The sequence below is a fragment of the Schistocerca serialis genome, chromosome 2 (genome assembly GCF_023864345.2).
Source record: "Schistocerca serialis cubense isolate TAMUIC-IGC-003099 chromosome 2, iqSchSeri2.2, whole genome shotgun sequence".
Classification (NCBI taxonomy): domain Eukaryota; kingdom Metazoa; phylum Arthropoda; class Insecta; order Orthoptera; family Acrididae; genus Schistocerca; species Schistocerca serialis.
Genome location: NC_064639.1, coordinates 797,938,373 through 798,082,551, shown reverse-complemented (window position 1 = coordinate 798,082,551; position 144,179 = coordinate 797,938,373). Strand labels below are relative to the sequence as shown.

General features: G+C 43.1%; 1 protein-coding gene across 1 annotated transcript; it reads left to right on the top strand.

Annotated features, from left to right (window-relative positions):
* The first annotated feature begins 59,055 nt into the window (after positions 1-59,055).
* LOC126456426 (uncharacterized) lies at positions 59,056-132,445 on the top strand. The gene is made up of 4 exons (XM_050092177.1): positions 59,056-59,092; positions 87,574-87,853; positions 104,869-105,459; positions 131,052-132,445. The coding sequence occupies exons 2-4, from the start codon at positions 87,578-87,580 to the stop codon at positions 131,442-131,444; spliced, it is 1,260 nt and encodes a 419-aa protein (XP_049948134.1). The 5' UTR covers positions 59,056-59,092; positions 87,574-87,577; the 3' UTR covers positions 131,445-132,445.
* The last annotated feature ends 11,734 nt before the right edge of the window (positions 132,446-144,179 follow it).

Here is a 144,179-nt window from a genome sequence, read left to right as displayed (position 1 = left end):
CCATCTTAAAACCATTATTGGGCTATTAGTTCACTAGGAGCCTGGTATCATTTGAATAAAGGGACAAAATCACGAGTCGTCGGCCCACATTTAACTTCTGCAGCCGACTACTGTCCAGTTTCTGTGTTGTTTGGCCCGTGGATCACGTGCAGCAGCTTCATGTTGTAGTTTGAGCAATGGCTTTTTGCGCTGTAAGTGACCCCAAATATCCACTGCATCCTCAGCAATGATCGTTCAGAAACTGGTTGGGATGGATCTGCATTCATTCACGCAGCTGTTCCTGTCAGGTTTGAAACCGAATGTCAATTAAAAGACGTTACAACCGCGTCTGATCCCTGTTGGTAAGGATCTTTTTATGACCACTGTTTTTGCGACATTTGACATCTCCATACGTGATATATCATTCCCTGGAGACAAATCGGATTTTATGCATTGATATAGCAGTAAATTGGGTAATCTGAGTCAATCTTGGGCACATCCAAAAACAGAATCTCCTGTCTACCATTCTGTCACATCTCCACATCTTTTCATCTTACTGCACTATCCAACAAAAAAACACATGCATACCACTACATTGCCGTGATTGATGTCATCAGTGGAGAGTTATATTTCTGACTGGTTCCAGTTCTACACTATGTAAATCCACCCAAAGAGACCCGTGTGCACTTTTAAAGAAGTGTCTAATATTCCGTCTGGTGTGCCTGGTGTCAAGCTTTTGTCAGGTATACAGTTATAGTATCAGGAGGGGCATGTTAATCTATCACCTCAGTATTAAACGGAATTCATTTTGCTCTGCTGCCTTTCTACATCCACAGATGACACACGTGTCCAGCCCTGCCCGAGACCTGGCATACTTCCTGTACGCGAACACCGGCCTGGATGTGCACGAGCGCCTGCCTTCGCTGCTGGAGACCTACCACTCACAGCTGCAGGCGTCGCTGCGCGCGCTGGGGATGGCAGCTGCGGCGGACGCCTACCCGCTGGACGAACTGCTCAAGGACATGGAGGACCTGAAGCATTTCACCCTTTACACTTACTTCCACCTTCTGTGGTTTCGTGGTCTCCTCGGAGAGCGTCGGAGACAAATTCACGCGAGCTCTACAGGACTTCAATTTTCAGCAAGACACATTGTATGGCGTGTTTGACAACGAATACTCCCGACCATATATGCAGTACATCATACGCCACTTCGAGAGTAAGGGGCTCCTGTGAATCACACACACTATACAGTGTGATACAGCACTAGAATTGCATAATGACTTCAATACTTTATGCGCCAAATCTTGCCACAGCACTACAACGTCTGCAATGCATGCAGAATGAAATAATTGTTAATTTAACTTTCAACTCCATGTGTAACTTGCTCCGTTCACCTTATCACCGAATGAATTATTTTTTTTCTAAACGACAATAATCTGTACCGCTGGTTGTAATTAACTGGATTAAAACATCCTTTTATTTCCTATTCACCACTATTGTACAGTTTTGGATATGTAGCCAATCTCAAGTGGTAGTACAGCATAGCTCATGCATGTTCTCTAGTACACTCTTACACTTGTAAATAGTATGTTGTGTCACACATTATCAACTTGATGTCACGTCTATCATTGCAAATTCTGACCAATCCTCTATGTTTTACCATTTTATGAATTTACGAATATTTCGGCTTGTAACCTAAGTATGTGCATTTTGTGGTTCATACTACCCAACCGCTCGAAACAGGCTGCGCAGTAGTAGTGAATTCAAAAGAAAAGAATATTTTAGTACAGCTAGTAGCTGCCACTGGAATAGATTTTTATCATTCAGAAAATTGGTGTTAGTTGTGAATCCCATTACAACTAAAATATGTGAAGGAATTGTGATAGTTACGACTTGTAGAGAGTGGCTGTTTTCACAATATTTACGCACTTGTAAAATTTATCAACTCTCCATGTGGAATTCCTTACTGATGTGTTCTTTACGTTTTCACATAACGCAATTTCAGATAGTAATGGGCAAGTAGGTTGTTGAGCTGTGTACACTATGTGATGTTTAACGAATTATGAAACAAGTTAACCTGATATTACTCTTGATCAGCGGTGTAATGTTCGCCCATCTGAAAAAAAAAATCGCGCTCTCTAAAATGAAATGCTTAATCTGTAAGTAACTACGTAGGTTTCATTACAGCAGGAAGAAGTAGAAATTCAATTCAGTGTGTTGTATAATTCCATATAACATAAAGACATTGATTATCTGTTCATTATTTTCAAAGTATTAAACAAAATTATCGGTAAACGTTAAACAGCTAAATCCATTGTAGTGACTGACACTCAGTATACATAAGCATAGTCGTATACATGTATCTGTCGTTTGGTGTTCTTGTGTTTCTAAAACCTCGCTGTACTCATATGTATCTCTAGTGAAACTAGACCGTGCAGCGTGCCTTCTGTGACGCGAAGGTATTGATAATTTCACTGACATCAATGGATCTAGTCCTCTCACTTTTGATACTGAGAAGACTGAGTTCACTAAGCCTGACTTGTGTCATAGAATTATACAGATATTTCATTATAAGTCTGAGCATCGAAAATGAGCGTTCAGCTGAAGAAACAGTAACAGGAATAGTTTAATACAGGTAAAATGTTGTGTATACATCTGGAACGCTAGCACCCACGATTCAGTTATTTATTACCAATTATTCTGTTAAGTCACCTACAGAGATTCATTTTTTTTTTGTTAGAGCGATTTAGAAACCAATTACCTAGTCTGATAATGCACTGCAAATGTTTCCTCATGTTCATTTTGAAGAATTACTGCTGCATTGTCAATCTCTTTGTAACAAGCATAATTTAGAAATTTTGGGAAAATAATTTGAAAGGTGTGGCTAACATTATCCATACGCTCAAACCTGCTTTTCAACTGGTCTACAATATCGTCCAAACTGCCATTACGACAGTGATTCTGAAATATATATTTCCATCCGTTAGCCATTCATCCTGACAGAGTTCATTAAAACGTTTTTTCACTCTCCGAATTCTTTTATTTTCAAATCGTGGTGAAATTTCCGATTTCATTGCCAAGGATGTAGCTGATGACATTTCGTCCTCAAAATTGCTTCAATAGCAAGATGAATTATCAGCTGCATTCTGAAGAAGAGTACGCACTTTTCGAGATACACATTTTCCGTCAAGCTTGTGTTTCGTAAGAAAGAGCTTTTTTACGGGATTGGTTTGTTAGCCTAACGCCCAACCCTCCTCCTTCATACGGGCGTGGGATCGGCACTGGCTGTTGAAGACAACTAACACCACGTGGAGTTGCGTCGTTAAGTACGAGATTTAAATTACGCGCTGCACAGTGCATATGTTTTGCAGTTTTTTGTCTTTGTTGAGTTCTCGTTCTAATAGCTTTGTTTATGGCTGGCTTATGCGGACAATCGTCATGACCCTAACAACGGAGTTTAGTTAACAAGCGCCTCTTTTCGTTTATTGCACTTGACATTTTCTTTTCTATTCCTAACGCACTATTATATTATTTCACAAAAACCTAAAAAACTTCACTTATCTTACTGTCACAAGGGTTTCCAGCGACATCACATGGAACACTAACGTATCTAAATTTCTGAGTTACTTGATCTCTTTTTGTAATTTTGTGTGTTGTATCTGTAATAATGGAAAAGACAGGGACAACTATAACGTCATCAATAATTTATTTTTATACTGCACGAGGTAGGACATTTATTAACTCATTCTTAATTGAAGGGCTAAGGTTCTTTTGTGCGCGTTTTGTTTAATTTTTTGGATTGCATCGTAACGGATCGTACTTAGCGATAAGTTCGACAAGTGATGAAAAGTTTCCACTGTTTGATTTTCCAGTTTCCTCCCTATGTCCCTGAAACGCTATGTTTAGGGTGAAAGTGTTGATTCAGAATACGCTCAAGAGCCTGTTTCCATTTGTTCTCACTTTTGTTTACTTCTGAATCCATAACTGCTCAACTATATTTTTCCTACGCAACGAACTGAAAGCAATGCATGCGTTAAAATATGCGTAGTGTCGTGTCGTACTATACTTCTGGTTAGCCACCTCCAATCTCGAAACCTTCCCACCAAGCTGACGACGATTTCTGTCCCCCAATGAGCCAACATGGTTTACAGCAAATGGAGTCTTTTTAAGTGAATAACACAAGCATTCTCTCAAATTTTTTTGTGCTTCCATTGTGTACTTTGCGTAATGTTCAATGGAGAAGGGCCTATTTTCCTGCTTAGCATTTTTTGGGTGTAAAAAGCACTGGCGGATAAAGATTTTATTTAACATAAAACTTTTTAGTTTCATCATCTACATCTAAACGGTAATCTACACTATCATTTGAACAGTCCGGTCTATTAATAGGCCAAATTATACAAGGTATCTCAGAAGTCTTCCTCTGATAACAAACACGTCTAACACAGAAAATATGACACATAGACATATTATCTTTTATCTTGAAGTTCGGGTAGTATATTCAAGTTTTTGTGTATACACAAACGATTAAAAAATTTCCATTTGTGTTGCTTTTGTTGGCCAAAGGATGTCCAGGCGATATTCTAATTCCACCCATATGAGGGGCTTATTTCAATAGTGATACAAGTCCATTAACTCTACTTTTCTGTCTATAATGCTTCTGAAATTAATGAGCCAAACAAACGGAAAGAAAGGTTCATCTCTAGCAAGAAGCCATATGCTTGAATATTTCTGGTATTTCAACCGCACATTTTTCAGCGCTCATTTAACTTTAGGACTCTGTATCTCAATATGAACAAAGATGGACTTGTACCACTATTGAAATAAACCCTTCATATGTTGGTCAATACTTCGTGGTGGGTGGTTGTTACGGTGTCAGTAATTCTGCGCCCTAATGCTGCGATGTCATTCACTGGTATTTGATAAACCTGGTCTTTGACGTAGCCCCAAGGGAAGAAATCCAGTGGTGTTATGTCCTTTCGTCGCGGAGGTCTGTTGATGGGACCGCCACCCCCGATACATCTTCCCGAAATGCTGTATTCAAATAGGCACGAACATCTAGCCCCCAATGAGGTGGACACCATCTTGTTGGAAAATTAAGCCCGGAATGTCCTGAATTTGTGGCACAACAAATAACTGCAATATCTCAAGATACGCATTGGCTGTGATTGTCGTTTCACTGAAGAAAAAAGGTCCTACGATTTTGTTGTGCATGACACCGTATCAGGCGTTCAGCTTGGGTATGTATGTGTGTGTCCACAAAAAATTGAATACGTCACTTGCAATTTGTCTATGTGTCATATCACATGCCTTGCAAATTTCTGTAATCAGGAAAAAGACTTCTGGGACAGCCAGTATTTATGGCTATTTTCTTACATCTTCTTTTCCGATTTCACAGTTGCTGTTATCGCTTTTCACTTAAGAACCGCACTCACTTGCGGCACTGCAAACTTCTGTAACGTTGATCTAGCTCTGCCACCAGGAAGAGAAAAAATTATGTATTTTCACCAATTTGTTTGCTTCTCTTTCTAATTCTCGCTTCTTCTTTTCTGTTTTGTGCGCCACTAAGATGTTCGTGCTCAAATTTAAACTATTTCATTTTTCTGTAAAAAGGCACTATAAACACGAAAAAATGTTAAACTTTAAGCTATTCATGTCACGTTCGAAAGATATCACGCCACTTAACGATACACCTATTCTAAACTTCCTACGAAGAGCGCTCGTCTGAAACTGGAGATGGCTGTTGATTTGTCGTTATTGCACCACGACGTCTTATTGGATAATTGACATTGTTGTCGAATAAAGACGTGACAAAGGTTAAATGTTTAGAAAAAATTTGCTTAATAGAATCTTAGGTACATTACACATCAAGAAAGAATAATTTTCTTCCTAAATGTGATATTTTGGTATACTTTTTCATTGTTGTCATTGTTTTATAATAACTAATATGCGTCGTAATTTTATGACGATCGAGGACCGTGTTGTAAACCAAGTGTCACGAGAAACTGCAAGGACAAGGATTGTTTACACACTCTTATAGCTGTTACTCAATGTTGATTGATTCTACAAAATCGTTTTGAACTGATCTTTAGTGTGCATACTGGCATGTTTACCTTATAAATAGTTCTTTACTTGTATTTGAGACAATGGAAAATTGAAGATGGAATAATGACAATATTATGAAAAGGATAGACTGCTAAACGCCATGTAGTGGATATATCCTTTTCGTAATATTGTTTTTATATTTGTATATATTTTAATTTTTTATATTTCTTTTTAACCTTATGATAATAACAATAATATTTATTTGCTTTTCTGCGGGTCCCTAAAGCACCGGATCCGCCCGCATTGCATGTCCTGCAGGCTCTAGTGTTACACCCTTGCACTTGACTGACATTACAATAGGTAGGACTCGCCCTATTTTTCTGGGAATATCGGTTAAGGTGACTCCGTTTATTAACAGTGCCATAGCAGACGACGAGATGTATCTCATTCTCAACATCAGTTTACTCAAGATTATGTTGCACTTTTCATTTCTGCTGTGAATGCAGATCAGAACCCAGGTAAATAATAACACATTGCAGCTATAATGAATAATAAAGAGACGGATTGTTGGGAAAATATCGTTTATTCACAGTGTTATACGTCCCCATGCACATTTGTTCCTTGGCATCAGTTTCCCACTGATGTAGTTTCTAGTTACTGGCGTTGCAGACCCAGGGCTTCTCGACTGAGCGAATTTAAAGTAATGTACTAAAATGTGACTAAGCACAGGGAATCGTTTCTGGGTATATACAACTGCAGTACAAAAAGCTTCATACCTGTACATAGATAAAGTAGTTGAACCACTTAATATTTTATACGCAACCGAATATAAAGAAATATCCTTTAACATACATCACAAAAAATGTGAGTTGCTAAATGTGAGGGCATTGTTGTTGTATACTATTCATAAGAACTGTGAATTCCTCAGGAATAAATAACTTCATTGCCGAGGACGCAAATACATGGAGCAGTTTATACCATATCGCCCAATTGTATACAAAGCCAACCATATAGCTGGCCAAAACGTGTCCGAACCAAAGTCCACAAGCACAGCCAAAGTCGTCGTAAATGACGGCTGCGAATTGAGGACAGCATTCAATCTACGCTAGTTCTCCCGGAACTGCCTTATTTAAGGCCGTATGTCGAGGTGATCTCACAGATAATACAGGCAAGAAACACGCACAAAAGAAGCGGCAATAAGACCATAAATAGTTGGAATGAAATTAGCTGAAGCAAATACGGCAGTGCTATTTTCATAAAACCTGAGAAAGCCATAACATTGACGAACAGAGCTACCAACAACAACACAGATCTAATGACAGTTGAATGTGACACCTTTACTGTAACATCAATAGGCAAGCCCCATTCAGAGAAGCTCAGCATGGTTTTACCACCAGACTTCAACAACCCGACGACACAGTTCATCTTAGAAGACTGTAACTACCATAGCACTTCAGGGGGCTACAGAGATACAGATGAGGACAGACATATGCAGGGTGATTATAATTAAAGTTACAGTTTCAAAACGCTGTAAAACATGAACCGCTGCTCAGAATGATGTCAAATTTTAACAGAAAATTAACGAAAACTTTACCACTATATGGCACTGTGAGCGCTGTAAGATAATTGAATTTGGTGGAAAATGATAGATGAATCGCAGTACGACGGCTATCGTGTTAGTTGCATATTAAACCAAACACCTAGTGGAATGCGCACGAGTGCATAAGTTTGGCATTCAACAATTGTGGCACTCTCACTTATATTTCGTACTGAGAGAGAAGAACTGACAGTTGAAGTGGCCTTTGCGCACGTGCTTCGCGCATCCACAACGGCCAATCAGATCATTAGATTTTTTTTCTTAGAGTACCGTGGCAATGCCTCAGTTTTGCCGAAGTGCCAGGCGACCCCTGCTTTCAGTCGTTCAGGTTTGTGTGTGTAAATGTGCATTCCACTAATTCTTTTAGTTTCTTGCCATGCGTGAGGAAAATGGCTTCCTGTAGTGGAGATAAGAGGAGTTTTGGAGAAGGAGCTACGCTATAATCTCAACCATGCGAATTTCTATACACATTGTGTGTTTACTCTGAAAGGGGAAGGGAGAATGGTGGGCCTTTTTTAACCTCCTCCTCACTTATCGACCTTAATGACAGTGAAAAATTAAACCGCGTGTACCTAATGGAAATTTGGGAAAAGCAATCGTCACCGAAGTTAATCTGTCGGTAAAGAGGGAGGAAAGGGTTACATCTAAATGAAAGGAAAAATGCAGATGGAACTGGTGGAAATTAATTTTGAAAAGGGGTAAAGTTAATAAAGAAAGTAAATGTGCGGCCGTTACGTTAACAATTAACACTTACCGTGCGGCTGCCGTAATATTACGTCGCGGGCGGAAACGAAGAAAATGCGGCCGCCGTAATATTACGTCCCGCCGCATTCCACATTGTTTTAGTGTTTGAAACGCATTATTAGCGTTCCCGCTACAACCTGTAGGTCCTGTAATGCTTGTAGTTCATCATATTAGCGCTAGATCGCAGCACCTAGTGAGGTAATGCGATGTATCCGTATATATTTCCGAACGAATTCACGTGTGTTTTTCATGCGTATGTTAGGTGTTCTGTGGTGTCCTGTCGTTTGTTTACCGTTGAAATTGGCGCTAGTATTTTTGTTTTAGCTTGTTTATCTTATTTTTACTCCCAATGGCGAGTGATGAGGATGCAAAACTTCGAAAAATGATTGAAGAAGTACTTGCTGAACCTGCCGATGATGATTTTTCGGATTTCGATAGTGACAGTGATTACGAAATGCCAGAAAATAAGGATAGTCCAGGTAAGTCTAACATCTTACTAAATCGATGCAGAACAAGACAGTTCATGTTGCGATTTGTTCTGTTACGTTCTGTATTATTTCAGACACAGATTTGTCGTCAGATGAAGGTGAGCCACCGCCTATGGTTCCCCCCCCCACTTATCATCGAAAGAGGCCAAGATTGAGTGACATTTCACAGGATGACAGGACTATAGTGAATCAAACACCAAACATTTTGTTATTTACAGGGTCTCATGGTGTGCTAAATAATGTAGGACTCGGTCAGTCTAGTGAATATTTAGATTTTTTTTCTCATTTTATAAATGACAGGGTTATTTCAATTATGAAGCAACAAACCTATATGCTAGACAGAAGCTGGCACCACTGAGAGCACAATACAAATTAGGGCCCAATTCTAGATTCAAGCAGTGGAGGACGCTAACAATTGCTGAAACAAAGACGCTTCTGGCTATTATCCTCCACATGTCAATCAGTGAGAGGCCAAGTATGGCCAGTCACTGGTGTAGTGATCCAGTAGTTAGCTGCAATTTTTGCCCTAATATTATGCCAAGGGACAGATTCCTGAATATTTTGTCTATGTTCCACATAAATGACAATTCAAAGCAAAAAAAGAAAGATGAAGTAGACTTTGATGCCCTTCATAAGGTCAGGCCTCTTCTGGATGATTTGGTAAGGAATTTCAAAAAAAGTTATCAGCCGGGTGAAGCACTAACCATTGATGAAGTTATGTGTCCTTTCAGAGGGCGTGTAGGTTTCAAAGTTTATATGGCTAATAAGCCAAACAAATATTGCATGAAGCTATACATTCTTCCAGAATCCAAAACTGGGTACATATACAACTTTGAAGTTTACCACGGAAGGGATGATAAACTGGACAACAGTGCTTCTGCAGTGGTAAAGCGATTGCTCGGCTCACTCCAAGGTAAGGGCCACACTGTATATGTTGACAGATTTTACACCAGTGTTCAGCTAGCCGAAGAACTGGCTAGAGCCAACACTGGTCTTGTAGGGACTGTAATGCCAAACAGAAAAGGATTTCCCAAGGCTCTCAAAGAGGGTAAGCTCAAAAAGGGTGAACAAATATTTCGCCGCAAGAACGATGTGCTAGCATTGCGATGGAAAGACAAGAGGGATGTGTGGATGATAAGTACCAGGCACACATCCTCAATGTTGCCTGTTGCTGCAAGAGAAGGCAATGAGAAGTTGAAACCAGTGGCAGTGCTGGATTACAACAAACATAAAGCTGGTGTAGACCTTTTTGATCAGCGTCTTTCATATGGAGCACTTGATCAAAAAACAGTGAAGCGGTGGAGAAAGCTTGCCTTCCACTGTATAATTATGGCAGTTTCCAATGGTTGTATTTTGCACAATTGCATCAATGAGAAGAAACTGAGCACTCTTAAGTTTATAAAGGAGGTCTGCACAGCGTTAGTGTTACAGAGAGGAGAGAGAATTGAGGATTCTCATGGATCTGCAACGATTGCTCGACTGGCGCAGAAACATTTTCCGAACCGTGTGGAAATGGCAGAAGGGAATATGAAAGCACAAAGACGTTGTGTAGTGTGTAGTGGAAAACAAAAGAACATTACTGGGAATGCTGGGAGGAAAGATACTTCTTATGAGTGCAGTGAGTGTAATGTAGGTTTGTGTGTCACCCTGTGCTTCAAGCTTTATCACACTGCGGTTCACTATGCAAAATAGCTTATGTGTATGTAGCTATGCTTTATGTGCAAATGGTATAACAAATGTCTTTTCAGTGTCAAATGATCACTTTCCAAAATTTATTTCTTCTTTAAATTGAATAAAGTAGTAAAAATAAATTTTTGACAAAAATTTATTTTCGCAAAATCGAGGAGAAATCCGCATCACTTCTTGGAAACAGTATATGCCCCATACACATGACTGTTAACCCACGTAAAGTTGAAACCTTAAAGTTTTAAACCATACCTGTAGTTTTTATGTATCTCTAACCAAACGTCCTTTACAGCTATTTAAAGTCTGCTGAAAATAGAAAAAATCAGCCAGCACACAGGGAGTGGCATGCAGTTAAGGGCTTAGCATGGTAAGTGTTAACTAGCGGTAATTAGACATTTGACATTTGGGGGAAATTACGGTCGCCAGTCCTATGGACAATTACTATAGTAACTGAAAAAGAAACGTTATTGCACATATAATTAGTACTAAGAGCGTGGCAACTGAAGGTTGACACGTGTTGTGTGAAAACTGAATGTTTGTCAGAAGTAATAAATTTCGCTATGCTATGACTTAATTTAGCAAAAGAATGAATAAAACAGGAAAGTTGAAAGTTAATTTAGTGAATGAAATTAATAGTGAGCTTTGTTTCTGAAGCACATCGAAATTCAATAAAATAAGGTTAGTCTTGGGCTACCTCAACAATCATTTCAAAAGCTACTTGAATCTACGCAATTTAGAAATAAGAGATTTAACTTTGAGCTTGAATTAAATGATTCTGAACAATTAACAATAGTAAAATTTAGTACGTAGCAAGCTGAGCTGCAGTCACAGGTAAGCTAAAATATGGTAGCAAAGCTCGCACTCTTAATTTGTGCTTGCATAATCTAAGTATTGTAGCCAACTATGAATACCTTAACTGAACTTTGAAATTAAAGCAGTGAAATCGAATGATATTACTTTAATGCTGGCGTTTGAATTTCAACGACACTCTGGTTCATTCCGGAGAAGGAAGGGACCCTGCTTGGTAATGCAATTGGGACAATGAGGAACCAAGGTTCATGCTACGTTGCTGTAATTTAGTGAGAAAAATTTTAAAGTTTGAAAAGCTGAGGTCTGCCATACAGTTATAAAACTTTACGTGCTACAACTCTGCCTTGTTGTTTGATTGAAGGTTTGAAGTCGTCGATCGAGGAGGTGGCGACAGTCACTCATTGTCGGCCGTCGCTGTTGCAGAAGCTGGATGTTGGCGCGCCTTCTTCTCGACACGGTCTCCAGCCGAGACGGGCTCTTGATGTGTGCCAGCTAACGCTCCCGTCCGCGACACCATGTCAGAAACTAACATAGCAAGTCGAGCGCAATTACATGCTGCCAAACCCCGAAAGCGCGGCAACTCGCGGGAGCGTCACACAACACACCTGCTCCACTGCCCTCCTCCAGCCAGACTCTGCTCTGCTCTGCTCCACGCGGCCGAGTTCACACTCTCAAAGATAGTAAACACTTTGCTTCTCCATACGACCTATCGATGTAATGGTTCGATAGCATAGTTTTCCGTAGGCAAGACCCAGCGTAAAAATACAAATAATATTTACAAAACAAACCAATTATACATCGACATAAATGCATATATATATATATATATATATATATATATAGTAAAACAATTACAATATATAAAGACCCAGAAATGTCATATCTTCAGGTAACAAAATAAGGAAAAAATTCATAGTACATTAGATGGAAATAGGAGGATATCCATTTCCGGCGTTACACTTTGATACCAGCGACTATGAAGTGAATCACAAATGGTAAATATGCTGCCAATTCAGGTGGGAGCCCTGTTATGGTGATACCTTGAAAGTCAAGGAAGAGATCATATCATGCGATTGAAACAGAAAACTTTGACGAAAGTGCTATCAGGCAACATACATACGCGTACTACAGCAAGAAGGAGTACGCGACACTAAAAAGTTGAAAGAATCGTTGTCAGACATCGATTTTTTCACATGAAGAACAAGTCTCTTTATTTTTCAAAAATAAAAAAAACTGGCTTCCGGTGGTAAAAGTTCTCAGAAAGAAAGTGCTAATGGAACGTGGAGACATTGTGCCATAGGGACGTCGTTTCCTATGTGAGTTGCTAGCAGTGAATCCGGAGAATGTAACATGGATTGACGAAACATGGGTCTACCAGCGTCAAATACGATCCATTTCGTGGACAGACGACACGCACCACGGAACTGCGAGTGTGCTGACTCGTAAGGGAGGGTGTCTATATTCTGTTCATCATAAGAATCAACCTGATGTAAACAAAAACAAACTCGATGATTAGTCGTCGTAGCACACGTACACTGGTGTTGTTACGTTCTTGGAAGTAGGTTCTAATTATGTATTAGATATCTTGTGACTAAGTAACGTTAAATGAAACTTTATGTTATTCTGATGTATTAACAGCCATCAACGTTTTTCTTAATCACGCTTCAGCTATGTAGTTTTAATTTCAAAAATCGTGTATAGTCACAGTCTCTGTACTGTTGTGCTCTGATTGTCAGTTGTTAATGCACAGTATAAAAATGGCTAAGGCTGACTGCTGCTCCGTTGTGAAACACACGCATGGAACACGGTTTAAAAGTGCCGAGAAATTGGTTTTCATAAATTTACAGAAAAAAATTGGCTTAGAACTTTTCCAATGGTCTGTATTTGATACAGATACTACTTAGTATTGGATATGTAGCGGAATCGATACAGGAGTAGATTAACAACGAAGTGGAGGTCATGGATCGCTGGTCAAGTCTTGCGTTGGTCATCCTTATTTCGTTTATTTGAAATACCTACATTTAGTAAATGTAAAATTCATCATCATTTTTAAGAATAAAAACGTCTTCTTGTTTCTAATTACATACTGCACGCGAAATTCCTTTTTTCAGCCGCGCGGGATTAGCCGAGCGGTCTAGGGCGCTGCAGTCATGGACTGTGCGGCTGATCCCGGTGGAGGTTCGAGCCCTCCCTCGGGCTTGGGTGTGTGTGTTTGTCCTTAGGATAATTTAGGTTAAGTAGTGTGTAAGCTTAAGGACTGATGACCTTAGCATTTAAGTTCCATAAGATTTCACACACATTTGACCATTTTTTGACCTGTTTTCAATTCAAATATAAATCCTTAATTATCTATATGAAAGCTTGTTGATAAAGATTACTTAAATTAATAGAACATAACAATTTAATTTTTAGGACAAAAATGAAAAACCAAATACTCTTTATTTGGACTATATCCATTGTTTTATACCACTGATGCAGTCTCACGTGAAACAGAGTGATAAGTGTCGTAGAAACATGAAAACAATTATTTTTACGGCATCGAGCAACCCATACAAATGCTGCATCTTTACATTTGCCACTGTACCATTACAATAGGAACCCAACAGAACTGATCTGGAGCCAAGTTAAGGGATTTATTGCGAGAAATATCAAGACCATTAAGCTTCCAGACGTACAGGAATTAACGCACGCAGCTTTTTCACATGTCACTGCCGAACGCTGGCGGGATATAGAACGGCACGTCATAAAAAAAAGAGGAGAAAATGAGGCGCCTGGGTGGCTTCGTGGATTCTGTTGTTGATCGACTCGTTATCAATACAGCAAATGACAGCTCCAGAACTGAAATGTATTTCTCGGATTCGGGTAACGAAGGAGCTAAGAGATTACCAGACGACTGACTATATTTAATACCTTCAGTGGCTTCAGTATTCAACAATACGGTGAAATTTCTGCAGTGCACTTTTGCATCACACATAGCTCGCTCAGAATAGTTATCCTGTATGTAAGTTAGGAATTTTAATCACTGTTGTTTGTAATTAGAATATTGTGTTAGGTGAGAACGAGAGCATTTTATGCTTTCCGTCTGGTCACCTAAGAAGCATGCGGAATGCTGGAGTTTTGCCGAATATTATTTCATTCTCTTTAAAAATTAAATGACATTCGAAGCTATATTGTTTCTCTGCTTGTCTAGTTGTACATCTGATTGGAGGTCAGTTGGACCAGTGGCTGGCCATTGCTGTCCAAGTTAAATGCACAGGTAAAGATGTTGTCCCGAATTATCGCTCAGTCTACTTGCGTGTAACACAGCATAAAACGTATTCTTATGATCGTATTTGACTGCATCGGACACAGCTTGGCTTCAGCTCCATGTCTAAGTAAATCCAATGAGATTCAAATGGTTCAAATGGCTCTGAGCACTATGGGACTTAACTTCTGAGGTCATCAGTCCCCTATAACTTAGAACTACTTAAACCTAACTAAACTAAGCACATCACACACATCCATGCCCGAGGCAGGATTCTAATCTGCGACAGCAGCGGCCGCGTGGTTCCAGAATGTAGCGGCTAAAACCGCTCGGCAACCACGGTCGGCCAATGAGATTCAAGCAAACGCGTGAGAATACATGGTGTAATGTTTATATCAGGTTTATTCTTACGATGAACACATTATAATTATTGTTCATGCTAGCTCTGTGAATGGTTTTGTGTCCGATGCTATGATGACGTTTCAGTTAAAAACAACTACCAGTTACCAGGAGGAATACATTTGAAGACTTCTTCGTTACTCGTTTGCTACCAGATGTTACTTGTGGTAGTGTTTTTGCTATCGATAACGCTCTGCACCATTCTGTACCGTTAAACAAGGCACTAATGGCTGCTTTTTAAGGACAGACGAAGTAGTCAGCTGGTTGAAAGACAGTAAAATAGGCTTTGAACAGAACATGCGAAAATCGGAGATTCTGGAATTAATGAAACGATACAAGCCATAAAAGACGCGATATGTAACTGATACTTTAGCAGAGAACTACAGCCACAAAATTATACGTCTTCCACCGTACATTATCCATTACAACGCCAGAGAATTTGTTTGGGCTCAAATAAAAACAGATGTTGCGGAGAGCAATAAAACCTTTACTTTGCGAGACTCAGAGAGGTTGATAAATGAGGCTGTCACACAAATAACGCCAGAAAATTGGAAGAATGTCATGAACGATGTATGGAAAGAGATTAAAAAGTTGAACATAGAAGAATGTGTGAGAGAATAATCCATACAGAATACTATAATTTCTTTATCAGACGGTGAAAACAGCAGCAGTGAAGATGCCGAAGCCTGTGTGGTCGCGACGAGAGATGATCAGTCAGGTGACGTTGATCTTGGAGTTTCCATTCTCCCGCACGGAAACTAAAGGTAAAGTCTTCAGTCGATATTTTACACGTAACATTTGTGCATTTTGCTGTACCTTGTTAATGACGAAAATCCAGTAGTTGTGTATGTTTGCCGCGGAGCAGTTGCTGGCCCACTGCACTTCCATGTCGAATACTGGCAACTGCGCTGCCAGCCGTCGGAGCTGTAGGGAGTGTAGGTAATCCTATCTATCACGGCAAGGTCGTACCAAATCGGACGCGAAAAATCAGTTTTTCATTGTCCTAAAGCAAAAGTCCGCGTAAAAATCAACATTAAAATCAATTCTTCACTGTTCTGACGCCAAAAATCACATAAATTGCAACTGCTGTGAGACTGCTGCAAGACGTTTTCAGTATGCTATCCACTGTTTTCTTCCAGAAGTCGAAATCGAGAAACAGCGTATTCCACAAGAAATCGGAGGGTCTCAGGGATCACGTTCAGAATGCGTTGCACAGTGCATGCCTTCAATTCAGCACTGAGAACAGCACCTTTCAGATAACCCCACAGCCAGAAGTCACACGGATTAACACAGCAGGTAATCTCAACGGTCGGGTTGTAGGGAAATTATGGTTGATAATTCCAGCATATCCAAAATGCCTCTGCAGCAGCTACCTCACTGGCTTTGCAATGTGCAGAGGTACGCCATGTTGCATAAGACTGATATTACGCTGTTGAAGCATTGGAATGATGTTGGTGCACAAGAGACTCTCATAGCTTTCACCAGTGACGATACAGGTAATAGGATACATCTCCTCGAAAAATATGGCTTTACAATGAACGATGCCTCCAACTCACACTACACAGTTATCTTTGCGTAATGAAGCGGTACCGACCGATGTGCGAGCGGATTTTCCGTTGTCCATATTCTGCAAATCTGTGTATAGACATCTCCTTGGTGACGGAAATAGGCTTCGTCTGTGCACAGAATTTTCCATGGCCATTCATCGTTCAGTTCCATGCTAGCAAGAAATACTAGAGGAAACGTTTGTCTTACTGGCAGATTAGCATGAAGCAGATGCTGAATACGAGTAACTTTGTATGGATAGCGATGCAGGATGTTTCGTTGAATTTTATGCACTGTGCTCACAGGCATATCCGAAGTTCAGGCAATTCCCCAAGTACTTTATGTCCGCACACTCGCACTCAACCCTTCCTGCAACGGTGCGGCCACATCTTATACTAATGTCAGACGAATCAGTTTTCTTCTCCTGCCACACTACTCTTCAAAAGAACCTGTATTTTCGAATTTTTTCGAGTTCCGTGGTAGACATAAGAGCAACGTCATTTTTCATACCGTTTAGTGGCTCAAATGGCTCTGAGCACTATGGGACTCAACGTCTTAGGTCATATGTCCCCTAGAACTTAGAACTACTTAAACCTAACTAACCTAAGGACATCACACACACCCATGCCCGAGGCAGGATTCGAACCTGCGACCGTAGCAGTCCCGCGGTTCCGGACTGCAGCGCCAGAACCGCACGGCCACCGCGGCCGGCCCGTTCACAACTTCTGCAGAGCTACTGATGCACGGTCACTATTCTCATAAAAGAGCTTTACCAGGAGCACGCGATCTTACATTGAGACATTGAAATGTCTCAGACGCAAACTGAGCAACAGGCATGTACCTCATGTCTTTTATTTTGCATATTGTCGCTTACAGCGCCATCTAGTGCCAAAATTTTCATTAATTTCTTTCCATAATGTCCAGCCTTTCTTCAATAATATTCCATCCAAATTTGACATCACTCTCACCAGTGGTTTTTATTTTACAGCATTTTGTAATGTATCCCTTCTTCATGACTTTAGCCACCATGCTGTTCAACAGCGGGTTCTGGAAGTATGTATCAAATCACAATAATTGTTTTGTAAGCACAAACGTGTAAGATATCAGTGTTTAAAAATTGTATACGCACTCCTTCCTAAAACACAATACTGGCCTGTCGGAATCGGATCGGAATACGCTGCAGTGTGAACTATAAAATACCATTCTTCTGTGGCGCTAGTGTTTACAGAGTGGGTATGTGTATTATCTCTCCGAAATTGCTCTGCTAACTGAGCTTTTAAATTTCTTTGCAGAGCTTTCCTGGTGTAGTTTTGCCTTAAATATGACGGGGTTGCCTCCTGTCGAAATATCGGCAGCTGTCGATGCGTCACACAGTTGAATTCCCGTAGGTTACCTTAAGATTGTAGAAGCTGAGAAAAACGTAGGTTTCAAGAGATGGTACACTTTGCATCTCGATGTATACAAAGAAATTCACTGTTAAAAAATAATCGGAATTCACAACCGCATAATGAGGATTATCCATCCGCCATAATTTTATTTTACTAACACTGATTTTCCTTACTCAATGGAAGCTTGTCTCATCACTGAATACTAAACCTTCATCGAATCTACCCCTTTTTTAAAAGGCGAGTCATGTCTGTACTGGTGATCCCAATATTTGGTTACGTTGTTATTTTAGGTTCAGTCAGTATAACTTACTGGAAAGGTGATTATCAAATTATGTTACATAATGCGTTGTGGCTAGTAACTTTACTGAACATCCATAACTATTGTAGCTCCTACTAGATATGCACAGATGATAGCCTTGTACGAATATGGCACTGATGGGCCACGTGACTGAAATTTATAAGAAGTAAAACATCAAAAACTACGCTGTTTTCTGTAGTTACTTTACTTTTCCTCCCTCTGTGAAAATCAAAGATGTAAGTAACCATCACACAAGCACATTTGTTTCGTTCATTTACTTAATTTATGAGGATAAGAATAGATGAAAACGGTTCCTAAGTAAAAACAATTATGTTCTATATTAGTATTAGCCTTTTCCTCTTAAGTTCGCCTGTGTACATATTTGACACATATATCATAGACATCATCTTCTCCCCTCACGTTTGGTCCATCTCTTCTTTTCACCACTCTGCTCATCTCCTCCTCCCCCCATCTCTGTCAGTTTCCTCCTGAGCCCCCTCTATCTGCCCATCCCCTTCCACCACTGTCTCTCTGTCCACCTCCTGTTTCCCCTTTCTCTCTGTCTCCTCTTCCCTTCCCTCTCTAACCATCTATTCCTCCTCCCCATATCTCTCTGCCCATCTTCTCCTCCCCCTTCTCTCTCTGTCCATCTCATCCTCCCCCTCTCCCTTACTTCACACTCTCTCTTTATTCATTCTCTGTTCCCCATTTTCTCTCTGTCTATCTCCTCCCGCACTCCTTTCCCTATCCATCACCTTCTGCAGCCCGCTTCCTTCACCTCCTTGTGCCCATATCGCTCTATCAATTTCTTCCATCTTCCCATCAAGCTCCTCCAACTCATCCTCTCCATATCCATCTCCTCTTCCTCCTCTCTCTGCCCCCTCCTACCCCACTCTCTCTGTTCTTCCCCTCTTTCTCCAGTCTCTCTGTCCATCCACTCCTTCACCATTTCTAACTATCCACTCCTTCCTGCCCCCTTCTCATCCTCCCTATCCCCCCCTGCCACTCGCTCTGTCCCCATCCTACTTTATCCATCTCAATCTTTGCCCACCTGCACATATAGACCCTGCAAAGCAGTTTCATAAAACAGATCAAATACTACTCCAACCTGACACCTGTCATTCTGGACAGTCTCATATCAGGGTCCTGTAAACAGTTTTTCCCCCTAACATATAGAAGCTCCATACATATCTAAAACAATATGCCTGTAATGCATGGCAGCCTACAAGACAGGAGCTGGAAAACTATTTCTTGCCAGTGATTTGCAGGCTGCCCCCAAAGCTGACTGATAAGGCAGACCAATACTGTTCTGAAATAACACATCTGTTATGCTGGTCAGCTTGCATGTTAGGGGCTGGGAAGCTGTGTTTCGCCTCTATCTCCACTCCTATTGGAGCTAAGGTATTATAAACCCAAAACTGCTGATATTCATGAAGTTTGCCGTTTGTGTGCCAAACTTGGTTGAAATCAACACATGGGTTTGGGAGAAGATAATTGACATACAAACATACAGTCTGCTTTTTATATTCAGTTTCATTGCAGCTTCACTCAGGTGCACATTCAACACATATATTGCACAGATCTATTCCTCCCCCCTCTCTGTCTGTTACCTCCCCACTCTGTTCCTGATTATTCTTCCCCCTCTCTCTGTGGTCATCTCATCGTCCCTGATTTCTCTCTATCCAACTACTCCCACACTCATTCTTAGAACATCTCTCCTCCTCTCTCTGTCAATCCCATCTTCCAACCTTTCTCCCTGTCCACCTCTTTCTTTCCCTCTCTGCCTATCTCCTCTGACTCTCTCTCCATCACCTCCAGACCCACATCTTGTTCCATTTCTTCCTCTATCCATTTTCTCATGCCCCAAGTTCCAAAAATGGTTCAAATGGCTCTGAGCACTATGCGACTTCACTTCTGAGGTCATCAGTCGTCTAGAACTTAGAACTAATTAAACCTAACTAACCTAAGGACATCGCACACATCCATGCCCGAGGCAGGATTCGAACCTGCGACCGTAGCGGTCGCCCGGCTCCAGACTGCAGCGCCTAGAACCGCACGGCCACTTCAGCCGGCCCCAAGTTACCTGCCCACCTCCACCTCCCCATCTCTCTCTGTCCATCCCCTCCTGATCCCTCTTTCTGCTTATTCCTTTCTGCCCTCTCTCTCTGTATTCATCCCTTATTGTCCCCTTTCTGTCTCCTCCTCAATCTATCTCAACCTTTCCACAGCTATACCAACCCACTCTCATAGCCCAGGCAGAATAGGTCAATAAAGCAGGCTCATACTATTCCCACAACAAGCCACTTGTGTAAGAAAGCCTACATGCCAAAGGCCTTAAAACAATTTCTTCTCTGAAAGAGACTGCCATGCAAAGCAGATCAATAAAGCAGGCTGATGCTACTCTCTGATAAGACACCTATCATGTAGGGCAGTCTATATGGCAAGGGCTGAAAAAAGCCAATTTTTTGCTTGCATCTCCCTCTTACTGAAGCTAGAAGATAATAAACCCCACAGTACTGATACTCGTAAAGTTTGCTCTTAGTGTGCAAAATTAAATTGATTAAATTAGTTGAGGGTTTTGAAAGGAGATCTTAAACAAACAGAGGTATTTGTTACTTTATGTTGATATATAGCCTTCTCTCCGTGAATTCTCCCATGTACACATTTGGAACATATACTGCACATGCTACGTATATTTCCACCTCCTCACACTATTGGTTCATTTCCTCCTCCCCCACTCTGTTCATCTCGTCCTCCCCACCTCTCTTACCACCTCCTCCTTGCCCCATCTCTTATCCCTCTCCTCCTGTGCTCCCTCTCTTGTCCATCTACTGCTACCCCTCTCTCTGCCAATCTCTTCTTCCCTACCTCTCTGCCCTCCTCGCCCATCTCTGCCCATTTTCTCCTACCTACCCTTTTCTGACCCTTTCTCTTTGTCCATCTCCTCCTGCACCTCTCTCTGGCCAGCTCCTCTTCCCTCCTCATCTCTCTCTGTCCATCTGTTTTTCTACCCCCATCTCGGTCTCTCTGTGTCGTCCTCCCCTCTCTATGTCTCCTCTCACATCTCTTTGTCGATGTTCTACCCCCTCTCTGTGTACATGTCTTCCTGGCCCAAACTCCCTCCTTGACATCCTCTCCACATATATCTCCTCCTGCCCTTTCTCCCTACATCTCCGACTCCCCAGCTCATGCCAGCGAATTCCTCATTCCTCCTCTCCCCACAGATCTCCTCTTCGCCTCTCCCTATCTGCTCCACCTCTGCCCCCATCCTGCCTCCTTCCTCTGTACTGCCCTCCTTCCACAGGGTCTCTGTGCATCCACTCCTGTCCCCATCTATCTGTCCATCCCCTCCTGACCCCCACTCACCCTATCTATCCCATTATGTCCCGTCTCTCTGTCCATCGTCTCCTATGTCCATCTCGAATTTCCCCCAGCCATGCCCATCTGCATGTGTAGTCCTTACAAAAGATATGGATAAAGCAGGCTGATATTACAGCCACAACATGCCTGGAATGAAATGTAGCCTACATGTCGAGAGCTTGAAAATCGCTTATTTGCCCATTATGTATACCAACTATGCTAGGGGTCTCTGCAAAAGCAAAGTAACAGTTGGGACGGATTTTTAACGCTGACTGAAGGGTTTAGGGGTCTCTGCAAAAGCAAAGTAACAGTTGGGACGGATTGTTAACGCTGACTGAAGGGTTTGGTTGCGGAATCCGGGAATGCCAGAAGTGGAAGGGAATTTGGGGGCATACTTTCCGCCACGCTCGTGTGAACAGATATCCAGAAGGTGCCAATGTTGCAGTTCGAATTTCGTTGTGAGAGATGGCTACCGGTGGTGGCGACAGTGATGCTAGAGAAGGTGACGATGGCAGAGGTCCCTCTCGGTGTGTAAAGCCAGGAAGGAGTTCCTGCTGAACGAGCGAGCGGCGCGCCCAGTATGTTTGGTTTCGAATGTTTAATTTTTTGACCAGCCCGAGTAACAAAACCTTGTACAGGTGGAGTTTCAGGTGACGATGAGTTGCACCCCACAGGTGTTACTAATGTAACTGGATCATTGGCCTGTTGATGCCGTGAAACTATGGGGATGCTGTTCTCTTGAGAGTTTCTCATCCAGTGCGATTTGCATTGGGTAAGCTGCATGTGACGTCCCTGAGGGCTCTCCGTTTGTGGCGTAAGCGGGATTCACTCTCTTTGCAGAAACTACTGTCGACTTGCCATCTTGAAGTACTACGAAGTTGTGCAAGCCGTGTTGTAATCCCCGATATGGCCCAACGTAAGGGACAAACAGCGGCAGCTCGACTGTGTCAACAAGTAACCAAACATGAGAACAGTTCTGGAGATTCTGCTGAAATAGATCACTGCGTTGCGTGTTGCAGTGTTTGTACGAACTCTTGCAGTACGTGGGCTGAGGGTGTTGTTACTTCTTGACTTTCTATGAGATCTGCGGAAACCTATGCTTGTTGTCTGTAGACTAATTGACACGGGGGTAAGGACGATATCCGGTTTTACAGTCGTTCTTAAAGCAATGCGTCGCTCCAGGTACTTTGTGACACAAGGGAACTACTTTGAGGGTTCTACTAAATCGTTCAACCCTGTTCCATTGCTCGTGGGGTGGTAGTTCGTAGTTTTGAGGTGTGAGGTGCCACATAGTTTTTTGAGTTCGGTAAAAATCGTGCATCCAAACTGTCGACCGCAATGCATAGTCACTGTGGCTGGAACCATGAAACTGGGCATCCACTTGCGGATGAATTCTTTAGCCAACGTATGTGGTGAAATATAGGTACTTGGTGTGGCCTCTGGCCAACGGGTAGAGCGGTCTAGTATTGTTAACAAGTTTTTGTACCCGTCGGAGAAGGGAACTGGTCCTACGACGTCCAGGTGCACATGCATAATTCTTATTGCGGGGGTAACTCTATCACCAATAGATGCGAAAGTGTGTCGACCGACTTTATTTGGACGACAACACAAATAAACCCCTGCCAGCTGTCGGTACTGGTCGTCGGATACTGGCTATGTAAAGCTTTGAATCACAGCACGTGCGGAAGCACGAACACGAGGGTGGGACAGACCATGAACAGCTTGGAAAATATTTCCACGCTGTGTCGCGGAAATGTATGGGCGTTGTTGACCTTCGGCCGTGTCATCATAATATGATCTCCAAAACAGGAAAGATCTCATTTAGTTTCAAGATCTCATTTAATTTATAACTGGAGTTACCACGGATAATAAAATTTGTAGTTCTGGATCCGTGCACTGTGTGTTTGAAATGACTGGCCGGGATCTTGCACTGAATGCATGCCCATGAGAGAGAATGTTTTTGAAACCGCTAATGCTTGGCTGTCCATGGTAAATTGACCTATATATACAAGGTGTCTTCGGTGAGGCGAAATTTGCTGATAAAGTTTCTCGAGGGCGGTAAGAGGGCGATGATCAGTGAAGATGGTGGAAGTCTTAGCCTCAAATTTGCTGCTAAAGTACACTACTGGCCATTAAAATTGCTACACCAAGAAGAAATGCAGATGATAAACGGGTATTCATTGGACAAATATATTATACTAGAACTGACATGTGATTACATTTTCACGCAATTTGGGTGCATAGATCCTGAAAAATCAGTACCCAGAACAACCACCTCTCGCCGTAATAACGGCCTTGATACGCCTGAGCATTGAGTCAAACAGAGCTTGGATGGCGTGTACAGGTACAGCTGCCCATGCAGCTTCAACACGATACCACATTTCATCAAGAGTAGTGACCGCCGTATTGTGACGAGCCAGTTGCTCGGCCACCATTGACCAGACGTTTTCAATTGGTGAGAGATCTGGAAAATGTGCTGGCCAGGGCAGCAGTCGAACATTTTCTGTATCTAGAAAGGCCCGTACAAGACTTGCAACATGCGGTCGCGCATTATCCTGCTGCAATTTAGGGTTTTGCAGGGATCGAATGAAGGGTAGAGCCACGGGTCGTAACACATATGAAAAGTAACGTCCACTGTTCAAAGTGCCGTCCTTGCGAACAAGAGGTGACCGAGACGTGTAACCAATGGCACCCCATACCACCACGCCGGGTGATACGCCAGAATGACGATGACGGATACACGCTTCCAATGTGCGTTCACCGCGATGTCGCCAAACACGCATGTGACCATCATGAAGCTGTAAACAGAACCTGGATTCATCCGAGAAAATGACGTTTCGCCATTCGTGCACCCAGGTTCGCCGTTGAGTACACCATCGCAGGCGCTCCTGTCTGTGATGCAGCGTCAAGAGTAACCACAGCCATGGTCTCCAAGCTTATAGTCCATGCTACTGCAAACGTCGTCCAACAGTTCGTGCAGATGGTTATTGTCTTGCAAACCTCCCCATCTGTTGAATCAGGGATCGAGACGTGGCTGCACGATCCGTTACAGCCATGCGGATAAGATGTCTGTCATCTCGACTGCTAGTGATAAGAGGCCGTTGGGATCCAGCACGGCGTTCCGTATTACCCTCCTGAACCCACCGATTCCATATTCTGCTAACAGTCGTTGGATCTCGACCAACGCTAGCAGCAATGTCGTGACACGATAAACCGCAATCGCGATAAGCTACAATCCGACCTTTATCAAAGTCGGAAACGTGATGGTACGCATTTCTCCTCCTTACACGAGGCATCACAACAACGTTTCACCAGGCAACGCCGGTCAGCTGCTGTTTGTGTATGAGAAATCGGTTAGAAACTTTCCTCATGTCAGCACGTTGTAGGTGTCGCCACGGCGCCAACCTTGTGTGAATGCTCTGAAAAGCTAATCATTTGCATATCACAGCATCTTCTTCCTGTCGGTTAAATTTTGCGTCTGTAGCACGTATTCTTCGTGGTGTAGCAGTTTTAATGGCCAGTAGTGTATTTTATTACTTCGTAGATTGCAAGTACCTCTCAGTCTGTTGCTGACCAACAGGTTTGAGCCGTGTAAGTTGCTAGTGGCTGCCAGGTTCCCGATAGGTGTTTGGCTAGTGTTTAATGTCAAGGCTAATTGTGGCTTGGGTGAGACAGTAAGACAGCCGTTGGCAATGTAATGGCTCCACGGGTTTTCTGGTGGTTGGTTGGACAGTGTTGTCGATATAAGTTCATCATTCCTAGAAACATCTTAACTTTTGGTACGCTTTGGAGTGGGACACATTGTGAATTGCTTGCACACGGTCGGGGAGGGTTTTGATAGCCTCTACTGACACTACGTATCCTAAACAACTGATAGATGGCTTACCTAATGTGCAACCTACATCTGAAAGCGTTGAAACAATAACTGTAAGCGCTCTCTGCGCTCTTGCTCATTACGAGAAATAATCAGGACGTTATCTAAATACGTGGCAAGTGAAGTTCGGTGGCAGGAGGCTCAAAAAATTGTTCAAATGGCTCTGAGCACTACGGGACTCAACTGCTGAGGTCATTAGTCCCCTAGAACTTAGAACTAGTTAAACCTAACTAACCTAAGGACATCACAAACATCCATGCCCGAGGCAGGATTCGAACCTGCGACCGTAGCGGTCTTGCGGTTCCAGGCTGCAGCGCCTTTAACCGCACGGCCACTTCGGCCGGCTGGTGGCAGGAGGAACAAGACTTTTGGTCAGGTGAATACAGGGTTATAAATACAAAATCAAGTAGGGGTAATGCAGGAGTAGGTTTAATAATGAATAAAACAATAGGAATGCGGGTAAGCTACTACAAACAGCACAGCGAACGCATTGTTGCGGCCAAGATAGATACGAAGCCCACGCCTACGACAGTAGTACAAGTCTATATGCCAACTAGCTCTGCAGATGACGAAGAAATTGAAGAAATACATGATGAAATAAAAGAAATTATTCAGATAGTGAAGGGAGACGAAAATTTAATAGTCATGGGTGACTGGAATTCGAGAGTAGGAAAAGGGAGAGAAGGAAACGTAGTAGGTGAATATGGATTGGGGGTAAGAAATGAAAGAGGAAGCAGTCTGGTAGATTTTTGCGCAGAGCATAACTTAATCATAGCTAACACTTGGTTCAAGAATCATCAAAGAAGGTTGTATACATGGAAGAACCCTGGAGATACTAAAAGGTATCAGATAGATTATATAATGGTAAGACAGAGATTTAGGAACCAGGTTTTAAATTGTAAGACATTTCATGGGGCAGATGTGGACTCTGACCACAATCTATTGGTTATGAACTGTAGATTAAAACTGAAGAAACTGCAAAAAGGTGGGAATTTAAGGGGATGGGACCTGGATAAACTGACTAAACCAGAGGTTGTACAGAGTTTCAGGGAGAGCATGAGGGAACAATTGACAAGAATGGGGGAAAGAAATACAGTAGAAGAAGAATGGGTAGCTTTGAGGGATGAAGTACTGAAGGCAGCAGAGGATCAAGTAGGTAAAAAGACGAGGGCTAATAGAAATCCTTGGGTGACAGAAGAAATATTGAATTTAATTGACGAAAGAAGAAAATATAAAAATGCAGTAAATGAAGCAGGCAAAAAGGAATACAAACGTCTCAAAAATGAGATCGACAGGAAGTGCAAAATGGCTAAGCAGGCTTGGCTAGAGGACAAATTTAAGGATATAGAGGCTTATCTCACTAGAAGTAAGATAGATACTGCCTACAGGAAAATTAAAGAGACCTTTGGAGAAAGGAGAACCACTTGTATGAATATCAAGAGCTCAGATGGAAACCCAGTTCTAAGCAAAGAAGGGAAAGCAGAAAGGTGGAAAGAGTATATTGAGGGTCTATACAAGGGCGATGTACTAGAAGACAATCTTATGGAACTGGAAGAGGATGTAGATGAAGATGAAATGGGAGATAACATACTGCGAGAAGAGTTTGACAGAGCACTGAAAGACCTGAGTCGAAACAAGGCCCCGGGAGTAGACAACATTCCATTAGAACTACTGACAGCCTTGGGAGAGCCAGTCCTGACAAAACTCTACCATCTGGTGAGCAAAATGTATGAGACAGGCGAAATACCCTCAGACTTCAAGAAGAATATAATAATTCCAATCCCAAAGAAAGTAGGCGTTGACAGATGTGAAAATTACCGAACTATCAGTTTAATAAGTCACAGCTGCAAAATACTAACGCGAATTCTTTACAGACGAATGGAAAAACTGATAGAAGCCGACCTTGGGGAAGATCAGTTTGGATTACGTAGAAACATGGGGACACGTGAGGCAATACTGGCCCTACGACTTATTTTAGAAGCTAGATTAAGAAAAGGCAAACCTACGTTTCTAGCATTTGTCAACTTAGAGGAAGCTTTTGTCAATGTTGACTGGAATACTCTCTTTCAAATTCTGAAGGTGGCAGGGGTAAAATACAGGGAGCGAAAGGCTATTTACAATTTGTACAGAAACCAGATGGCAGTTATAAGAGTCGAGGGACATGAAAGGGAAACAGTGGTTGGGAGGCGAGTGAGACAGGGTTGTAGCCTCTCCCGAATGTTATTCAATCTGTATATTGAGCAAGCAGTAAAGGAAACAAAAGAAAATTTCGGAGTAGGTATTAAAATCCATGGAGAAGAAATAAAAACTTTGAGGTTCGCCGATGACATTGTAATTCTGTCAGAGACAGCAAAGGACTTGGAAGAGCAGTTGAACGGAATGGACATTGTTTTGAAAGGAGGATATAAGATGAACATCACCAAAAGCAAAACGAGTGTAATGGAATGTAGTCGAATTAAGTCGGGTGATGCTGAGGGAACTAGATTAGGAAATGAGGCACTTAAAGTAGTAAAGGAGTTTTGCTATTTGGGGAGCAAAATAACTGATGATGGTCGAAGTAGAGAGGATATAAAATGTAGACTGGCAATGGCAAAGAAAGCGTTTCTGAAGAAGAGAAATTTGTTAACATCGGGTATAGACTTAAGTGTCAGGAAGTCGTTTCTGAAAGTATACGTATGGAGTGTAACCATTTATGGAAGTGAAACATGGACGATAAATAGTTTGGATAAGAAGAGAATAGAAGCTTTAGAAATGTGGTGCTACAGAAGAATGCTGAAGATTAGATGGGTAGATCACATAACGAATGAGGAGGTACTGAATAGGATTGGGGAGAAGAGGACTTTGTGGCACAACTTGACTAGAAGAAGGGATCGGTTGGTAGGACATGTTCTGAGGCATCAAGGGATCACAAATTTTGTATTGGAGGGCAGCATGGAGGGTAAAAATCGTAAAGGGAGACCAAGAGATGAATACACTAAGCAGATTCAGAAGGATGTACGTTGCAGTAGGTATTGGGAGATGAAGAAGCTTGCACAGGATAGAGTAGCGTAGAGAGCTGCATCAAACCAGTCTCAGGACTGAAGACCACAACAACAAGAATTTAGACTTTCCAAAACTTCTTCTATCTATTCTTCAGGTGCTGCCGCGTCTGGGCTGCGTTGCTTAAACCGTATGGCATAAATTGAAACTCGAACAACAACGCGAAAGGGGTAATAACTTCCATCCTTGGAATGTAACAGAAGGCTACTGCAATTTGCGTATAGGCCTTGTTACAATTAATTACACTGAAAATTGAGAAACCGTGTAATGCACTTGTTAAGTCCTGGGTATTGAAAATGGCATCACGATCTGGTACAGTCCTAAAATTCAAACCCCTAAAATCACCACATGATTGGTAAGTACAGCATTTTTAAGTCATCAGACGAAGTGGTGACTACCAGGGACTGTTCAATCTGTGTGTGATACCTGCGTCCAACCACTTGTCGAAACATTGTTTGGCTGCCGCGTGACATTCCGCAGCTAAGCGGTGCATGTCGCCGGAGAGAAGCGGTCCCTGTGTTATCCGAATGCAGCCCACTGTTGAACGCTGTGCTTCCTTTCGGGATGTGGTTGGTGTGAATAAAGCTAAATAATCTCGTAGAAGTTGCTGAAATGAAAACTCGTCCTCACTGGTGGCGGCGGTTGTATTTGAACCTGTCGCCATAGTTGCAGGGTTCCTATACTGTAGATCCATCGTAATCAAATGGCGATTGTGTATGTCAACATAAAATTTAAAATGGTTTGATATTTCCACTCGTAAGATGGGGCGAGAGATTGTGGCATTTGTGAAAAAATCATCCGCTGTATTATTTGTGGGCTGAGGTTAACTGAAAGGCGAGTTGCGCCGTAGGAAGGACCTAGTATATTATTTACTGCTTTTAACGTGCAGTCCGGCTGACATTGTGTTGGCTCGGTGCAGTGGAGGGGTAAGATGCTAATATCTGAATCACTGTTTATTCGATGTCATTCACTGTGTCTGTTGCAAAAACACGTTTTTCACTGAAGCACTTGACACTTGCGAATACAAATTCTGTGAGAAAGGGAACTGTGATTCACTCGCTTTTGTTCAGAGAATGCGGGACGCCCGAACTGTTTTTACCGACAGTTTACCCTAGAGGTCGCGCTTGGTGTTTGGGTAAGGGCACGGCTGCTCGCACCTTCTTAGCTCGATCTCCAGATTTAACGTGATAACCAGCACCACGAGGAAGTTTGACTTTTGTTGGTCTCTGACTTGAGGCTGTGCTGTTGAGGAGATTGAACATCAATTGTGCGGCGGTTGACAATAATTTCTTTTTCCAGATGACTGAAACGGCACCTTAGATATCTGAACGCGAAGAAAAGTTTATCTTTTTCCCGACTTGCGGGTGGTGTCAATCAGAAGTTCCGATGTGTTGCTTTCTGTAACGTCGCCATGAACCAGTGCGTCTGCTACAATATTTGTTGTAGCACACTTACACTGTGTAAGTGCCGAAGGGGAATAATGGGAAATTGCGTCCGCCTTCTCTGCAAAAAGTAGGTAATGGTACATTGTCCTGTGCAGCCAGAACTAGACTTACTGTTGATGGGAGATGGTTGAGCCATATCGTACGTAATGCGTCTTCTAAAAGAACGTTCTGACCCCCCAAAATTACGTAGATGCTAGAAGATTCTGACGGGCTTCGATTTGCGATCGCCTCTCTATGCTGGATGCGTTGCGTACGTTGTTCCTTAGAAAGCGACTGCAGCATTTTTACTGTATCTTCAAAGTCCTGACATGATTACTCGAAGACGGGCTGTGGTACTAAGTCTTGCACCACTTTAAACAACTTTTGATCCATGTCGGTGAAGAGAAGGTGCAGTTTTTCTGTGTCGTTGCACACACCATACTGCTGAAAAATGCGCTCCACTCGAACGAACCACTCTGCTAAAAGAGTTGTCCAGAAAGTTGGTGTCCGTATTGCACTTGTTGTAGTTGTTGATGGCGTACTTGGTTCAAAATGGTTCAAATGGCTCTGAGCACTACGGGACTTAACATCTGAGGTCATCAGTCCCCTAGAACTTTTTTTTTAAATTCTTTATTTCATAACATAATAATTATGCAAAAATGACCCACCACCTTAGTGATTAGAGGGTCCTATATTTCTAGTTTTACAATAGCAGCTTCTACATTTTACTTGACTACAGACAGTTCTACGATTATTACTAGGGAGACTACTTCTTATTTTACTAGTTAGCATAATTTCTAGTTACTACAAAAGGTTAGTACTAACTGCCTGCAGCGTTACAGTTGTGCCAGTGTTGACAATATAAACCTACTTAGATGCCTTGCTCATAGAGCTAATCCCTATGAGCGTGCCCCTGGCACAGGGCAGGCAAGGCATAATTTATCGCTGCAGGTTCCTAACTTACTATCCTATTCTAATTAACTAAATCTACTTCCTATTCTACGTCATAATCGGTGCGTTGTCTCAGTTCGGGATCACCCCAGTCCCCCTGGTCCTGGACGTGGCGGATTCCAACTGTAAAGTCGACCTATCCACGAACAGGCGGTACGGGATTGGGGCAGTGGTCGCAATCGGTGATTTCTATTTATCTAGGCATGAAGGTCTCTCAAAAAAGTTTTTAATACTTTTTGTGATACCTCGTTTGCTAGCGTATTCAGTCTCTGAAAGGTCTCCTCTTGTCTTAAAAGGTCATAGGTGTTTGTATTTGGTAGTTGTCGTCTCAATGTCCCGGCTACATCATCGAAAAGGGGGCACTCGTAAACCACATGGTCAGGAGTACCCTCCGGTGCGCCACAGTCGCACGCAGGCGTCGCCCTTTTCCCAAACCGACTTAGATAAGTCGGATAGGGGCCATGACCGGTGAGAAAGTGGAACAATCCCCGAGTTGGCTCGAAATACTTCATTTTCAATCTTTCCTTGACATCTGGTAGGAACTGAAAGGTTCTTCTACCAGTTTCGTCCGACTCCCATCTCCTGCCATAGATCTACCCCCCTTTCCCTTATCTCCCCTTTTTCCCTGACTGGTGCCCCCATAATTTCCTCTACCTTGGTGATAATATCCTTTTTGGCCCAGTACCATGCAGCCTGTTCCCTAATCTTTATATCTAAGGGACAGAGCCCCATTATGATTAACAGGGCTCCTCCTGGAGATGTTCTATAAGCTCCCACGGACCTTAGTATCATGTTCCTATTTACTCTTCTCACCGTCATGGCAGGCACCAACCTCGTGAGCCTGTGAGCCCAGACTCCCGAGCCGTAACCCACTATTGACGTCAGTATACTGTTGTGATAGAGCTTGATTAAATGAGGCGGGAGGTGGAATCTCTTGTGTCCAATGGAGATCAGGTTATTTAATAATTGTAGTGCTTTCTGGGTTACGGTTTCTATGTGCTTTGCAAAGTTCCACCTTTCATCGATGATGATTCCCAAGTAGCGCGTTTCTCGTCTCCGAAGAACGGGCGTACCGTCAATTCTCACAGTCGGGTTTCTCATTAACTGTCCTTTAAGTAATAGGCAAGTCGACTTGGTTGGTGAGATAGTCATTTTGGTGTTACGGCACCATAGTTGTAGTTTATTTATTGCTCTCTCTATTTTTGGTTCTATGTCCTCGCGACTTCGGCCGCCGACCAGCAGGAGGAGGTCGTCAGCGTAGGCTATCACCCCTAGCACCTCTTCGCTCTGTTGCAGGCTATCCAGAAGAGGCTCCATGTGGATGTCCCAAAAAAGGGGACCCAACACGGAGCCCTGGGGGCAATCCTTGGTGATAGTTTTCCCGACTTTCCCGCTAGGGGATGATAGCCATACCTCCCGATCTTCACAATTGCTCCTCAAACACCCATATAGCAGCCCTGGACACTCCTTCTCCCGAAGGCAGGAGAAGAGCGCCACTGTTATCCACCATGATGCCAACAACATACTTACACGGGGCTGAGCCACAGACCTCGGCTGCCAGGGCGATTGCATCAGATGCCGATCGCCCCGGCCTAAAACCGAATTGCCTGCCGCTCATCCCCTGCAGCATGCGGTGAGCAGTCAGTCTGTCCGCTAATAACTTTTCGAGGAGTTTGCCAAAGCCGTCCAGCAGGCAGATGGGCCTGTAGGATTTGGCCTCAGCAGGGTCCTTCTCGGGGCCTTTCTTAATAATTACCACATTTGCGGTTTTCCATATTTTTGGAAATTTGCCTTGTCTGAGGCATGCGTTATAGAGATGTGTAAGTGGCGCAACTAGCTGTGGGGCTAAGAACCGCACCACCTCCGCCACAATGCCGTCTGGCCCGGGGGCTTTTCCTTTCTGTAAGGACTTGATAAGAGCAGCAACTTCCTCCTCAGAGAAGAGGAGGACCGCTTCGTCATTTACATACCTATGAAGGTCTTCATTTCGTAATTGACGCTGCTCTTCGGTGTCGTTATTCCTGTCGTCGTCAGGCAACAGCGATCGGAGGAGGACCTCGGCAGTTTCCTGCCAATATTCCGTCATTCCGTCGCCGTGCCTGAGCGTTGATATCATCGTTGGGGAGCGGATCTTCTCCCTCACCAATCTATATGGCACACCCCAAGGATCGAGGGCCAGCTTATTGGTTACAAAATTTTCCCAACTATTTATTCTGGTCTTCTGTAGCTCTTTTTGAAAGTTGTCCTTTGCCTCTCGGTATAACTGCAGCCATCTTTGCTTTTCCCACCAGACGACACTGCGCTGGTACTGATTCCTCAGTCTCCTAACAGACTGACGTACTTCTTGTAGCTCGGCTGACCATAGTGCCGGTGTGGCGGCCACGGCCCTCCTCCTGGTTGGTACGGTCGCCTTAATCGCCCTTGTTATTGCACGTACCAGTCCCTCGGCTCTGTCGTCCACGTTAAAGTCCTGTCGTACGTCTCCTTCTGGTAGCGGAGGAATGTCGCACTCTCTGGCTAGGCGTTCACAGTCTGTTTTCCTGAAATTTCTTTGCACTTCTCACCCCATGGCCCAGCGGCACTCTCTATCTCCTACAATAAAAGTGATTAAATTATGATCACTAGTGGTGGCATTGTCTTCCACTCTCCACTCTTGGAGCATATTCACTGCGTTTGGCGTGACCAACGTCACGTCAATGTTGGTGCCCTGTCCTCCTCCAGCCACGTAGGTGGGGCGATTGCCTGGTCTGTTTGCCACCACTAGTTGAAGAGCCATTATCATTTCCTCTGCTTTAGCACCATTTTCATCCCTTGTACCACTGTACCATAGGGGGGATTTGGCGTTTATGTCAGCAGTTATAATGATTTTGCGTCCCCGCAACGCCGAAGCCACACTCACTAGATGATCTAAGTGTTGTTCAATTCTATCTCCGTACTGAAAGTACATGTTAATGATGATAACATTTCCAGCAGGAGATTGTATCTCCACGACGTTGCAGTGACTATTGGAGTACTGTGACAGAGGTGTTGCACGCAGTGCAGTGTTTGTTATCAGAATGGCCGCTCTGGGGATGTCCCCACTGCTAACAATTTGCCATGTTGCGACAGTGAACGCAACTTTTCCAGCCAGAGAGTACGGCTCCTGTAAACAGAGTATGTCCAGTCTCTTTTCCACCACTTCCTTTCGGAGCTCCTGAATTACTGGTCGACTGTTATGAGTATTGAGTTGTCCAATTTTTATTCTGGTCGTCATGGAAAGTGAGTATGTATGTGGTCATGTGGCCAGGTTTTGTTCCAGTCATATGCTAGTCGTCCGTTTGCCATCACTGATTGATGGTCAATTTCATCCGAAGTCAGTGGGGAGGTTCACCGACTTTAATTGTATTCTGTCCACAGCCTCCATCGCCGAGAAGGTTACCCTCCGTCCGTACTCGAGTCCTACTCGGACCACATGTCGTAAGGCAGTGGTCAGGGTAGTCGGCTGTTCCAGCCTAGCTAGTTGCATGGTGTACTCAAGATTTGGGTACACCCTTACCGGGTCTACGGGTGGAAACCTGACCACCGGGCTGTCTTTGGTGACGGAGTTGGCGGTGGAGCTTGTTATGGTGTTTTCTTGGACAGGTTTTGCAGCTTTATCTGTCGCTACCACAGGATGCTCTTGCTGTTGTGGATTTTTAGTCGGCAGCGTGTCCCGGCATTGGCAGGAGGGTGCTCTGACCTCTGAGGGGAGCTCGGTTTGAATGCCAATGTCCCTGGTGGGGGACTCTGTTTGTATAGATTTGTCGACTGTTGGTACGTCGGCGCTGATGAGCGACTTCAGGAAATTTCTGAATCTACTTGTTCTCATAGCATCCCTCCTCCTTTTGCTCGGGGATTTATGCTTTGGCATCCTGCATGGTATGCCGTTTTCAGCCATAATCGATTCGCGATATTAATCTCTGTTCAAGCATCCTGTAGGTAGGGCAGTTTCGTCCTGTGGCTCCACAAGACTTCTTGCCACGACTCTTGCAAGGGATGCAGACACCTGTGGCCTTGCAATCTTTCCGGGTGTGTCCGTTGTCACCGCATTTGGAGCAGGCCGACCCCCTGGTGCAGTGCCTCAGAATGTGGTCCAAGTCGCCGCAATTATGACAACGAGGTACCACGATGTAATCTCTGGTATTTATGGCATGGAATCCCACGTATAGTCTGCCCAGTACTGTTATTTTTCTCCACATTGTTGCGGAGACCTCGGCAACGTGATGTACAACATCACGGTCCCGAAGACCCGTCTTAAATCTCAGTTTAAAGCTATTTTGAAAATCATTTTCATTCATGTCCTCAAAGTTTTGCTTTCTGATTGCTTCACACAGTTCCTCGTTTGTCATTACTGTAGGAACATCGTACAGTATGACCAAGGGGCTCCTCTTTTTTGGGGGTTCGCATTTTACAACTGTGTTGTTTCGGATTTTCCAGAAGCTTGTTTTTATCCTCTTCAGACGCAACTTCTACAATTACTGAGTTGCGGCTTGGTTTAACACGTTTAATCTTTATCTTATCTTTTACAGGGTCAATTGTGGTGGTTAGAAGTTCCTGGATCCTTTTGACACTAGTATCTTGTCCAGGCAAGGTCCTAAGAAAGACTGCCGTCTCTTGTTTCTTAGTCACCTTGTCTATTGCTTCTTTCGTATTGTTTTGTCTGGTGGGGGCTTGTGCAGCCACCGCCGCCCAGGTCTTGTTCGGTTGTTGTTGCTGTTGTCTCATACGGGTGTTCTCTTTCTCCAGCTCCTCTACACGTCCTTCCAATTTTGCGTGAGCAATTGCCCATGCAGCCAATTCGTTTTTTATTTGCAGGATTGCTGCCTGGCTTATCTTTCCATTTTTAATACTTTGCTCCAGGAGCAACGTAATTTTTGAATGCCTCTTCATTACTGAGTAGTCCTCCTCAGCCTGTCCCACCTCGTCCTGTGGAGAGGGATCAGGCACAAAAGAAGTTCTCGGAGGCGCACCAGTATCACTCGTCTCTGGTGTCGCCATTTTGTACGAGTGATAAAAAGAAGAAGTGGGAGCCCGTCTCTTACCCCGGACCGGCTCCTCTGGCATGGGGGGGGGGGGACTTCTGCAGCTCGCCCACCGACCTCGCCCGTAGGTCAAGGGCACTTCAGAGCTGCTGGGTTCAGCGCACCATCACCAGTGCACTGGTCCCCCTCGGTGACTCCGTCATCGGCGATTTCACGCGACGCATCCCGGCAACTGCACCCCGCACTCCGGAGAGGCGGATGCACCTCTCGCCCTTCGCCGCCTACTTGCCCGAGTTTCCACCTCTCGGCCAAGGACCCACTCCTACTCAGGTGGTGGGTCGGTCCCCCAGACGTTCGGCGGTCTGGACCCATCTAACCTGGCCCAGGCGATGTCACCACCTCCTGGGTTTGGCAGAACACGCCCCGGTTACCCAGGGGCGCGGCGAAGCACCCTTGCCGACTCGCGCCGCGATCCCACGCCGACAAACGAGATCGCCGGCATGCAGAGCACCTGCTGGTCTGTGCCCTGCGAACAGAAAGGGACTGGTGTTCGGTCCCTTGACACAGCTCCCCCTGTGCCACGCACCCTTCGCTTTCGCATCGGGTTGGGTCGCAGCTCTCCCTTTTGTCGCAAGGCAGAATGCTGAGCTTAACGTCTGGCACCACGGGAAGGCGGAAAGAGCCACTTGTGAAGGAGAGGCTATGAGAGACGCGTCACTTCCCCTGTGAGGACTGCCGCGGCACGCCCGACTGGAAGCGATACGCCCCAGTGCGAGCTTCCGTGCCTTACGGCGCGCCGACAACGGGCGGGCCCGTACCGAACGCGCCGTCAACCGACCGACCTCACGCCAGAACTTAGCAATAACTAAACCAAACTAACCTAAGGACATCACACACATCCATGCACGAGGCAGGATTCGAGCCTGCGACCGCAGCAGTCTCGCGGTTTCCGACTGAAGCGCCTAGAACCGCTTGGCCACAATGGCCAGCTGACGTACTTGAATTTCCGCCGGCCGCGGGGCCAAGCGGTTCTAGGCGCTTCAGCCCGGAACCCCGCGACCGCTACGGTCGCAGGTTCGAATCTTGCCTCGGGCATGGATGTGTGTGATGTCCTTAGGTTCGTCAAGTTTAAGTAGTTCTAAGATCTAGGGGACTGATGACCTCAGATGTTAAGTCCCATAGTGCTCAGAGCCATTTGAACCATTTGAATTTGAATTTCCCATTTGCGATGAAGTCGTCGGTGAGACTGGGGAGCCCGCATCTCGTGGTCGTGCGGTAGCGTTCTCGCTTCCCACGCCCGGGTTCCCGGGTTCGATTCCCGGCGGGGTCATGGATTTTCTCTGCCTCGTGATGGCTGGGTTTTGTGTGCTTTCCTTAGGTTAGTTAGGTTTAAGTAGTTCTAAGTTCTAGGGGACTGATGACCATAGATGTTAAGTCCCATAGTGCTCAGAGCCATTTGAACCATTTTGAGACTGGGGAACTGCAATCGTATTGAAGCTGATCTTCTTGTTTGACTATAAGTGACTGTTGATCTTGCATTGCGTTGCGCTGCTGGCTTGGTATGGTTCTGTAAGTTTGGGTCACAACTGTAGTTATTGACTTTACCCTATTACGAAAGACGGATAACCCATAACAACACAAAAGACTTCATTGCGATAGCACTACATGCAAAATGTCAAAAAACGCATGTTTCTGTCACAGTGTCATGGGTCCCACTGCAGTTCTCAAATCAAAACAACCTGTCACAAGCCAACAAGTTAAAATCATTTCCTAATAGAACAGCAGTATCTCCACAGCACTGTTAACTTCGCCAGCGGAGATCGGAACTCTAGCAACGAGTCTATAAGGCCCGTACAGTATAGTGACCACAAAACTCTGAGATAACTTTTTTGTTTCTTTTGTGTATTTTGGTCTGTGTACATTATCCACTTACCTAGCCTCTGATACATTATATTCTACAAAATTATGTGAACACATTTATTTTAGTAGACAAAGACACTTCTGTCGCGTGCAAACACACACACACACACACACACACACACACACACACACACACACACACAACACACAAAAACACACACGCTTAGGATATAAACAGTTTAACTTAATTAAATCATATTTTGCCAAGCCGACATATCGGAAGACATTAGGCAGTGGTATTGTCTTAAAATGTAGCACAAACTTCCCCGTCATCATTTTTGCTCCCCACTTTAACAGTAGAGGATTGAGAATACACCTCTTTCGTCTACAAAGAATTGACTCGCCGCTTTGTGACCGTGACGCGGCGGAGAACACCGACTACATCATTTACAGCTAACCACTGCGGGTACCAAGCGACAACCGATTCATTAATAGTCCTTAGTGCTTTGTGGAGGACAACTCTCTACCAGGACGAAGACGCTACTTGCAACAAATGATGTGTCCATAATTATATAAACATGTATTTAGTTAAAATGATTCCGCCAAATACCTCCGCAGGTGCCAGTGACAACAGACTAATGACTCCACATGGAAGATTTAAACATAACGCACCTTCTAGAGTGTTTCAGTCAAAGCAAGCTATTTGCAGCACTAAATTCATATTCAGCTGAACCACAGGATCACGCCCCGAGTGACAAACCTTTCACACGTTATTCAGAACTGTTTCTTTCTTGACAAAGAACGTTAACACCGTATGGCGGCTCCTCGCCTCGATGGGTAGAACAGAGTAAGCAAGTTGAGTGAACCATCTAAATGCGAATCATGTAAATTTTGTTTTGTGTGTTGTCATATTTTGTGTATAGTGTGTTTTTTGTTTGTGTTCACTGAGGCGGAGTTTGGGAAAGAGCCGAGCATTTGTCTAAACGAGCAAGGGAAACTGCCTAAAAACGACACTGGAGCTGGCCTGTGTACCAGTCGGCAGTCAAACCTTCACGCGGATTGAATCCGAGACTAGTTCCCCTCCCCGTCTTACAAGATAGCATGCTGCGTATTCTGTTGTACGAGCTGATCAGTTCGTGTTTCAGAATGATTCACCTTAATGCCTAAAAAGACTTTATTCAAATCACATCAACATCTTTGAATCGGTGTTCGAGACTGTGACGACTCCTTGGAGTTGAGCGTCTGCAGTGGTGTTGATTGGTTGACCATCTGCGCATCTCCACCACGTTTCTCATATTCGTGCCATGTATTTCTCTCACATTCGTACTAAAGAAGAGTACAATCCTTGTCAAGTTCATCCTCACTTTGGAGCAACATGTACAATATGTTCATGGATAGAGAGCAAAAAATCTTGCGATGATCGGTCCATCGAATGGGTTCTTAGTTTAATGAATTCCTTGGTTTTACGTAAGGGATATGATTTCTGCTAATACGCTATTTCGTGCTATACCTTTATTTTTTACTGTTCTTTTTTTCACTTTCTCTTGCTTTCCGCACACAAACACAAAGTCATTATTGTCATAACGTTTCACAGGCAATTCCACAGACACCCACAATTTATAATCACACATTCTACATTTTGCAGCGTAGCGTCAGAAGCCAACGGCATGGCTTTGTTGTACTGTGATTGGTATTTTGATATCCGTTCCGTCTGTGATACTTAATTGATAATGGGAAAAGAATTCAACTTTCGTGTCGACCTTAGTTGTCACTCGATATCTGATATGAAAAATTGCTTAGTAAGAAACCTCACTCGATTAGTCCTGCATCTTTACTTAACATCTGAGGTCATCAGTCCCCTAGAACTTAGAACTACTTAAACCTAACTAACCTAAGGACATCACACACACCCATGCCCGAGACAGGATTCGAGCCTGCGACCGCAACAGCAGCGCGGTTCCGGACTGAAGTGCCTAGAATCGCTCGGCCACAGCGGCCGGCCTGGGTTTGACAGGAGTTGGAATATTGCTCTGAAGTAAAAATAAGGCATTGTGGCTTGACAGGAATTGGAATACTACTTCGAAGTAAACAGTGACGTTTTTGTCCCATTACAGTCTTACGTCACGCATAGTCTATCTAAAACTTGACGGGAAATGAATCACAAGGGAAATTATCCATCTACCTTTTAATAGATAGCGATAAATCTTATATCTAAAAGTAGAGTCGCAGGAAATGAATCAGTAGGGAAATGATCCAACTGTCGTTTAAAAGATATGGATAGATACCATATCTAAAACTTGAGTCGCAGAAAATGAATTGTAAGTGAACTGATCCCTCTGTCGTTTAAAGTATCTTGGGAAACCTTAACCTTATCTGTTAACGACGTTCTTTATACGATCCATGTGCAACAGACTCTTATGCGCTAAAATCCTTGAAAATACTCTAAAATATATTCGAACTGTCCGCTCTTTTTCCGATCTGTACATGCGTTATAAAGCACGGAGCGATGAACTGCGAGACATAAGGAGCCGGATTTGATACGTGGCCAGCAATTATGATCGTTGGTTTGGTTCTGCGTAAACTCAGCTATATAGTGAAAAAGGATACGTAGTTAATCTCACAACTTCTTCGAATTTAAATCTTATGGCGGTCCCCTGTTATCTCTGTTTAGTAAACCTTAAAAATTTCATGTCGTGATTTTTTCACGTTGCTGCTGTATTAGAGTTACATCGCCCACATTTGCGGCCGTCTAATACCACGAAGTGAAGCACATTGCTCTCCATAATGTGTTTTTAGAGATTCTGCTATGCGCTCGTCTTCCCGTACAAGTCTTGCTCCCACTGCCGCAATCTGTCCCAGAGGAGACGAGTCTGTGGCAACTGCTGAGTCTCGGAATTTTGAAAATCACTTAGCGGCTTCCGATACTCGGTTGTATCCGAACGACCTGAATTGCATTTCGCCTGATTCGCATGCAACCCACATAACGAAGTTGTCTAGCAGGTCCTCTAATCGCTCCTTGGTACAGTCGTTTGACTATTGAAAATGGTTCCAACAAGTGGTGTTGGTGGTGGTGGTTAGTTTTTAACGTCCCGTAGACAACGAGGTCATTAGAGACGGAGCGCAAGCTCGGGTTAGGGAAGGATTGGGAAGGAAATCGGCCGTGCCCTTTCAAAGGAACCATCCCGGCATTTGCCTGAAACGATTTAGGGAAATCACGGAAAACCTAAATCAGGTTGGCTGGAGACGGGATTGAACCGTCGTCCTCCCGAATGCGAGTCCAGTGTGCTAACCACTGCGCCACCTCACTCGGTGTTCCAACAAGTCACCACTAGAAAACACTGCTCTGTATCGCAATAACTCAAGATGTAAAGTAATACTTACTACGATACCACAAATATCAGGGAACACCTTATCACAGGTAAGATGTCCTTAAGGCTTGTAAGCTCACATTTATTACGATAAATGACATACCTGAAATGTTACCACTCATTATTACGTCAGATAGGTAATGCACGTAGTAAGTTCGTCGTATTCATGATTTCCTCTTCAAAGTAACATACCGTACTTATTATTTAACACAAAATGACATTAAAAATTTAAGATATTCACGAGCAGCTAGTTGAGAATATGTATGAACTTCAAATGACACGACAAACCGTCTCGTTCTGCATATGGATTCAAACTCAGGCCATGCAGACTAAGCAAAGATTTCGTGACTGACGGAAACTAACAGTCATTCCTGATTAGGCATACACAGAGTTATATACCTCGATTTTAGACAGTATCAGTTGGCAAATACCAACTTTAAAGTACATAACGCAAACATTTTTTACGGACGCGAATTCCTACCCAGCACCTATTGTCCCTGTTAACGAACTACGAGAGATGTTAAATATTGCTTCTTAACAAGTAACTTATTTGAAATGCCGTGAGGTAAAGCTTTGTGTTGGACAGTGATTCGAACCCAGAACCTAGTAAGATAGATATCGAAGCACAATCAACTGTGACATATCGGATTTTCTCGGCAGTAGCTAGATGTTTTAACTGAAATGCCGAGGCGAACGTTAACTTTTTCCTTCCCAGGACTCCAACCCGGCACCTATCGCTGTTATATTCTAGAGAAAACGAACGTTAAATATGGGTTTGTTGCACCAGCAGCGACATGTGAGCATGTTTGAACTAGAAATAATATGACGAAGAGTTCAGTGCTGACTGGGAATGGAGCTCCACGCATATCGTTGTTGACTACACACAAAGAGACGTCAGCTACAGAATTTTTCTCCACCAGCAGCTCGGAATAACATCTTGAACGTACAGTGGTCTCGCAAATAGTTCTATGTCTCACTGGGAGTCAAAAACGTCAAATATCGTTAGTGTTGACAACGAATGAAAATACATTAAAAATCGAAATTATTATCCACCAGCAGATAGGTGTTCTCATGCTAGAGCTTGATAATACATAATGAAATCTTTAGTGCCGGGCCAGGATTCGAACCCATTCACGCGCAGTATGTGGAGATGTTGAGGAATCTGGAATTTTGAACAAACAACAAACTGTAGACGAGCTGTATTGTCACGAAGGGATCAAATTCCGCGATAAGGGCGGTCTGAGTTGCATTCCCAGTTCAGAACAAATTTTATCGACATACGGAAGCTCAGATAAAAGATGGAATAAGTGTCCTGTGAGAATACATAACGTTTATTTCGTCACTCACTTAGATTTTGATTGGGTGTGTGTTTTTAGTTCGTATGCTGTGTCATACTCAAGAGGTATGCAAATGTGGCATTTCATAAATAAAGTTATGTATTCCTAGAAATCCAAAATTTGCTTGTCAGCAGCGGGAAGAGGCGTTACCTGTTGTGCAGCATTGTAAGTTTATCACCGTTTCACTATGAGCCGAAAGTATTTTCTTGCGATTTCCTTATCGATTTTTGATCTGAGTGCTTGTAACTCTTTCACAGAAGGGATAAGAACGTTACACGCATTGAGACTGGAACTGCGAACCATAACAGACGCTTTTTCACAGGTCAGCACGTTACCACAGAGCTACCGAAGAAGTATGTGCCGTAGATTCCTCTTACGAGACCAATAGTGGCTAGAACTCGTAAACCGCTATTTGAAGGACGAGATTAGTTGCGATTTCCACGTGCAACTACTTTCCTGGGCTGAAAACCGTAAATTTACAATCTTTTGTTACACCTCAAGCGAGAATAACGCAGATTATTCAATGGAAGTGACAGGTAAAATCAAGTGAACTTTGAGGCTTAATTCCGTGCACACCAGGAAGTAACTCGTCGATCACAGAGTTGCCAAACATACATTGCCTTGTTGCCAAATCTCAGTTACAATACCAGCAGGAAGAAGACGAACCGATGTGATCTTACAGCGGGCTGGGAAGTGAACATAGCTGGTGTCTCCAAGTCGCGGCTGCTACGGCCTGGAAAACGTAATGCGTCTGATTCGCATTTCTGTAACTAGATTTAGGGACTGGAGCGTAGTTACTAATAATACTCAGAACTGACTGCAAACTAAGCATCATAAATCAGTAACTCTCATAGTTGTTTTCATATTTCTTTCGTAAGTGTTCTCAAAACTAAGAAATTCATTCACAGACGTTTTCGTGCCTCGCCGATAGTCGAGCACAACAAACTAATAAAAAAAAAAAGAATGTGTGTGTGTGTCAGAGATAGATAGAGAGAGAGAGAGAGAGAGAGAGAGAGAGAGAGAGAGAGAGAGAGATAAAAATCAAAAAGAATGAGAGAGAGTAAAAAATTGTAAAGAAATTGAATCATGGTATGTAAAGAAATCTTTCATTAAAATGACACGTTCCACATCATTACGAAATATCGTATTCATGATCTATGAAACAAGAATTAATCTAAAGTAATCTAATCTAATCATATCATATTGATGACTAGCCGAAGTTTTTGCCAATACCAGTAACCAAATCTAAACTTGAAAATAAAAGACACAGTTTTTGTAATAAACCGAGACTTCTATCAAGACCCTTTCGTCCCTGTTAACTAACCACGAAAGATGTCTGATATACCTCTATCTAAAGTAACAAAGTGTGCATGCATTTAAAGATGAAGTGCATGATGTGAAGTTCTGTGACGGAGATACGAAGCCAACACGTAATCGGATTGTTAACTAAGTAAAATCAAATGTTACGTATCGGTTTTTCTGACCAGCTGCTAGGTGCTTGACCCTAAAATAAGGATACAAACTTTTGTGGCCAAGCGACAAACGAACTGCTCATCTACCGTGCATCCACGAATATAGCTTAAGTATCAGTTGCTTACTCACCAATAGTAAGATGTGTGCGTGTTTGACCAGAAATAACGAGACCTATTGCGATTGTTGGCAACACATGAACAGACATTAAAAATGCACGTTAATTTTCATTAACAGGCCGGTGTGCACGTGATAGGGCTTGAAATGAAATTATGAATAATTTTGTACTGGATCAGGAATCGGACCCCCTTTCAAGGAGACCTCGAGAAGACTGCAGTCTTGAGAAAAGGAACAAAATGATTGAACTACACTGTTCCGAGAGATTCAGATCCTCGAAAGAGGAGATACGAATTCGAATCACAGTCCAGCACCAAATTTTTAAACGTCTCTAGTTCAATCAAGTACAAGTAAAGTAAGAGCCCTGTTCCTTTAAATGGCTATCGGTTCATCAAATAAAATAAAATTTTCTAATGTGAGTAAGTTTACTGGCGACTGTATTTCTGTTTATCATGACTTCCGCTATGTCATTTCCCAACGTAAACCGGCTCTGCCCAGTTGGTACTGAAGGAACGTGATGTTTAATGCGGATTCTGGATTATAACGTCTTTCTCGTGATGTTACCGAGGGTAAAGTAAATCTGTTTGTGCCTCTTAAAAGTAAATGCCTGAACCCATGCATTGCACCTGTGGTAATTCGTTCCGCCAGACCATTTTGGCCACATTTCCCAGCCTCAAGAGTGTGCTGAAACGGATGATGTGCTTAGTTTACAAAATCAGTCACGGTGGAAAAAATGCATGTCTATTAAATGGTTAAGTAGAAGCAAGCTCATGACGCGGAGATCATGCTATTCTCATGTCAGCAGGATGTAAAAACTCTTCTAGGCATCATAGGCTCGATGTGAAGCCATTTTGAAATTTTCACAAATTCAGCAAATTTCTTAGTTCGAGAAAATCCACTGGGAAGTGTGAAGTTACCGGATAATTCGATTATTAGCGTCATTATTACTATCATTTTCTTCATATCGCTGCTGGAACACTGTACTTGAAGATCATTTGATGCCTTTTGGTCATTATAGAAGTAGTTTCCCAAGAACAGGTTCTTTCCCTGTCTACGGAATCCTTTTCATGTTAATATCAAACATCAGTAATAACTCGTAGATTACATTAAAACTAAAGTAATTGATGAAGACGTTACTTGATAACAAAAACGCTCTGCCATTCTTCATTTACTTGCGCCTAGAAATGGCTATCGAGTACTGCCAAACCAAAAAACAAGAGATCTTACTGACTTCCGATATACGTCGCTGTCAGTTCTTCCATATGATTTGGTCGACATGACCTGTTTCAAGTTGTGTATGAGAGACAATGTTTTAGAAAATCAATTGTTTTCCTTTGCAATAAACAGAAAGATTTTCATTCTAAGCTATCCAAGTACAAAATTAAAACAGACTTTCGTCGTAAGGTTATCGTGGGTAGTTATATTTCATTTTTTATAATACAGTTCACAATTTTCGTAAGGTTTCCTTTAATGTTGTTAAAACAATAGTAAACATGAGAGAGAAATTAATCATCAACGATATACGCTAATTCTTTGATGTTATCTATATCAGTCTGACAATGCAAATGCAGGTTATTTATTACATGCATGTAGAAAACTTGTTCTGAGTTAAAGCTGTCAAACAAGGTTTGAAGAAGAATAAAATGCCGCTACCACACGACAGCTAATGTAGAAAATACTTTTCTGACGTATTTTGGCACGATGCACTCTCCCCATACATATTACAAAAGTTTGGAGATGCATCTACTGTCTGGCTGTCTATTAAACATGAAGTGAACAAAATGTCGCAGAACTTAGCCCTTTTTCCATTCTCTTCTGGCTACACCAAGTGAAGAAGATATAATGGCATTGTGGTCTGAAATTCACATTAAAAATGATATTCCTTCTCTACCAAGTAGACGTTAGGTTGAGCCACAATAAAGTCTGGAGTGGCGACATGTAGAAACTCTATCACCAGTAACCTTTCTTATGCTAGTTATTTATTTCTAGTGACGAAATAAACGTTATGTAGGCTCACAGGACACTTATTCCATCTTTTATCTGAGCTTCTGTATGTCGATAAAATTTGTTCTGAACTGGGAATGCAACTCAGACCGCTCTTATCGCGGAATTTGATCCCTTCGTGACAATACAGCTCGGCTACAGTTTGTTGTTTGTTCAAAACTCCAGATTCCTCAACATCTCCACATACTGCGCGTGAATGGGTTCGAATCCTGGCCGCCGGCCGAAGTGGCCGTGCGGTTAAAGGCGCTGCAGTCTGGAACCGCAAGACCGCTACGGTCGCAGGTTCGAATCCTGCCTCGGGCATGGATGTTTGTGATGTCCTTAGGTTAGTTAGGTTTAACTAGTTTTAAGTTCTAGGGGACTAATGACCTCAGCAGTTGAGTCCCATAGTGCTCAGAGCCATTTGAGCCATTTTTGAATCCTGGCCCGGCACTAAAGATTTCATTATGTATTATCAAGCTCTAGCATGAGAACACCTATCTGCTGGTGGATAATAATTTCGATTTTTAATGTATTTTCATTCGTTGTCAACACTAACGATATTTGACGTTTTTGACTCCCAGTGAGACACAGAACTATTTGCGAGACCACTGTAAGTTCAATATGTTATTCCGAGCTGCTGGTGGAGAAAAATTCTGTAGCTGACGTCTCTTTGTGTGTAGTCAACAACGATATGCGTGGAGCTCCATTCCCAGTCAGCACTGAACTCTTCGTCATATTATTTCTAGTTCAAACATGCTCACATGTCGCTGCTGGTGCAACAAACCCATATTTAACGTTCGTTTTCTCTAGAATATAACAGCGATAGGTGCCGGGTTGGAGTCCTGGGAAGGAAAAAGTTAACGCTCGCCTCGTCATTTCAGTTAAAACATCTAGCTACTGCCGAGAAAATCCGATATGTCACAGTTGATTGTGCTTCGATATCTGTCTTACTAGGTTCTGGGTTCGAATCACTGTCCAACACAAAGCTTTACCTCACGGCATTTCAAATAAGTTACTTGTTAAGAAGCAATATTTATCATCTCTCGTAGTTCGTTAACAGGGACAATAGGTGCTGGGTAGGAATTCGCGTCCGTAAAAAATGTTTGCGTTATGTACTTTAAAGTTGGTATTTGCCAACTGATACTGTCTAAAATCGAGGTATATAACTCTGTGTATGCCTAATCAGGAATGACTGTTAGTTTCCGTCAGTCACGAAATCTTTGCTTAGTCTGCATGGCCTGAGTTTGAATCCATATGCAGAACGAGACGGTTTGTCGTGTCATTTGAAGTTCATACATATTCTCAACTAGCTGCTCGTGAATAACTTAAATTTTTAATGTCATTTTGTGTTAAATAATAAGTACGGTATGTTACTTTGAAGAGGAAATCATGAATACGACGAACTTACTACGTGCATTACCTATCTGACGTAATAATGAGAGTGGTAACATTTCAGGTATGTCATTTATCGTAATAAATGTGAGCTTACAAGCCTTAAGGACATCTTACCTGTGATAAGGTGTTCCCTGATATTTGTGGTATCGTAGTAAGTATTACTTTACATCTTGAGTTATTGCGATACAGAGCAGTGTTTTCTAGTGGTGACTTGTTGGAACACCGAGTGAGGTGGCGCAGTGGTTAGCACACTGGTGACACACATTGCCGCCAAGCGCCATATACACTATGTGATCAAAGGTATCCGGACACCCTAGAAAACACGTTTTTCATGTTGGGTGCATTGTGCTGCCACCTACTGCCAGGTGCTCCATATCAGCGACCTGAGTATTCATTAGAGATCGTGAGAGAGCCGAATGGGGCGCTCCGCGGAACTCACGGACTGCGAACGTCGTCAGGTGTCACTTGTGTCATACGTCCTTACCTGAGATTTCCACACTCCCAAACATCCCTAGGTCCACTGTCTCCGATATGGTAGTGAAGTGGAAATGTGAAGGGACACGTACAGCACAAAAGCCTACAGGCCGACCTCGTCTCTTTACTGACAGAGACCGCCGACAGTTGAAGAGTGTCGAAATGTGTAATAGGCAGACATCTATCCAGACCATCACACAGGAATTCCAAACTGCATCTGGATCCACTGCAAGTATTACGACAATTAGGCGGGAGGTGAGAAAACTTGGATTTCATGGTCGAGTGGCTGCTCATAACCACACATCACGCCAGTAAATGCCGAACGACGCCTCGCTTGGTGTAAGGAGCGTAAACATCGGACGATTGAACAGGGGAAACACGTTGTGTGGAGTGACGAATCACGGTACACAATGTGTAGATCCGATGACATGGTGTGGGTATGGCGAATACCCAGTGAACGTCACCTGGCAGCGTGTGTAGTGCCAACAGTAAAATTTGGAGGCGGTCGTGGTGCTATGGTGTGGTCGTGTTTTCCATGGAGGGGGCTTGCACCCTTTGTTGCACTATCACAGCATGGGCCTGCATTGATGTTTTAAGCATCTTCTTGCTTCCCACTGTTGAAGAGCAATTCGGGGATGGGATTGCATCTTTCAACACGATGCACGATGCACGGCCTGTGGCGAAGTGGATACGCAACAATAACATCCCTTTAATGGGCTGGCCTGCACAGAGTCCTGACCTGAATCCTACAGAACACCTTTGGGGTGTTTTGGAACGCCGACTTCGAGTCAGGCCATACCGACCGACATCGATAACTCTCCTTAGTGCAGCACTCCGTGAAGAATGGGCTGCCATTCCGCAAAAAACTTCCAGCACATGATTGAACGTATGCCTGCGAGAGTGGAAGCTGTCGTTTAGGATAGGGGTGGGCCAACGCCACACTGAATTCCAGCATTACTGATGCAGGGCGCCACGAACTTGTAAGTCATTTTCAGCCAGTTGTTCGGATACTTTTGATCACATGGTGATCTGCAGTCCCCGGCCATGTTCTCCATGCTCGCTACTTTGGGATTCCTGCAGGAGGTCGAACGTGATTGTGCATTCGCGCTCAAAGTGGAGGTTTCATAAACCATCGGGTGACTCAATTCTATCAACGCATGGTAACAGTTCTTTCAGACATGTCCGAATGCATTCACATAATCGAATCACCTCTATGGGCTATGAAACCACAACGTTCAGTGCGAATGCACTATCACGTTCGACCTGCTGCAATAATCGAAAAATAGTGAGCATGGAGGACATCGATGGCGATTGTGGATAGGTGGAGCTTGGTGGGAATGTGGGTAGGCCGAGGAACATAGGCAAGATAGTCCGCGCAATTGCGAAAATACTGAGTCCGGGTGGTGTAGTAAGCAGGAGATCCCGGGCTCGAATACCGGTCCGGCACAAACTTCCACTCGGCGGTGGTGACTCCGCGTAAGGTCCCTATGCGGCTGACATCATGAGCTCCTCCTCCCTTTGCGTTTACTTTCTTTACTTTCTCCCCCTCCTCATTCAGTTTACGTAAAATTTATGACAGCCGCATATTCTCCATAGTATTTGAGACACTACGCATTCGCATAGCTAACGTGTTACTTTGTATCACGCACAGGCGTTGAAACTGTTTCAATCGGCGTGGACATAAATGAATGACTGTGATTTAGTTTAAGTCTATCTGTTAATAGTGAAATCCCAAATAACATGGAAAGGAAATAAATGAAGAATAGTTAAAACAAAGGGTAGAGGATAAGAAAAGTAAATATGACAAATATCGATGTTTGTTCATAGGTGTTTATATTATCGCGTTGGTGATCGAGATACAATATTTTTAAAGCCAGCTATGTAGGTTCCTGTCTGTTCATGTTGCGCCAATGACTCGTTGAGTCAGGCGCTTTATATCTGTCAGTGCCTCACTTTTTTTTACAATATGGACCTTTGTGTAGGGAGACTGCGGAGAATTGCGTTAAAGGATAGAAAAAGTGACACAGATTAGAACTCAGACTCTCTCTCCCACTTGCGTTGCAGTTGGTGTGAAATGTTTGCAACGGAAACGAATTTAATCAGCCTGTGTACCTACGTCTTCACTGTTCTTCACCTGTGCTAACAGCTCCTGCCGTGTTCTCTGCATTATCACTGCCGACAGTTTGTTTGTGTGGTGCAACCGCTCTCGCTCTCTGTGGCTTTCGGAAATTGGTAGAATAATATATGTTACTCAAAAAGATTGTTTTTAAAGACGTTCATTACTGACGTTTCCTGCATCTCATTACTGTAAGTATACATAATTTGTAATTAGGTGTAGGTAGGCCAAAGTGGAGGACAAATCGCGAATGTTCTTCTTGTGCAAAAGAAGTCCCATATAAAACTCTTCTCGTTCAAGACTTACGAAGGCTGTTTGGATGTCTCTTGGAGAGTAAGTATCCCTGTCATGTGGATGCGATTGGGAACTGAAAATGCATGGCAGGAATGACTTTGGATTCTTGGTTCAAATGGCTCTGAGCACTATGGGACTTAACTACTAAGGTCATCAGTCCCCTAGAACTTAGAACTACTTAAACCTAACTAACCTAAGGACATCACACACATCCATGCCCAAAGCAGGATTCGAACCTGCGACCGTAGCGGTCACGCGGTTCCAAACTGACGCGCTTAGAACCGCACGGCCACACCGGCCGGCTTGGATTCTTGGATTTACTTTGTTTCTCTGTTGACTACTACGTAAACAATGCCATGTCTACAATTCCAAGCTTCAGTAGCAGTGTGGATGCCGAAGAGAGTACTGGGTATTTTTGTTCCGTTATAACTATCACCTATATTTTTTACATCAGTTACTTGTGCATATGAGATTCAGAGGTATCTGGCACGGTGTCACACTGGACCGGCTTTAACTGCAGAGGAGAGATCACCTCAGAACTGCCGGAAAACTGTCAATTCGACGTAATTTTCGGAGGATACCCGAACATGATGTGGCGTGAAGCGGTCCACTGCATTGAGTAAATAGCACTGCATCCACTGCAAACAGCAACCATAGCACGCCTGTAGTCGTTGTCAGTCCTGTGATTTGCAGGATCTGAGGTAGCGAACTGAGCGTCCAGGGTGACTGAAGTTCAGCGGACACATTAAACTTAACCAAAAACGTCAACATCTAAAATATGCCGCTGGGTAGGACCTCGTAGGGCGCAAGAGCAATATTGATGCCCCAATTAAAAAACAGATTCTATTGCAGTCTGTGAGACAACGCATATGCCGAGCGTCTCCAATCAAAGCACTCCTGAAGCCCCGAGGCCTAAGGCGTCTCCTTAATTTGCTGTAACATTTAATTTCGTGTCGTGTTTTCTTACTTCAAATAACGCTACTCTCAGCTTTGAGGTTCAAGTTCCGATGCCCCTGGGAAATATTGGCGTCATTGAAAGCTAGAGGCTTCGTTAACAAATCATCAGAGATGGAAGATTCTTACCAGCCTTCAGGACGGCAACTACGAGAGCATGGTTTTGTTATTAAATGTGCGGCCTAATTAAATACTTTTGAGATAGATACGTAATACATTGTACTGAGAGAGTGGAGGGCTCTGTTCGCCTTTTGCGTGGAGTGGTGCCCAGAAATCATTTTTATGAGCGACACCGCATGCCCACGAGAAAATGTTTTCATTGGGTAACTGATGAGAACTCGACATCGGAGACATTGTGGATAATGGTGCCCCTTAGGGAAATGGCAGCCAGCTGTGGGAAGGAACACCAGACACATTCAATGCATATTACTTTGGACCTTATTAACGATTACTATGAAACTATTCCGGCAGCCACTGATGGAACAGCGTGCAACCAACCACACATTGTAGCGCATGTTGGAACAAACTATGTCTGCCGTCTGGGCTTCGAGGTCATGCTTGGATCATTCCAGCGAATGGCAGAGATAACTGAGAAGACGTCCTTGCACACAGAGTTTCAACGAAACTTGCAGTTTGCAGCATTGTCCTTAAAACTGATTGTTGCCTCCCGATTCTGAATCGGGTGGAAAGACTGAAGCAGAGACTTAGAAATTCTGTGACAAGCTAAGGCTGCTACTTTCTGGACTTGAGCCATAGGACTGAGAACTGTAGGGTGTGCACTAAACATGAGGGGCTGCTACCCAGGCATTTGACTGTCTGTGGGGTTCACACAAGAGCTTTTTGGATTAAGCGACTCTCCATCCAAACCAGTTAACGATAACTGTAGGAGACCTGGAAGTGTCAATATAAGGCGAAAGAAATCCCCCTCTCAGTAGAGATTATTAACATCCAAGTAACAAACAGGCAAAGCGTTCTCAAAAAAAGGCAGGGTTTGAAGCACTCCTAAAAATCTGTGGAGCTCACATTATACGAAGTATTATACTAGGCACAGAAAGCAACATAAACTCTAACAGCAATGAGATATTTCGAGAAAATTTAAGCATATATCAGAAGGATATCATACTGGTAAATGGAAGTGATGTATTTATTGCAGCAGACAAAACTTAAATCTACAGAGACGTGCCAGATTGTCTGGGTGAGACTCTGTATGAAGGACGAGCATTAACCTATAATCGGATCCTTCTGTCGATTGCCAAACTCGTGTCCAGATGTATCCGAAAAGCTTAGAGAAAACCTCAGTTCGCTAGTACGTATGTTCACGAACATACTGTCATCAGTGAAGAAGACTTTAATCACCGATAAATCAAATGAGGAAACTACAAGTTTGTAAGTGGTGAGCGTGACTAGAGGCCCTGCGGAACATTAATAAATTACGTTCTCTGAGAACTGCTCAGATAAGATTGTTCGGAAGCCCTCGCCTGGCGGAAACATTATATATTTAATCCAGCAGCAACAAATACACCTGATCTCTTTGCTGGTGTCCACAGAGAAATTCGTTCAAATTTGTGTGAATTCCTAAGGAACCAAACTGCTGAGGTCATCGGTCCCTAGACTTACACACTTCTTAGACTAACTTATGCTAAGAACAACCCTCACACCCATGCCCGAAGGAGGACTCGAACCTCCGGCGGGAGGGGCCACGCAATCCGTGACATGGCGCGGCCACTCCGCGCAGCTAGAAATTGGTAAAAAGGACCATGAGGCAGTTGTACCATGGTACAAACGGCAAATAAAATAAGTAGAAGGATTAATATTTTTAGCAAACAAGATAAGGTTAGGTTAGGTTAGGTCAGGTTAAGTCAGTATTCTCGTATCTCTGGAAGAAACTCCAAATATTTAGCTGTGGAGATGAGGTTATAGAAAAAGTGTGGTTATTGTTTGGAAGAATAGTTGACCATGCATTCAACATATATGTGCCTAGTAGAATAGTTCATCATGGGCGAGAACCTCCATGGTATACACTCACTGAAAAGAAACTTCTAAAGAAACACACAATACTTCACAACATGTGAAATACGAAGCATAGGGCGTGAGATTGGGAAATGCCGAATTAAAATCGTTTGGCTGTCAAAAGGGCCATACGTGAAGCCTTCCACGACTACCATGGAAGTTTATTATCGAAGGATTTCTCGTAAAAACTGGAAGATATTCTGGTCATACGTAAAGACTGTTAATGGTACCAAAATTAGTGTCCCAGCACTCATGCATGAGACAGGAACCGAAAGTGAGGGTATAAAAGCGAAAGCATAGAAGCTGAACTCGAATTTCAAATGTTCGTTTACAAATGAAAATCCAAGCTTTTGGCCTCAATTTAATTCCCGCACCACCGCGAAGATGATTGATACAGATACTAGTTTTATTAGTGTCAGTGGAGTTGGAAAACGCTCACACATTGCGACCTTTTTGGAGAATGAAAATTTTCTTAGCAGAAATCAACATGAATCTCGGAAACAAAAATCTTGTTAAACTTGTGTCGCTCCGTTCGTCCATCAAATGGACAGAGCAGTAGATTACAGCGACTAGGTTGCTACCGTGTTCTTTGACTGTCGGAAGACACTTCATACAACTGCACACTATCATTTAGTGAACAAAATACGAGATCACTGAGTATGAGAAAAGATTTGTGACTGGATACAAGTCTTCCTCGCAGGTGGAACTGAACGCATCGTTTTCTATGGGATGATATCAATGTACTTAAAAGTAACTTCGTCAGTATCGTAAGGAAGTTAATAGGGCCGAGACTGCTTACTACAAATATAAACGGATGTGGTGGATAACTTTGGAAGCTCTGTGAGGAGGTTTACAGCAACGTTACAACCCCAGAAAAGAAGCAGCGAAACGCGAGTTGCTTTCAGATGATCGTCGATTGGTACGCGGCTGGCAGTTGACCCTGAACACAAAAAACTGTTAGACATTGTGCGTAAACATGAGAAGAGATCCATTACTGTTTGATTACGCTGTTGAAGCAAAATCACTGGAAACGCTAACAACCGTAATATACCTAGGAGTAACGGCTGGAGAGATCCATTGTGGAATGACACCATAAAAACGTGTGCAGAAAGAACAGATCAAAGGTTGCGATGCACTGGAAATGTAATTCATCCACCAAAGAAAAGGATTACAAAACATTTGTTTGTTCCAGTGATTCTTCACTACTGCTCTTACCTCTGGGGCTGTTACCAGGCTCGATTAATGGAAGAGATAGAGTGACGAGTTTCTTCTCGGTATCGCAAAGCAAGCGCGAGCACGTTACAAAGACGCTCAAAAAGCTACTATAGCAGACGATACAAGAGAGGCTATAACCTACACTCTCCGATTATAATTGATTTTAATGACCTGTGTACCTAATGTGCCTTATTTACGTGGCTTCAGTTCAGAAGAACAACGCTAACTGAAAGAATGCAATCAAGATTAGACCTTGATCGCTGTCATACAGATAATTCTCGTGTATAACTGAGCTATCTTAAAAGATAATACTCTCAGTTCGGTAGTGGAAGATACCAAGCGCACGTACTCAAAAATAAACACGTAAAATTTTTCATAATTATATTGTACCAAGTAACTCCAAGGAGGACAGTCAGTTTAGAATTTTGAACGCCAACAGTAAATCCACCAAAAATGACAGTAATTCTTTTAAAAGTATACAGCTTACACATTAAATTATATAGCAATTTCTGTAACATTTTCAAACAGTTTATACGGGGTAACAGCCACGTCCAGCATTCCACACATGTTCCCTTCTCAAACAGATATCAGTTATTATAGAGAGTGGTTCACACTCTTCCGTGATCTAAAACCCACACGAAAAGCAATTATAATATATACCTTGAAACAGAATACTCAATTAAAATCATGTACACTCGAAAATAAAGGAACTCTGTACACAAAAGCCTCGTGGTTGAAGTTAGTCAAACATTCTAGGTCATTTAATTTGAAAACCAAGTAACACTGCTAGAACAAATCTGAAATGAGAGAGTATTCATTCCATAAAAATTTAAGCCTTCACTGTGACTCAAATGAACAAAGTTTTACCAATACTTGGCCAAAACACTAGGATTAAAAAATTAATAAAGACTGCCCCAAAATGTGATTTCAAAAGCGCCTAGACTGAAAGGAATTACAGGCTAGCCAATATCCCTCTCAAAAAACTGCTTGTTAATCTTAATCAAGAGTAAAGCTATAAAAGTATTTCCTTTTTAAAGCAATTTACAAAGTTTAATAACGTTCAGTAAGAATAAAAGGGGCCTGATCATATGGTGTATAATTTTAAAAACACTAATTTAAAAAACATCGCACCAATAACCACTGAAATGAGTAATCAAAATGCTTAACGGCATTCAGCCACATTAAACGGTGAACATTCTGACAAGACAGTGTGCCGCTCGTAGTATACAAGTTGAACACAAACGCTCCCAAAAACCAACCAAGTATTAAACAAAGCTAATCAGTGGCTTACGTTAATACCGGAAGCTGACTACTGTTCGCGTGCTTAATTGCAGAGCTCACCATCAGCTGGTTTGCGTTCTTCCTCCTTTTATACCACGAAAATCCACAAGCAATACGGCGGAATCCAGGCAAATTAGCAAATGACACGTGTTTTACTCGTTGCACCCATTGACAGCATAATGAACAGTGCCGGCTTGTCCCGGCGGAGGTTCGAGTCCTCCCTCGGGCATGGGTGTGTGTGTTTGTCCTTAGGATAATTTAGGTTAAGTAGTGTGTAAGCTTAGGGACTGATGACCTTAGCAGTTAAGTCTCATAAGATTTCACACACATTTGAACATTTTTTGAACAGTGCATAAACAGCTAATAATCTCGACAGAAAGCTAGCTGGCCTACCAAGGGTAACATTTTCACACCAATGTTCGGTTTAGACTCATGACAAATCTTGCAACTCCACCTTACTTTCAGGTGACACTGCGAACATATACTCTAAATGGTGTCAACAAGTTTCCGATCATGTAACACTGTGTCGAGCACGCGGCATCAGTTCCACAAGCAAACAGCTCCTCTGCTGTCCTACAAGACTCATTAACACTTCTCTGTAGGCGATAAGACGATGGGCCGGTCCACATAGGATGCTTTGTAGCCTTGTAGGTCGATTCCATTTTCGCCTAGCGAGACGCCAACGTAAGCATTGCCTAGTTTCATGAGCTGTTTCATTCACTTATGATTCTCTCAGTGATAACGACGAAAGGATAAGATCCTACTTATCGTTAATGAATTGGGATAATCATTAGCACTCAATATTTATATTTTAACGAAGAAGCATTATAATTTTCAAAATACTATAACTAGGACGCTGAACGCTGTCTACATAACTAAAACGTCCTACCTTTGGATAGCGATAAATGTTACTTCAGAAAAGTTCTTAAAGCCTTCATTAATTTGGAACAACCAGTTTCACAATGCTAATGTTACGAAAGTCAGAGACATAGGAAATTGTTGCAAAGGCACAATAAAAATTATAAAAGTCACTTTAGTAAACGTATCAGATGCCCTTTATTTTACTTGTATTGACGTTACTTTCACTTTTCACTCTCTTTACTTAGTTACTGATTGGATGCAGTAGGAGCACTACAATGCACAATGAACACTAAATATTAATGAATCTGGTTTCGTGAAGTTTTTGATTCAAGTTAACCGCAAATGTATGAAGATTAATTTTCTTTCCAGTTAATAAGTTTATCTCATTCACTTAATGGACTAATGACTAAAGGATAGGACCATGCTGATGGTTAATGAATTGGGATGATCAGTAGCGCTCACAATATTTATAGTTGAACTAAGCTACAGCATAATGTTCGAACTACTGAAACTACGATACTGGAAAGGCGTGTACGTAACTAGAAAGACAGCTGGGTCAATTCTCCTCTGTGGTGCGGCGTAATACAGTTTGTAACGACTATTCATGGCAACAGACTCTTCTTTAATAATGAGCAACTTTTAATAATTTTGGCCACTCAATACTCATATTCCACAATAATTTCGTGATGCGCCCAGACATGTGCTCGCTTACCATTTCACAACGCCTTGCCATGCTTCAGGCTCCATTTCGAAAACATTCACCATTGCGCCCTAGAGCATCGCCACTTTGCGTCCATACTTCACCACAGTATGTATTGCGCATACATAGGAAAAGAAATCCACTACTGTACAGCTACACTGTTGATGACAAACAGCTGGAGACAGCGTCTGCCGTAAAATATCTAGGCTTAACTATTCAGAGCGACCTTAAGTGGAATGTCCATATAAAACAGATAGTGGGGAAAGCAGACAGCAGACTCTCAGATTAAGGAAATGTAACTCATCCACGAAAGAAGTAGCTATTCTTGAGTATTTTTCATCTATCTGGGATCCCTGTCAGGTAGGACTGATAGAGGAGATAGAGAAGATCCAACGAAGAGTGGCGCGTTTAGTCACGGGATGCTTTAGCTGGCGAGAGAGCGTTACGGAGATGCTGAACAAACTCCACTGGCAGACGTTACAAGAGAGGCGTTGTGCATCGCGGAGAGATTTATTATTGAAATTTCGGGACAGCACTTTTCAGGAGGAGTCGGACAACATATTACTTCCGCCCCCCCCCCCCCCCGTCCCACATACATGTCGCGTATTGACCACGGGGAGAAAATTCGAGAAATTAGAGCCAGTACGGAGGCTTACCGACAATCATTCTTCCCACGCACTATTCGCGAGTGGAACAGGGTTGGAGGGATCAGATAGTGGTGCCGAAAGTACCCTCCGCCACACACCATTAGGTGGCTTGCGGAGTATGATGTAGATGTAGACTGGCAACTCCCTCTCTCTGCTATTGACTCTGTGCAAGCGTTTCCCTACCGATATTATTCTCAACTATGAAACAGATTCTTTGTATCCTATACAATACGAACTTCCTGACTTTGCCATAGTTTTTACTTCAAATGTTTTACAATATTATTTTCAATAGTTTTTCATAACTATATTACAGTTTTTATGTAGTGAATACTGACAAATTTAATAAAGTACATACATATATATGATATTACTTTACAATTACAGAATTAATTAACTGATGAATTATGACGCACTAGTTTCTTGTGTTATAAGGCGCTGTGTATTACCGAGAGGTACTTTTTAAGATTACTCAGACGAGATTTTTATTACTTCCTTTCACGTACGTCTCGTGAAACGACCACGCCGACAGAATCAGAGATATTACAGCATACATACGGGAATGTTACTTGCGGAATGTAATAGAGAAGGAGGAATTAGTGTTTAACGTTCCGTCGACATCGTGGTCATTACAGTCGGAGCATAAGCTCGGATTAGGGAAGGATGGAGAAGAAAAGCAGCCATGCCTTTTCGAAGGAACCATCTCGGCATTTGCCTTAAGCGATTTAGGGAACTCATGGAAAACCTAAATCAGGGTGGCCGGACGCGGGTTTGAACCGTCGTCCTCCTGTCTCGGAGTCCAGAGTGTTATCCATTGCGCTACCACGTTCGGTGCGAAATGTAGATGCAGGTGTAGACTACTCACAGTTACCACAGCCTGGGATGTCTCATACGTCAAAATACCACGAGACTCAGTAGGTCGGTAAGGAAGCTATATTATTGCTACGTAAGATTGCTTAGCTGCATTGGGAATTTATGCTCTGTGCACTGTTCTCCGGTATCTCGGCGATGTCTAACAGGTGATAAGGCTCTTTCCCTGAAACGGGCATCGGCAGGCAGCAGCCGATTAAGTACGATCTGCGCGTCAGTTTGCTCAGCTGCTTGCTGCTGGTTAGAGGTGTTTACGCTCGAAGGGAACTAAGGTAAGGCAGCTGTGATTAATCCCGTTACTGCAGTGTTACTGGATAGCAGTCGCGATTAATGCTGTGAAATGTATCCTACTCGCAAATTTTATGGCTAAAGCTGTTTTCGATTATTTTAATATCAACTTTATTGAACTTAGGGACGTTCATTGTTAACTCTTTGGAATAGTTTACGTAATGCCTAAGGGCATTACTCTTTATGCTATACCACATACTTCCTTCTTCTCATTGTGGTGGTACCAGACGTAATCACTCAGCGACTAGCGTTCTCCACAGTGAGTGGGATGGTACATCTGGAAATTAGAATGCAGTTTCGGCTCTGCTACTTTCGTCATAGGGTGGAGATACTAGCTTCCCGCATTGCTGTTAAGTAGCCAACAGCTGATTTTGATGTTACTTGAAAATACGTAACTCGAGCGCTTTGTCACAGTCACCCTACCAAGGAGTCAATCAATGAGTTTTGCAGGGTGGAATACGCTGATGCCTCGCCATGGCTTGATGAGAGGACGCCTATCAGATGTTCCATGCGCTAAGTGGTGTCAGGTGCTTGCAACACTACTCTCGAAACGTATCTGGATACTTTGATACCCCCTTGTGTGGCGTCTAACTGGTGTAAGGCCATGTCTTGGTACCAAGATGAGTGTAGTTTTCCCGTCTTTCTTTGAACCAGAAAGAATCACCTAGTATCATGTTCGTTGTGAATCAATACTAGAAATCTGATGTGCCATTGGAAAGCATCTAAAGTGATTTTGGTGGTGAGATACAGTATTCGTGTCACAAAAACACACCTCATTCACATGTTACCGGCACAGTCCTGCACCTGCAAAATTATGAAACAAATTTTTGTTCTTTGAGTCTGTATTCGTCATCAAAGACAATAGTCTGTTTCTATCCCAGCACTTTACTAACGCGTTTGCAATTCAGCAGGCGAGACAAATATGATACCAACAGAGACAGCCAGATGATGAGAGCATTGCTCTGGAAACGAGTAGTTGTGTGTAAACATTGCTGTATTATACAGGGTGGTCCATTGATCGTGACCGGGCCAAATATCTCACTAAATAAGCGTCAAACGAAAAAACTACAAAGAACGAAACTTGTCTAGCTTGAAGGGGGAAACCAGTTGGCGCTACGGTTGGCCCGCTAGATGGCGCTGCCATAGGTCAAATGGATATCAACTGCGTTTTTTAAATAGGAACCCCCATTTTCATTACATATTCGTGTAGTACGTAAAGAAATACGAATGTTTTAGTTGGACCACTTTTTTCGCTTTGTGATAAATGGCGCTGTAATAGTCACAAACATACGGCTCACAATTTTAGACGAACCGTTGGTAACAGGTAGGTTTTTTAAATTAAAATACAGAACGTAGGACGTTTGAACATTTTATTTCGGTTGTTCCAATGTGATATATGTACCTTTGTGAATTTACCATTTCTGAGAACGCATGCGGTTACAGCGTGATTACCTGTAAACACCACATTAATGCAATAAATGCTCAAAATGATGACCGTCAACCTCAATGCATTTGGCAATATGTGTGACGACATTCCTCTCAACAGCGAGTAGTTCGCCTTCTGTAATGTTCGCACATGCATTGACAATGCGCTGACGCATGTTGTCAGGCGTTGCCGGTGGATCACAATAGCAAATATCCTTTAACTTTCCCCACAGAAAGATATCCGGGGACGTCAGATCCGGTGAACGTGCGGGCCAATCCACATGTCATGAGATATGCTATTCAATACCGCTTCAACTGTGTGCGAGATATGTGCCGGACATCCATCATGTTGGAAGTACATCGCCATTCTGTCATGCAGTGAAACATCTTGTAGTAACATCGGTAGACGCAGGAAATAGAACGCGTGCAAAAAATCTGTCATCGTCCCGTAATTTCTCTTGTGCCCAGTGGCAGAACAGTACACTACGTTCATAGTCGTCGCCATGCAATTCCTGGTGCATAGAAATATGGTACGGGTGCAATAGATGCAAATGTAGCATTCTCAACACCGAGGTTTTTGAGATTCCCGATTCTTGTGCAATTTGTCTGCTACTGATGTGCGGATTAGCCGCGACAGCAGCTAGAACACCTACTTGGGCATCATCATTTCTTGCAGGTCGTGGTTGATGTCTCACGTGCAGCTGACCACTTCCTGTTTCCTTGAATAACGTAACTATCCGGCGAACGGTCTGGACACTTGGATGATGTCATCCAGGATACCGAGCAGCATACATAGCACACGCCCGTTGGGCATTTTGATCACAATAGCCATACTTCAACACGATATCGACCTTTGCCGCAATCGGTAAACGGTACATTTTAACATGGGTAATGTATCACGAAGCAAATACCGTCCGCACTGGCGGAATGTTACGTGATACCACGTACTTATACGTTTGTGACTATTACAGCGCCATCTATCACAAAGCGAAAAAAGTGGTCCAACTAAAACATCCATATTTCTTTACGTACTATAGGAATATGTAATAAAAATGGGGGTTCATTTTTTTAAAAACGCAGTTGATATCCGTTTGACCTATGGCAGCGCCATCTAGCGGGCCAACCTTGGCGCCATCTGGTTTTCCCCTTCAAGCTAGACGAGTTTCGTTCTTTGTAGTTTTTTCGTTTGATCGTTATTTCGTGAGATATTTGGCCCGGTTACTATCAATGGACCACCCTGTATATTGTGCGTTGCATAAATACAGCTTGTCTCCGTAAGAGAGTGCAAAAGTTTAACAGGACTGAACAATTTGAGGCAGGGAACCTGGGGTCGGAGAAGCCAGCTTAAGGAGATAATATGAATAAAATCACGTTACTGTGTACTTTTTTTACTGACGTTCTTATAGTTATCTGCAAATACCATAATCTGTACCTTACAAAATGTGTACCTTTGCTGAAACTGACGGCCATAACCTCAATGCAAGCATTACATCGACGAACCTCCCCTCCCAATCCAGCGACCACGAAATATAGCATTGAGATGGTTGCGAACATCCACACTATGGTGATGCGATACACAGTCATGTTATATCCATATCCTTTCACGAACAGACAAGGGTACGTTCTCCAACAATTCAGGATCAGTTAGATCTCTTTGCACGAACCTCAAGTGCAGATGGTCATTTAGACGGCCAGGTAGAAGATATGGCCCAATGAGATTGTGGCCTACATTGCCGGCCCAAATATTCACAGCAAAACGTACTTGATGGTGTGACCCTACACCACTGTGTGCGTTTTCCTCATCCTAAACCTTTCTATTCCTGCTGTTCGAAATGCCATCACGATCAAATAAGGCCTTTTGGAGGAAAAATGGTCGATCAATCCACTGTTGCAGCATCCATTGATATAATGCGACCCCTGGTGCAAAGTCAGTCACAAGCGTGACATGTTGTGGGTGATATGGGTGTAATGGTTGCTCGTGAGTCCGCAGCTCGTGGTAGTGCGGTAGCGTTCTCGCTTCCCGCGCCCGGGTTCCCGGGTTCGCTTCCCGACGGGGTCAGGGATTTTCTCTGCCTCGTGATGACTGGGTGTTGTGTGATGTCCTTAGGTTAGTTAGGTTTAAGTAGTTCTAAGTTCTAGGGGACTGATGACCATATATGTTAAGTCCCATAGTGCTCAGAGCCATTTTGTTGTTCCTGGAGTATTCGTCACACGCTAGTATGTGCACCGCCCATTTCACGTACAATACGACGGATACTGGTCGTGGGGTCCGTTGACACATGTTCCAGCACCTCTTCTTCAAAATCGAGTGTGCGAGTGATCGTCATGTTGCCAGGTTCCACGTTTCTTCTTTCCAATGGACCAGTGCCCGCCACCCGTAGCTGAGCGACGAGCGCGACGGAATGGCCCGGTTTCGATTCCCGGCTGGATCGGAGATTTCCTCCGCTCAGAGACTAGGTGTTGTGTTGCCCAAATCATTATCATCTCATCCCCATCGACGCGCAAGTCGCCGAAGTGGCGTCAAATCGAAAGACTTGCAGCCGGCGAACTGTCTACCCGACGGGAGGCCCTAGTCACACGACATTCACATTTAATTAGCTAGTCTCCTGCATTCGTCGGACGAGAGAAATAAACGCTCGTCTTGACGGATGATGCATGTTAGGAAATCGTTCCCTATACATCAGCACCGAGAGCATTGCAACGTACTTCGCCATAAACAAGGCGCATGTCAGCAAATTCTGCGAAACTGTACCGCCACTGTTCCACCGCACTGTACTGGACGTCACTGAATAGCACTGAGTAATGAATGGATCTGTCGTTGATCCACAGCACATTTTGTCATGGGACAATGTAAATAGATACAGCAGAGCTATCTTATGGACAAGTAAAGTAAGCAAAACCTGCCTCATGACTTCCTAGTAATCAGGCTCGTCCTCCTTATTTCCTTCCACGAAATAAAGAATGTACATGTAAATAAACAGCACACTACGTGTAAACTTGTGCACATGTTAGTTGTAAACTAGCTGGAAAACAGTAAAGCTAGACAAAGCGATAGATAAGCTTACTTCCATAGCTACTTAAGCTGGCTTCGACCCCACGTTTCCTAACCCAAATTGTTCAGTGCAGCATTCTCAATGTCCTGTTACATTTTTTCATACTCTTACGGAAACACTTTGTACAACGTGTATAAATCTATCTGTTTGCAAATGACGCTGTTTTCGCTGGAAGTCCAAGAAATTGTATTCATGAATTTAAACGTATTTAAGAGGAAATAATGGCTATGCAGAAACATGACGGGAGGATACAATCACAATTACACTTTCCATTCTTTTCAAATGTCTGTCCTTACTTTGCCAATGGAGCTTGTAGTGTGTCTAGTACACAAAAGGAAGAAACAGACGTCTCGAAGATGTTTAACATTTTCCCTTTAACGGTCACTCTAATGCAATAAGTACAAAGGCCATACATCAGTTTTTATTACGTATTTACAAAGCTGTGCTTGGAATGAGGACAGCCCTTTTCTAGATTAGGGTGCTATATTCCAACAGTCGCTGACTGCCAGAGGGTCTCATAGGATTACTAATATCTGTCGTATAGCTTTCTTTTACAAAAAAATATAATATAAAAATAATATATAATAAAATCCTGCAGATTGTGGCTGGTTATCTCGAGTCTAAGTTGGATATGAAACAAAGTCAATTCTAGTATAGACATGTAACCAAAATGTGTACCACCAACGCCGGCCGCGATGACCGTGCGGTTCTAGGCGCTTCAGTCCGGAACCGTACGACTGCTACGGCCGCAGGTTCGAATCCTGCCTCGGGCATGGATATGTGTGATGTCCTTAGGTTAGTTAGGTTTAAGTAGTTCTAAGTTCTAGGGGACTGATGACCTCAGATGTCAAGTCCCATAGTGCTCAGAGCCATGTACCACCAACAGTCGACAATCATAGGTAAAGCAATTATATAATCAGGCATGCAATTCCACTAAGTGTCTGTGTGACTGGCTTGACTCAATCTGTCCCTAGCAGTATGTTTTCTCACAGTTCACATCCAGAAATAAACCCTGAGCAAAATAATGATTTCCGGCAAACGTGCATGACTACCTGATAAGCAGGCCTCGTGAAAACTCATTAAAGCCCTAAACTGCCTTCTGCTTTCCATCATGCCCATTCGCTTCGTTCTACGGTTTCATCTGCGTTTTCTATTTATTTGTGCACGATTCACGTTTTTGTATCTTGCGTAATTTTAAATGAGTGATATGAAACATATTATAATTACGGCAAGATTTATGGTCAGAATACCATGAAAGCACCAGACAATGAATTTTTTTCTTCCTTATTTTCTTCTCTCGTGACTTCTTTTAAACAGTAAATTCGAAGTAGATATTTGTAATGTAGTGAAAAACTGAAGTTGGATCACTTGCTGTGATAAGATAACTTGCACAGGCTACAAACATAGGTTTATGTCTAGCGACATGTTTTTGCATTAATCACCTTGAAAGAGCGGATTTTCGCATTGGTAACGTTGCACATCGTACGGATGTACGACATAAGAACAAGTTTTTGTGATTTATACTGTGAAAGCGTCAGCCCAAATATCATCCAAAACTAAACTGCGAAGAGAGCGAGAAAAAAGCAATGGTTTCGATGAGAGAAACATACACGCACATCCTTAATTATGACCTCCAAACGTCTATCTGAATTATCCTATTTCTCAATGATAGGAGTGCACCATAAAGTGGCCGTGCATTTTAGATGAGAACGAGTTAATATTGCATGATATTGCATGAAGCCTTTGCTTCAGTCATGACATTTTAAATACACTTGATTGATGTGCAGTTCCTTTCTACCTTACTCTGAAAGCGTTTTCGCCTAACAATCACAATTGACTGAAGTCAATTTTTTTTCACTGTTACAAACTACGGTGTCCTTGTCTTTGCTTCCAGTTTTCTTCATCTACAGAATTAAGATCCTGACATTATTTAACTTTTAGAGGATCTATTTTCTATGTAAGACTTTTAGATCAGAGATAACTGTTTTTGGGGCGGTTTCACTCGCAGATGTCAGTGCGTGGTGTCAAAGGAAATGTCAGTAATCTTGTAGTAAAAGGAATGGCCATTTGAAGAAAAAAAGTTACCAACTTGTGCTCTAACCCGAATGGTATCCAAGACTGAGTACAATCCTGCACATTCATTTTTTCGCTAGTTGTGGGCTGGTTCCATAAGCTTATTGAATCCATGTGAGCTGCACGATATATGACGAGTTGTACTTTGCTCCTCATGTAGGCCAAGCGATGACCACGAACCATCGTAATTAACTTTACATGGGTTTTAATTATGTAACCTGCAATGAAATGTTCTCAATGGATGCTTATGTGGGCGAATGGACGCCATTAGTCAACACGTATAAAAAAGTCCTCGATCTGTGACGGCAAACTGAAGAAAACTTTAAATATTTGAAATATGTTTTCTATCATCTCCTTAACACTGACACTCCGTACATACTCTGATAGAGGCCTCGCAACTGGATGCGCAATGACGAAATAGCCCCGGTAAACAAGCAGAACGAGTTTATGACAGCCGGCTTCACGTAGGACGGCGCTTCCGCGCATGGAGGCGGAACGATAGGGAAGCGCGGAGGTGATGAAGTCTGCTCATGCGTGGCGGCAGAGTGGGCAAACAATGTCCGTCATGCTAGACTGTGTTGTTGAGGACAACAGTCAGGTTCATTTGCCTTTAGTAGATCGTATTTTACATTCATTGTAATGAGAATAATACATTTTAAAACCGATTTGATCAATGGTCTTCATGAGAGAAATCTTGCATCACGTCTTGACGTTACGCCACACTCCACAGCTATTGTCTATGAGACGTCGGAAGCGAAGAATAGGTGATGCAGCTTTGTGAAGACATCAAGTATAATTTTCCTCAAAATGACGACTGTCCTAACGACAAGATCATCGAGAGTGTTCGCAATAACTGGTACTTATAGCGTTTTGTACTGTACTATAAGTAAAAACGTAATACATAACAAAATTATCTTCAAGCTCAAACCGAAATCATGACGTTTGCTTGACAGCTGATTCTACCTCACATGTTTTTTTTTTTTGTGTGTATAATGCGTGTTTACGGCATTTCAATGCAACTCACTGTACTTAAAGAAGAATTACTCGTAGCAAAGTATAATGAAAAAGACTAGCGTGAAAATTTTCAATATGTTATCATACTTTTCGATGCCAAAAGGCATTATGAGTGTAAACTAACTCATTCGACATTCAGTGAGAGACCGCATCCATAATCGATTGAACAGCCGGCCGTGGTGGCAGGTTCGAATCCTGCCTCGTGCATGGATGTGTGTGATGTCCTTAGGTTGGTTAGGTTTAAAGATGTTCTAAGTTCTAGGGGACTGGTGACCTCAGATGTAAGTCCCATAGTGCTCAGAGCCATTTGAACCATTTTCGAGTGAACAAGGAAACAATTAACCATCTTCTGCGAATAACTCGAGAGAATGCTGACAGATAACGTCTAAAACCACCGATATCACGACAGATAACCCTCCCTTGCATTTTAAGGCATTTTCCAATTCGTGCCTTGAAAACAACATGGGTTTACTTGTCGAAATACTGGAGTTTTTGACGAATTTATCCGGTCGCATTAATTAGAGCATACAACAAGGTGGGAAAAGCTTAGCTTCTCCTTGGGCAGTGTGTTGAACATTATAGTCTGAACACTTCATAGGTTAAAAACTCCTAATCAGGAAAGGGTATGAAGTTCTCACATACTATGTATCCCACTGATATGTTGAAAAACACATTTTTAAAACCGAGTCTTATAACCAAGAAATATTATTACTTCACTTTGTTCCAAAGTTTACATCGTAATACCATCGTCACCGTTATCCGAGTACACGTCAGAACCACCTGATTGTAAATTTAAGATGACAGATTCAAAGCTTATATCTATCTTCGCCTTCCTGTCAATCTTCTTTCTGAAACTTTTCAGCGTGCCGCATGTAGTGTGACCACGCTATAGGAGGATGTTGTCTATTGCTTCACGCACAAGCGTTTCTGTGTCTATTAAATTCAATGCTTTGATTTGTTTGGTTCTTTCCTCCCACATAGCCTTTAACATGTTTCCAAGTTAATTCTATCGGATTATACTGACAGTGATAAGTGGGTAAACACAAAACTGTGTGACCACATCCACGTGAAAGCAAGCAGAGATTGTACGTTTTGTCGGGTGACTTATACAAATGAAAGAGCTGCAGGAGTTGGGCACGAGTCTGGTCTATAGGTGCTTGTATTTGGTGTTTCCTCTACACCAGCTGAATGGTAATTGGCGTGATAATTGCAATGGCCGACTTCGAAGCAAGATATGGCAGGAATTATTCAATGAACCACTTCTCGAATGTGATAGCGTTCATTTCCGAATGGTAGACACGGCCATTTTTCTTACACCTAAATACAAGTTTACTCTCAGGAGTGAAACCAGAAGAAGAGTCTGCATCCAAAATAATTATCCCAGAACCTTTTCCTATGGGAATTTTAAAACCACCAGTAGCATCACTCATTTCCCAGCAGGTAGTCATGAAATGATTCTTATTCACCCATGTTTCATCAAGGCAATTCACTGTCGAACTACCTCCTTCTCTTGTATCATGCATCTTCATAAGGGATGTTGTTCTTACTGCACCTTCTTTCAATTAAAAACTCTCTTCTTAACATATTTGAAACCAATGTTTGCACTTACGAAGGGATATCTTTGAAGACAATTTGCTCATGTATAATTGTAAAAAGTTTTGTGATATCCATTATCCCTTAATTATATACGTTTCAAACACAGAGAGTTTTAAAATATCTTTATCAAAACCATCCATTGATGTTACAAGTTTCTTGCGATTTCGATGCTTTCCAGGCGACAAGAAACCAAATTTTCCTGAGAGTCTTACAGCCCTGACACTTTCGTTTACTAATCTCTGTGCAGTTCTCTTGCCGACAAGTACTTCTGCAGTTCGTTCTTGGGTATTCAGTCAGGAGTAGGAATTTCCCTTTCAGATTCACATTTGAAAAAGTTATAAATGCGGTACATAATCCTGCTCGCCTCCTTGTGAAGCACCTACAATTAAGTGCCTGGCAGATGGCTTATCGAACCACTTTCAAGCTACCGTCCCACTCTCGAACAACGCGCGGGAAAAACATACGCATAAGTCTTTTCGTGCGAGCTCTGACTTCCCTTATTTTATTACCGATTATTTAGGTGGGTGGCAATAAAATATTTTCACACTCTGAGGAGAACGTTGATTGAAATTTCATGAGAAGAACCTGCCACAACGAAACACGTCTTTCTTTTGATGATTGCCACCCTAATTCGCCTGTCATATCCGCGGCTCTCTCTCCCCTATTTCGCGATAATACAAAACGAGCTGCCTTCTTTCAGCTTTTTCGATTCCTCCGTCAGTCCTATCTCATGCGTATCCCACACCGTACAAAAATGCTCCAGAAGAGGGCGGACAAGCGTAGTGTAAGTAGTCTCCTTAGCACACCTGTTACCTGTTGCATTTTCCAAGTGTTCTACCAATAAATTGCGGTCTTTGTTTTGCTTTCCCAACAGCATTATCTGTGTGATCGTTCCAACGTACGTTATTCGTAATTTCAATTCCTAACTATTTAGTTGAATTTACAGGCTCTAGATTTGTGCGATTTATTGTGTAACCGAAATTCAGCGGATTCCTTTTAGTGCTCGTATGATTGACTTCATACTTTTCATTATTTAGACTCAATTGTCCCTTTCCTCACCATACAGATATCTTGTCTAAAACGTTTTGCTGTTTTTTCTGATTGTCACAAGACTTTCTAAGATAGTAAATCACAGCGTCATCTGCAACAACCTCATCCTGTAGCAAGTATCATTTATGGCTCAAGTACCAGGTCTTGGAGCAAAGGACAGTTGGATGAATAATCGTGATTTGGAGACGATGCAGCCTACCATGCAGTTTTAGACTGGGCTAGTGGGTAAGAGTGGTAAGAGGTTAAGAACAATGTGAAGCCTCATCCACAACATGGTGGATTGTGCACCCACACAATGCTATTTTCTGAACAAAAAGTGCCAAATTCAGCAGGTTAAACTGCGACTCATTATCTGCCACGATGGATTCTGAGATCTGCTTCGTGGAAAAAATGCAAGCCAGTGCATGGACTGTTTTCGCCGAGAGTGTTGGAGACATTCAAGATCGTTCAAATGGCTCTAAGCGCTATGGGACTTAACATCTGAGTTCATCAGTCCCCTATAATTTGAACTACTTAAACCTAACCAACCTAAGGACATCACACACATCCATGCCCGAGGCAGGATTCGAAACTGCGACTGTAGCAGCAGTGCGCTACCGGAATGAAGCGCCTAGAAATGCTCGGCCACAGTGGCCGGCGACATTCAAGAAACTTATGATAAACCACTGCTTCCCTCAATGACCATCAACCAGGAGTATCCAAAGAAAGGGTCCACAAAGTCTAAGGGGAGGTGAGACCATGGTAACAGTGCATCTGGCCAGGAAAACTATTGCCTGTTCGCTCTAACAGGTGGTGCATACTGGAAACATTTTAGCAATATCGTCGTCAGTACGTCTACAATATACATTTTGGTGAGCTAGTCGTTTGGTCAGGACTATTCTCCGACATCCTGTGTGGAGGAGCGTCAAGATGCTTTGCCTCAGGTCTTGTGGAACCACCAGCAATTTTCTGCTGCAAAAAGTATAATTCCTTCAATAAACATAACGCATCAAAAGAAGTCAGTAGCCAGGGTAGAGCATACTAAGTTTATGGGTGTACATATAGATGAGAATATTAATTGGAAAATTCATGTTTTGAATCTCCTAAAGCGACTAGGTTCAGCAACTTTTGCAATTAGAATAATTGCCAATTGTGAGGATGTAGAAATTTAGTAAGCTAACATAATTTGCATACTTCCACACTCTGATGTCATACGGAATAATATTCTGGGGCAACTCAACACTTAGGCAAAAGGTATTCACTGCTCAAAAGAAAGTAGTTAGAATAATGTGTGGGGTTCATAGTCGCACATCTCGTAGGAATCTGTTTAAAAGGTTAGGAATTCTTACAACTGCTTCACAGTACATTTACTCAGTAATGAAATTTTTTTTCAATACCATGGACTAGTTTAAAATCAACAGCGACATTCATGATTACAATACCAGAAAAAAGAAAGACCTACACCATCCTTTACTTAACCTATCTTTGGCACAGAAAGGTGTAAAATAAGCTACTATAAAACTTTTTGATAAATTACCAGATGAAATAAAGTGTCTGACAGACAGCAGTAATAGTTTCAAAAACAAATTGAAATCATACCTCCTTGACAACTCCTTCTATACCATAGATGAATTCTTCAATATGAGTAAATAAATCTGGAGATATAATATGTGCATTTTGTGCCATTTAAGGGAATGGGATAGATAATAGAAATATTTAGGTATAACACTATAATGTAAATAAAAAAAGTACTTGTTTCCTGTGCGCATTTCTTGTGCATTTGACACGTTCCACAGCATAACGGTTTTTCCGTGCTATTGATCAATGGAACACGTAACTAACTAACTAACTGATCATTATCCTCATGAGGCAATGGCTCGCCATTGAGAGTAGATAGTTAATTTTGGGGATACGAATAGGCTTGCACTTGCAGGTGGTCCAATTGTTTGTGGCCTGCTGGCTAACCATTGTTCTATAATTTAATTAGTTTCCAGATCACTAGTTCGTCTAAAGTTCGGCGAGCGACGTCTGCTGAATCCAATGGAAAGTTGGCAACTACTTCTTCTGCTTCAGTATCCATGTGGAAGCAGAATTAGCTCCAGGTTTTGTCCCAAGATTAGCCATGAGAGGGTACTTCCATTGGCGAATTACAACATGGCCCTATACTGTAAGACATAGGTGTATCCCATTAGGAACAATGCCCATCATAGGAAACCATTCGTGTTGGAATGTCGGAGTTGGCTTCTAACAATGGGGAAAGAAGTTTATGATTATGTCTACTGTTTACATAATCGTCCAACTCTATTGGACAAATGTAGTAGTCAGGGCTTCCTTTTCTGTTTGTAATTTCATTCCGATTGTGTTAATGTCTTCGAGATAAAAGCAGTAGTATAGTCCACCTGCCCAACCTCAAGGGATAGGCCCATTCCCAAACCATAGTCCTATGCAGTTGCTGTTATAATGAAGGGCATTGAAAGATCATGGACCATGAGACATATGGGATGAAGACGAGCTTCTTTGAAATCCTGTTAAGTCTTATCACATGTGAGAGTCCAGCTCCACATTTCTGCACAGCATATGATGGAATTATTCAGTGGTGGCTGCCGTATATGGAATTAATTTTCTGTAGTAGCTGAGTTGTTGAAGCACGTATTTTAATTGTCTGGTGTTACTGGAGCCAGGGAGTTTTTGGACAGCCTGGATGGAGAGCAGTGCAGGCTGTACCCCTGATGCACTGAACACGTCTCAAATATTTTACTTGTGTTGCATAAAAAAATATGTCCTTGTAACACTTGAGATTAGCCCGCTAGAGCATGTCAAATAAGGAGTCGTGATCGGTGGCTAAATCTCGAGCATTTTCACCAATAACGCCGTCTAACTAGTTGGCTGGCCCTGGCATCTGTCATGTAAGACGCTTTAAGTAGAGTCCAAAGATAGTCGCTGCGCTGTCAATGCCAATCATACCAGAAAAAATCGAAATGGAGTGTTGATGGCGAAGATGTTTCTCATGCTGGATATAGAAGGAGTTGGAGAAATGTGTCACACAAATTAATATTTGCGAAATCTTGCCGCCAGAGGGTTGTACAATGATGTTCTCTGCTTTAGGTATAGGGCAGGCATCTGTGACGGACTGGGCGTTCATCTGTGACGGACTGGGCGTTAATCGTCGTTTCGAAGTCTCCACAACTCCTTAGCAAACCATCCAGTTTTTTTACAATGGTGATGGAAGTTGCCCTCTGACAGTTGAGAACTGGGGTCATGACGCCCTCATCCTGAAAGCATTAGAGGTTGCTCTGAAGTTTATCCCTGAGTGCGAAAGGAAAATTGTGTGCTTTAAAGAAGAGGGGCATATCTGAGAGGAGGAGTATGACATGTACCTCAAGTACTGTGATGCCGGTAGAGGGAGGTGAAAAATCTGATTCATATTTGGAGCAAAAATCCCATAGGTATGAGCTGGCCAGTTTGAGCTATAAATTATAACCTTCCCTGTATACATAATAATAATAAACACTAAATTTCATGTGACGCATAGCTTGGTGGAAATATTTTCATCTAACAACATTCCTGTGACAGGTTTATCAGATTAATTTGATGTTGCCGCTAATAATCAAATACACTACCACCGCATGATTTCTCTTCCATATCACACACAAATTTTTAGTATCTTTTCAGTTGCACACATAAATTGTTCGACTGTGTTTATCAATATTCAACTACTTTCCTTGAAAATTTCCTAAAATTTAACTACTGACTGCTGAGTTTCCCACAATGTAAAATTCAACTTAAAAAGTTAAACAGTCCCTTGCGTTTAATACATCAATATACAACTACGTTATATTTTCTTTGTATTTCTGTCCCACATTGTTCAATGGAAAGTAAAATAATTTATAAAATATAACATTAAAAGTTTCAGTTATTATACTAAAAAATTACACATATTTTATATTTTAATTCATGCTGCCCAGTTTAATAGGTTGTACATTATTACTGAGGTTATAACAGTACAACAGAGCTATTTCTTTCGGCTTTGACTAAAAGTTTTTAAAAAACCCAGTAATTACTTCAAACGGAAATTATCTGTTTTTTCTTTTTTTAACTCAGGAATTACTATAAACGGAAATTAACTGCTTCTTATTTCAATATTTAGCACTGGAATAAGATTCTGAAATCTATTTCTATTAGTATAGTATCTACCGTTCATTATTTACAATAACAACACACAACAAACACAACAGCGGTGCAGACCACTCAATTACTCATGCACGCTAAGAACATTAGCAGAAGAATAGTAACTATAATATAATAAAATAATGGAATAAATGATAGTAAAATATTGAAATGTGTGGCTTTTTTAAAACGTATTGTATTAATGAGATTAACTTTTCGGCGTGAATGGCAAGCACAATAAGCTGAGCTATGCCTGGAAAATAGTTCGTATTAGTTCATATTATGTTGCAGGGGGGGAGGGGGGGGGGGAATAGTTTCTTTCTCTACTGTAGATTTGTGCTTATCCTTCTTTGTAATGCTACGTCTAGTCGCCGTGTTCACCTTCGAAGTCTTGACCGTGTTCCTACTGAGCTTATGGGATCTTCGTAATTTTCCAAAGTACACAGGTGGGCTTCAGTTGTTGTAATTATCTTACTATTTGAAATAATACCTCACACGACCTTTCTGTTAATAATACTGTATTTTTCTAAACGGTGCACATATGAAACACATACTCCTCACTTATTCACAGCGACCCCAAAATGGCGGTCTACAATTACTCGCAAAAACAAAAATGGCGTGCTTCTCATTCGTTCACCAGCTGAGCGCGAATCCTTCCTTCCTACTACTGATACAAGAAAAACTCGTCCGTTTTTCAACAACTGAAAATCGCAAATACATGACGGTAGGCACAGGCTCTACGCTGGGCTAGCACTTCATCTTTTCTCTTTAAAGAAGACGAAAACATAAAAGTAAGAAATGCAAAATGTTTATCACAAATGCCCCACTACTGTATACTGTCGGAAATAAGTCTCTTTATTCAGGGAGACAGTATACAGTAGCCTTATTTACCTTGGGGCTTATAGTTTAGTCACTTGGTGCACGTCAGTGGAGTTTTAATACCCTTATGCTACTACAAGTATATCTACAAAGATCATTTCCTTGGTCATTACAAATTTATACATATAAACACATTCACATATATTTATATCACATAATTACATTCACATATATTTATATTACATATATTTATAAGATGGCAAGATGGTCGCCGGGTGAGGTCACAGGTTTTTTCCTTCGTCCGCTAAAAGAACTTATTTAAGAGGAAATATTGTCAAATTTAAAATTTCTTAGTTTTGTATACTTGCTGTAGTGTCCGTTCGTGTCACACAACTGAATATTAGCGTCCCAGCAGCGCTTGTTCTTGAAAAAACTTGTTCTTTAGCTGAAGTCACGATAATCGCGACATAACCCGAAATTTTGCGTGACATAAACACAAAAAATTCTATTCAAGTTTTCTTGATAGTGTAAAATTCGTTTAAAACAGACTACTTCTAGTTTCATCAGTTTCTATTGTCACAATAAAAGTGCAATTAAACGTTTCTAAATCGTATTTAACAAACACATTTCGTATTGTTTACTAGTTAGATAGACGCGATCTAGGTCTAAATTCATTCTTCCCTCACTGCATCTCTATATCAGTACAAAAAAAAAAAAAAAAAAAAAAAAAAAAAACACCGCACGTAAGACCTTTGTGTCGATTTTTGTTTACCCACAGCCAATCTCGCGTTCTTGACAAATTTAAAACATTCTTTAAACTTAATTATTCTTTCGAAACCGACCATGAGTGAGAAATGTGGGAGCTGTTATAAGGTAGAGGGATTTGTTGCCAATCTTGTAGGAAATATTTTCACTGGGGGGGGGGGGGGGGGGATGCAGTGGGGACAATGTTGGGAGAACAGAAGGGGCTCTCTCCTGGAACTGCAGAGAATGCAGTAGGAACATTTTGATTGGGGAACAAGGAAGGAAAATCTGTGCCCTTGAGGCACAGTTGGAGGGAGCAAGGAAGGAACTCATAAGGATCAAGGGAGATAGTGGGGAGGAGGGTGGTTGGGAACTGGCAGCTGGTAGGAGGATAGGGAGAAAGAGAACGCGATCTGACAGTTTTGTCATTAACACCAAAAACAGGTATCTACCACTGCCAGAGTTAAGTGGAGAAGAGCCTCAGGTAGAACGAGGAGCAGAAAATGTGCAGCGCACTTCAACCGAGGCCAAGAAGCCTAGGAATGTACAAAGTGTTAGGAAGAAGAAAGTGCTGCTGCTATGTAGTAGTTATGTGCGAGGTGTAGGCTCTCAGTTACAGGAAAATTTAGGCGCACTGTACCAGGCCACCAGTATCTTCAAGCCAAATGCAGGGCTAAGTCATGTGATAGAGGACCTAGGGTCTTCATGTAAGGACTTTACAAAAGAGGACCATGTAGTGATAGTGGGTGGGGCGGGAAACAGTTTGGACAGGGATGGTGAATATGGCACAGGTGGTGACCTGGACAAGATAGCTTCCGTGACTCATGGCACCAATGTACACTTTGTTGAGCTGTTCCGGCGTCATGATCGACCACACCTTGATGGAGCTGTGAGGCGAATCAATGTGGTGTTAGGTATGTCTCTCAGGACAGCGAACTTTGCTCATGTTTCTCTGATGCCCATCGGGACTATCAACAGATGGGGTTTCACTAGGTATGGCCTACACCTAAACAGGACTGGAAGGGATGATTGGTACAGCTGATTCATGAAAGTATAGGGGGTGGATCTCGGGTCACACATGGTCAAATACCTGTTGTCATAGGTAGGAAAAGTAGGTCTTTTTTAGGATAAATCCAGGTTCCCCTGTCTAAAGCGTATCTCCAGCACTTTAAAAAATACTAAAACAATCGCTCACATTATAGATTTTAACACCTCAAATATCACATATACCAGATGTCACAAAGAAAAACAAATCATTGGAAAGAGTAACGTGGAGCATTTCACAGACTTAACAATCCTTCATCAAAACATGCAATCAATAAAAAATAAAATACAACTATGGAAATAATCAAATAATTCTGAAAATTTGTTTTGTTTGTGATTTATGTTGTCGAAAAATGTGGAATATGAAACCATGCAATGCGACTACATTGATATTTAAATGCGGCGCGTTCCCCCTCTTACCCCTCCTCACACCCAGACAGCGTGTCGTGGTGGTGAGGAAAATGTGCGGCCAAATTGAGGGCCATGGCAAGGCTCGCGAGTCGAACTGTTGGCGACCCCTGCTGTAAGCGGAACCTTCGCAGAGCATGGTTGAAGCGAGACAAGGTGTGACCACACTGGCAGCGTGCAGCTGAGAGCAGTCGGTCAGATGTATTGCTGGCAGCGATCGAAGATGGCGCCCTCATTTCGCCCCCTTTCTGGTGGCGCCGAATACAGATACTACGATCGTGCTGGCGGTGACTATGGACGCACCGCAACTGTTACAGCGGAATGAAAATGTGGTATTGTTCTGTTAATCAAATATAACTGGCGCGAAACACCAATAGGTGGCAGGAAGAGAACCCCCCCTACCACCAAAATTAGTTGTTGTCATTAAGTGACTTCCTTGCATGAAGCAGCTGTACAGTCTCGTTACAGGGCCAAACAAGGTTAGGAAAACTACGGAAAAACTGTAAACAATACAATTTGGCAACAATTTACAATATTTTATTAAAAGTAACTTCATAATACTTGAATGTCTATTTCATTTTCTTGCTCCTTCGTCCCGCATAGCATGGTTATTTAAGGAGTCGCCAGATGCCCTTCCTGTCGCCACCCAATTACTCCCCAGGATGTAAGATGTGTACCCCATCTGTCTGTGTGTGTTGTTATGCGCGTGAAAATGATCGAAAGATTTTCTAAATGATTGTGAAACGTGTAACTGTGGCGGAATGGGGTACCTGCTTGGCATTCACCACTGAGATGTGGGAAACCGCCTAAAAACCATAACTAGGTTGGCAGGCACACAGACTCTCGACGTCAGTCTCCAGGCGGATACGATCTAGGACCGGCGCATTATCCGGTCCTGGAAGAGGCACCTTAACATGTACAACTATCTGCGGAGGTTACTTCATAATTTTTAACCGTAGTCTGAGGATAACTCATCGCAGCAGTTAAGTATTAACTTGCACTAATCTGCCTTTTAACTTTGGTCCGTTTCTGAATTCAGTGAATGAAAACATCGATCACTTGTAGAAAATTCTCGCTCTTCTTGGCGACGGCTAAGCCCTGATGCCATCTTGGGGTACTGCTGATACTATTGATACTTCGTGATGCTCTCTTGACTGGAGACGTGTATGCGCTTATATCCACGTTTGGCGGAACCACGATTGTACCCAGACGTGCTCCTCTCCACCGAAGCAAATCGATGGCGACGAACGTCTTTCTGGAGAGCTCCAGCATATTGAAATCGCGTAGGGAGAGATCGGGTCTGAGTGGAGTATGCGTAAGGGCTACTCAACGAAACTTCTGCGATGTAGTAGAAACGACATCATTCAGTTGCATGAACACACTTGCCCACAGTTGTCTCGAGTACGCTGCAGAAGTTTCGATGGAAAGCGGTTACTCATCCTCCATATAGTCCGGATCTCTCCCCTTGCGATTTCTATATTTTTGCAGTCCAGCCGGAAGACATTCGTGCCCGGCGATTGCCTCAGACGAAGATAATAATGGGTATATTGGGTATAATGATGGTTCCGTAGGCAGCCGCAAACATTTTTCCACGAAGGCACTGATTGCCTTGCCTCACAGTGGGATAAATGTGTTAACAGATACGACGGCTACTTTTGAAACAATAAAGAGTTTACTTATTTTTTTCCATCTCTCTCGTTTCCATTTGACTGCCCCTTATAAAACAAAACAAAACAAAAAACATTATGACAACCACTAGATTTTAGATTTATTTTTAAAGATCTCACCAGAAGCCCAAGAAAACGCAACTAATGTCTGAGGGAAAGGAGAAAGGGGACTCAGATGATACGTTGCTTGTGAGAAAAAGCTGACATGTTCACAATCTGCTGCGACTGCTCCTGGTGCGGGGATTATTACGCCATCTGGCAGCCAGGCTTGCAGAGGCCTCCACAAGACGGAACAGTGGTCCAACTGGACGGTTCCTCTGTTGCGATATGCGCCACCCCTTCACAGTATGTAGCATCTATGGCGCAATTTTCAACGCACCATCCAGTACTCTACGATTACGACTCTGCTGTTCTCGTTGGTATTTTATGGGTTGTAATCCTAGTGACAGTGAACAGCTTATGACGAATTTGGCTTTTTGATTTGATAGTGATTGATTTCCAGTCCATCTCATACCTTCCCTTGCTAAAAATATGCCTCCAAATTCTTGATTTGATGTTGATTATAGTTCAACTATATTCAACGACCCGGTCAATGAAAATCGATACATATTTATGCGATTATTATGTTGTGACGACACAGTATGAAACGTAGACTACCAGACGCTCCTTCGACAGAGATGACGTACCATTGTCTAACTTTGATGAGTGTGACGTAGCGGGAGTGATCAGTGGGATGACGAAAGCTTTTGGAGTGTAATTTAGTGTTTATCTTTTTCGGTGCAACCTTGGAAATGATTATGCATAAGCAAAGGTTTCTCAGATAGCTCAGCGTGAACTAGCTGTTTTGACGACACCATCAGGCGAGAGGATCTCATGCTCTCCATTCCTTAGACACTTGGGATGTCAAACAGGAAACTGTTCTGCGATGGGGATCTGAACCTTGCCGCAGCTGCTTCTTTGTTGGGCCAGTTATGGTGGCGAAATTTTTTTATGTCACTGGCACGGTACTCGCTTGGAACAGTGTCGTCGTGACATCAATGTTTAGTTGTCTACGACACGGAGCCAATTAATGAAATATGGTCTACAAATCAACTATTATATGATGCAATAGCACAACTGAGGTAAATGTGCAGCTTTAGTGTTAAAAAAAAAAGTTCAAATGTGTGTGAAATCTTATGGGACTTAACTGCTAAGGTCATCTGCTAACATTACACACTACTTATCCTAAGGACAAACACACACACCCATGCCCGAGGGAGGACTCGAACCTCCGCCGGGATCAGCCGCACAGTGCATGACTGCAGCGCCCTAGGCCGCTCGGCTAATCCCGTGCGGCTCCTTTAGTGCTAACTCATTAGTCTTATGAGCTATTCTCTGAAAATATTTCTGAGAGTCATCCATCAAAGGCTATACGAAAAACGTGAGAAATTCATTAGTGAGACACAGTTTGGATTTAGGAAAGTTTTAAGTGCAAGAGAAGCAACAGTCGCACTACAAGTTCTATTACAAAACTGCTATGATCAGGGTAAAAATATAGGCCTCTGTTTTATTGACTACGAAAAAGCATTCGATAGAGTACAACATCATAAACTTATGGAAATTCTTAAAAGAATTGATATATATGAGACAGATATCCGCTGTATAGAGAATTTATATTGGAATCAGACAGCGCAGGTTAAACTTGATAATGAGGTCACAGACTTGGTCAATACATGCATACTGTCACCCCTGTTATTTAACTTATACTCTAAGGGTATTTTTCAGGAGACACTTGATGATGTAGAAAAAGGCATGAAGGTTAATGTAGTGTATATCAACAGTGTCCGCTATGCTGATGACACGGTATTGATTGCTGTTAATTTAGATGGCCTTCAACAACTCGTCAACATAGTAGGGGATTACAGCAATACTCTAGGTCTGAATATTAACATCAAAAAGACTGATTTTATGATTGTCACGGAAATAAAATGTCGCATAGAGAACACCCGAAACGCCTTCATAAAATTTAAGAATATTCTTACAGGCGCAGACCTAGACCTAAACCTTAGAGTCCAGTTTGTAAGCCGGCCGGAGTGGCCGAGCGGTTCTAGGCGCTACAGTCTGGAACCGCGCGACCGCTACGGTCGCAGGTTCGAATCCTGCCTCGGGCATGGATGTGTGTGATGTCCTTAGGTTAGTTACGTTTAAGTAGTTCTAAGTTGTAGGGGACTAATGCCCTCAGAAGTTAAGTCCCATAGTGCTCAGAGCCATTTGAACCATTGGAACCGGTTTGTAAAATGCTACACCTGGTCCGTGCTTCTACACTCCTGGAAATTGAAATAAGAACACCGTGAATTCATTGTCCCAGGAAGGGGACACTTTATTGACACATTCCTGGGGTCAGATACATCACATGATCACACTGACAGAACCACACGCACATAGACACAGGCAACAGAGCACGCACAATGTCGGCACTAGTACAGTGTATATCCACCTTTCGCAGCAATGCAGGCTGCTATTCTCCCATGGAGACGATCGTAGAGATGCTGGATGTAGTCCTGTGGAACGGCTTGCCATGCCATTACCACCTGGCGCCTCAGTTAGACCAGCGTTCGTGCTGGACGTGCAAACCGCGTGAGACGACGCTTCATCCAGTCCCAAACATGCTCAATGGGGGACAGATCCGGAGATCTTGCTGGCCAGAGTAGTTGACTTACACCTTCTAGAGCACGTTGGGTGGCACGGGATACATGCGGACGTGCGTTGTCCTGTTGGAACAGCAAGTTCCCTTGCCAGTCTAGGAAAGGTAGAACGATGGGTTCGATGACGGTTTGGATGTACCGTGCACTATTCAGTGTCCCCTCGACGATCACCAGTGGTGTACGGCCAGTGTAGGAGATCGCTCCCCACACCATGATGCCGGGTGTTGGCCCTGTGTGCCTCGGTCGTATGCAGTCCTGATTGTGGCGCTCACCTGCACGGCGCCAAACACGCATACGACCATCATTGGCACCAAGGCAGAAGCGACTCTCATCGCTGAAGACGACACGTCTCCATTCGTCCCTCCATTCACGCCTGTCGCGACACCACTGGAGGCGGGCTGCACGATGTTGGGGCGTGAGCGGAAGACGGCCTAACGGTGTGCGGGACCGTAGCCCAGCTTCATGGAGACGGTTGCGAATGGTCCTCGCCGATACCCCAGGAGCAACAGTGTCCCTAATTTGCTGGGAAGTGGCGGTGCGGTCCCCTACGGCACTGCGTAGGATCCTGCGGTCTTGGCGTGCATCCGTGCGTCGCTGCGGTCCGGTCCCAGGTCGACGGGCACGTGTACCTTCCGCCGACCACTGGCGACAACATCGATGTACTGTGGAGACCTCACGCCCCACGTGTTGAGCAATTCGGCGGTGCGTCCACCCGGCCTCCCGCATGCCCACTATACGCCCTCGCTCAAAGTCCGTCAACTGCACATACGGTTCACGTCCACGCTGTCGCGGCATGCTACCAGTGTTAAAGACTGCGATGGAGCTCCGTATGCCACGGCAAACTGGCTGACACTGACGGCGGCGGTGCACAAATGCTGCGCAGCTAGCGCCATTCGACGGCCAACACCGCGGTTCCTGGTGTGTCCGCTGTGCCGTGCGTGTGATCATTGCTTGTACAGCCCTCTCGCAGTGTCCAGAGCAAGTATGGTGGGTCTGACACACCGGTGTCAATGTGTTCTTTTTTCCATTTCCAGGAGTGTATATGGCTCTGAAGGGTGGACGCTAAATATGACAACAACGAAGAAAGTGAAGCCTTTGAAATGTGGATTTATCGCAGAATGCTTAAAATACCATGGAATGCAAGAATAACCAACACCAAAGTACTGGAACGAATGAACAAGCAGCGAGAACTGTTGACAGTGCTTAAAAGAAGAAAAACTGCATACATAGGACATATAGTATGGAACACCAAATATATGCTTCTGCAGTTAATAATAGAAGGGAAGATTGAATGAAAAAGAAGACAAGGGCGAAGAAGAACATCCTGGTTGGACAACATAAAGCAGTGGACAGCACTACGAAGTGTAGATCAGCTATTACATACTGCAGTTCACAGGAGAATGATGCGACATGTGGTCGCCAACATCTATTAATGGATTGAAGAGGTAGAAGTGTAACTATTAGTGTCAATAAATGGATAAGACACCGGCACAACTCAAAGTTCTACTACATAGACAAGAGTAGTTGGTTGGCGTTCCTACCAAAAATCTGGAAGTGTACTTAACCGAATTACATCAAATTTTTACACGATAATATTAATTATCCACTCCAGTATATAAATTCAATTCATCGCCATAAAATTACTTTCATGTTTCGCAACGTTTTATCCGTCTGAGGTAGCTCAGTGCTGTACATTGGACCCAGCTGTTCCAATCACCGTCCAACTATCTAGATTTAGCTTTTACGCGATTCCTTAAATCTCTGAAGGTAAGCGCCCGGATGGTTCATTTGAAACGGCACAGTGGACTTCATTTCCCATCTGTCCACAACACGAAAATGCTCTGCATCTGATGGCCTTGTCTCCGATGAGATTAGACCGTAATCTTCCTTACTTATTTTCAGTTAATTATGGAAGTAAAGAACCATTATATCACAGCCATAACATTTTTGGACCTATCGTGACAACCAGCGAGTGACATTATCGTTCACTTTGCCAATGACATGAAGGTATGAAGAGATAAGGTTGCCGAGAAGCAGTGGACTTTGGAAATCGTTTATCTACTCAATCTGCAGAAGTACACCCAACAACAAGAAATCCTGCACTTTTCAACCGGCTTGGCTTATTAATCTATACTACTACATAGATAAGAGTCGTTGATTGACGTTCCTACCAAAGATCTGGAAGTGTACTTAACCGATTTACATCAAATTTTTACACGATGCTCAAATGAACATTCGGAGAGACATATGCTACATGTTTTAATGTATATAATATAATACGTAAAAATATATGTAAAATATAAAGGAGAAACGTTACCAAAAGTACTCGACCATTTTACTTCATATTTTTACACTATACTTTAACGAACATTCGCACAGACATAGGCTATATATTTCTTTGTACACATATATAATATATATGAAATATATAAATATATAAACATTGTTACCTAAAAATTGAAAACATCTTGACCAATTTACTTCAAATTTTTGCAGGATTCTCTGAGAAAGATTCAGAGGGACTTCAGCAACATATTTTTTTAAATAACAGTGACAGGTTTTCTGTTAAATGAGAAAAAAGCTGTGCGGTTCGAATGTGCAGTTTTGTTTTCTTTCTCGCAGCCAGTTTTAACTGTGATAACAGGACATTTAAACCATTACACACATTGTTTCTCCCATATATGGGCCCTATCGTTTCTCATTATCTATAATTTTAAACAAAAATCGAATGCACAATGATGTGGTATTTTGTTTTCTACCTTGCAGTCGGTTTTCATAGAAAACAGGAAAACTATACTTGTGGCTTAGCGGCTTATGATTAAAATGCTACTGCGGAATCTGAATTTACAACAATAATAAACCAATAAAGGACAGATAGGGGGAGGGGGGCAGGAAGTGGATGTAGTTGGGTGGATGGGGATGTGGAGAGAGAAGGGGGGGGGGGGAGAAACAGTGGAAAGAGAAGGAGGAGGTGGAAATGGATGAAGAGAGTGGAGGAAGAGGTTGACAGAGAAGGGGGAGGGGGGGGGGGGAAGATTAGCACATGGTTCAAATGGCTCTGAGCACTATGGGACTTAACATCGGAGGTCATCAGTCCCCTAGACTTAGAACTACTTAAACGTAACTAACCCAAGGACAAAAACACACACATCCATTCCCGAGGCAGGATTCGAACCTGCGACCGTAGCAGTAGCGCGGTTCCAGACTGAAGCGAGGGAAGATTAGGACATGTACACAAGTCATTTACCAACTGTGAAGCATTTCTGGGTTCGCTAGTGTTAACAGAAAGGCAGCAGTTGTTTGGTATTCATTCCAGATCTGACTCTGCCAAATTGATGAATCAGCTCTAAGGCACCAAAATGTGAGGCCTCCAAAGCTGGGAAGGAAATTAACATTTCAAATATTATTTTAACTATTTTTTGTGGGTCTGATACGTGACGAAGTGTTAAGGTCCTGTGGCTACGCAAGGAACACTCATATGTGATCCTTTTGAGAATGACACAAGGCCACGCCAGTGAGCAACAGTGGTACGAGTGAATGAGCTCGCCGTTACAATAGAAATTCCCTTTCCAGTGCACAATGAGAGGGATACACTTCAAGAAAAAAAAAAAAAAATACAACGCGATAATCGAAATGTGATATTCGATGGTAATCTTTCACTTACAATAGGCAAGTTATTTTAATATATGTTTTTGTAGCAGATAAAATGTGTATCTTCTTCTTTTATTTAGTAACAAGTCTTATAAATCAATCTTGGTACCTTTTTGTAGTCTTTTAAGGCACAGTAGTATGATTATACTCCCAATGACGAAAGACTAGGGCGTTCTGTTCACTATTTGCAAAATGATCCGAGTTGTTTCTAGGCACAGCAGAATACTTTTAAATTTAAGTGATCACAAGAACACGATGCAAAATTGCTCAAATAGTTTTAAATGTAAGTGGTCACATCAACACAATGCAAAACTGCTCGAACTGTTGAAGAATGGCTGTATATGCAATAACTCTTACCGCCGTTGCTACTTCGGCAGAGACGAACTGTGACAAAGCACAATTTTCTTATACTTTCGACACGCCTGAAGGGCTTTCGGCTCTAGCCACACATGCATTAAGATAGACTCACACTTGGCGGAATGGAACGGAACGTGACGTCAAAACATTCCACAATGCGTTCCAAATGACGACATTGATTCAGGCCATGAACGGCACGGGAATTTGGCATGTGTTGGGGGAGGGGGGGTGGGGGTGTTGAGGGGGGGGGGGAGGGGGGGACTGTGCCGTTGTCTGCTATCATCGCTGTGCATACTTATGATAGAAGTGGATTTTGTGCATTTGTGTTTTCTTAATCTATTTTTATTATTTTCTTTTGTTTTCGTGACAAATTGCAAATATTCAATGACGCAGGTTTTTCCAGTGAACGGAGCTGACACGTACACTGTGTATAAACAAGCAAATAAAATAAACTTATATTAAATAGAAAAGTCAACTCTATTGAAGGAGAAAAGAATATTATCCGCTACGTAGAAAAAAAAAAATCATGTAGTGAATAAGATCGCAGTCGATACCAAATAAATATCGATGTTTCGAAATGTTGTTTCACTTCTCAGCAATTTACCACACAAATAACTGATCGAGGACCTCCGCTATGAAGTTTGCTTTGGCCATTAATAAACTTCGTTATTGGCAGTTCCTTAACTGTGGCTTTGTACTCCGACGTTTCGTGTCACAAATGATGTGTCGTATCTCACTTTCACCGTTCCGTACTGGACTAAGCGTACTGACGTCGTGTTGACGTCCCGTCTAGTGTGAAACTTCCACCGTTCGACGGTGATGTCGCCTTGACGTCGAGTGTGAGTTGGCGTTTGAACTTTAAGCTTACTCCGTGAGTTTGGTCAGAGAACGTGCGGCAGCTTCTGGTGCGGAAAATGCAGGTAAACGCTTTGTGTGAACAGGCATTCACTCTTTTGGTGGCCGCAGTAGAGAGAACGATTGAACGGAGTGTGTTAGATAGGCTGCGATGCGAGCTCTGGAGTATTTCACGTATGGCCTTCAGTCCACCCCCTCCGTCCCCCCTCTCGTTTAAGAGAAGGATGTAAATGTTGTATGTTCTTACGATACGTATACGCCGTTGCTAAAGACTTACACTTAGTCACCTCACGGGAACGACGTGAGGCTATTATCGCGGACCCAACGTTCGTTTCGTGGGCCTGGTCTCTTTCTTAACCACCTATATATCTTGTGCAAGTTACTGATTAAAACTAAAGATACAATTTTGCCATAATTTGGTTGCGAAAATGCAATTATTCGGCGTTTGCAAGTCCTATACTTGAATTGTAACTGGTTTCACAATCAGTTAATAATTCAGTGTTTCTTGAAGCCCGTGTGGACAACGTTGTTTCTCGTGTTCTTTCTTTACAATATCTTATAGTTTCCTTCCATGTGCCTTCTTACGACTTTTTGTACCTACAGCTGATGTATGACCTTGTGTGGTTTGTACTTCGGTAATATGTACTCACATATTGCATCTCTTCAACCACTGGTCATATATACTTACGTTAATATTTATAACTGGAGATCCCACTGACTTCGGTAACTTTGCTTTCAATTGTTTAGCGATTTCTTCTAGCCCAGCCAATAATTTTCTTCATCGTTGCGTCGATACATCACCAAATTACACACGTTTGCGACAGATATGGCGCTATCAGAAATTGGAATATATTTTCTTTCAGCGCAAAGTTTTTGACCGTAGAAGTCCACAAGATAGGCGACAGATGCACAAAATATCTGCTGCGTATAATTATCGGTTAAGTTTTCAGAACATAACTCTGAGACAGTGAAATCATGCTCGTATTAGAGTACAGTCGTTTCCGAGAAATATGCCCAGTGTGTTAGGTAACATCTAGTTCAAGTCAGATTAAGTTCTAAGTTAAAATAATTCTCGTAAATTACCGACTCAATATCGCGAATAATTTCATCAAAATTATTATCGTCATACTCAGGCTAGATAACGTTTTACTTTCCAGATTAAAAATCCAGAAAAATCCGCTCTTTTTAAAGTTTTTAATGCCAAATTTTTTGAAATTTTTTGAAATGACGGATTAGATCTAGAAACAGAGTTAGTTGACCATGTGGCTGTCTCCCAATGAAATATACACGAACAAAAATGAAATGCTTTATGAAAATCGGAAAATAAGTTGGTGGCAACTTTCTCCTCGAAACTTTTCATAATGAACCTGTGTCTTTGGACCAACAAATGAGATTCACAGCTTTGTGGTGCACAATGATAGGCCTACCAAAAACTTTAAGGTAGTTTCTAGAAAGACACACACAGGAAGAAGCACTGGAGATCGTCTTGTAGTGTCGTAGTCCATACAGACAGAAAGTCAGCCTCACTTTCGGCACACAGAGTCCATATAAGTCAAACTTGAAATCCATCCAGTTCACAGTCCTGATGAGGCTGCCTGTTGTTTTTTATCATTGTCTGCAACTAAAACTCGCTTCTGTCAAAGAACATTCACTAAGTGTGACGAATATCTTAATGCCTACGAAAGTAACATAACCACCTGTGAAGCAAACGTGTGTAAAAACTTTCTTTAAAATCGTTTTCAAGACAGAAAAGGTGAACAGAGTTCCACGCTGAGCGCTCTGAGAAACTGTTGAGATACAAATCTATTATACCCTTTCCTTTCTGTGTTTCTTGGCATAGTGATCCTCCCACAAACAGAACTTCTCCATTTGTTAACAGGACTATGAATGCGCCAGGAAGCAATGGTCCGGAAGTGACAGATTATATCGACCACGCCATGATGGAGGCGGCCCTGAAGAGACATTTGTCCTGTGGAACCATCACCGTGGAGTCCATCGCGGTGGAGCCGGCGAACAAGGCTGGCGCCGGCTACGGCAGCCAGATGTCCAGGGTGAGGGTCGCCTTCAGGAAGGGCGAGGAAGAGGCGACTCAGCAGCTGCCGTTGGTCGTGAAGGCAGACGTTATCACGGCGGAGGAGAGGCAGAAGGGGGAGGTGAAGGTGAGATGCAGCGCCAAGCTGGTGGTGGTCAATGACTAAACCTTCTAGGAAGGCTAGACATAAAGTTTCATTTATCACCTTGAAAGAATCAAGCTACGACCTTAAAATTTTGCGATGGTGTTAGTCTTTTTCAACACATTCAGCCTTCAGTGCGACATATTTTTACCAACTATGAATGATGTAGTAGCGAAGTCTACGTTTTGGCAGTTCAGGATAATCACCTGCAAAAACCTCACAACCAATGGTTTCTTCGTCTCAGAAAAGAAGAAGAAGTCACTGGGTGCCATGTCTGGAGAATATTGGGAGAGGGGGGGGGGGGGGGGAGTGAGGCAAAATCGGACAGCCCAAAGAGAAGCAATATGTCCTGTGCAAAATGAGCAGTGACTTTCCATGCAACTTAAACACTCCCTCTGACAACTTCCCATGACTCTTAATTTTGTCAGTCTCCAATTATCTCACCAACGTACACTACTGGCCATTAAAATTGCTACACCAAGAAGAAATGCAGATGATAAACGGGTATTCATTGGACAAATATATTATACATTTTCACGCAATTTGGGTGCATAGATCGTGAGAAATCAGTACCCAGAACAACCACCTCTGGCCGTAATAACGGCTTGATACGCCTGGGCATTGAGTCAAACAGAGCTTGGATGGCGTGTACAGGTACAGCTGCCCATGCAGCCTCAGCACGATACCACAGTTCATCAAGAGTAGTGACTGGCGTATTGTGACGAGCCAGTTGCTCGGCCACCACTGACCAGACGCTCCAATTGGTGAGAGGTCTGGAGAATGTGCTGGCCAGGGCAGCAGTCGAACATTTTCTGTATCCAGAAAGGTCCGTACAGGACCTGCAACACGCGGTCGTGGATTATCCTGCTGAAATGTAGGGTTTCGCAGGGACCGAGCCACGGGTCATAACACATCTGAAATGTAACGTCCACTGTTCAAGTGCTGTCAATGCGAACAAGAGGTGACCGAGACGTGTAACCAATGGCATCCCATACCATCACGCCGGGCGATACACAAGTATGGCGATGACGAATACACGCTTCCAATGTGCGTTCACCACGATGTCACCAAACACAGATGCGACCATAATGATGCTGTAAACATAACCTGGATTCATCCGAAAAAAATTACATTTTGCCATTCGTGCACCCAGGTTCGTCGTTGAGTACACTATCGCAGGCGCTCCTGTCTGTGATGCAGCGTCAAAGGTAACCGCAGCCATGGTCTCCGAGCTGATAGTCCATGCTGCTGCAAACGTGGTCGAATTGTTCGTGCAGATGGTTGTTGTCTTGCAAACGTCCCCATCTGTTGACTCAGGGATCGAGACGTGGCTGCACGATCCGTTACAGCCATGTGCATAAGATGTCTGTCATCTCGACTGCTAGTGATACGAGTCCGTTGGGATCCAGCACGGCGTTCCGTATTACCCTCCTGATCCCACCGATTCCATATTCTGCTAACAGTCATCGGATCTCGACCAACGCGAGTAGCAATGTCGCGATACGATAAACCGCAAGCGCGATAGGCTACAATCCGACATTTGTCAAACTCGGAAACGTGATGGTACGCATATCTCCTCCTTACACGAGTCATCAGAACAACGTTTCACCAGGCAATGCCGGTCAACTGCTGTTTGTGTATGAGAAATCTGTTGGAAACTTTTCTCCTGTCAGCTCGTTGTAGATGTCGCCACCGGCGCCAACCTTGTGTGAATGCTAAGAAAAGCTAATCATTTGCATATCACAGCATCTTCTTCCTGTCGGTTAAATTTCGCGTCGGTAGCATGTCATTTTCGTGGTGTAGCAATTTTAATGGCCAGTAGTGTATTTTGATAGTATTCTCCAGTGACGGTTTTCCTCTTACGAGAACACCTGTTAGCGCCACACCACAGCAGTCCTAAATAAATTCAGTAGCACATTGCCTGATGATGGTTGTCTCTCTGTCTTTTTTGGTTTTGGTTTTGGTGAGTCAACATGTTTCCACTGTTTGCTTTACGCCTTTATTTGGGGCCTCGTCCATGGTGACCAGGTGGTCAAAGAGGTCATCTGGACTGGCCAAACGTTGCTGTAATATTTCTGCTGCTACCTCGGTTTGGAGACTTTTCCCATGGGTGTGAACTGTCTCGGAACTCAGTAGGCAGCGAACTTATCATTTCCAAACTGACGTGCAAGAAGTTGAAAACTGATCTACGACTGATTTTAGCGGTCTCCATTATCTCTTCGATTGTGATACGCCGATGTTGGGATCACCATTGCCGCCACTACTCTTACGATTCCTGTTTTTTTGCAGAGAGATGGCTTATTACTTTGTTCTTCGTCATACAGATTTGTTTAACCACACTGTAAGCCACCTAACCACTGTGTCACATGACGCTGTATTCTTGCCGTACACTATCTTGGATTGTTATGCGTTGATCCTCTTCGAACGTAGAAAACGAATTACCGCACAATACTCTAGTGTATCAAGGGGCTGCGCCATGTTTAGCGACGTATTAAGGGGTTCCAGTCTGTGCGAGAACTAGTAACGGATCATTTCTAGGCCGCGACTGTCGGCGAGCGGTGGTCCCTATTGTGAGCGACAGCGTCGGCTTCCGAGTGTCTGCGGGAATGCAGCTCTATTCTACAGCCTGGAGATAAAGGGCATGGATTGTTCTAATCTAGCTAATGGGTGATGTTCCGTCCCGACTGGGTGGTCCTCAGTGGCGAATGTGTTTCCCACAGAATGGCTTTTATTTCCTGGTACCTTATGAGAAACGAATTCCTGAGAGTGTCAGCAGGCAACAGCACCTTAAAAGAGGATTATGAACGTTAGTAAGAAATGGTCAACCGTAATCTCCACTTTCTGTTCTGCAGTCTTATTTTCCAAAACGTCTGCATGTGAAAAGAATGCTGTGGGACAGTGGTCAGCCCCGTGAAATCGAGGAGTAAGTCGATGGTCCGGGTAGGGTGCAGGAGGCGATTTGGGCCGTCTGGGTGGAGGTGATGAGAAGGCGTATGTCGGAAGTTCGTAGGCAGGGGCCAGAAACGTTTTTTTCGTGTATAGAAGATTTAGAAAGTGACTGAATGTGCGTTCCCTTTGACGCGCTTGGGAGCGTCTCACCGTCAGTCTGTTGCCTGGCGTCGCGATGGATATTGCTGTTTAGCGTACACTGACTGTTTAAGGACAGGCTGCCTGACAGAACGTGGTGCAACTGGCTAGCTGGAGGTGTTATCTAATGGACGAAGGGGACTTGGCGAGTGTTTTTAGAAGATAACAGAGTTTTGCTTCAATAGAAACTTGAAGTGCGGAGTTCTCATCTATGTCCTTAGCCTCTTCGACTCCAGACTGTGTTCCTTTGATGTTTACAGAAGAGGTGGGAGATACCGGCTGGTGATGGTGTAGTGACTGATTGCGGTGCTTGTTACCTAATCTAGTGGTCAGGCTTGGGAGGTTTTGAAGATAATGAGATGGCGTCAGGACACTGAATAGTGGTGTAGTGGAAGTGACTGTTTTAATCCTATCTCGCGTGTCTAAGCAGGCTGGCGGCCATTATTTGGCTTTATAGCGTGGATGTATCAGAACCTAGAAATTATCCAGCTCTATCAACAAACGTTTGAGAGAAAGTCTTCTTAGATATACATCGCGAGAGTTGGCTCGCGCTCCGCATGGTGCTACTACACCCTTGCTCTTAAGGATAATGCTGATACATGGTGAAACGACGCTCTGGTGGGCTGTCTGCGGGTTTAAATCACCTCGGGGTATGACCATGCGGTGCATTTGACCTGCGGTCGTCGCATGGTGGCGCCGGCAGCAGTCCACATACGCAGAGGTGTGTTGGTGCATGTCAGAGTACGGTGCAGCGAGTAAGTGTGCAGACGTTTTCAGACGTGCTAATGGTGACTGTGTTGAAAATAACACATATTGATGACGTTATGAAGGGTAGAATACAAGGGCAACTGGAGACTGATCAAACACAGCAGGTCGTAGCACGATCTCAAGATTATGGCAACGATACCAGCAGACAGGAAACGTGTCCAAGCGATACACTACGTGACGTCCACAGTGTACATCACCACAAGAAGACCGATATCTCACCATCAGTGCCCGCAGACTGCCACGGAGTACTGCAGGTACTCGGGACCTTATCACAGCCACTGGAACAGTTGTCTCCAGACACACAGTCTACAGACGACTGAACAGACATGGTTTATTCGCCCGGAGACCTGCAAGGTGCATTCTACTGACCCCTGGTCACAGGAGAGCCCGTAAAGCCTGGTGTCAAGAACGCAGTACATGGTCGTTGGAATAGTGATCCAAGTTATGTTCACGGACGAGTCCAGGTATAGTCTGAACAGTGATTCTCGCCAGGTTTTCATCTGGCGTGAACCAGGAACCGGACACCAACCCCTGAATGTCCTTGAAAGGGACCTGTATGGAGGTCGTGGTTTGATGGTGTGAGGTGGGATTATGATTGGTGCACGTACACCCCTGCATGTGTTTGACAGAGGAACTGTAACAGATCAGGTGTATCGGGACGTCATTTCGCACCAGTATGTCCGCCTTTTCAGGGGTGCAGTGAGTCCCACCTTCCTCCTGATGGATGATAACGCACGGCCCCACTTAACTGCCATCGTGGAGGTGTACCTCGAAACACAAGATGTCTGGCAAATGGAGTGGCCTGCCTGTTCTCCAGACCTAAACCCCATCGAGCACGTCTGGGATGCTCTCGGTCGACGTATCGCTGCACTTCTTCAAATCCGTACGACACTTCAAGAGCTCCGACAGGCACTGGTGCAAGAATGGGAAGCTATACCCCAGCAGCTACTCGAGCACCTGATCCAGAGTATGCCAACCCGTTGTGCGGCCTGTGTACGTGTGCATGGTGATCATATCCCATATTGATATCGGGGTACATGCGCAGGAAACAGTGGCGTTTTGTAGCACATGTGTTTCGGGACGGTTTTCTCAACTTATCACCAATACCGTGGACTTACATATCTGTGTCGTGTGTGTTCCCTATGTGCCTATGCTATTAGCGCCAGTTTTGTGTAGTGCCACGTCGTGTGACACCACATTCAGCAGTTATCCTAAATTTATGAGCATGAGTGTAGTTCATCAACTCTGGCCGTCGCCGCGACAGGACTTTACCAGACGCTACGAAAGTTTCGAGACGACGGACGAGTAAGAACGTCTCAGACTGCAGTCACGTACCTACAAATAATTGAAAAATTAATTACGTATCGTAATTTCTTTTAGGTGACAGCTAAAAATTTATAACTAACCTATATAAACTTCTAAATGTAAATATATTGTTTTATATTTTGCGTAAATGGCTAGCCCACAGAAATATGATGACACCAATTGACGGCTGAGTAAAATTAAGATATATGTTAGTCGAGTAGAATATCCTTTCAATTACTGTACAGCAGGAACTAGATTGATCAGACAGAACGCTATTACCACCGACATACTATCGATATAAAGCCGTCCAGGCGATAGCAGCATCTCCTGGCGAGGAATAACTGCTGGTCAGACACACGCACGGTGCGTGTAGTATCCGTGAACAGTTTTAAGTATGAGGCTAGCGAATTCCACTAACAGGTGCAACAGAAATGCGAGTGACAATGTCATGATGTCATAGAAGCTGTAGGACGCCACTTTGAACAACCTTTTACGTATTACAGAGATAAATAGAATGGTTACAAAAATACATAGACCCATCTGGTAATTATGTGTAGCAATTAATAACAGTCGCCGCCCACCTACACTCATAAAATACGGTATGTCAAAAACATGGCTTAAAACGTAAATAGTAGTAAACGAAGAAGAGAAAAGGACAAATGAGATAAAAATCTGTAAAGACTGAGACAGCAGTGCCCTCTTTCAGCTAGTCTTTTTAATTTTTGTATTGACAATGTCCTTAAAACCTGTAAATAAGATAATTATCTAGGGATTAAATTAGATAAATAAGCTAATCTAAGTGCATTAATATTTGTAAATGATAAAGTAATAATCCAAGAAAGGAAAGACGACTTCCAATTAGGAGTACATCGACGGTATCAAATGCATATAGAATACAATCGTAAATGTTCACTACATAAAACGTTAGGTAATACAGTCGAAAATAGTAATTAACTACTAAGTAAGTAAACAGCTGTCACATTTGAAATATCTGGGCTGCAAAACGATTTAGGGTTACGATAATAACATAGATGAAATTCTATATCTATATTTCATGCAGCATGTGGAGCAATATATACAACACTTAACTACAGACATCGACAACACACAAAAATTAAAGTGTATTAAACTATGGCGACTCCATTACTATTTTATGTAAGCGAGAGTTGGATGAATAAAATGAGAGATAGCAGCAAAATACAAGCAGCAGAGATGAGATTCTTGAGGAGGGCGAATGGCGACACAGAGATTTAATAAAGCTTGTCAATGCACATACTGTCAATGAGGAAATAAATGAACACACAGAGCTGGATGGAAACAACATATGAGTAGAATAAGAGCTGAAAGACTACCAGAGATATTTCTGGCCTACAACCCGAAATAAGAAAAGACATTGGTCGACGAAGGCTACAGTAACGTAAACTCTGTGAAGAAAGAACATGCACATATCTAATTCCTGTACGTACGACGACGACGATGACCCCTTAGATTTTTATCGTGGTCATAAGACCAACGGTATTACTTGAGGAAATAGAGAAACAGCGCCGGCCGGGGAGGCGGAGCGGTTCTAGGCGCTACAGTCTGGAACCGCGCGACCGCTGCGGTCGCAGGTTCGAATCCTGCGTCGGACATGGATGTGTGTGGTGTCCTTAGGCTAGTTAGGTTTAGTAGTTCTTAGTTCTAGGGGACTGATGACCTCAGAAGTTAAGTCCCATAGTGCTCAGAGCCATTTGAACGATTTGAACAGAAACAGCTAAAACGTTGGCTGGCTGTTGCATTTCTTCAACTAATTTAATCTAGGGCCACGCAATTACCCAACATTACCGCATTTAAAATTGTGTAAACCCACGGTAAATGTGAATTTTTTCTTGTTGTTGCCGATGAATTCCGCCCTAGTCGTCTTCGGTCGGGAACTCCCCAAGTCAGACTGACGCTTTTGGCGTTCTTCATCATTCTTCAGAGTTAGTGTCATCATTACGGAAACATCGTGTACACCTTAAGAGCGATTAATTTTTAGGCCACCTCAGACATGCATTTCACACCACGTCTGAAGAAAGTGACGCAAAAAAATGGCTCTGAGCACTATGCGACTTAACTTCTGAGGTCATCAGTCACCTAGAATTTAGAACTAATTAAACCTAACTGACCTAAGGACATCACGCACATCCATGCCCGAGGCAGGATTCGAACCTGCGACCGGAGCGGTCGCTCGGCTCCAGACTGTAGCGCCTAGAACCGCACCGCCACTCCGACCGGCAAAGTGACGCAAACGAGCTCATTGTTCCTGAGCAGAGTATTCGGAAGACTCACTGTATGTAAACCAATGTGACATACGAAGCAGACAGTCTTTGGTCTTGCAATCAAGTAGCATAAGAAGAGGCAAATTTAAATGAAAATTCCTGCCAGATAAACAACGTGTCCTGAACCAAGACTCTAACTCAGAGCCATGGATTTCGCGGGATATCTCTTACCAGTTGAGTTATTCATCATCACACGTAACCAGTTTCGAAACGCTTTGCATCTTTCTTCTACAAACTGAAACTCAAAGCTTACTTTTACCAATCACATTTTCTTTTATTTTTTAGAGTAGACGTGGGTAAGGATACTGCAGATGGAGTGATGGAGGCCGTAAATATCAAATATCTGCACTTTATTAACAGATGTAGGCACATACAAAACACAAGTCTCGAGCTGACTGAGCTAGGTACTGTTGCTACAGCGGAGCTGGAGCGCCGTCCACAGAAAATCTGAGCAGTTCTCTTGGGGTGTCCGCAGATGATGCTGTAATTTACCGTCTAGTAAGGTCATCCGAAGACAGTATCAGTTGCAAAGCAATTTAGAAAAGATTGCTGTATGTTGTGGCAGGTGGCAGTTGACGCTAAATAACGAAAAGTGTGAGGTGATCCACATGAGTTCCAAAAGAAATCCGTTGGAATTCGATTACTCGATAAATAGTACAATTCTCAAGGCTGTCAATTCAACTAAGTACCTGGGTGTTAAAATTACGAACAACTTCAGTTGGAAAGACCACATAGATAATATTGTGGGGAAGGCGAGCCAAAGGTTGCGTTTCATTGGCAGGACACTTAGAAGATGCAAGTCCGCTAAAGAGACAGCTTACACTACACTCGTTCGTCCTGTGTTAGAATATTGCTGCGCGGTGTGGGATCCTTACCAGGTGGGATTGACGGAGGACATCGAAAGGGCAGCTCGATTTGTATTATCACGTAGTATGGGAGAGAGTGTGGCACATATGATACGGGAGTTGGGATGGAAGTCATTAAAGCAAAGACGTTTTTCGTCGCGGCGAGATCTATTTACGAAATTTCAGTCACCAACTTTCTCTTCCGAATGCGAAAATATTTTGTTGAGCCCAACCTACATAGGTAGGAATGATCATCAAAATAAAATAAGAGAAATCAGAGCTCGAACAGAAAGGTTTAGGTGTTCGTTTTTCCCGCGCGCTGTTCGGGAGTGGAATGGTAGAGAGATAGTATGATTGTGGTCCGATGAACCCTCTGCCAAGCACTTAAATGTGAATTGCAGAGTAATCATGTAGATGTAGATGTAGATGTAGATGCAGAATTTCCTCATTGCATTGAAACCCTTGATCCCCGCTAAGCCGTCACAGACCCCCTCCCACCTCCTGGGAGTGCGGAGCACAGGTGGGTGGAGGCTGATGCTGCTCAACTTCGCGCAGGCGTGCGCCACCTTCCCCGCCGTGGTTGGCTGCACACGCAGAGCCACGGGTGGACATCATCAGGTGTAACCTGTCTGAATGCATGATTTATTTTTGCTCTTGAATGATGTGTAATTCATGTTCCACATAATCCAAGAAAAGCGTTTTTTTTAACTTTTCGGCACCATCATAGTGGTTTCTCCATCCTGTTCATGTGTATGACATCACTCAGGAGGCACATTTGCACATACATTCTTGTAAACACTTCACAGATATTTCCCTGCTGCAATAAGTGGGTGGAGTGGAGGTGGCCGGTAGCAGTCAAAAGAGGTGCTACTGTGAGATATTATCTGATAGCCGATGAGGTCGTAGAAAACGCGAATGGCAACTGGTGGAGGCTGAAAGAAGGGGCGCAGTGGATACGATGCAGTGGATGTGTCTTGTTCTGATGACGGAACCTGATGCTGGGGGAGAATCAGAATGTCAAAGGTATTGTCGCCCCATCTAATTACTCTGTGAGGTCCTGAGTAAGGCGGGTATAATGCCGGTCGAACAGAATCATCGCGCAGTATTGCGTGGTCTGAGTCCCCCAGATCTTTATGAACGAAGGTTTTCTGCAGTCCATGCGCATGCGGCGATAGTATCTTATGTTGTGTGAATTAGCAGACAAGCTGCGGCAGTTCTTTGTCTTTAGGTAATTGTGATTGGTTCTTGAAATCCGCCGGAAGAGAGAAAGTTTGTCTATAAAGGCGTTCAGCGAGAGATGCACGGAGATGTTCAGAAGCCATACACAATCTAGAAGAAGCCATGGAACAGGGCGTAGTGCCAGCATTCAAAGAGACCATTACTTTGTTGATGGTAAGTTATTGTTCGAAAGTGCTGATCACCGCACACTGTGACAGAGTTCAGTAAAAAGGTGCTGACTTGAATTGCCTGCCTTGGTTTGTTGTTGGGGCAGGGCAACGGAAACGAGAACTTCATTGGCAATTGTCAATAACTGAAAGGATATGTCGATATCCATTCGAATCGGGAAAGGGCCCATTGGGATTTAAATGGACGTGCTGAAAACGGCCCTTAGGAAAAAAATAACGGATGAGTCGTGGTAGGGCATGCATCCTATTTTGGAACACCGGCAGATATCATGCGTCCAAGATTTACAGTCTTTCTTGACATTTGCTCAGGAACGTGGTTGGGGAGTGGAGCACTGGGTTGTCTGCGACTAAGGCTGATTGAGCTGATACACGTTTATTTTGCCATCTTATATTTAATTTTTCAACTGAAATTTAATTAAAAACGGAATCTTCAAATCCAGTGCCAAACTGGGGTGGGGTGGGGCCAGATGTGAGAACCCAACCATCTGGACCAGCACGTGCCGCTAGCATCAACGGCGCGCACCCCTCAGCTGCTGAGAGTGTCACATAAATGGAAGTACTCTTGTATTGTACTGTATTGTATTGTATGTTAACCGGGGGCTTAGAAACGACGGAGATGTTCCGTCCCCGCCGCAGCCGCAGTGGTCCACAACCCCACGACGGCTACTGCAGTCCACTTCACCCCTCCGCCGCCCCACACCGAACCCAGGGTTATTGTGCGGTTCGGACCCCGGTGGACCCCCCCCCCCCCCCCCCCCCTCCCACGGAACGTCTCATACCAGACGAGTGTGACCCCCATGTTTGCGTGGTAGAGTAATGGTAGTGTACGCGTACGTGGAGAACTTGTTTGCGCAGCAATCGCCAACATAGTGTAGCTGAGGCGGAACAAGGGGAACCAGCCCGCATTCGCCGTGTCAGATGGAAAACCGCCTAAAAACCATCCACAGACTGGCCGGCTCACCGGACCTCGACACAAGTCCGCCGGGCGGATTCGGGCCGGGGACCAGGCGCTCCTTCCCACTCCGGAAAGCCGTGCGTTAGACCGCACGGCCAACCGGGTGGGCCGAAGTACTCTTACTGTGAAACAGAGATGTGACTAAGCAACTCTGACGACACTTAAGTTCATTTAACAACCGATCGATTAACAAGACCACGACGAATTAATAAAACGTGACCAGTTAAATTTATTAGCCTGTGGGAAACGTCTCTCGTAAATAGCATTTCGTCTAACAACACCACAGAGTAGCCCCCTGACGTAGCCGAGCGGCGTGAGGAGCCTTGTCACGGTCCGCGCGGCTCGCCCCGTCGGAGGTTCGAGTCCTCCCCCGGGAATGAGTGTGTGTCTTTACCGTAGCGTAAATTAAAGTTAGATTAAGTAGTTTGTACGCTTAGGGACCAATGACCTCAGCAGTTTGGTCCCATAAGAGCTTACCACAAATTTCCTAACCCCCTGACGACCAGTACTACCGAAAGTTTCAATTTAGTTGTTCAAAATTCCACACAGTAAATACGCGGGACTTTCTGCTGAACTTATTCTCCATCAATAAGTTCATTACTCGTGTCATTCCACTGAGATTCGGAATGAGATGCCACAAGGATCTCAAAACACATCAGCTAATATAAGACACCAGACAGACAAACTAATATTTCATGTATTTGGTGCATTGCAACACAAACGACACATGTGTACGTATCACTGATCACACTTCACACTGAAATCACTCACAACGGAGCTACAACATTTTCGCGAAAACGCGATACACGATATGCCACGAACACATACGCCAAACCAGCTCACTACGAGCCCAAACTGACAACAGCTTGTCGGTGCCTGCTGCAGAAAACAAACTCTGATCTGAAGCTAAGAGAACACGTCCGGGGCTAGACTGTACGTTCGTATTTCAAAATAAGTTACCAATCAATGTGACAGTGGAGAGAAACAATTATAAAGCACATACACTTCCAGGCGCTTACTGCATAGGATCTAAAACTGTGCTGATTTCGTTGCACGTGGCCGAACGCTCTACGCAAATGCTGTAACCGCAATTACGGAAATCGAATACAAGATTTCAAATTGCTTTCCGCAGCTCAGATCCCAATGTTCAGCTGAGAGTACTAAACACGGAGAATAAACTTCTTTGAGGTTAGCTTCTAAAAGTTTCGCATGTACGAGGGTTGTCCAGAAAGTAATGCACCGCATTTTTTTCTCAGCCGAGAACAATGCTACGAATGCGAAACGTTACGTATACAGGGTGTTACAAAAAGGTATGGCCAAACTTTCAGGAAACATTCCTCACACACAAATAAAGAAAAGATGTTATGTGGACATGTGTCCGGAAACGCTTAATTTCCATGTTACAGCTCATTTTAGTTTCGTCAGTATGTACTGTACTTCCTCGATTCACCGCCATGATTTCATACGGGATACTCTACCTGTGCTGCTAGAACATGTGCCTTTACAAGTACGACACAACGTGTGGTTCATGCACGATGGAGCTCCTGCGCATTTCAGTCGAAGTGTTCGTACGCTTCTCAACAACAGATTCGGTGACCGATGGATTGGTAGAGGCGGACCAATTCCATGGCCTCCATGCTCTCCTGACCTCAACCCTCGTGACTTTCATTCATGGGGGCATTTGAAAGCTCTTGTCTACGCAACCCCGGTACCAAATGTAGAGACTCTTCGTGATCGTATTGTGGACGGCTGTGATACAATACGCCATTCTCCAGGGCTGCATCAGCGCATCAGGGATTCCATGCGACGGAGGGTGGATGCATGTATCCTCGCTAACGGAGGACATTTTGAACATTTCCTGTAACAAAGTGTTTGAAGTCACGCTGGTACGTTCTGTTGCTGTGTGTTTCCATTCCATGATTAATGTCATTTGAAGAGAAGTAATAAAATGAGCTCTAACATGGAAAGTAAGCGTTTCCAGACACATGTCCACATAACATATTTTCTTTCTTTGTGTGTGAGGAGTGTTTCCTGAAAGTTTAGCCGTACCTTTTTGTAACACCCGTTATATTATTTGAAGTCTCCTGAATTAGCGCGCCAAGTTTCCGCCACTTCCGACAGATAGCGTAGCTGAAGGACAGTTCCAAAATGCCGTCTGTAGGTGATGTACGTTACATTGAATTTCTCGCTGCAGAGAAAGAAACTGCGGGGAATATTCACAAAGGCGTGTGCAAAGTCTATGGAGCATGTCGACAGAAGTACAGTAAGGCCCTGGGCACGGAGGGTGAGGTCATCAGAAGGCGGTTCGGCGGAGCTCCACGATTTTCAGCGGTCGGGGAGAACATCCACGACTGTCACACCTGACATGTTGCAGCGATCTGATGTTGTTCGCCTGAACAGACGCATTGCGACTCAGTAGTTGGCGCGGCATCTGTCAATTAGCAAAAGAAGTGTGGATTCTATTATGCGCACTCTTGGATATTCAAAAGTGTGTGCAAGATGGGTCCTGCGGTGTCTAACGGTGGATCACAAATCGCACAGTAAAAACATTTGTCTTGATTTGCTGCAACGTTTTGAAGCCCAGGAGGTGGCCTTCTAGTCCCGGATTGTGACAGATGATGAAACCTGGGTTCACCATTACGAGCCCGAAACAAAACGACAGTCGAAGGAATGGCGCCATCTCCATTCCCTACAAGAGAAAAAATTCAAAGCAAATGCTTCCACCGGTAAGGTCATGATCACTGTGTTCTGGGATTGTGAAGGTGTGATTATCATTGATTCGATGCCAAGAGCCGGTACCATTAATTCAGAAGCCACATTAACAAAACTCAAGAAGCACTTCTGGCGACTTCGGCGCCACAATAACCCAGGAGATGTTTTGCTGCAACACAATAACGCTCGGCCGCACGCAAGTCTGAGAACTGCTCAACACATCGCTAAAAAAGGTTTGGACAGTGTTACCTTATCCATCCTACAGCTCTCACCTAGCCCCCTCGGACTTCCTCTTGTTTGGGCCATTAAAGGATGCCATTCTTGGAAGACGTTTTAAGGACGACGAGGAGATGATTCACATAGTGAAGCACTGGCTACGTCACCAGAAAAAGGATTGGTACCGATAGGGCATACACGCCCTTGTTTCGCGCTAGAGCAAGGCCATAGAACGGGATGGATATTACGTGGAAAAATAGGCTGTGTAGATAAAACACTGTTCTTTCGTGTGTGTAATACCCATTATGTTCAATCAAGAATTGTTGAAGAAAAAAATGCGGTGCTTTACTTTCTGGCCAAACGTCAAAATTCCGATTGGAATGGCACCTCACTCTGGAAACCTCGCCAAACGAGCAAAACAATTTCACGAGAATGAGTAATAGCGATCAAACAACCGGACAAAAACTTGAAGCACTTCAGTTACATAGAAGAATGCTAAACAGTATATAACTCTGATATTCTCTCTCAACGCTTAAGGAAACAGATCGACAACAAGAATTTTCCAAAACTCGGTAATAATTAATATCATGACATTTTGAGCAAGTCAGGACCTGCAACTGCGGGTAACTGTCAATTTTTGTTACCTGTAATTCAGGCGATAGTAAAAACCTGAAACAGTATATACTGCCCATGATAGCACAACGGAAAGCCTGTTACAACAACCTCTGAATGCATGACTTCACGCCTCAGTGATACAACGACGAAAAGCTATGACCACAAATGCGAGAAGCGGCCCATACTGATAGCTACACTACTGGCCATTAAAATTGCTACACAACGAAGATGACGTGCTACAGACGCGAAATTTAACCAACAGGAAGAAGATGCTGTGATATGCAAATGATTAGCTTTTCAGAGGATTCATACAAGGTTGGCGCCGGTGGCGACACCTACAACGTGCTGACATGAGGAAAGTTTCCGACCGATTTCTCATACACAAACAGCAACCGACCGGCGTTGCCTGGTGAAACGTTGTTGTGATGCCTAGTGTAAGGAGGAGAAATACGTACCATCACGTTTCCGACTCCTATAAACGTTGGATTGTAGCCTATCGCGATTGCGGTTTATCGTATTGCTACATTGCTGCTCGCGTTGGTCGAGATCCAATGACTGTTAGCAGAATATGGAATCGGTGGGTTCAGGAGGGTAATACGGAACGTCGTGCTGGATCCCAACGGCCTCGTATCACTAGCAGTCGAGATGACAGGCATCTTATCCGCATGGCTGTAACGGATCGTCCAGCCACGTCTTGATCCCTGAGTCAACAGATGGGGACGTTTTCAAGACAACCATCTGCACGAACAGTTCGACGACGTTTGCAGCAGCATGGACTATCAACTCGGAGACCATGGCTGCGGTTCACCTTCGCGCTGCATTACAGACAGGAGCGCCTGCGATGGTGTACTCAACGACGAACCTGGGTGCACGAATGGCAAAACGTCATCCAGGTTCTGTTTACAGCATCATGATGGTCGCATCCGTGTTTGGCGACATCGCGGTGAATGCACATTGGAAGCGTGTATTCGTCATCGGCATACTGGCGTATCACCCGGTGCGATGGTATGGGGTTCCATTGGTTACACGTCCTGGTCACCTCTTGTTCGCATTGACGGCAGTTTGAACAGTGGACGTTACATTTCAGATGTGTTACGACCTGTGGTTCTACCGTTCATTCGGTCACTGCAAAACCCTACAATCCAGCAGGATAATGCACGACCGCATGTTGCAGGTCCTGTAGGGGCCTTTCTGGATACGGAAAATGTTAGACTGCTGCCCTGGCCAGCACATTCTCCAGATCTCTCACCAATTGATAATGTCTGGTCAATGGCGGCCGAGCAACTGGCTCGTCACAATACGCCAGTCACTACCCTTGATGAACTGTGGTATCGTGTTGAAGCTGCATGGGCAGCTGTACCTGTACACGCCATCCAAGCTCTGTTTGACTCATTGCCCAGGCGTATCAAGGCCGTCATTACGGCCAGAGGTGGTTGTTCTGGGTACTGATTTATCAGGATCTATGCACCCAAATTGCGTGAGAATGTCAGCTCTATTGTAATATATTTGTCCAATGAATACCCGTTTATCATCTCCATTTCTTCTTGATGTAGCAATTTTAATGGCCAGTAGTGTAGGTGTGGCGGGAAAACACACATGGCAGGTATTTTAGCACCAGTAGAGGAATGCTCTTGCGATAGTAAAAATCTGAAACAGTGAATACCTTTCTTTTTCCCGCTTAGTGCAAAGAAGAGTAAAAGACCGTGAGTCGTTGGTCAATTCCAATGTATACACAGACCAAAACACTTGCTGAAACAAAAATTTTATTTTAGTTTTGTGACAGAGTGACTTATTATTCATCAACAGTGGTTTCCTTTGTTATGTCAGTTTCCTATCCTGGTTTCCTTTGTTATGTCAGTGGAGCTAATGAGAAGTCAGCTGTGGCAATTAGTATTAGTGCTTTGGTTAATGTTCAATATGTTGTTCACGTAAAAGTTCAAAACGGAAGACGTGTAGTGTCTGTTGGTGCTTAAACCGGTGAAATAAAATGTTATTATAATACCTTCATATCTTACAAGGGAGTGAAATGAAGTACAAGAGCGATGTGACTTCTGGCCAGGATAGCCTAGGATGTGTGTATCTTAAGGGAGTTGCCTGTGCAAAAGAGTTAATTAAAATTCAACTCAGAATATTCTTTTCATGGAATACATTTTGGTGCACCCAGGTCAACCTGTGAGGCCATTAGCCAGTCAACATGGTGATGCAAAGATGTTACTTTTAGTATTGGAACAAAGTACGACTAAGAAAGAGAACAGGAGAAATTTCACATCATTGACAGCTGAAAGTCGGCGCCAGAAATACTCCCGGTTGTAGGCGACAGCCATCAGCCAAATTGTAAGTTCCCTCTCACGCTCTCTTCTGGCTAATCGCAGTGTTGCATACTGGCTTGTTTGTCAGCAGGTTTCACAGGAACAAATCACCTTTGCTGAAGGGATAATTCTACCTGACACGTACGCCACAATTAATTTTACTTGAGTATTGCAGGAGAACATTCAAATGAAAAACTGGAAATAAGATAAAAAAATGAAAGAACACTTACACATACTATACGACCTGTAAAATAATAGGTTTAAAAAATGAGTATGTAGTGCTGAGCAGGAGCCCCACAGTCAGTCAGTGTTATCGGCCCCTGTGAAACCTTATCATGGCCTAGGAGGTAGCTATAAATGTAATTACTACAGTACTTTGCAGACTCTCCTCAAATTCAATATGCTATGTCTATGACACCTCCTGCTGTCCAGACTAAGTGTACAAAAACATGAGGTAAGGCCCACTCTATCTTGTTCCACAGTGGGACATATTCAAGTTGGAGGCGCTGGTGCTGGCCGAGGTGATACCCACAGCCCACGAGGCTCTGCGGCGGGTGGAGGGCGCGTCTTTCCGGCCACTGGCGGCCACGTGCCTGCACCACGGAGCCAAACCCAGGGGCTTCCTCGTGCTGGACGACCTGGTGGCGGCCGGCTATCGACTGGCGGACGATGGTCGACTTCTCGACTACCAGCACTGTGAGTTGGTGATGCGAGCTTACGCTCGCCTCCACGCCGGCACGGCCCACGTGCTCAGCAAGAGCCCCGATTACGGTACTCAACTCAATATGGATTTCTTTTCTGGCGACGGCATGCAGTTTATATTGCGGCCAATGATGCAATGTAATTTTTCTGCTGTCGCCGATTTCGTGAAAAAGGTTCCCGGCTATGAGCGCTACGCGGACAAGTTTGCGGGACTCGCAGATACATTGTTGCCTTTAATGACCGAGGCGTTGAAGAAAAAAGTGCAAGATACTAAGCTTAAGGTGCTGGTTCATGGCGACAGCTGGAAGAACAACATGATGTTCAAGTACTCAGTAGGGGAGGTTGCTGATGTACGGTTAGTAGATTTTCAGGTAAGTGTATTGACTACTCAGTAACATGTTTATTCTATGTGTCTTCTTGTCTACTTTATACGTCCTATGCAGATGTTAAATTACGAGATACAAAAGCAATTTTTCTTACTGAAATAAACAATACCTCATGTGATATATGTTTCATATGGAATTTACACTGAAGAGCCAAATAAACTGGTACACCTGCCTAATATCGTGTAGGGTCCCCGCGAGCACGCAGAAGTGCCGCAATTCGATGTGAGATGGACACGACTAATGTCTGAAATAGTACTGGAGGGAACTGACACCATAGATCCTGCAGGGCTGTCCATAAATTCGAAAGAGTACGAAGGGGTGAAGGTCGATCTGTTGTAGAATTTTCGAATATGTTTTTTGCTCGCATATCATATCATTTCTGGAAACCCAGAATCTACTCTGTAGGAATCGACATGGATTCCGGAAACAGCGATCGTGTGAGACCCAACTCGCTTTATTTGTTCATGAGCCAGAAAATATCAGATACAGGCTCCCAGGTAGATGCCATTTTCCTTGATTTCCGGAAGGCGTTCGATACAGTTCCGCACTGTCGCCTGATAAAGTAAGAGCCTACGAAATATCAGACAAGCTGTGTGGCTGGATTGAAGAGATTTAGCAAACAGAACAGAGCATGTTCTTCTCAATGGAGACACGTCTACAGACGTTAAAGTAACCTCTGGCGTCCCACAGGGGAGTGTTATGGGGCCATTGCTTTTCACAATATATGTAAATGACCTAGTAGATAGTGTCGGAAGTTACATGCGGCTTTTCGCGGATTATGCTGTAGTCTACAGAGAAGTTGCAGTATTAGAAAATTTGCAGCGAAATGCAGGAAGATCTGCAGCGGATAGGCACTTGGTGCAGGGAGTGGCAACTGACCCTTAACATAGACAAATGTAATGTATTGCGAATACATAGAAAGAAGGATCCTTTATTGTATGATTATATGAAAGCGGAACAAACACTGGCAGCAGTTACTTCTGTAAAATATCTGGGAGTATGCGTACGGAACGATCTGAAGTGGAATGACCATATAAAATTAATTGTTGGTAAGGCGGGTACCAGGTTGAGATTCACTGGGAGAGGCCTTAGAAAATGTAGTCCATCAACAAAGCAGGTGGCTTGCAAAACACTCGTTCGACCTATTTGAGTATTGCTTCAGTGTGGGATCCGTACCAGGTCGGGTTGACAGAGGAGATAGAGAAGATCCAAAGAAGAGCGGCGCGTTTCGTCACAGGGTTATTCGGTAAGCGTGATGGCGTCACGGAGATGTTTAGCAAACTCAAGTGGCAGACTCTGCAAGAGAGGCGCTCTGCATCGCGGTGTAGCTTGCTCGCCAGGTTTCGAGAGGGTGCGTTTCTAGACGAGATATCGAACATATTGCATCCCCCTACTTATACCTCGCGAGGAGTTCACGAATGTAAAATTAGAGAGATTCGACCTCGCACGGAGGCTTTCTGGCAGTCGTTCTTCCCGCGACCCATACGCGACGGGAACAGGAATAGGAGGTAATGACAGTGGCACGTAAAGTACCCTCCGCCACACACCGTTGGGTGGCTTGCGGAGTATAAATGTAGATGTAAATGTAGATCTCTTCTGAACAGCACATTGCAAGGCATCCCCGATAACCTCAACACTGTTCATGTGTGGGAAGTTTGGTGGCCAGAGGAAGTGTTTAAAACTCAGAAGAGTGTTCCTGGAGTCACTGTGCAGCAATACTGGACGTGTGGGGTGTCGCATTATCCTACCCAAGTTCTTCGGAGTACACAATGGACATGAACGGATGCAGGTGATCAGACAGGATGCTTACGTACGTGCCGGCTGTCAGAGTCGTATCTAGACGAAATCAGGGGTCCCATATCACTCCAACGGCACATGCCGCGCACCATTACAGAGCTTCCACCAGCTTGAACATTCCCATGCTGACATGCAGGGTCCATGAAAGCATGAGGTTGTCTCCATACCCGTACACGTCCATCCACTCGATATAATTTGAAACGAGAGTCGTCTGACCAGGCAACATGTTTCCAGTCATCAGCAATCCAATGTCGGTGTTGATGGGCCTAAGCGAGGCGTAAAGCTTCGAATTGTGCAGTCGTCAAGGGTATACGAGTGGCCTTCATCTTCGAAAGTCCATATCGATGATGTTTCGTTGAACGGTTCGCACGCTGACAATTGTTGATGGACCAGCATTGAAATCTGGAGCAATTTTCGGAAGCGTTGCACTTCTATCACGTTGAACGACTCTTTTCTGTCGTTGTTGGTGCCGTTCTTGGAGGATCTTCTTCCGGCCGCAGAGGTGTCGGGGATTTGACGTTGTACAGGATTCCTAATATTCACGGTACACTCGTGAAATCGTTGTACGGGAAAATCTCCACTTCATCGTTACCTCGGAGATGCTGTGTCCCATAGCTCGTGCGCTGACTATAGCACCACGCTCAAACTCACTTAAATCTTGATAACCCGTCATTTTAGCAGCAGTAGTAAATCTAACAACTCTGCCAGACACTTGTTGTCTTATATAGACGTTGCCGACCACAGCGCCATATTCTGCCCGATTACGTTTCTCTGTGCTTGAATACGCATGTGTATAGCAGTTTCTTTGGCGCTTCAGTGTACATCTTAATATAAGCTGATCATTTTGTTATGTCTTCTCGACTCCATTCACAGATGCTGTGCATAGAATACGATTGTAGGTAAAATCTCCAAATTCCTGTGATATTAGTGCAGTCTGTGCTCTGAAACTCGAGATGTCTTAGAGACAATGCTCACAAATGATAGAAATGTTATGCACCACTTCATACATAACAGAGTTTATGGAGCTACCACTCCTTTTGATCAGATGACAAATAGGAAGTCAGAAATTCGGGTGTGCAGTCGCGTAAGTTGAGTTTCTTCTTCTAATAATGCGGCTGTATATCGTTCAGCCATTTTCAGAATGAGCCGACAGACTGACGCTGCAGCAGTCGATCGTTTTAAACTTACGGGTCGAGCCACTGCGTTTGCGGCCACAGCTACACAGGCGCCAGAGACGTTGATCGGAGGCAAAGAAGTACAGTGTGCGTGAATTACAACTGAGGCTGCTCAGTCGCTGAATGCTGGGATGTCAATGAATTACTCTGAGCTGCACATGGAATCCGACGCCTTCTGTAATAAACTTACAAAGACGCCGCGACAGTGCCGCTCAGAGTGATACGTCGACATCCCAACGTGGATCGACTGTGCAGCCACAGATATAATTCATGCACACTGTACTGCCCAAGGAGCTTAGAAAAAGAAGACATTTCACTACTTATGCCGAGCACAGCCATCGATTGAAGTCAGGGACACCATCTTTTTGAGGTCAGGAACTGAGTTTCTCGGTTCAATACTGACACTTTATCTCTTAGCTTTGGTACATCTAATACGCAGTCATTTCTGAGTACGTATTTTGATACAGTACAAAGTATCACTGCAAGGCAGTATGAATACCCACTCGACACCAAATGTTATGAACACTCCAATATGGTGACGGTGATTTCACTTGTTTTAACCTCCTTGGTACTTCATTGCCGCCTATCAACGTCTCTGGTCGCAGGCGCAGTGGCGTGGTCCGCTAGTTTAAAAGGACGGAGCGAGTTCTCAGTCTTTTGACTCACTCTGAAGATCTCTAAACGGTATATAGCCGAGTATTAGAAGAAGAAACTGAATTTATGTGGATGTACACTCGAAATTCAATGGAGCAGTCATTACTCCGGTAAAACACAAAGATGCACAACAAGTCAGAAGGTCATAAAACTGATGCATAAGTAAGATGATAGTATTACAGACCACACTGATCTGCCCCGTCTAAATGGAGTACAGCGGTCACAAAAATGCATCAATATTTCCAATAATTAACCAAGTGAATGATTGTCCTACCTCTGGAAACCTCATTCTTGCTCAGCACGCGGCCAGCAGAGCTACTTGGCGAATGTGTTGGAGCAAATGTCATCATTTTCTTTGTGAGTAACGGCTAAATACAATCAGCATGACCCAGGAGTGAAAGTCTGAGATGATGTCAAGTAGATATATACCGAGGCAAGTTACACTACTGGCCATTAAAATTGCTGCACCACGAAGATGACGTCCTACAGACGCGAAATTATCCGACAGGAAGAAGATGCTGTGATATGCAAATGATTAGCATTTCAGAGCATTCACACAAGGTTGGCGCCGGTGGCGACACCTACAACGTGCTGAAATGAGGAAAGTTTCCAACCGATTTCTCATACACAAACAGCAGTTGACCGGCGTTGCCTGGTGAAACGTTGTTGTGATGCCTCGTTTGAGGACGAGAAATGCGTACCATCACGTTTCCGACTTTGATAAAGGTCAGATTGTAGCCTATCGCGATTGCGGTTTATCGTATCGCGACATTACTGCTCACGTTGGTCGAGATCCAATGACTGTTAGCAGAATATGGAATCAGTGGGTTCAGGAGGGTAAAACGGAACGTCGTGCTGGATCCCAACGGCCTCGTATCACTAGCAGTCGAGATGACAGGCATCTTATCTGCATGGCTGTAACGGATCGTGCAGCCACGGCTCGATCCCCGAGTCTACAGATGGGGACGTTTGCAAGACGACAACCATCTGCACGAACAGTTCGACGGCGTTTGCAGCAGCATGGGCTATCAGATCCGAGACCATGGCTGCGGTTACCCTTCACGCTGCACCACAGACAGGAGCGCCTGCGATGGCGTACTCTACGACGTAACTGGGTGCACGAATGGCAAAACGTCATTTTTTCGGATGAATCCAGGTTCTGTTTACAGCATCATGATGGTCGCACCCGTGTTTGGCGACATCGCGGTGAACGCACATTAGAAGCGTGTATTCGTCATCGCCATACTGGCGTATCACCCGGCGTGATGGTATGGGGTGCTATTAGTTACACGTCTCGGTCACCTCTTGTACGCATTGACGGCACTTTGAACAGTGGACTTTACATTCCAGATGTGCTACAACCCGTGGCCCTGCCCTTCATTCGATCCCTGCGAAACCCTACATTTGAGCAGGATAATACACGACCGCATGTTGCAGGTCCCGTACGGGCCTTTCTGGATACAGAAAATGTTCGACTGCTGCCCTGGCCAGCACATTCTCCAGATCTCTCACCAATTGAAAACGTCTGGTCAATGGTGGCCGAGAAACTGACTCGTCACAATACGCCACTCCTGATGAACTGTGATATCGTGTTGAAGCTGTACCTGTACACGCCATCCAAGCTCTGTTTGACTCAATGCCCAGGCGTATCAAGGCTGTTATTACGGCCAGAGGTGGTTGTTCTGGATACCGATTTCTCAGGATCTATGCACCCAAATTGCGTGAAAGTGTAATCACATGTCAGTTCTACTATTATATATTTGTCCAATGAATACCCGTTTATCATCTGCATTACTGCTTGGTGTAGCAATTTTAATGGCCAGTAGTGTATTATTACTCTAATATTTTTATTGATGACTATCATCCCATTTATTATTATAATGATTACCCGTTTCATTCAAATTTGAAACATCTTCAGATCGATATTAATTGCACAGCAACACATTAATTACATTTGCTGTGTGTATCCTCCGGAAGTGCCTAATGGCACATGAGTAATGACCCAGGAAGTCTGCCTACTGCTGCTTGTTCTAGTATCTGCCTGTAGTTGCCTGTCCCAGTCATAGGCAGTTTCTCAAAGTAATTCCTATAAACGTGAAAACTCTGATATTAATTACTGACTAAACTTTTGGCCAAGCAATGAAAACAGGAACGGCGCCCATCTGCCAGGCAGCGGTACGTTCTGTAGGCGATGATCCCTTATGAATGAAAAAAATCACACTGTGAAAATGAATATCGTAACAAGCGTTGTGTTTCCTAACTTGAAAAGCACACTGCTGGAGTTTCATGAGGAATAAACACACTCAGTGCAGCATATTTCGTCGAAGATTATAGAAAATATTTGTGGCGTTCTTGTGGTGACTAAGGAAACGTTTCCCCACTTCATAAGTCTTTTTATTTTGTATGTTACTTATTAATTCGATTTTTCCTTAGATATGATTCAAGACATAAATGGTAGAATGAAAGTTGTTGTAAGAAACATCCATAACGAATTAAATACACTTCCTTAGGAATTTTCCAGTCTATCTTAGTCTGTTACTTGCTATATTTACTGATCTGTAATTCTCCTGCTTCATGTCTCTCCACACGAATACCAATAGTCATTTTACATTTTTGAGTGAAGCCAGTGCCTGTTCTTCTCGTCTGCTTGTGGGCGTTATATTGCTATAATTAAAACTATAGTTACATAATCCTGCGCATTGCTCACATATATGATGCTTGATAATAGATCCTCCATTTATTACTCCATTATATTCAACAATGTGAGTACTAGTTTTTTAGTTAGTTACATGTTCTATGGTTCATTTGATTCATTCTTTCATCAAAATTATGTGGAACGAGTCCACTTTCAGGATTTATGTACTTAATTAGTGTTAATGTTAGTGAGCACATTATTTTTTAGTCCTAGTCATGCAATTACACTTAAAAACTAGTTCTATTTTTTCCAAGTTACCAATTTTTAAACAGAAAGTCGTCCATGGAATAAGAGGAGTTGTCTAGGAGAAACGACTTCAGATTAGATTTATAACTGGCTTTCCTACCTGTCAGGCATTTTATGTTACTGGGAAAATGATCAAAAATATTTGTTGCTGCACACTGAACTCCTTCCTCAGCCACAGATAGCTTAATAATGAGTAATAGAAGTCATATTTTCATTTCAAGACCATTTACACGGTTCTCATATTTCCCAACGCTTTCTCTGAAATCTATTCAATGAAAGTTGCTGATGCCTCTGTTAATGATAAAAATTGTCATACAGACTGATAAAGAAACCTTTTATTCCGTGCAAATTATGTGTTGCATTGATTGTATGCTTCAAGTTAACACTGCATGCCGAGCCAGGCTTCGGGTGCATCTCCTTTTCCATTATAAGCATACGCTCCAGAGAGGCCATTCGGATATGGCGAGTGGTAATGTACCAACTCAGGGCTTCAGGTGACAGAAGCTGCTTCCCTATCCTTCCAAGAATTACGGGGGTTCCCCCGCGGCGCTGTGAGACCAGCACCTCTGAGTAAGGGCACGCTGTGGAACTCTTTAACTTATCAACAACATCAAGGTTGCTGCTGAGAATGATTTCTTTCGTAGTTGGTAATGTTCCAGATGCTTAAGGTGGACATCCTCGTTCGACTCAAGCCTGGTGCACAGTTTTAACTTGTCACACGTGATCAACGTCACAGAGGCTGTTTCTCAGATGCTTATTTCAATTTGTGTATTGTTCAGTTTCTTATAAGTCGTTAATCAAACATTAAGAATTTTTTCACATTCTCACGTGCGTTACATTACAATAGTTAAACATTATTGTACAGGACACACTGAACTCTGTTTTAGCAGAAGATTTCAATTCTCTCTCTACGAGAAGCGTGAATTGGGTTTTCTGCGATTTCTCTAAACTTATTAAGATGAATGCTGGGATGATTCCTTTGAAAAAGATAGATTGATTTCATTTCCAATCGTTATATGGATTTTTGCTCCATTTGTAGTCATATCATTCTTGATGGCACGTTAAACCATAACCTTTCTTCCTTTTTCCATGTAACAGAATGGATTAACGTAGTTAAAAAACTTTGCAACCAGCCACTTGTCCTTTTTATACTTTACACGTGGCTCCACAGTAATTTCGCTTTGCTCAGAGTTCGTTTATAATGGAGTTCAGTTAACATTTTGCTACTAAATTAGTAATATTTGCATGCAACACATTCTGTGAATGAATATAACGTTCTGATTATACTAAACTTTCTTATATATAGCTGCATTATTATTACAAGTGCTTGGATTGTATTCATATTCCTTACCATACGACTTTATGCACTTATCCTAAACTTCAATCTAGTTATGCAACACAGATCCTATAAACAGTTTGACGTGAGTAGCAGGTTGACTCATATTTAATTACTTTCTGATTAGTAGAATTGTAAACACTCATAAAATGCTTAACATTCAATTAAATTGTATAGATTTTGCATTCAAGTAGTTCTGAATGTTGTGTTCTTAGAGGATAAACTGAAGACATTTTTTATTGACTTGATATATAAAAATGCCAAAAAGGCTGATTATTACAGATTTTTCAGTTTTTATGCAGAGCGTTACTTTATGCAAAAGAACATAAATATTTGGTGATTGTGTTAGCGTGTAAGATAGCTGGCGAACTGAAATTGTGTCACAACCCAACATTGAAATTTGATGTCGCTTTTGATGCTCATGTTGTCGTCTGCCAATGTGCCATTTGAAGACAGATAACCTCATTTGAAGGAATTCGCACTCTCTAAGCCATTACTCGATGTCTTGCCGTGTGAGAGACACAATTCTGGATTCAACTTTAGCATCGCAAGCTATTATCAAAGGCACAAGCACGTGGAATAAATTCACAGATACGTAAGGCTCGGAAGGCTTATTAGGAAATAGATCGACGGCGTGCGTTAGTCAAAGTTACGGTCAGGAATGCCTCAGGGAAGTGTGACATGACCGCTGTTGTTCTCTATATACCTAAATTATATGGCGGATAGGGTGGGCAGCAATCTGCAGTTGTTTGCTGATGATGCTGTGGCATACGGTAAGGTGCCGAAGTTGAGTGCCTGCAGGAAGATACAAGGCGATTTATAAAAAAATTGTAGTTGGTGTGATGAATGGCAGCTAGCCCTAAATGTGGAAAAATGTAAGGTAATGCCGGTGAGTAGGAAGAACAAACGTGTAATGTTCGGATACGGTATTAGTAGTGTCCTGCTTGACGCAGCCAAGTTGTTTTAATATCTGGGTATAACGCTGCAAAGTGGTATGAAATGGAACGAGCATGTCAAACCTGTGGTAGGGAAGGCGAATCGTTGACTTCGGTTTATTGGGAGAATTTTAGGAAAGAGTGGTTCGCCTGTAACGGAGACCGCATATAGGATGCTGGTGCGACCTGTTCTTGAGTACTGCTAGAGTGTTTGGGATCCGTACCAGGTCCGATTGAAGAAATACGTTGAAGTAATTCAGAGGCGGGCTTTAGATTTTTTACCGGTAGATCCGAACGACACGTAAGTGCTAAGGAGATTCTTCGGCAACACAAATGGCAATCCCTGGAGGGAAGGCAAAGTTCTTTTCGAGAAACACTGTTGAGGAAAATTTAGAGAACCGCCATTCCAAGCTGACTGTCAAACGATTCTGATGCCTCCAACAAACACTCCGCGTAAGGAGCGCGAAGATAAGACACGAGAAATTAGGGCTCATATAGAGGCATATAGACAGTCGTTCTTCTTCCCTCTCTCTATTTGCAAGTGGAACAAGAAAGGAAACGATTAGTGGTGGTACAGGGTACCCTCCGCCACGCATCGTACAGTGGCTTTGGGAGTATCTATGTAGATGTAGCTGTCGCCAAACAACTCTTCATCATATGATTTCCCATGGAAATGCTAGTCTTATAAAGTAATATGGTGTGGTGTGACGTGCTTGCAAATTCCAATGTTTGGTTTAGCTGCACAACTGTAAAATTGCTTTCTCTCCACGCCATATGAACATTTTTTTCTTTTAAGTACGAATTTCGTATGCAAGGTATTTATTCAGTGTAAACGACTGTGAAGAGTGAATCTGTAAAGTCGTATTTGTGTCTTCGTTGAGGGGGAGCGACTAGAGAGAGTGATGTACAATAATGTACTTCTGTTGTTGAGCGGCACCAGAGGGATGGCTAGTCTTTATGCCCCTATGTGGCGAAGAGCTCACAATCAAGTGTGCTACATATCCTTGGCATTCTAAGGAAGTCTACAATGTAGCCCAAGACAATGGTGCACAATTTTTCAGGAACTACAGTCATTTATCCATCACTCATTGCCTGAATTCAGCTGATAATAGTTTTTTGTAGAACAAGGATGCCAAACAAATATCCCTGGTTCAGCACCAATGCACGTGCTATTGTGTATTTGTAGTCCTCGGCAGTAGTAGGATGACAAGTTATTTATAGAATTTATGAACTACGAGACAGGCAATGGAATATAGAAGATTTGCATCAGAAAAACATTGTTTCTGAATTTCTGTTTTTAAAATTCTGCCTTCTGTGAAACACAATATTTTTTTTCTATTCTTAATCCAAACATGTTTCGATAGTTACGTGTCCTCTTCAACGGCTCTCATTTTATTTCTGGAAAAGTGTTATGCAAATGTCGTAGTTGGCTTTATAGTTTAGGCCTAAAAACTACAATACGTGCTTTTTTAATGGCTCGCATGTAACTACAGTAATAGTGAAGATGGAAATGTACAGGCTGGATTGCTTTTGTATGTCTTTCTAGTTTAACGCGTATCGCTTGTTTCAAAGGATCTTCAGTGCTCACTGTAACAATTTGGTTTTTCTTACAAATCTGTTTGTCAGGTTCGTAAACAATACTTTTCTTCCACATTATAACTATTAACAATATTAAATTACAGTGATTCCTCCGGTTTTTTTTCTATATACTGCGTTCCTAACGTTCATCCGCAGCTCGTGGTCTTGCGGTAGCGTTCTCGTTTCCCGCACACGGGGTCTCGGGATCGATTCCTGGCGGGGTCAGGGATTTTCCCTGCCTCGAGATGACTAGGTGTTGTTGTGTCATCTTCATCATCATCATCCATCCCCATTACGGTCGGAGGAAGGCAATGGAAAACCACCTCCGCTAGGACCTTGCGTAGTCGGCATCGTTCCCTACGCTCCTCGGAGTATGGGACCTCATCATCATCATCATCATCATCATCATCATCATCATCCTAACTTTCTTCCACACATAGATGCTCAATTTTTACAACATTGCACTTCACCGGCGCATACTTTCTGATGTTTAGTAGTTTGTTTTTATGTTGGGAGATGTTATTGTCATCTGTTTTGTAAACTGTGTATATAAGTTACACTATTTCACGAGCAAGGTTTATATATATAATTGATAAACATTTCATCGAAATTGTCTGAATTATGATGAATTGAAGTTCCCCATCACTGCGAAAATGGTATCAATTGCCGCTTAGTGTTACAGTAGCTGCTCGAGAGAATAACAAAACCCGTACTGGGCCTGATAGTTCCGCTTTGTAGGCATTCAGCTCGAAACATATTACACATCCGCTCCGACATAGCGTTTGCAAGCCGCGAATGGTAGTTGTTTGCCCTGTGTTCTTTGTACCTGTATATTGTTTACTCGTTGTCTTGTTGGTACAACGTTTTGTGTTCTTCCGTGTGAGCGGTTTCAGCTGCTCATTAGACTTGATGATGTTAAGAATGTTTCCCAGGAAATGTACACTCGGTTTCAAAATAGACAAAACGAAATGTTCAATCAAGTTTACCAGAAGTGCATGACAGGATCGTGTAAGTAATCAGGATTACATCAGATCATGATGACACTGCTTTCTATGACATGGCTCTCCACTGCTTTTTTGGAGAGCTCTTAAACCCTGTGTTTCTGGAAAGAAATCGGCTCATATATGGAGGGGAAGGTGAATTCCGCCACGCTTCGGTGAGTGCTGTCATTATTTCAAACTCTGATATGGATAACAAAAATGTACGAGACTTTAACCAACCTCCTGAAGTTGAGAACTTTTATTTAAAAGATGTTTCAAGCAGGTATGGAGAAGTGAAACACAGTAGCCACGAACGTTGGTCTAGTCAACATAAACTGCAGTGTTTTAGAGGTGTCAGATCGGTTGAAATGGATGTCAGAGAGAATATTCCTCTCATGTAACTGTTTGTGGATACAAGGTGCACGCTACTTGCAGTGGACAGATGGGAACATTCTGTTATGCTGTGATGCAACTGGCCATCAAAGAACGAACTGCAAAAGAACAGTTTTCGTTTTAACAGATTCGTTACAGCAAACACGGAAATTTGAGATTAGCTGAGCTCGTGATGGAGAAACAAGTGACGGTTACAGAAGGGTCAAGCACTACCGTGGTATTACAACAGGAGCCAAAACTACGAGCTGCAGGTTTTCCTCCGTTATTCTCAAAACAAGAAGCAGACGAACCACTTCCTATACCTGATGTGTAGCCGCTAAAATTAAGAGAGGCGTCGAAAGTGTGGTGGGAGCAGTACAGACGACGACTTAGAAGATTTAGAACAGACCCTGGGGAAAAACAGTTCCAAGAGGTGCATGAAACTAGCATTTCAAAAACTACAGTAGAAGCAGTCAAGGCAGCAGAGCGGTACATCCCACTGACCAACACGCTAGCAGCTCTCGAGCCGCAACAGGTAGAAGCCAACTTGAAGCCGCACGTGTTCCAACCAGCAAGGCATCAAAGCAAACGAGACACGACTTCAAAATCTTGATAGACAGAACAAGGGAAGCACTGCTTGTACACTAATAAAAATGGCTCTGAGCACTATGGGACTTAACTGCTGTGGTCATCAGTCCCCTAGAACTTAGAACTACTTAAACCTAACTAACCTAATGACATCACACACATCCATGCCCGAGGCAGGATTCGAACCTGCGGACGTAGCGGTCGTGCGGTTCCAGACTGTAGCGCCTTTAACCGCTCGGCCACTCCGGCCGGCTGTACACTAATAGAAATGTGTCTGTCCCAAACCCAAAACAAACACGATGGAAGAGTTAGTGACATCACTCAGGCAGGAAACGCATGGGAAAACGGAATCAGCAGAAGCAGTCAAGGCAGCAGTGCAGGACATCGCACCTACCAATGAGGAGGCAGCTCTTGAACCACAACAGGCAAAGGCCAATTTGACACTCCATGTGCCACAGGAAATAGCCAAATCAGAGCAAACACAACTTCGAGTACGAACTCTCGATAAACAAAACAAAGAAACCAGTCTTGTGCACAAACAGAAGCGTGTCCATCCCAAACCCAAAATAACCGCAACGAAAGAGTTAGTGACAAAAACAAGCAGAAAACTAAAGAGAAAACGGAAGCGCATTGCCTGTAGAGGAAAACACATCTGCTGACACAAGAACACTTTAGCAAGGGGTGCAGCTTTGTTTCGTTTACATACAGAAATGTTTTTGCTGAATAGCAGATGATGCAAGATTCGGCTTTCTGCTTTCCATGACTCAGAAGACACAAACGCGACAATGTGTTTCAACAATGAATCAGTGCATACTAAGTTTTACAACAGGAGTGACGCCACATGCTACAAATTTTCTTTGAGTGTGGTTTTCTTAATTTTATTTTATTTTCTTTCTGGCCTTCAGGCATGATCCTCAGCCAGCCTTCGGTACATAAGATGGTACAAACTAAAATGTATATGCACATCACACACACACTTGCCCGTGATTCACGTAGAGTATTTCAATTGATGTGCTCCTATAATATCCACAAGATGTCACTCTAAACATACCATGTCACTGCAGTGGCTGTCTTTTATGATGCTACTTTTCTGGTGACTAAGCATGTGGCTACTATAAGTTTTAATGATTTAAATTAAGTTTGGTTGCTGTGGTTCGTTTGGTTTTCACTGTGTCTATCTTTCCTGTGGTTGCCAGCTGAATTAAGAAGTTTCCTTGCAGTAGCTGCCGGTAAACCTTACGGGATGTAAAGTCGCGGTCCAAGGAACTCCTCTGTTCCTGACGTTTCGTCCACGTCTGCACTGGACATCCTAGGAGACGTTTCTCCAATGTCTTGCCGACTGACCGGTCGGACATCTGAGAGCGACATAAATACTTTAGGAAACGGAGTGTGGTCAAACTAACACGTGATGAGCAGAGATAATTCTTGTCAGAGATAAAACTTAACTATCGATTGTCGTCTTGTCAAAGAATAAAATTTGTCTAGTGATTCTGCAGAGCTACTGTCCATATGTCGCTAAGTTTCACTACCTCCTCTTTCCTATTAAAATTACTCTGATGCTTATAAATTTCAATGGCTTTTCTACGTAGTCGTGGATAATAATTTGACGTTGCAGATAAAATTTCTGTTTCAGAAAACTTCACTTCGTGGTTTCCTGACTGAAGAGCATACTCTGCTACAACTGATTTTTTTTCTATTTTTCCTAGTCAGCAAAGACTTTTGTGTTCTTTTAGACGTGTACTTACGCCCCTCTTGATAGTTCGAGTATAAACTTTACCATACGTATACGGAATTTTGTACACACCGCATGTCGACAGAGGAAGGCGTTTATCCTTCACAGATCGACGTCCTTGACTTATTTTCTTTGGCGGTCTAAAGACATGTCTGATGTCATGTTTCTGTAAAATCTTACCAATTTGATCCTTTACTTTTTTAATAAAAGGGACAGAAACTGTATTTTTCCGTCATTGTGGTTCATGCTTGACCTTCGGTCTTCTGTTGCTTGGTCGCAAAATTCTCTTTACCTCTTTCCCTGAGTAGCCATTTTTCTCGAAAGCCTGCTTTAGATGTTTTATTTCACCGTCCAGGTGTTTCGATGTGCATATCCGTTCGTCTCTATCGACAAGACTTTTAATGACACCTCTCTTTTGTTGTGGATGGTGACTGGAGTTTTTATATAAATATCTGTCCGTATGTTTTACTTTCCGAAAAACTTAATGTTCCAAATTTCCATCGGACTGTCTCACCACTAAAACATCCAAGAAAGATATTCTGTTATCATTTTCTATTTCCATGGTGAGCTGGAGTTTTGGATTAATTTTATTTAGATGATCAAAGAATTCGACCAAAGCCTGTCTACCATGGGACCAAACCACAAATGTGTCATCTACAAACCGGTACCAGCGAGATAATTTATTGTTTGCTTTGTCCAGAGCCGATTGTTCGAATTTCTCCATGTAGAAATTAGCCGTCACAGAACCTAATGGGCCACCCATTGCTACACCATCAAGCTGCTCATAAAATTCATTGTCCCACTGCAACTGACTCGAAGTAAGGCAATATCTAAAAAGAGCAATCAAATCAGCTTCGTTACCTGGAACCATAGTGAATAAGGACATTATGTCAAACTTACAAGAATATCTTCAGGAGCCAGAATTAGCCCTTCAAGGTCCTCAATAAAATGACGCGAGACTTTTATAAAAATGGTTCAAATGGCTCTGAGCACTATGGGACTTAACATCTATGGTCATCAGTCCCCTAGAACTCAGAACTACTTAAACCTAACTAACCTAAGGACATCACACAACACCCAGCCATCACGAGGTAGAGAAAATCCCTGACCCCGCCGGGAATCGAACCCGGGAACCCGCACGTGGGAAGCGAGAACGCTACCGCACGACCACAAGATGCGGGCAGACTTTTATATATGAGTCAGTTTTCCCAGTATATCGTTGTAAAGTAGTTGCCAGATAGCTTGCTATGTCATCCCTGGGAGAATTGATGGCATTAACTCTCGATCTCAAAGGAAAATATATTTTATGAATTTTGGGTACAAATGGTTCAAATGGCTCTGAGCACTATGGGACTTAACTTCTAAGGTCATCAGTCCCATAGAACTTAGAACTACTTAAACCTAACTAACCTAAGGACATCACACACATCCATGCCCGAGGCAGGATTCGAATCTGCTACCGTAGCGGTCGCGCGGTTCCAGACTGTAGCGCCTTTAACCGCTTGGCCACCCTGGGCGGCAATTTTGGGTACACCATACAGTCTAGGACACATAGCTTCACTCTTCAACAAAGAGGTATTCCGTGAACGTGAGGTAAATTTTATATTTGAACTACCAAGAGGAGCGTAAATACACGGCTAAAAGAACGCAAAAGTCTTTGCCGACTAGGAAAAATAGAGAAATCAGCTGTAGCAGGTCACGCTCTACAGTCAGGAAACCACGAAGTGAAGTTCTTTGAAACAGAAATTTTATCTACAACGTCAAATTACTATCCACGACTATTTCCATTGTAATTTATAAGGATCAGGAAAAATAGGAAGGAGGAGGCAGTGAAACTTAGCGACATATTAACAGTAGCTCTGCAGAATCTCTAGACCTTATTTTTCTGACAAGACGACAATCGATAGCTAAGTTTTATCTCTGACAAGGATTATATCTGCTCATCACGTGTTACTTTGACCACGCCCCGTCTCCTAAAGTGTTTATGTCGCTCTCGGATATCCGACCGGTCAGTCGGCAAGTCTCAGCGGAGAAGCATCTCTGAGGATGTCTAGCGCAGACGTGAACGATACATCGGGAACAGAAGAGTTTCTTGGACCGTGACTTTACATCTCAAAAGGTTTACCAGCAGCTATGTCATCCGGTCGTGAAGGCCTTCATTTCCTTGCACTGTTAGAAGATGTTTTGTTGTTCAGTATGATCGATTTTATTTATGTTCTTACTGCGATTGGTATTGTTGTCAGTGCTTTGATGGAAATGTTAAGTGGCTGGTCCTATAATTCTATGTTCCTTTATGTCCTTTAACGGACAACATATCATTTGCAACATCTGATAGAAACAGTGTTGCAAAAGTGTGATAAGTATAAAATTTTAAAAGAGATATATATGTATATATATTAAAATTTAGGAAAATATTTATCTGCCATGGGCCACTTACAAGAAGTCACTAATTGTGTGCTGCACCTCCTCCCTTATTTCTCAGCAGTTACAAAGAATACAGTATTGACATAAATTACACAACGAGAAATGAAAGATAGAGGCTTCCAGTCCAAGACCCCAATAGTTGGCAGGATTGTGCAGAACAAGGTGTGATGCGGAGGATATGTCCACGCTCGAGAGCATCAAGAAAACATTATTCACAATGAAACATTTATTAATCAGAAATACAGTATTGTCTTCCCCAGGTGGTGGCAGCTCAGTCGGGCTAGCGTTGTGATTCATGGAAAAAGATAGGTCCAATAATTCGTCTTGCTCTAATTGCACACCACACTCTTGTTTTCACGTCATGCAGAGGTTGTTGATGTAATTCATGAGGATTTTCGGAGCTCCAACGTCAGTTATTCTGAGAATTTACGTATCATGACAAATGCAGATGTGCTTCATCAGAAAAAATCATCTCAGATCAATTTCCTCAACGTGCACAGACTGTAACAGGACCGAGCCAGCGACATACGGGCAGGGAAAGCTCTGGACTGGGCGCAGTTACAATAATGACGTCTAGCAACTATATTAGAAGCTATTAAACTAGAAAAAAAAAACTCAAAAGAAAGCAACAGTACACTCAGTCGCACAGCTTAGGGGGCACGCGAAAGTACTGGTAGGAGGACTATGCATAACGACATCTGGTGGGCGCAGTGGCAACAGCCGGCAAACGCGCCACGCGACCTGCGGATCCCTCCCGGGCGTGTTTCGTGGGACATCTTATACTATACAGGGTGTTACAAAAAGGTACGGCCAAGCTTTCAGGAAACATTCCTCACACACAACTAAAGAAAAGATGTTATGTGGACATGTGTCCGGAAACGCTTAATTTCCATGTTAGAGCTCATTTTAGTTTCGTCAGTATGTACTGTACTTCCTCGATTCACCGCCAGTTGGCCCTATTGAAGGAAGGTAATGTTGACTTCGGTGCTTGTGTTGACATGCGACTCATTGCTCTACAGTACTAGCATCAAGCACATCAGTACGTAGCATCAACAGGTTAGTGTTCATCACGAACGTGGTTTTGCAGTCAGTGCAATGTTTACAAATGGGGAGTTGGCAGATACCCATTTGATGTATGGATCAGCACGGGGCAATAGCCGTGGCGCGGTACGTTTGTATCGAGACAGGTGTCCCGACAGGAAGACGTTCGAAGCAATTGATCGGCGCCTTAGGGAGCACGGAACATTCCAGCCTATGACTTGCGACTGGGGAAGACCTAGAACGACGAGGACACCTGCAATGGACGAGGCAATTCTTCGTGCAGTTGACGATAACCCTAATGTCAGAGTCAGAGAAGTTGCAACTGTACAAGGTAACGTTGACCACGTCACTGTATGGAGAGTGCTACGGGAGAACCAGTTGTTTCCGTACCATGTACACCGTGTGCAGGCACTATCAGCAGCTGATTGGCCTCCACAGGCACACTTCAGCGAATGATTCATCCAACAATGTGTCAATCCTCATTTCAGTGCAAATGTTCTCTTTACAGATGAGGCTTCATTCCAACGTGATCAAATTGTAAATTTTCACAACCAACATGTGTGGGCTGACGAGAATCCGCACGCAGTTGTGCAAACACGTCATCAACACAGATTTTCTGTGAACTTTGGGCAGGCATTGTTGGTGATGTCTTGATTGGGCCCCATGTTCTTCCACCTACGCTCAATGGAGCACGTTATCATGATTTCATACGGGATACTGTACCTGTGCTGCTAGAACATGTGCCTTTACAAGTACGACACAACATGTGGTTCATGCACGATGGAGCTCCTGCACATTTCAGTCGATGTGTTCGTACGCTTCTCAACAACAGATTCGGTGACCGATGGATTGGTAGAGGCGGACCAATTCCATGGCCTCCACGCTCTCCTGACCTCAACCCTCTTGACTTTCATTTATGGAAGCATTTGAAAGCTCTTGTCTACGCAACCCCGGTACCAAATGTAGAGACTCTACGTGCTCGTATTGTGGACGGCTGTGATACAATACGCCATTCTACAGGGGTGCATCAGGGATTCCATGCGACGGAGGGTGGATGCATGTATCCTCGCTAACGGAGGACATTTTGAACATTTCCTGTAATAAAGTGTTTGAAGTCACGCTGGTACGTTCTGTTGCTGCGTGTTTCCATTCCATGATTAATGTCATTTGAAGAGAAGTAATAAAATGAGCTCTAACATGGAAAGTAAGCGTTTCCAGGCACATGTCCACATAACATATTTTCTTTCTTTGTGTGTGAGGAATGTTTCCTGAAAGTTTGGCCATACCGTTTTGTAACACCCTGTATAATGCCTTCATATATATATATATATATATATATATATATATATATATATATATATATATATATCAGGCCACAACATGTCATATGCAACATCTGATAGAAAGAGTGCTGCAAAAGTGTAATAAGTACAAAATTTTAAAAAATATATACAGGGTGGTTCATGAAATTATGCAAATATTTTAATATGTTATTCTATAAGTAAAACTAAAGAAAAAAGTTCGGATAAGCTTAGGTGTGCAAATGTTTAGTTACGGAGCTATGGGTAATAAAAGATTTTGCCTGAAATTTAGCAACTGCACTAATATGAAGCCATCGCAAAACTGTATGTGGTTTAAGTAAAGCACGATTTCCATTTATTTTGTTGTTATTGGTCTGGTGAATCTAATAAAACATGTCCCAGACATGTATCTGCAGTAGTTTTCCAGAACATCCAGAGAAGCAAAGATTATTATACAAGTAAATTTGTTTACTTTCCATTAAGAATGTATAAACGTTTATTTCATTGTTGTCAACCGTTAGTGAGTTGTTTCAGTCGTTTCCTAACCTTGAAACGAGTTAGTTTTCTGTATTTTTCAGTGAAAGAACATAATGTCAACAGTGTATTTAAGTGAAACCACATAGCAACTGTTGTAGTTTAGAGATTATTTATTAAATAAGGATGCCTTTCAAATTCACGCCAGAGGAATACCCCGATGTAGTGTTTTTTTAGGGGAAATGTGATGGTAATGCTACGGCTGCAGCTAAAGAACATCGCGTACGTTACCCAACTCGGAGGATTTCGAATGCACGAACCAGTAGCGGAGTATTTCGAGTGTTATGGGATACAAGTTCTTTACCTAGCGTTAATTATCAGCACAAGATCTCGATACGTGAAGACGATGATGAGAATACTATGGATGCTGTTCAACGTAGCCAGGGTACCAGTACACGACGTGTCTCTCAGCGATTAGGCTTTCACAATCTAAGGTACGGCGTACAATAATCTGTATCCTTACCATAACCAAAAAGTGCATCAAAATATCCACGGGTATGCTGCCGGTCTATAGTGTCCAACGGGCACAATATTTAAGCGATGACACATGTCGCCATCATCAGGTGAACTGACGGACTGAGCTTCTGTGAACGTGCCGGCACGGAGATCCGTACGCTATGGCTGCTCTGAGCAGCCATAGCGTACGGATCTCCGTGCCGGCATGTATGATCGCCATGTATGATCGCCGAAATGTTGTGCCCGTTGGACATTATAGACCGGCAGCATACCCGTGGATATTTTGATTATCAAATACGCCGGGAGAAACTCAAGAATCACAAAAAGTGCATCATTTATATACGGAGATCCTGCCCTTCTCTTGGAGTTGTGCCACTGGTTAAATACTAATCAGTAGTTAAACAAATACATTTTATTTACAGATGAGGCACAGTTTACTCGAGATGGTATAAACAATTTTATTGGATTATTCATGTTCCGAGGACGTCTAACTGGTGAGACGTTCTTACAATTCCTTCAAGAAGAAATGCCCTGCTTGCTCAAAGATGTTCCATTTGCTACGCGATTGCAAATGTGTTTTCAACATGACGGCGCGCCTCAACATTTCACCAACGCCGTTACTACACATTTAAATGAACATTTTAGGCAGAAATGTATTGGAAGGGTACTACATGTCAGATCGCCAGATTTAACACCAATGCATTTTTGTGTATGGGGATGGATGAAAACGTAGTTTATGAGGACAAAGTCAATACACGTGAGGCATTACTTTCTCGCATTATGAGTTCAATAGACGAAATTAAGAACAACCCTGTGAAACTAAAACGAACAACAAAATCTGTTCATACACGTGCAACTAAATGCATTGAACTCGATGGAGACATTTTTGAACATTTATTGTGAATGTATTGTGAAATTGTATGTTCACGGTACAACTTCCTTAACACTGAGCTTTATTTTTGCAGTTTAACATGAATTCATGTGTGCTATGTTATTAATAAAAGCAGATTATGTGACACATTCATACAGTTTCAGTTAACGTCATTACCCTAATTTTTCAAAATTAAATTCTCTACAACTTCTGTTGAAAACTTTGTGCAGTTGTCTGGAATTTAAAAATGAATTGGGCCTAGTACTTAATAAATTAAAAAATTTACCAAATTAAGTCTTTGCTTCTCTGGATGTTCTGGAAAACTACTTCAGATACACATCTGTGACATGTTTTATTAGATTCACCACATCAAGAACAACAAAATAAATGGTAATTGTGCTTTACTGTAACCTCGTACAGTTTTGCGATGGCTTCATATTAGTGAAGTTGCTAAATTTCAGGTAAAATCTATTATTAGCCGTAACTCCATAACTAAACATTTGCGGACCTATGTTTATCTGAACTTTTTTCTTTAGTTTTACTTGTAGAATAACATATTAGAAATAAGGGAGGAGATGCAGCACACATACTGTACATAATGGGTGTGTTTCTTCGATTTTGTTTTTGTATAGTTCAACACAAGAAACACTCGTTGATCCTTCGTGTATACCATACTGAAAGGAAACTCGACAGGAAGCTCAAAACAAAACATCCGAACATTCAGTCGTACAGTGTAGAGCACACGCGCACGGTGTTTCTGTGTGAGGACCAGGCCCAGCGACATAAGGGCACTGAACGCCCTGGGCGCAGTTACGATAATGACGTCTAGTAACAATATCTGAAGCGACTAAACCTGCCAAAAAACTCAAAAGCAAAAAGCGGTACTCTCAGTCGCAAAGTATAGGGAGCATGAGCCAATTATTGGTGTTGGAGAACTACGCATAGCGACAACCGGCAGAGGCAGCGGCAACAGTCGGCAAGCGCGCCACGCGACCCGCTCAACCCTCCCGGGCGTCTTTCGTGGGACACCCTGCACTATATAAGCCATTTATATATTTTCAGGCTACTCAAGATACTTCATAAATACAAGAAGCGAAATGCTTATGGCAAAAAAACAGACTGCTTTACATTAGTTGCAAAGACGCAACCTAAAAATGGTTCTGAGCACTACGGGACTTAACATCTGAGATCATCAGTTTCCTAGAACTTAGAACTACTTAAACCTAACTAACCTAGGGACATCACACACATCCTTGCCCGAGGCAGGATTCGAACCTGCGACCGTAGCGGTCGCGCGGTTCCATACTGAAGCGCCTAGAGCCGCTCGGCCACGTCGGCCGGCTGACGCAACCTACCTCCATGAATTTTGAAAGATCTAAGGAACGATGGAAAACGGAAATCACGACGTTTTCTTTGTTGTTTATACGCATTGTTTTTCCCACCTTTTCGATTCACTCTGACTTGGTATCAAACGCTTTCACACAGAGAAATACATTTATGAAAGTCACTCAGTGAAAAATGCAATGTTATTGTCGCCGTTATTTTATTACTGTGTGTGTGTGTGTGTGTGTGTGTGTGTGTGTGTGTGTGTGAGAGAGAGAGAGAGAGAGAGAGAGAGAGAGAGAGAGAGAGACAGACAGAGAGAGGGGCGGGAGTTGAGAAGCAAGATTTGTGGATGGCAAAGGCTGTTCAATACCTGTTTTCTTTGTATAATTCATTTAGCATTGCAGAGTTTTTTGTTACGTAGCGCTATGTATTCCTGCTAACTTCCTTTCCTTGTTTAGTAGTTCTGAGTGTGGGAATTCTCCTCTCTTGTAAGTTTTTGCTGGAGGAAGGTGAAGTTTTAAAAGCTCAAATTAAATTCCCAAACATGGAGTATAATAGTCAAATGGAGCTTCCAGGACCAGCAAGGTATGAAATGAGCGATTTGCAATGAACTTTCTGTGAAACAAGTAAGTATACCCGACATCAGTTTGCACCCCCCGAGGAGATACCAGCAAATATTGTGTAACAAGGCTTCTAGGTTTGATGACGGTCATGGTTTGGCAGTAAGGGGGTCCACAAGATTCTTCATGTATGCCATATCCAGCTGAGGCCACTCATTGGTGATTTAATCCCATATACCTGCCAAGCTGTGGGGACGTTGATTGCTATATTTCACCCGCTGATCCAGATATTCTCAGTAATATGAATGGGACTAACACTGGGTGTCCCATTCGACGTGTGATAGGATGCTGGAGAGTCTATTGAGCCAGGAACGTATGTTTGTAGCCCAGTGAACATAGTCGTTCTAATTTGGGAGGACGGGAGCTTACACAGCAAACTCATCATGAATCTGTCGAAGGCAGAGGAACACTTTGTCACTAAGAGTGTTAGAACAAATATCCTGGCTAAAATTTAGAGAACCTGAGTGGACGAGCCAAGTCATTGTACTTAAACCACCCTCGAGAGTCACACAACCACCTCCAGCCTGAGTAGCACCTTCCACACACTCGAGCTTAAACCCTTTACTGGGTCGTTAGTTCAATAACGCCTCGCATCATTTTAAAAGAGACAAAATCGAAGTTCGTCGGCCCACATACACATTTTCAGTCCAATACTGTCCAGTTTCTGTGTTGTTTGGCCAACTGAACTCGTGCAGCTTTATGTGGTGATGTGAGCAATGGGCTTTTGCGATGTTCCTGACTTCAGATGTCCACTGAATGGAGTTACCTTCGCAAGGTTCGTTCAGAAACTGGCAGGGATCGACCTGCAGTCATTGGCATCAGCAATTCCTGTCGGGTACGAAACTGACAATACACAACAAGGCGTTACAACCGCCTCTTGTTCCTGACGGTCAGGATTTTTTACGACCACTGTTCATGCACCATTGGACATCACCATAAATGACATACGATTCCTTATAGCCAAATCGGACATACAACAAATACAGCAATAAATTGTGACATTTGATTCACAGTGTGATCACGGGCACATCCAAAAATGTAAGCTTCTTTCTATCATTCTGTAACGTCTCGACATCCTTTCATCTTACTACACTGATACCATCCATCAGATTAAACATGCACAGCACTTCACTGCCATGACTGGCGTTAGACGTGGAGGTTGTAAGCTACCGCTCTCTTACCGACCTTAATGACAGCGAAAAATTAAACCGCATGTACCTAATGGAAATTTGGGAAAAGCAACCGTCACCGAAGTTAATCTGTTGGTAAAGAGGGAGGAAGGGTTACATCTAAATGAAAGGAAAAATGCAAATGAAATTGGTGGAAATTAATTTTGAAATAGGGTAAAGTTAATAAAAAAATATATGTGCCGTCGTTACGTTAACAATTAACTGGCGTTAATTAGATATTTGAGATTTGGGGAAAATTACAGTCGCCAGTTCTATGGACAACTACTATGATAACTAAAATAGAAAGGCTAATGCACATATAATTAGCACTAAAAGCGTGGCAACTGAAGGTTGACACGTGTTGTGTGAAAACTGAATGTTTGTCAGAGGTAATAAATTACGCTACACTCTGACTTAATTTAGCAAAAGAATTAATAAAACCAGAAAACTGAAAGTTAATTTAGTGACTGAAATTAATAGTGAACTTTGTTTCTGAAGCACTACGAAATCAAATAAAATAAGGTTAGTCTTGGGCTACCTCAACAATCATCTCAAAAGCAACTTGAATCTACGCAATTTAGAAATAAGAGATTTAAATTTGAACTTGGATTAAATAATTTTGAACAATTAACAATAGTAAAATTTAGTACGTACCAAGCTGAGCTCCAGTCACAGGTAAGCTAAAATATGGTAACAAAACTCGTACTCTTAATTTGTGCTTGTGTAATCTAAATATAGTTCTGTTTGTTTATTTTTAACTGAACTTTGAAATTAAAGCAGTGAAATGGAATGATATTACTTTAATGCTGGCGTTTGAATTTCAACGACACTCGGGTACATTTCGGAAAAGGAACGGACCCTGCTTGGTAATGCAATTGGGACAATGAGCAGCAAAGGGTCATGCTAAGTTGCTGTATTTTAGTGATGCAAATGGAACAGTTTGAAAAGCTGAGGTCTGCCATACAGTTCTAAAACTTAACGTACTTTCACTCTTCCTTGTTGGTTGATTGAAGGTTTGAAGTCATCGATCGAGGAGGTGGCGCGCCTTCTTCTCGACACAGTCACCAGGCAAAACGGGCTCTTGATGTGTACCAGCTAATGTTTCCCGTCCGCGACACCGTGCCAGAAACTATCATAGCAAGTCGAGCGCAATGACATGCTGCCAAACCCCGATAGCGCAGCAACTCGCGGGAGCGTCACTCAACACACTTGCTCCACCGACCTACTCCAGCCAGCCTCTGCTCTGCCCGCGCTCCACGCGGCCGAGTTAACACTCCCAAAGATCCTAAACACTTTGGTTCTCCACACGACCTATCGATGTAATCGTTCGATAGCATAGTTTTCCCTAGTCGAGACCCATCGTAAAAATGCAAATAATATTTACAAAACAAACCAATTGTACATCGACATAAATGCATATATATATATATATATATATATATATATATACAAATTGTAAAACAACTACAATATATAAAGACACAGAAATGTCATATCTTCTGGTAACAAAATAAGGAAAAAATTTATAGTACAATAGATGGAAATATGAGGATATGCACTTCTGGCGTTAAAAGGTGCCGGTTCTGCACTATCTACAACTACCCAAAACGACCTGTGTACTCTTTCTGGTGAGCTTGGTGTCTTATTTTATTCAGCTATACAGCTGAGTAGCAGGTAGAGCGCTTTAAGCCGTCACTCCACTATTCAGTGGGATTCACTTTGTTGTGTTGCTCTTCGACATCCACAGCTGGTGCACGTGTCCAGCCCTGCACGCGACCTGGTGTACTTCCTGTCCGCAAACGCTGGTGTGGACGTGCACGAGCGCCTGCCTTCGCTGCTAGAGACCTACCACTCACAGCTTCAGGCGTCGCTGCGCGCGCTTGGGATGGCAGCTGCTGCGGACGCCTACCCGCTGGACGAACTGCTCAGGGACATGGAGGACCTGAACCCCTTCGCCCTGTACACTTCCACATTCTGCGGTGTCGTGGTCTCCTCGGAACACATCGGAGAGAAATACCAGAGAGCATTGCGGGAACTCAATTTTCAGCCGGACACGTTGTACGGTATCTATGACAACGAACACTGCCGGGCCTACATACAGTACACCATCCGCCACTTCGAGAGTAAGGGGCTCCTGTGAATAATGGCAACTATATGGTGCGATACTACAGTACGATTGATATAGCATAATAGCTTTTATACTTATCGCACCAAAATTTGGCACGGTACTATAGCGATTGCACTCATTCGGAATGAAGTAATTCTTAACATAACCTTAAACTGCGAGCGTAATAAGCTCGGTTCAGCGTGTCACAGAATAAAGGTTGTTTTTCCCCACATGACAGCAATCCGTCCCACTGGCTATAGTTAAGTGGATTAATACATCGTTTTATTTTGTATTCACCGCTATTGAGCAGTTTTGGATATGTACTCATTTTCAAGTAGTAGTACAGTACAATTCATGTATATATTCTACACTCTTACGCTTCTAAATTGTATACTGTGTTACAGCTGATCTATTTGGTGTCACCTCTACGATTGTAAATTCTGAGAAATTCTCTACGTTTTTACCATTTTATGGCTTACCGAATACTTCTACTCTGAAACAAGTACATCCACTTCGTGGTTCATACAATACAACCATTTGAAATAGATTACAAAGACGAAACTGCGCAGTAGAAGTGAATTAAAAAGAAAAGGATATTTTAATTCAGCTTATAACCGCCAGTGCAACAGGTTTTTCTAATTCAGAAAATCTGTGTTGGCTGTGGACCTCATTACAACTAAAATATTTTAAGGAAGTATCTTTGCTATGGCGTGTCGAGAGTAGCTGTTTACATAGTATTTACTCACTTGTTAAATTTATCAACTCTCGCTGTCGAGTTCTGTACTCATGTGTTCATTACTTTTTCACATAACGTAAATTTCAAGAAGCAGTGCGCAAATAGATTGTTGAGCTGCGTGCACTGTGTGATGTACGACAAATTATGGAACAACATCAAACAAAAAAAAATGTAGGACACATCTTACTTTCCGGGAATTTCGGTTAAGTTTATGCTATTTATTAGTGGTGCTGCTGTGGAATGGCGAGTTGCACCTCATCTTCAGTATCAATTTGCCCAGTGTCACTCAAGAATATGTTGCAGCCTTTCATATCTGCTGAGAAAGTACTTCAGCAGCCAGGTAAATAGTGCAGCATGACATTGGATATTGGTCAAACTGACTATTGTAATGAATAATAAAGAGATAGATTACTGAATGAATATCTTTTATTCACATTGTTATGTATCCCCAAACATTTGGTTCCTTTGGAACTACTGATCCAGCGCTTATCAGCTGAGCGAATTTAAGAGTACATTGAAATGTCATTAAGCGCAGGGAATCGTTCCTGGATGGATACAGCTACAGTAAAAAAAGTTTCTTACGTAAGTAATGAAGTTGAACCACTTCACATTTCGTACGTGCAAGTGAATGTAAGTAAGTATCCTTCAGCACACGTAAAAAATGTGAGTTGCTGAGTGCGAGGTCATTGTTGTTGAATGCAGTTGTTATGAATTGTTAATTCCTGAGGAACAAATAAATTTATTACTGAGGACACAAATACACGGAGCAGTTCATACAAAGTTGAGCATACAGCTGGCCTAAATGTATCTAAACCACTGCCAACAACAACTTTCAGAATCGTTGTAAATGATACACCGACGAAAACGCTGGCATCGCTCTCCATATTGGCGTCATCTTCGGACATAGTAGCAGTGTTGGATTCTCACAACGTGTCTAGTGAAGACATCATTGACGGACAGTTTGCTTATCTCAAAGATCATAAAGCGAACAGATCGGATTGTAAACGAAACACACACGCAAAAGATATAATTATATCCTAGAACAGTTTAGTCGTAAACTGTAAGGTTGAATTCGTCTTTTTCCTCATTGTTGCTTTTCCTTACACCACATACTTCCTTATGCCTGCTGCATGATGACTCACAGTACGTATGTTTTGCGGGATTTTCATGATCACTGTAAACAGCATTGACATTTATCACCGACGATTCCTTCGAGGAATCGTTTCCCCACTATCTTACATGTTAGCCTCCGTTATAGTCGTCACATGTTTTCGTGCTGCCAAGGGTCTTATCTTGGGCTATTCGCGTTTCCAGATTAACTGTACTGATAACAGAAACATTCAGATAAATTCGTGCGGATTCACTGTTATTTTTTCTAATGAGCTGCAGTTATCAGACGTCCTCGTTGTAACCAGCAGTTTGCTGTGGAATTTTGCAAAAGTCTGTCGTAATACGTGGATGTACGTACTGTACTTTATCATCGGAAAATGCACTTATTTGTCTGTCAGTACAAAAAGGCGGAGTTCCCAGAGAATTTCTGACACTACTACACATATCGAAAAAAGTTTTGCATCACGTCGGTTCCGAGAGTTCCGGAACCTGTACAGAAAATTGGAATAAAAATCAACATAAGCATCGTTTCCGATCATTTTACTGCTCATGGAAACCACACATTGCATGTTGTACCACCAGACCTTCAGAGGTGGTGGTCCAGACTGCTGTACACACCGGTACCTCTAATACCCTTGCATTGATGCATGCCTGTATTCGTCGTGGCATGCTATCCAGAAATTCATCAAGGCACTGTTGATCCAGATTGGCCCACTCCTCAACGGCGATTCGGCGTAGATTCCTCAGAGTGGTTGGTGAGTCACGTCGTCCATAAACAGCTCATTTCAATCTATTTCAGAGATTTTAGACAGGGTTCATGTCTGGAGAACATGCTGGCCACTCTAGTCGAGCAGTCTCGTTATCCTGAAGGAAGTCATTCACAAGATGTACACGATGGGGGCGCGAATTGTCGTCCATGAAGTCGAATGCCTCGCCAATATGCTACCGATATGGTTGCACTATCGGTCAGATGATGGCATTCACGTTTCACGTATCGTACAGCCGTTATGGCACCTTCCATGACCACCAGCGGCGTACGTCGGCCCCACATAATGCCACCCCAAAACAGAAGGGAACCTCCACCTTGCTGCACTCGGTGGACAGTGCGTCTAAGGCGTTCAAACTGACGCAGTTGCCTCCAAACACGTCTCCGACGATTGTCTGGTTGAAGGCACAAGCGACACTCCTCGGTGAAGAGAACGTGATGCCAATCGTGAGCGGTCCATTCGGCATGTTGTTGGCCCCATCTGTACCGCGCTGCATGGTGTCGTGGTTGCAAAGATGGACCTCGCCGTGGACGTCGGGAGTGAAGTTGCGCATCATGCAGCCTACTGCGCACAGTTTGAGATGTAACACAATGTGTGGCAGCATAAAAAACGTTATTCAACATGGTGGCGCTGCTGTCAGGGTTCCTCCGCGCCCTAATCCGTAGATAGTGGTCATCCACTGCAGTAGTAGCCCTTTGGAGGCCTGAGCGAGGCGTGTCATAGTTCCTGTCTCTCTGTAGCTCCTCCATGTCCGAACAACATCGATTTGGTTCACTCCGAGACGCCTGGACACTTCCCTTGTTGAAAGCCATTCCTGGCACAAAGTAACAATGCGGACGCGATCGAACCGCGGTATGGAGCGTCTAGGCATGGTTGAGCTACAGACAACACGAGCCATGTACTTCCTTCCTGGTGGAATGACTGGAACTGATCGGCTGTCGGACCTCCTCCGTCTAATAGGCGCTGCTCATGCATAGTTGTTTACATCTTTGCTCGGGTTTAGTGACATCTATGAACAGTCAAAGGGACTGTGTCTGTGGTACAATACCCACAGTCAACGTCCATCTTCAGAAGTTCTGGGAAACGGGACGATTCGAAACTTCTTTTGATGTATGTTTATCAAAGAGATCTTCCTGCGCGATTAACGACATTCTTTAGTATTCGTGGTAATATATATCCGTGACGAGAGATCTGTTAGTTGATGGTACGATGTTTGGTTACCAATATCAGGAAATTTTAAGATCATCGACACATCTGAATACTGTACCATCATTCAAAAATTGAATAATCTATAGAATAATAAAGACCGTTGATTCCTTACTGAACTGCCATAAACAAAGCACTTGGAAATACTTCTTCATTAAAAGTACTGGTCGGAAGTACACAGGTAATTTACGAGGTATCGAAACGGTAATCCGTTTCTTCATATGTCGCCTCTCTCGGTATTCTAGATATAAGCTCAGTACAAACACATTGGTTCAATAAGCTCAGTTGCTGTGAGAAAGGGAACCGATTCATTTAGCATTCTTGATCAGTTTCCGCAAAATAAATGTCAGGATATAAAATACTGTGGTCGCACAGCTGAGTAGCGCTACTGATGCACCTTCCTGGAAATGTGCTCTGCAGTCGTTGCAGAAATCTAATCGGAGAGACAGGGAGATAACAGTTGTTGTTTGATGGATTTCTGTACAGCTTTCTCTTCCTGAGACATAAATAATTATAATGCTCTCACGAGGTACTTGTCGAATACAGAGACAGCGGTAAACACAAGAACCAGTACTTACATCCTGTATTTTCTTACAAAAGCTTGTCTCATCACTGAACAATAAACCTTCAGCGAATATACTCCTCTTTCACAGCGCTATAAAGATGCGAATATATTGCTCTTTTACAACGCTATGAAGGTCTGTATTGAAGATCTCACTATTTAGTTCCTGTATTACTTTAGATTCAGTCAATATTACTTATTCGTCAGGCAATTCTTTTGTATATTAAATAGTGGGTTGTAACAACTGACTTTATTGGCTACCTATAACTTTTTAAACCCATTCAAGGAATGCACAGAAGAAATTCTGGTACACATATCACACTGAATTGGCAAGAAGTAAACAAAAAACTACGTTGTTTTCTCTCTTTGCGAATATCAAAGTTTGAGTAGCCATCACAGAAGCAGTGGTTTGCCTCTTTCATTTAGTCCAGTGGAGAGGATAAGAACGCATGAGAGCAATGAAACATAAAAATTACCTGTTTATTGAGTGTAATGGGGATTTAATGACTATGTACACTTACGAAATGAAATATATTACACTACAAAGCATCAGTCCGATATTTATTTAAATTTATGCAGCCTTTTTTACATAGTGGTCATTGAATTATTAAACTTCCATTTCTTTCATCTGATGTTCATCACCAACATAAGACACAAATACACCCTTATACTCGTGATGGCATGGTTTCATAGTCTCACAATGTAATCTTGAAGGCTTTCTTGCCTGAAACGTACTATGTCAATTCTAGAAGATTATTGATTGGATGCTGCTATGAAAGTATACATCTTCCCATCACATTTCGGAGATGCTTAATGGGTAACAAATCAGGGGACTCAGGGTGGAAGTCTTGCATTACCCTTCTGTAGTATTGCTATGAAGGCAATATATGCCATATTCTTGCAACATATGATGCGTATTGTGTCTCCCTTCAACAATTACGAAATCAGTTGTGTTGGCACACCCAATAGCTCCCCACACCATAATTCCAGGAACTGGAGAGGTATGGGTCCCGAAAATCGCTTCTGCCTGTGACCTTTCACCTGGTCGTCTGCAGATACGTTCCCGCCGATCTGACTGCTAAAACTGTAGCGAGAACACCATGGAATGCCACTCAGTGTCCCAGCTGGCTTCGGCTCTATACCATAAAAGTCTATGCTGTCTGTGATATGGTGTCAGCGGTAAACGACCACACCTACTTGATATCTCTACCCGTCTTCCAGTAATTTTTGTAAATTTATGTCTCTGTCCATAAAAAAGGAATCATATAAGGTGGTTCATTTGAGTGAAATGTCGTTTTTGGGGGATCAGGGGTTAGGTTACGTATTAATAAATTTACGTGAGCATTTAAGTTCAAGGTTCCGGAAGGGTTATACGTACGAATGATTTTGGGCACGGATTATGTTCGCCATGCTGGGTTCGTTCGTAATTAGTATGAGAAGAACTTTTCCTTTGATTTTGAGCCTCATGCCGGCACTGAATTTTGTAAGCACGTTGCACAAGTCGGTGTGTACGAGGTGCTTAGTAACAGTGATGCTAGAACACTATATGATTACGAACTAAGTGACTTGAGCCCCGAACTGCGGTAACAGCTGGAGGCGTTGTCCGAAGAATTTAAGGTTATTCTCACCAAACGGCTAGGGCTGGTAAAGTGCAGGAAGTATAAAGTAGAACTGTTCCAGTTAGACACCCCGTATCGTCTATCTCCACCGCGTATGAACCAATTAAAGGTCGCTGTGGATGAACTGCTGAAGAAAAGAGTAATTAGACTATCTAAATCTCCATACTCGTCTCCCACTTTTCTGGTTCTACGACCTCAGGGAGGGGCTTGGACTGAGGCAGATTGCCACACACTCAGCAAAACATAGTCTTGCAGTCCATACCATTAACAGATTTTCAGGTCTGATCTTCGTGGTTTCAAAGAGCTAAGATGTTCACCACTTTTGATCTTAACTAGGGTTGTTACCAAATACAGTTAGTAGAGGAGTCAAAACCAATAGCCACCTCTGTGACTGACTGGAACCTGTTTGATTACAATCGCGTTCCCTTCGGACGCTCGACTAGAGCTGCGGGATTGTCCCATCTTTTAGGTAATGCTTTTTTTCTTATTTGAAGTTGACTTGCGTTTATCACTACTTGGATAATTTTTCTATCTTTAGTCGACTAGCAATTGGGCCATATTAAGGAAGTCCTTCATGAAGTCCAGGTTAATGTCAAACCGCCTAAGCTGAATTCTGCCCAGCCATAGATCTCCTTTCTGGGACTTATAATATCTTCAGTGGGGTTTAATATTGACCAGAGTCGAATAAAAGCGATTTATATCTGCGCACTCCTTGGGAATGCGACGGCAGTTTCCCACTTAGTAGGGATGGCGGATTTCTTCCGAACGTTTGCCCCTATTACTACATTGTGGCTACTGCGGTTGGTCGTAGAGCAGTGAGTGCAGAACGAGTAGTGACATGATAGGCTCGGCATATCTGCGTGACACCAGTCCTCTCAGAAGGGCTACATAATGAACAGATCGTTTGATTGTCTTTGACGAATAAATGTATGGCAACAGTCGAAATCTAGGCGGAGGTTACACACAGGGAGTCACCACAAACTGTCGGAAGCAGATTACTTGAAGTTGGGTTGAGATCTCGAGTTGCCGTGCTTCGTTTTCAGCTGACATCATACCATGGGCCTCAGATTCTTTCATGCTGTAGAGAGTGTCTCGCTTCTGTTTGTGGTGGTATGATCCACGCCAGCGTGTTCACAGACAGTCTGGTGAAAGATTATAGCAATCAGTGATTCTCAAGACTCATACCTGTCCAACTCCTGGATTCGTGGTGTGGGGAACGATTTGATATGGCAACGAGATTGATTCGGTGATTGCTGAAAGTAGGCTTAATGCTCACCAGTCTGTGAAAAAAAGATAAACCAGGATACTAAATGACATATTCCTGTAGAGTAATACAGCAGTTCACACCACGAGTGCCTCGAGGCATGTACGGATACTTGACTCACCAGTCTAGTTGCCAGATTTCTTAGCCATCCCAGAACTGATCGTGGCCCTTGGATCTGAGTCGAGTGGAAGGACTGAACACGATACTTCGATGGTTCTGTGACAAGCTAGGCTGCGACTTCCTGGACTTGAGCCACAGAGACGAGAAGTATAGGGTCCGCCTAAACGAGTCGTATGTGCACTGCACATCAGAGGCTGCTACCCTGGAAGGCACACAAGGGTTTTTGAGATGTGTGGTCTTTAACCATCCATCAACCCATTGGGAAAATTGCAATTTTGTTAGTCGTAGCCATGGCAAGGCATACTGTGAAACATTCTCAAATGCCTTCTCTGAAAACTACACTCCTGGAAATTGAAATAAGAACACCGTGAATTCATTGTCCCAGGAAGGGGAAACTTTATTGACACATTCCTGGGGTCAGATACATCACATGATCACACTGACAGAACCACAGGCACATAGACACAGGCAACAGAGCATGCACAATGTCGGCACTAGTACAGTGTATATCCACCTTTCGCAGCAATGCAGGCTGCTATTCTCCCATGGAGACGATCGTAGAGATGCTGGATGTAGTCCTGAGGAACGGCTTGCCATGCCATTTCCACCTGGCGCCTCAGTTGGACCAGCGTTCGTGCTGGACGTGCAGACCGCGTGAGACGACGCTTCATCCAGTCCCAAACATGCTCAATGGGGGACAAATCCGGAGATCTTGCTGGCCAGGGTAGTTGACTTACACCTTCGTTGGGTGGCACGGGATACATGCGGACGTGCATTGTCCTGTTGGAACAGCAAGTTCCCTTGCCGGTCTAGGAATGGTAGAACGATGGGTTCGATGACGGTTTGGATGTACCGTGCACTATTCAGTGTCCCCTCGACGATCACCAGTGGTGTACGGCCAGTGTAGGAGATCGCTCCCCACACCATGATGCTGGGTGTTGGCCCTGTGTGCCTCGGTCGTATGCAGTCCTGATTGTGGCGCTCACCTGCACGGCGCCAAACACGCATACGACCATCATTGGCACCAAGGCAGAAGCGACTCTCATCGCTGAAGACGACACGTCTCCATTCGTCCCTCCATTCACGCCTGTCGCGACACCACTGGAGGCGGGCTGCACGATGTTGGGGCGTGAGCGGAAGACGGCCTAACGGTGTGCGGGACCGTAGCCCAGCTTCATGGAGACGGTTGCGAATGGTCCTCGCCGATACCCCAGGAGCAACAGTGTCCCTAATTTGCTGGGAAGTGGCGGTGCGGTCCCCTACGGCACTGCGTAGGATCCTACGGTCTTGGCGTGCATCCGTGCGTCGCTGCGGTCCGGTCCCAGGTCGACGGGCACGTGCACCTTCCGCCGACCACTGGCGACAACATCGATGTACTGTGGAGACCTCACGCCCCACGTGTTGAGCAATTCGGCGGTACGTCCACCCGGCCTCCCGCATGCCCACTATACGCCCTCGCTCAAAGTCAGTCAACTGCACATACGGTTCGCGTCCACGCTGTCGCGGCATGCTACCAGTGTTAAAGACTGCGATGGAGCTCCGTATGCCACGGCAAACTGGCTGACACTGACGGCGGCGGTGCACAAATGCTGCGCAGCTAGCGCCATTCGACGGCCAACACCGCGGTTCCTGGTGTGTCCGCTGTGCCGTGCGTGTGATCATTGCTTGTAGAGCCCTCTCGCAGTGTCCGGAGCAAGTATGGTGGGTCTGACAAACCGGTGTCAATGTGTTCTTTTTTCCATTTCCAGGAGTGTATGTAGAACACATAATTCAGAATCCCACTCATGATGAAATTGTATTAGAACTAATGGCAACAAATAGGCCTATCGTCTTTAAGGATGTTCTGATCGAAACTGGTATTAGTGACCACGACGCGGTTTTGGCAACAATGATTATCAAAGTTTGAAGGACAACTAAAAAATACAGTGGTGTCATGTCTCAATGAGCAACTTGAGACTTCCAGCACAGAGCAGGAATATGTGGAGGAACTATGGCTCCGTCTTAAAAGAATAGTTGACCACGCACTGGATAGGTAGATGTGTACTCAGAAGAACAGCTCATAACGGGAGGGAACCTCATTGGTAAGCAGTCACTGTAAATAAACTGCTAAAGAAATAGATAGTACTGCATAACAAGTCCGAAACAAAGCGTAGGGCTATAGACAGAGATATGCTGAATGAAACGCGTTTGATTGTCAAGAGAACAATGCATGAATCCTTCAATGACTGCTGTAGCAGAATACTGTCAAATGATCTGCCACAGAACCGAAAGAAATTTTGGTTGTATGTAAAGGCTGTTAATGGCACCAAGGTTTGTGTCCAGCCACTCATGGATGAGACTGGAACTGAAACTGAGCGTAGCAAAGTAAAAGCTGAAATGCTTAACTTTATTTTCAAACGTTCCGTTACGAAGATAAAGCAAAGATAATTACCCCAATTTAATCCTCGTATCACTGAAAAGACGAGAGAAATATGTGTTAGTGTCAGTGGTGTTGAGAAACAACTGAAATCGTTAAGATCGGACAAAGCTTCAGAGTTCGTTGTAAGTCCCTATTACATTCTGTATTGAATCGGCAGCTGAGTTAGCCCCTCTTCTAACTTTAATCTGTCGTAGATCCCTGAACAAAGAACCGTGCCCAGTGTTTGGAAAAAAGCACAGGTCACGCCCGTTTACAAGAAGGATGGTAGAAGTGATCCACTAAACTACCATCCTATATCCTTGACATCAGTTTGTTGTAGATCTTAGAAAATTTCTGAGCTCAAGCATAATGGAGTATCTCTGTAAGAATGGCCTTCTCCATGCTAACAAGCATCCATTCCGAAAACATCGATCATGTGATACCAAACTCTCAGTTTTCTCCCGTGACATACTGAAAGCCTTGGACCAAAACAGTTAGGTACAAGCAGTATTTCTTGATTTTCGAAAAGCATTGTCTCTGTACCACATCTACGTTTATTGTCAAAAGTACTATAATGTCGGGTATGGCGATAAATTTGGGAGTGGACTGAGGATTTATTTGGTACGGAGGACGCAGGTACAAGCAATATTTCTTGATTTACGAAAAGCATTGTCTCTGTACCACATCTACGTTTATTGTCAAAAGTACTATAATATCGGGTATGAAGATAAATTTGGGAGTGGACTGAGGATTTATTTGGTACGGAGGACGCAGCTTGTTACCTTGGATGGAGAGTCATCGATCGATGTAGAAATAACTTCGGTTGTGTCCCAGAGAAGTGTAGCACAGTGTATATTAATGACCTTGCGGACAATATTAATAGTAGTTTCAGTCTTTTTGCAGCTATCTATAATGAAGCACTGTCTGAAAGGAGCTACATAAAAATTCACTCAGATCTTGATAAGATTTAAAAGTGGTCCAAAGACTGGCGTCTTACTTTAAAATATTCAGAAATGTCAAATTGTGCACTTCACAAAACGGAGAAACATATTATCCTACGACTATATCAAGGAGTCAGAGTTGGAATCGACCAATTCATACAAATATTTGCGTGCTAACACTCCGTGGGGATGGGTAATGGAATGATCACATAGACTCACTCGTAGGTAAAGCAGGTGGTAGATTTCGGTTTTATTGACAGAGTACTGGGGAAATGCAATCAGGCTACAAAGGAGACTGCTTACAAATCACTCGTGGGACCCATTCTAAAATATTGCTCAAGTGTGCGTGACCTGTACCAAATAGGACTCACAGGAGATGTTGAACATATACAGAAAATGGCAGCACTAATGGTCACGGGTTTGTTTGACCCGTTGGAGAGTGTCATGGAGTTGCTCAATAAACTAAACTGGCAGATACGATGTTACTAGAAACGGCTCTAAATAATGACTAAGAATGTACTACGTCCCTATGTACCGCTCGCTTAGGGATCGTGAGGACAACATTAAATAATTACAGTGGACTCCATACGTAAATGGAACATGAAGTAACTCTAATACTGATACTATGGGACATAGCCTTTACCATGCACTTCATAGTGGTTTATAGAGTACAGATGTAGATGTGGCGGGTAAACGCATAGTTTTATGCGAGCCTGCAGCCATCAGTTTTCATGAACTAAAATATCATATTATGTTTCACTTATGTTAAGAAATTCCACAAGATTACATTGGAGGCTGTTTGCTTACGCAGAAAAACAACTACAAGAATTTATTCGTGATCTCGGGGCCAGACAGCACATTGATGTTAATAATGGACGCTAGTTCCGAACAGAATGAGAAGTTTAATCATTTGGTACATATTATTTGATGAACACATTAATAAAGTTCGATGAATATCGGACTGGTGGTTTGTGATGCATCATTTGTATAATTATTTTGTAAGTTTTATAAGAAGCAAAAAATTAAAATGTACAAATATTTACGTTTTCTGTTGTTTTTCAGCAGACTGAATAACGCTTCCGTTACTGGGCTTAGGAAAACACGTTGGGCCTCACTTCGCAGGACTTGTTAGCTGAACTGAACTTTTTAGTCAAGAAATGATTTAATTTCAGTTTATTATTACCCTAGACACTTTACAGATATTGATAATATGTCTTCGCTTAGAGGAGCAAGTCTTAAAACATTAAAAAACGACATATTTTCCTAAGCTTAGTAACCGAAGTGCAATTGCAATTCGTGTGATGCATTAGTCAACCCTATCAAGAACAACAGAAAACGTAAATTCATTATTCTGTATTTCTTATCAAACCTACAAAAGAATTATATCAATAATATTTTTCGCCGAGTAAGGGTATTCTGAAGCTAAAGAACAGGGTGGTTCGATTTAAAAATCGTAACTGAGATCTGATCTGAGTGAACAATAAGGTTCCAAAAGAACTTTTATAATACACTGCTAATCATTAGAATTGCATCACCATGAGACGTACCGTATAACGAATTTTACTTACAGTTCCTAAGCAGTATAACAGAAAGAGTACGTAGTTAATTTGTTGGTGGTTTGGCGATACACAACATGCGAAATCTAGTAAACAGAGCTGCCACCTCTGACGGCGACAATGGCTCTAACCCAGTTGAGCATCTTGTCGAACTGAGATTCGATTTCAGACATGGATACGTGCTTCCATGCTACTCTGTGCAAAGTTCATGAATTGTATCGACTGGCGAATAGTGGCATTCCAGACTCTTGACAAACCACTACCAACTGTTTTCAAGGGATAAGAAGCCTACAGAACCTGTTGGCCACACCAACAGTCGGACACCCTCTTATTGAGGTGCGTAAGTAACGACAGCTAGGACAATATATGGTATTCTGTTATCTTGTTGAAATATAGTGTAACAGAGAACTTCGAAACAAGGCACAGTCACTGGCCTCAACACATCGGAAAAGTAACGCCTACTTTCAGAATTATTCCCTATGTAAACCA

What these genes read in the sequence shown, in the direction of transcription:
- LOC126456426 (XM_050092177.1), top strand. Translation starts at nt 87,578, where the DNA reads ATGAATGCGCCAGGAAGCAATGGTCCGGAAGTGACAGATTATATCGAC. An exon ending in GGCAGAAGGGGGAGGTGAAG is followed by an intron (nt 87,854 to 104,868) that starts GTGAGATGCAGC and finishes CTTGTTCCACAG; the next exon opens with TGGGACATATTCAAGTTGGA. An exon ending in TACGGTTAGTAGATTTTCAG is followed by an intron (nt 105,460 to 131,051) that starts GTAAGTGTATTG and finishes CGACATCCACAG; the next exon opens with CTGGTGCACGTGTCCAGCCC.